The 144,179-nt window shown below is 40.1% G+C and overlaps 3 protein-coding genes across 6 annotated transcripts; all 3 read left to right on the forward strand.

Annotated features, from left to right (window-relative positions):
- The first annotated feature begins 233 nt into the window (after positions 1–233).
- Positions 234–31,657, forward strand: pnisr (PNN interacting serine and arginine rich protein). Of its 2 annotated transcripts, none has more exons than XM_008119116.3 (12): positions 234–277; positions 15,974–16,080; positions 17,942–18,127; positions 19,103–19,329; positions 22,381–22,567; positions 22,954–23,144; positions 23,807–23,944; positions 25,423–25,522; positions 26,177–26,230; positions 27,422–27,592; positions 29,940–31,053; positions 31,309–31,657. In XM_008119116.3, exons 2-12 carry the CDS (start codon positions 15,993–15,995, stop codon positions 31,334–31,336), a joined length of 2,484 nt encoding a protein of 827 aa, XP_008117323.1. In that variant the 5' UTR covers positions 234–277; positions 15,974–15,992; the 3' UTR covers positions 31,337–31,657. The 2 variants fall into 2 exon arrangements, with proteins under 2 accessions (XP_008117323.1, XP_008117319.1); XM_008119112.3 differs by lacking the exon at positions 234–277 and adding an exon at positions 429–583.
- Positions 31,658–37,820: 6,163 nt separating this feature from the next.
- coq3 (coenzyme Q3, methyltransferase) lies at positions 37,821–48,220 on the forward strand. Of its 2 annotated transcripts, none has more exons than XM_003215514.4 (7): positions 37,821–37,959; positions 40,510–40,621; positions 41,996–42,148; positions 42,690–42,789; positions 44,258–44,500; positions 46,096–46,255; positions 47,680–48,220. In XM_003215514.4, the coding sequence occupies exons 1-7, from the start codon at positions 37,899–37,901 to the stop codon at positions 47,880–47,882; spliced, it is 1,032 nt and encodes a 343-aa protein (XP_003215562.2). In that variant the 5' UTR covers positions 37,821–37,898; the 3' UTR covers positions 47,883–48,220. The 2 variants fall into 2 exon arrangements, with proteins under 2 accessions (XP_003215562.2, XP_062836529.1); XM_062980459.1 differs by lacking the exon at positions 37,821–37,959 and adding an exon at positions 37,993–38,364.
- Positions 48,221–52,901: 4,681 nt separating this feature from the next.
- On the forward strand, positions 52,902–99,231 carry faxc (failed axon connections homolog, metaxin like GST domain containing). Of its 2 annotated transcripts, none has more exons than XM_062980448.1 (6): positions 52,902–53,642; positions 63,004–63,139; positions 70,412–70,608; positions 77,354–77,571; positions 79,672–79,788; positions 86,476–99,231. In XM_062980448.1, exons 1-6 carry the CDS (start codon positions 53,386–53,388, stop codon positions 86,760–86,762), a joined length of 1,212 nt encoding a protein of 403 aa, XP_062836518.1. In that variant the 5' UTR covers positions 52,902–53,385; the 3' UTR covers positions 86,763–99,231. The 2 variants fall into 2 exon arrangements, with proteins under 2 accessions (XP_062836518.1, XP_062836525.1); XM_062980455.1 differs by lacking the exon at positions 52,902–53,642 and adding an exon at positions 53,658–53,799.
- The last annotated feature ends 44,948 nt before the right edge of the window (positions 99,232–144,179 follow it).

Here is a 144,179-nt window from a genome sequence, read left to right on the forward strand (position 1 = left end):
TTAGAAATAAATTGCACAAAAACATAAGTGCGACATTCTGATTAGAATATACAGAATTGCGATGTGTGCGTTTTTCTTTCGTGTGGCACAATTCGCTTCTATTCCGTATGTGTGAGGAAGAGGAGGAAGAGGAAGAGGTGGAAACAAGCTCCCCTTAATCTTCAGTTCTAAGCAGGAGGAACGCCTCTGTTCCCTTTTGACTGCGCATGCGCCACAGCCCACAGAAACGACTTGACATTGACCCTTAACAAGGATGGACTTGCCGCTAGCGAAAAAGGTAAAGGGCAGTCACAAAGCACCCACTCCTCTGCTTGGGAGTAGAGAAGCACTGAATCCTCTTCCTATTTCTTTTTTCTTTTTCTTTTTTTTAAGTGCTGCCCTTTCCATGGAGGCGTCTCATGCCCTTACTAAAGATGCCTGCCAGACAGCGTAAACGGCCCGGTTGACGCAGATTGTTCTTCCGGGGCAGGGCCAGCGGGCGCCATTTTGTGTGGCTCGCGAAAAGGCGGCCGGGGGACGGAGGTAGTCGCGGTGCCGCCAGTGGTCACTCACCGCTCGGCGGGAGAGGACTGGACTGGGAGGGGTGAGTCAGGGTCGGGGAGAAGGGCGTTAAGCATGAGGGCGAGGCCTGGGCCCCTTCACCGCACTTGGAGGGCCGGCCTCGGCGAAGGGGCGCTGGTGGCTCTGGGCTTGGAGAGGAGAATGGCCGCCGAGGAGAACGCCTCTCCCTCGGATTTCTGGCCGCGGACTCCTGGTAACGGAACGAGAGGCAGACCCCTTGATTACACCCTCCATCCCTTTGTGCGCATGCGCCGCTGTCCTAGCCGAAGTACCGAAGAGCTTGGGCCCGTTACGGACCTGAACTGCGCATGCGCCGCTGCCCTCCAGGTCGGCCCGCACGGAACACATCGGGTGACTGATTTTGTTACGAAGGGAGCCCGGCAGAAGGGGCGGGGAACGCGCACAGAGGGCCGATCAAGGCAGCAGTGGGGGTGAATTCACAACGCTTTTTAAAACATGCTTGATCCTAAGATGCTAAAGCAATTCTGGCTCGATTTTCTTACGTTTCGTCCCCGAAAACTGTTCTTGGAGCAGTTTGTATAGATCAGGCATGGGCAAACTTCGGCCCTCCAGGTGTTTTGAACTTCAACTCTCACAATACCTAACAGCCGCTAAGCAGGGTTGCTGTGAGTTTTGCGAGTTGTATGGCCATGTTCCAGAAGCATTCTCTCCGGACGTTTCGCAGACATCCTCAGAGGTTGTGAGGTCTGTTGGAAACTAGGCAAGTGGGATTTATATATCTGGAACGTTCAGAGTGGGAGAAAGAACTCTTGCCTGTTTCAGACAGGTGTGAATATTGCAATTGGCCACTTTGATTAGCATTGAATAGCCTTGCAACTTCAAGGTCTGGCTTACTCTCTGGGGGAATCCTTTGTTGGGAGATGTTAGCTGGCCCTGGTTGATTCATGTCTAGAATTCCTCTGAATTCTTTATTTACTGTAGATATAACACCCCCAGGCAGGAAGTAGCCAGACCTTGAAGCTGAAAGGCTATTCAGTGCTAATCAAGGTGGCCAACTGCAACATTCACACCTGCCTCAAACAGACAAGAGTTATTTCTCCCATCCTGAACATTACACAGATATGTACACCCCAATTCCACATACTTCACACCCTCTGAGGAAAATAGATGCAGGCCAAACATCAGGAAAGCATCCTTCTGAAACATGGCCATGAAGCCCAGAAATCTCATAGCAACTCAGTGATTCCTGCCATGAAAGGTTTTGACAACACAGCTGGTAGGCTGTTAGGAATTGTGGGAGTTTATGTCCAAAACACCTGGAGGACCGAAGTTTGCCCATACCTGGTATAATTTTTTTTTGCAGGCCTGATTCTGGAAAAAGGATATTTCACCTCTATTTTGGTTTCTAGCTGCAAGGTTGTATCTATTGGAATCTGGTTTTGTATGTCTGTTCAAAAGTAAGCAGTGCTGAAGCTTTATTTCTGTATAAACATGCATAACGGTTTAGGAAGCTGGGTATGTTAGCCATGTTTAAATATTTGAAAGATTGTCACATCGAAGAGGAAGTAAGCTTGTTTGCTGATGTTCTGGAGACTAAGGGCTCTTCCACACAGCCATATAATCCAGAATATCAAGGCAGACAATCCACAACATGTGCTTTGAACTGGGTTATCTGAGTTCATATTACCATATAATCCAGTTCAGTGTGGATTTTATACAGCTGTGTGGAAGGAGCCTAGGACATGGATCAATGGATTAAAGCTGCAGCGGAAAAGGTTCCACTTAAATGTTATTAGGAAGAACTTCCTGACCCTGAGAACTGTTGGGGAGTGGAATATGCTGTTGCCTTAGAGTCGGGTAGTCTCCTTCTATGGAGGTTTTTAAGCAGAGGCTCAATAGTCATCTGTCAGGTTGATTGGGTATTCCTACATGTCAGAAGAGGGGTGGGGCTGGATGACCCTTGCACTCTTTCATCTATCTGATTCTATAATGGCAGCCTGAGTTATATTGATAAGCAGCATTACACCTCTTTCAGGCCACTAGCAAAGACCGAGAAAGAGCCATTCTCTCCACAGTATAGTTTGCAGCTTACCATAAGGACCAAGCTGAACACATGGAGGCAGGATATTCAACTCACTTACAGACTGGTCTGATTTTACAGGAGTGTTTTTATATGTATTTATACATTGTGTCCCTTCTCTATAATGCTTGGGACCAGAAGTATTTTTTATTTTGGATTTTTATCAGATTTTAGAATATTTGCATATACAGTGTTCCCTCACTACTTCGCGGTTCACTTTTTGTGGATTTGCTGTTTCACGGTTTTTCAATAAACTCTAAAAGACTATTATAAATCATAAAAAATTACAATTTACAGCCTAAGGAAGGGAGGAAGGAGAAGCCAAAGGGAGAGAAAAGGAGCCCAAGCAGCAACAGGAGGAGGAGGCGGCAGCGATTTATCAATACAGGATTGGTTGATAAAGACTTAAAATAGTGTATAACTACTAAAATAATGTATAAATATTAAAATAAATATAGTGCCCCTACTTCGTTGATTTTCACTTATTGCGGACGGTTCTGGAACCTAACCCCCGCGATAAGTGAGGGAACACTGTACAAAATGGGATACCGTGGAGATGGGACACAGGTCAAAACATCCCACTTTATTTATGTTTCACATACACCTACATACATAATCTGAAGTTAATTTTATACAAAAAAAGTTTTAATCATTTTGTGCACAAAACAAAGTTTGTGTACTTTGATCCATCAAAACCCCAAAGTGTCACTCACTCAGTCACCTATGGGGACAGTTTGGATTTAGGAGCATTTTGGACTAATGGATAGTCAATCTGTATTTTAGTTGCCAAAGGTAGACTAACGTTCTGTCTGTCTGCAACAGACATTGGTATTTCACTGGCAGGTTGCAACTCTGCACCTTAGGGAATCTGAATATGCTACAGCAGCGGTCCTCAAACTTTTAAAGTGGAGGGCCAGTTCATGATTGTTGAGGGGCCGAATTATCATCTAAAAAAAAAAAAACCTAACAAATTCCTATGTACACTGCACATGTCTTATTTGTAGTTCAAAAAACCCCCCAACAACAATCATTTATTTATTTATTTGCTACATTTATACTCTACCCTCTCTCACCCCAAAGGGGACTCAGAGCAGCTTATTGTAATATGCCACTATACTGTAATATATAATATTATATTGTATTATTATTAGCATTATATTGTATTACATTGCAACATTACTATCAGTATTATATGTATACACAATATATTATATTATTAGCATAGCACAATATTAGCATTATATATTACTATATTGTACTATACCATATTATTATTAGTAATATATAATATATAATAAGTAGTATTATGTTATACAATATTTACATTGTATTATTATTATTAGCTACCCTGAGTCCCCTACTGGGTGAGAAGGGTGGGGAATAATAATAATAATAATAATAATTTTATTTTTATACCCCACCACCATCTCCCCAGAGGGACTCAGGCGGCTCACAGATATAAAACAAGCATACAATGGTATCAAATACAAAAAACACACAAATAAAATTAAATGGCATAAAATAAAGACAGTCATTATAAAACACATGATAAAACACAGCAATAAAATCATACAATGGACTGGGCAAAGTGCACTGAGTGAAACTTGTAAACATGAAGGAAGTTAAGGTGCTATAAGTACTGAAAAACTGTAATAAATAAATAAATATTAAATTGTATTACATTATAATATTATCAATATTATATGTATATACAATATATTATATTATTACCGTAGCACAATATTAGTAAATGAAAGAACAATACAATATTTCAAAATAAAAATAATTTTAACCAACATAAACCTATCAGGATTTCAATGGGAAGTGTGGGTCTGCTTCTGCCCAATGAGATAGTCAAGTTAAGTAGGATTGTTGTTGTTGTGTGCCTTCAAGTCATTTCAGACTTTAAGCAAGCCTAAGTCTAAAACTGAGGGTGGGGGCCAGGTAAATGACCTTGGAGGGCTGCATCCGGCCCCCGGGCCTTAGTTTGGGGACCCCTGTGCTACAGTGTTTCATCTTTCGTGTCATGTGAGTGTTTACAGTTCTAAGGAGTTGTACTGGATTGGTTGCAATGTGGGTTGATCAAGCACTTTCTCAGTGTTCCCTTGCGGGTTTTCAATAAACTCTAAAATACTATTATAAATCATAAAACATTACAATTTACAGCCTAAGGAAGGGAGGAAGGGGAAGCCAAAGGGAGAGAAAAGGAGCCCAAGCAGCCACGGAAGGAGAAGGAGGCGATTTATCAACACACAGTTGGTTGATAAAAGCTTAAAATAGTGTATAACTACTAAAATAATGTATAAATATAAATTTATCCCTACTTCGCGGATTTTCACTTATTTCGGGTGGTCCTGGAACCTAACCCCAGCGATAAGTGAGGGAACACTGTATTCATTGTCAGCAATTAACCTCCTGAGGCATTTCAATGGAATACTTTTTGCAGATCAAAAGTGCACTGGATTCCCCCCCAGAAAATTACAGGTCATGTCACCATGTATATCTTTCTTCATCATTTGAGGGCATTTATCTAATGTCTTGAATTACCAAAATACTGGCTTATTCACTCTTTATTATAACTTTGTGTCGATTGGCATTGTAACAGAGTTCTTTTGATCATTATAATACTAAAACATATACATTAGAGTCTTACTTATCCAAGGTTCTGTATTATCCAAGGCAGTCTGCCTTTTAGTAGTCATTGTTTTTGTAGTAAATATTGCAATGTTTTGGTGCTAAATTCGTAAATACAGTAATTACTACATAACATTACTGTGTATTGAACTACTTTTTCTGTCCATTTCTTGTAAAATTTCTTTGTCAATTTCTTTGTCTGGCTGACAAAACATGATGTTTTGGTGCTTAATTTGTAAAATCATAATGTAATTTTATGTTTAATAGGCTTTTTTCTTAATTCCTCCTTATTATCCAACATTTTCGCTTATCCAATGTTCTGCCTGCTTGTTTATCTTGGATAAGTGAGACTCTACTGTACTGAAAGCTTTGAAAAAAGTCACTAGAAATGCTCCCAGCATTCTTCGCACAGTGCTGCCTATTAAATGCTTGTTTTAGCTCCTATCCCATTACTTCCAAAATTTCATGATGACTAACTTGAAGGAAAAATGCAGTAGGAGCAGGATATCCAGTTGAAATACTTCAAAAGTGAGGTAGCTCTGACTTTAAATGACCTTTTAAATCTGGCTGACAAAATGAGTTCAAGCAGAAATATTTATGGAAGGTATTTTGTGCATCAAAATAATTCCACATTCAGGTTTACAGTTGACCAAAATCCTGCAGCTTCAGCTAATTATGCATAAATTCCTTTTTTTTTATAGTGGCTGAATTCTTTGAGAAAGGCCATTTGTTAAAGCAGTGATGGATGTCCTTGGCTTCTGTGCAACATTTTCTTGCTGGAAACATGATCAGGCTTAATTGTGAATGGGCAGGCTATTGTATTAGAGTTTGTAAAAAATATAAGGGATATTTCATCTTAAAGTAGCTATTTTAAATGCTTGGAATTAATATCTGGGTTGGAAATAATGAGAATTTTAGGTGTAGACATCAGGATAGTATAGGCTGCATTTCTTTATGATTGTATATTAATTGTTAAATTGATATTTTTGTCAAGTAGACAAACTGGTTTGTAACCAGATTTAATTTGCTTGGAATAGACTCATAGAAACAGTTATAGCTTAGCATTAGCTCACTTAAGTCCCACTGATTTCAGGAGATCTGCTTTAGGGATATCTATAGCCCCATTTACACTGTCCATTTAATACAGTTTGAAACTAATTTCAAACTGCAGCAGCCAAATAACAAACTCTCACAAAAGTCCAAAAAAGAAAACCCTTAGTTTGCATCTGTGCTGGTAATCATCTGCATAGCAAAACCACTTTCTTCAATACCAGTTTGAAACTGCATTGAATGGTCAATGTAAATGGGGCCTGTAACTGAATCTGGCCACTAGTTTTCCAGATAGATCTAGATCCTGGTCTAGTTACATACATGGAGTTATTTACTTGATTATGTTTCATTACTGAACAGCTTTCCAGGCTGGCTTACAAATGTTAAACATTCAATAAATATAAACACATATTTAAAATTAGAAACACCTAGCATCATAAAAGCCATGTGCAGGCAATTGACAAGCATGAGGAAATAAAGGCCTTGCCTGATGCAGAAGTGACCAAGGTAGTGCCAAGTGAACTTTCCTGGAGCACATGAACCTTTATGGGTACACCATTGCGGGAAGCATCCCTTCCCTTTAACCAGTCACTGTGCTTCTTTAACTGAAGATGGGACTTCTTCAGAGGCCTTGGGGTTAGTCATTTGTAGGAATGTATATTTGCTGTTGTAATAACAACATTCAGGCAATTGCAACCCTATCTATATATAGTCTTCCCTCACTTATATGTGTGGAGGAGAGCAAACCACAGACCACTTACTACAATGCAGTCTGTACCTTATTTTAGCAGTTACAATATACAGTACACTGGCAGAGAAGAAGAATGGAAGCTAAATAACCCTTTCTTATTTCCAACCCTTCTCTCCCCTCCTCCCCTCTCCCTTTATTTTTCCCTTCTCCCCCCCTTTCAAAACCCTTTGCACACGCAAAAACCCGCGAAACAGCGAAAATACTGCAATAAATTGTTACATTAATATTTATTGAAAACCCGTGAAACAGCGAGGGAGCAAAAAGTGAACTGCGAAGTAGTGAGGGAACACTGTATGTCTATTAAAGTTCATTTGAGCTTTAAGATTGTCTGGAGAGAACGGGAAGAGGGCCTTTTCGGTGATGGCTGCTAGACTTTGGTTACTCTCCTAGAGAGTGGGATGGTCCCATCTCTTACTTCCCTGCTGGCATGTCAAAATAGTTCTGTATCACTAGGCTTTATTAATGTTTTTGGTGTTTTTGTAAAAGGCTTGTAATATAGCAATTTAATGAATTTTAATAATCTGAATGTATAGTTTTAACTTAAGAAATCGTGTAAGTAATTATCCAAGCTAAACGGGCCGGCAGAAGCTTGGATCAGCGAATATCTTGGATAATAAGGAGGGATTAAGGAAAAGCCTATTAAACATCAAATTAGGTTATGATTTTACAAATTAAGCACCAAAACATCATGTTATACAACAAATTTGACAGAAAAAGTAGTTCAATACGTAGTAATGTTACGTTGTAATTACTGTATTTACAAATTTAGCACCAAAATATCACGATATATTGAAAACATTGACTACAAAAATGACTTGGATAATCCAGAAACTTGGATAAGAGGCTTGAATAAATGAGACTCTACTGTATATGGAATACAGTAATAATGGTGAAGAAATTAAGTCAAAACATGTAATTTAGAAGGTGTCTTCTTTTAAAAGTTGCATATAGAAATAGATAATAAGGTTGCTGTTAGTGGATTCCTAGATTTTCAGCCTAATGCCATAAGAAAAAAAAATGAACTACAGTTCTTGTCAGTAACCTTTTGGAAACATGATAGAAGACAGAAGCTGTACAAGGGACACTAAGTACAGTCCAGTAAATTACTTTTTCCAGTTAACTAGCCTGCTAAATTCAACTAATCATTAATGCTACTGTATGTAAATTTTATATTTGCCTAATATTGCAGGCTGGAGTAGGCACATGGTTGCCATCAAATGGCCTTCACTCACAGTTCCTGTCATCTCTCCTTGTTGGCTATGTTCTCTTAGGCTGACAGCAGCTGAAGGCTCAACAATATGTTGCCTGCCCATTCCTGCAGCAGTGCCTCCTAGGAAATACTAAAGATAACAATAAAAATAACAGCTTAAAGAATAATAACCTGTTTAGTACTGACAAAAGATTAACTAGCTTGTTTGGGAGTGTGTGGGGGGGGGGGGATGGTTGCATCAGGTGAGGTGCCTTGGGGATTACATTCTGGAAGGAGATGCCCACACTGGTTGCCATTTGACTTAGGCATGGAGGTTACCTGGCAAAGAGCTTCAGATGATGACCTCTACAGTGACTGCACTAACATGGAGGACCCGGTCCAACAAGTTTATTTTGGAACCCATTTTTGAAAATTTCTTTCTTTAAGTAGGTTTCACTACTTATGGGTGCAGGTATAGCATTTTAAGAAATGCAGCCATGTTTTATAATTCCAAAGATGTCTGTATTTGTGAGAATACAAAACATTTTTAAAAGCCTACCCCTCCCCCTTAGCTTTTGGCAGTTGTTTTCTGTTTTCAAGCTGAGTCACATTGGGATGGGAGAGCTATTGTTTTAAAAACTGACAGAGCAGAGCTGTTTCAGAGTATCCATGTGATGTTTTTGTGGTCCTAAATTGAGTGAGGACTGGTATGTTAATTAAAATGGTTTTTGGAGGGGGGGAGTGATATGGCTCTTGTGCATCTTAATTAGAATGAATTTTGGGATTTTTAGTGGTCTTCTTGCAATCAGAAATAACTTGCATTTGCTGGATATGTCTTCGTTATCCCTGAATAAACCAGAGGCTTTCAGTTGGAAATTTCTGTTTCTGCAATGGATCTGATTTGTTTCAGATCCCTTTGTCATTTCTTGTGATGACTCATGGGCCTTGTAGTCCTGTTCCTAGTACTATTGTGGCAGACGAAGAGAAAAACATGGGGTTTTCGCCGGTTCAGCAAGAGCCGGAGTCTCTTCACCTGCAGGATGTTGATGTTTGTCCTCAAGAATTCAGCCAAACAGGCCTTGGGCAGAACTCCCCCCCCCCCCCCCCCCGTTTCCCAGAAAAGAATCTTATTCCAGAGAAAGGGGAAACAGAGAAGCTCAACGGAGGAGTTTACGCATTGCTGCCAGAAATCAAGCTGATTAGGCTTGCTTCCCTTGGGAAATTCTAAGGAGTCACACATCTGAACAGAGTTGGGTTTCGCTTCTCGTTCTCTAGGGAAAGAGTTCTGTTGGCGGGAAAACGAGACCCAATATAGGTGGTTGGCGCGAGGAATTCTTTGCGGAGTCAATTGATCAGCTTCAGGAGAGAGATCGTGTGTGGACTTCGTACCCCAGTTCCTTGCTTCTCGGATCAAGTTTTCAAGCCTTGCCTAGCCTTGCAGTTTTACCACGGACCCTGCTCCACGCTCATGTTTTGCCTTTGTTTCCAGTTATGAATCTACCCAAGAATAAAGTTTAATTCCAGCCTTGTTGTCAAGCTTCATTGAACTCTAGGACTCTGCTAATTCCCCACACTATTGCTTGGCAAAGTGTGTGTTTCGGTCAAGTGGATTAAAACTTTGAACTCTAATATCTTATATTGGACAATACATTTTTGGACTATATTTGACCTCTTTTGAAAGGTCTGCCTCTGAACTATATTCTTCACTTGTTTTTATTGATTTTATATATTTCTTTAATAAAGATATTAGATAGAGACTGGCCTCTGTGTAAGGTTATTGGTGCTCTGCAGCCAGGGTCCTGACAGTTTGACTCCGCCACCTTAAGCACCAAACAACCTAAGGCCAGAATGTCTACAGGAACCGGAGCGGAAGCTCAACCACCCAGTTACACCATTTCCCAGGAAGAATTCAATAGGATCCGAGACACACTCCGAACGCAGGAGGGAGAAATACGGGGCTTGAAGGAACGCGGAGCCCGTCTCCCTGCCCTAGCGCTACCAACCAAGTTTTCTGGAGAAGCCTCCAAGGTTCATGTTTTCCGTCGCCAGTGCCAGGCATACTTAGAAGCCCGCCAAGCCGAGTTTCCCCAAGAAGATGTCAAAGTGGCGTGGATCTACAGTCTCCTAGATGGGCCTGCGGCCACTTGGGTGACGGCGCTATATGACGCGGGTTCCACGCATCTAAGCACCGCGCAAAATTTCTTGAACCACCTTAGAAAGACCTGGGGGATCGAGGACGAGGAGGAGGCGGCCGGCCATAAACTCCGGTGTCTCTTCCAAGGGGACAGGCCGTTGTCCCGGTACATAGCCGAGTTCCGGGTGCTAGCTCAGAACACCGGCTGGAACGATATAGCCCTTAGAGGACAGGTTCGCGAGGGCCTCAACATCGAGATGCAGGAAGAAATCTCTAAGGTGGACCCCCCAGGGACTCTTGAGAGACTCATCAACCAGTGTTTACGAGCCGAAGCCCTGCTTGCCAACAAAAAACAGTGGCTCCGAGGCCAGAGTGGAAGAGCCGGAGTGAAACCTCCCGCTTCTGCCAGTGTTCAGCCACGTCCAGTATGGAGATCCCCACCGCCAGCCCCAAACCCCATGGGAAGCGAGGAGGAGCCGATGCAGTTGGGCAATGTGCGCCGCCGACTAGATGTTGCCGAAAAGGCCCGCCGCCAACGTTTGAATCTGTGTTGGTACTGCGGGAATGGGGGCCACTTCGCCAGAAAATGTCCAGCCAAAAAGAAGCCCGCCGCCCGCCTGGCGGCGGCGTCCTCCGCGGAGCCGGAGGCGGCCGAGGCGGCTGGAGCAAAGCCGGCGGGGGAAGCCAGCGACCGGGCGTAGAGAGGCTCGCCAACCCGGTCAAAAACCCCACTCAAGAGCCGCAAACCGGGGTCCTATTTCTCCTGGTGGTCACGCTGTGGTCAGTGAAAAAAGGACCCGTCATGATCCATGCCATGATAGACTCAGGGGCAACAAACAATTTCATCGATAGAGAGTATGCCGACTCTCTGGGATTACAATATCATGATTTCAAGAATGCCCAGGTGGTGCAGGCCATAGATGGCCGACCCCTAAAGACAGGTCCAGTAAGCCAATGGACTGAACCCACCAGAATGTGGATAAGGGAACACATGGAAGAAATTTCTTTCTTCGTTACCGAGGTTCCCCACTTCCCTGTGATTTTGGGAATTCCATGGCTGACACTCCACGACCCAAACATCTCCTGGTCCAACAGAGAACTGCAGTTCGCCTCAAGATATTGTCAAAACCATTGTCTAGTAGCCAAGGTCTGCCATGCCACAGACGCAGAGCCCATCATCACCTTGCCCAAGAAATATTCGGACTTTTGGGATGTTTTCAATGAAAAGGAAGCCGAGAAACTACCCCCACATAGACCCTACGACTGTGCCATTGACCTGGTGGAGGGGGCCCCAATTCCGCGAGGACACCTCTACTCCCTGACTGAACCAGAGCAAGAAGCTCTCAGGGAGTTCATAGAGTCAAACCTCCGCAAGGGGTTCATCAGACCCTCTCAATCCCCAGCAGCTTCCCCAGTGATGTTTGTGAAAAAGAAGTCAGGGGACCTACGCTTGGTTGTGGACTATAGAGCATTGAACAATATCACGAAGCGGAATCGCTACCCCCTGCCTCTGATCTCGGACCTATTAGACCGGCTCCGAGGGGCCAAGGTTTACACCAAGCTGGATCTCCGCGGGGATTACAATCTAGTTCGCATAAGAGAAGGGGACGAATGGAAAACCGCCTTCCAGATCAAATTCGGATTATTTGAGTCCCTAGTCATGAATTACGGATTATCCGGAGCTCCCGCAACATTCCAGCATTTTGTCAACGATATCTTCCAGGATTATCTAGATCGGTTCTTGATCATATATTTGGCCGATTTTTTGGTGTTTTCTAGATCACAATCGGAACACGAGCAACACGTCAGAATGGTGCTACAACGATTGATCATATATTTGGACGATTTTTTGGTGTTTTCTAGATCACAATCGGAACACGAGCAACACGTCAGAATGGTGCTACAACGATTGCGGGATCATGGACTATATGCCAAGTTAGAGAAATGCGCCTTTGATCTGCAAGAGGTAGACTTCCTGGGATACCGCGTCTCGCCACTAGGGCTCTCCATGGACCCGGCAAAGGTTTCAGCAGTATTGGAATGGCGGGCGCCAACCAACAAGAAGGAAGTACAGCGCTTCTTGGGGTTTGCAAACTACTACCGCAAATTCATCCCAGACTTCGCTCGCTGGTCTGACCCAATCACCAGCTGCATCCGAGGGAAACAGCCTTTCCGCTGGACGGAGCAAGCAGAGAAAGGGTTCCACCAGCTAAAGCAGTTATTCACGATCCAGCCAATTCTACAGCACCCTGATCCTAAAACCCCTTTTGTTGTGCAGGCTGACGCCTCTGATGTGGCAATTGGGGCTGTATTCATGCAACCAGTGGGAGAACATCTTCATCCTTGTGCCTATTACTCCCGTCAACTAACAGCCCCAGAGAGAAATTACACTATTTGGGAGAAAGAACTTTTGGCCATAAAGGCAGCTTTTGAAAATTGGAGACATTGGTTGGAAGGGGCCAAATTTCCCATTAAGTTCATACTGATCATCGAAATTTAGAGCACCTAAGGACCACACGAAAATTAAATCAAAGGCAGCAGCGCTGGGCTTTGTTCTTTGAACGTTTTGACTTCCAGATCCATTATGTGACCCCAGCTCAGACCAAGCAAGCAGATGCTCTATCACGGAAACCAGAGTATGCTGCAGGACGCAGAATCTCGATTGCTGCAACCCGAAAACTTTGCCACACTCACAGTGGGAAACACCAAATCCACTTCAATTGAACCAACTCCCTCTAACTCGGAACCCCTTTCCACTCAAGAAATTAGAGCCAGTCAACAGACAGATGCCTGGGCTCAAGAACAGATTCGCCAAGGACTACGTTTCCCATTCTCACTTAAGGACGGGCTACTATGCTACAGGAATCATGTTTACATTCCTCCAGGTCCCGGCAGAGAAAAAGCACTTCATTTGTGTCATGACAGCAAACCAGCAGGACATTTTGGGCTATTTAAAACCATGCACTTGATCCTGCGAGATTTCTGGTGGCCCAAGATCCGCAAGGATGTAGAGAAATATGTCAATACCTGTCCTGTATGTCAGCGTTCCAAGACACGAAGGGAGAAGCCGTCAGGGCTTCTACATCCCCTTCCCACTCCTTCTCGCCCATGGGAGATAATTTCCGCGGATTTTATCACTGACTTACCACCCTCCCTTGGATTCACCACGATTCTAGTAGTGGTAGACTTTTTTACCAAGTTAGCCCATTTCATTCCCTGCGTTGGTCTTCCCATAGCCAAAGAGACCGCAGATTTATTCCTTCAACATGTTTTCCGACTACATGGATTGCCCAAGAGTTTAGTCACTGACCGTGGATCTCAATTCACCTCTCGTTTCTGGAAAGCACTACAAAAACTATTGGGCATAGACTCTCGTTTATCCTCAGCTCACCATCCCCAAACGGATGGGCAAACTGAGCGCACCAATGCCACTTTGGAACAATACCTTTGTTGTTATGTAAATTACCAACAGAACAATTGGGCTTCCCTATTACCTCTGTCAGAGTTTGCCTACAACAATGGTGTCCAGGCTTCAACTAAAGAAACCCCGTTCTTTGCAAACTACGGTTTCCATTCACGTTTCTTTCCTTGTGTTATTGAAACCTCAGAAGTCCCTGCAGCGGAGAACTGGCTACAGGAACTCACAGCAGTACAAGAACTCTTGCACCAGCAACTGGATCAAGCCAAGGAGGACTACAAACGCCACACTGACGGCCATCGCCAGCCGGGCCCCGAGATCAATGTAGGAGATCGGGTTCTGTTGTCCACTCGCTTTTTGCCCTCCCACCGTCCCTGCCGGAAGTTAGATGCCCGTTTCATTGGTCCCTACCCAGTGGTGGCGCAACTTAACCCCGTGACTTTCAAACTCCAACTTCCGCGCTCCATGCGCATTCATTCGGTGTTCCACCGTTCCCTGCTCCTTCCGGCGGATGGTGTCCGCCCCGACGCGAGCCGGCCGCCCCCCGCCCCTGTTCTAGTGGACGGAGAGGAGGAGTTCGAGGTTCAGGACATTTTGGATTCTCGCTTCCATTGCCGCCGCCTTCAGTATCTCATTGACTGGGTGGGTTTTGGCCCCGAAGAACGCTCCTGGGAAGACGCTTCCACAGTCCATGCCCCCGACTTAGTCCGCCGCTTCCATCAAGCCTACCCTGCCAAGCCGCCGCCCCGCGACTCTCGGAGAGGGGCCCTGTTTGAGGGGGGCCTTGGGGGCGGGGATAGTGTGATGACTCATGGGCCTTGTAGTCCTGTTCCTAGTACTATTGTGGCAGACGAAGAGAAAAACATGGGGTTTTCGCCGGTTCAGCAAGAGCCGGAGTCTCTTCACCTGCAGGATGTTGATGTTTCTCCTCAAGAATTCAGCCAAACAGGCCTTGGGCAGAACTCCCCCCCCCCCCCCCCGTTTCCCAGAAAAGAATCTTATTCCAGAGAAAGGGGAAACAGAGAAGCTCAACGGAGGAGTTTACGCATTGCTGCCAGAAATCAAGCTGATTAGGCTTGCTTCCCTTGGGAAATTCTAAGGAGTCACACATCTGGACAGAGTTGGGTTTCGCTTCTCGTTCTCTAGGGAAAGAGTTCTGTTGGCGGGAAAACGAGACCCAATATAGGTGGTTGGCGCGAGGAATTCTTTGCGGAGTCAATTGATCAGCTTCAGGAGAGAGATCGTGTGTGGACTTCGTACCCCAGTTCCTTGCTTCTCGGATCAAGTTTTCAAGCCTTGCCTAGCCTTGCAGTTTTACCACGGACCCTGCTCCACGCTCATGTTTTGCCTTTGTTTCCAGTTATGAATCTACCCAAGAATAAAGTTTAATTCCAGCCTTGTTGTCAAGCTTCATTGAACTCTAGGACTCTGCTAATTCCCCACACTATTGCTTGGCAAAGTGTGTGTTTCGGTCAAGTGGATTAAAACTTTGAACTCTAATATCTTATATTGGACAATACATTTTTGGACTATATTTGACCTCTTTTGAAAGGTCTGCTTCTGAACTATATTCTTCACTTGTTTTTATTGATTTTATATATTTCTTTAATAAAGATATTAGACAGAGACTGGCCTCTGTGTAAGGTTATTGGTGCTCTGCAGCCAGGGTCCTGACATTTCTTCCACAAGCAACACAAAACTATACAATTCCTGAACTGAAGACAATATGGCTGGTAGTGGTGGATATTTCAGCAAATATATAGCCCTACCTTTGTTTAGGTTGTGACTGAGCATTTTGTTATTTCTTGTTCTGTGAACTTGTTAGTGGAACACAATACACTTATTTCCATAATCTTGCTCAGGGCACTTGCAGGGCAGTTACCTTATTGATGTATTTATTTGATGCCGAGGGTATCTGTGCAACATTTGTCCATACATTGGGATGCTTGTAGTGGTAACTTATATGATGGTTATTGCTGGTATATTCTGGGTGGTTCTTCTATAACTCATGGCTTCTTTAAATTAAAAGGTATTATGTGCAATTTGTCTCTTTTTTCATTCGTTAAAGCTTAATATATTTCCCCTTCATAATGCTCTCTTTGAGTGTCTTTTGAATGTTGCTTTATACAGTTAAATGCTGCAGAAAATATGAAGCCTCAACTCAAAATTGCAATGTTATTTTTGATTAAATATAGAATATATAAAGAACTAAAGATGTGGGATCAAGGTGGGCAGCCTTGGCAACAGTGGCCTTTGAATCAACAACAGTGGATGCAGTCCTTTCAGCACCAGCAAGATCCAAGTAAGTAAACAGCGGAAATAGGGCTTTCTAGATGAAAGCCAACATAGTCGCCTATTAGGAGTTAATCTAGGGCACTACACTTTCATCAGTCCTTAAAAAATTATACTGTTGAACTAAATATATACCACCATAACAAAGCATATAGCTAATCTCCTTCTTAGTGTTTGCCACCTTTTGATGTTCGTCTTACTGCATTCGTATAAGGAATCCCTTGTAATCTGTAAAATTATTGTTCTAAAGCATGTTTTTTTTAATTTTAAAAAAACTATGATCTACTTCCAACTGGTCCTTTAGATCATAGATTCTGCTAGATTGGTGCATGTTCTACATGCCACTGCAGTATCTGTCTGTTATATTCTGTCATTTGTGTACCATAGATATCGATATATTGAGAGATACATTTTCTAGAGCCCATGCAAGCATACTAGGGTTTTTCTGTTGTCTTATCTCTGCAATAAAGATTAATAATAAAGGTTAGGACTGAAGAGGAATTATAGGAATTCAGAAGTCTTTCAGATAGCCACACATGTGCCAGTCAAAATGGAAGATTTAATCAGTGGATTTGAAAAACAAAAGCAACCCAAATTGCCTGTGATAAAGCAAAGCTAAATATTTCTTAACCTTATTGAAACCTTGTTCAAAACTTATTAAGACTCAACCACCTTTTTTATATATCAGGATTGTTAGAATATTTCCACAGCGTGTTGATTGTCTTTGCCCCATAAATATCCATTAGATCAAAATGGAGAGGTAAAGCTATGACTGCTGATGAGAATCCTCTGTATGGTGAAGTAGCCTTCTACTCTTTCAGACCCATGTTTAATCCTGGTGTAATACATAGATTTTCAATTTCACTAGGTGTTGCTCTAGTCTCTGTTTGTATCCCCTTTTCTTTCTTAAGAGTATGGGTATAGTGGCCACTGTAATCATATCAAGATGTTCTAATTGTAGTGCACTAAGAGTTGAGCAAAAATCTGATTTAGTCCCAATTAAAGTAGACCTACTCAATTTTTGTAATTTATATAAGTGTTGCACCACCAAGTTTTCATATTCTATTGACTTTTTGGGAACTAATAGTTTTATTTGGGCATTGATTGACTGCAGCCATTTTCAGGAGAGTACTTGTGTTGTTTCACTCCAGTGTTAAAAGCAGAAAGCATTATAGCAGCTTAACAAATACTACATTTTATTTGATCACATTTTGGAGGATTAAAGCTGAATTATCAACAGCATGTGATAATAAAATGCTTTAAGCTGTAAAACCATTGAGATTTTCCACTTTGCTCAGTGGGGTTTACTCCTGTGTAAATTTTCAAAGGATTACATTTGTCAGTTATATCTAGAGATTATTTGAGGTATAGTTCATTTGTATAAGGGAGACAATAAATTAGTTATGTAGTAGGTTAATACTTCCAATTATTATTTAAAGAATGTTTAACCATCATTAATGCCCTCTCAGGCCTAGAGTGTAAAAGACATATAAAGGAGAAGGGATTACAAAAGAGGTGGGGAAGCAAACAAACGGACACATACATTTATTATTTAAACATTCTTAAAGGCAAAACAAGAGGAAGCCTCTTGTAATGATGCCTTCTCTTGCTGCTAAATGTGATCCAGCTGGTCTGCCAACTTCCCAGGGTGTTATTTTAGGAGAGCGGCCTTTGCCTTCTGACAAATAGAAAAAATCAGAGTGCGGTCCTCTGTAGTCCCAGAGTAAGAACACCAGGGATCTATCCTGATTGTGCACTTGGCATTAGAACTTCTGTTGCTTTCATGTAATGAAGGTGATGTTTTCATGGGATTTCATCGTCCTAATTCTGCTATGGAAATCTGTAAATTGAAAATCTGGTTTCAATTCTAGGCCAAATTGACTGGGCTGCATTAGCTCAAGCATGGATTGCACAACGGGAAGCATCGGGTCAGCAGGGTGTAGCGGATCAACAAGGGATGATGCCAAATGGCCAGGAGATGCAAGGAATGGAGACAGGCCCAAACAACCATGGTAACTTTCAGGGTGATCCAAACTTCAACAGAATGTGGCAGCCAGGTTTGTTTCTGTTATACTTCTTTCTGCTTTTGAGTCTTACCATTTCTAAACTTCCTTTCCAGGAATTTGCAGTATGCTTTATGGAGCTGTGTGAGAGAAAATGTATATGCTTCAGTGTATACACAACTGCAAATACATAGTCTCTGAACATCCACCAATGCAATACTATAGGCAGCCTTCAGCCTAGAGCAAATGGTCTACCCTTCCTATAACACAATTTACTGCCAATAGAAACTGCAGCTGTTTTTAAACTACTTTCACAAATAAGAGGTGGTCAGTATAAATCCCAGTTTTCCTTGGTGGTGGGATGTTAGCCTTATCTACCAACAGGTTTTAGCTGTAAGCCTAGATTTACAGCTTATTCATCTCCTTTGTAAGGAAACTGGAAACTAATTTTGGCCGAAAGCTATTTAAAGTTTTGCATTCCACGTGATACTGTATTGTATATTCCTAGACTGGGGACATAAAGGACTTCTCAGGTTTTGTGTCTAGGATGTGTTATGATGTGGATTAAAAGCTGTTTAAATACTACAGACTGGGGAAAATTATAGTTGAAGTTTATTTTCCTGGTATGTGCCTGGATGTCTTTTGCCACAACGATACAAGTGCGTGCTAGGGGAAGAGTAAGGTAGGATAATATTTGGATTAATTCTAAGTGACAGTCCTGTTCTCCCCTGCCCTAGTTTCCACCATAACCCTTTTATGAGTTCACAATTACTGCTTAGCTTATCTCTGGTGATGCAGCACAGCCTTTTCCTTATAGCAGTAGATGTGATAGTTTGTTAAGCTGATGTAAAGAAATTAAAGAGTCCTAGTGTTATTCTGAATATGACACAAACATTGTGGTTTTGTTGTAATTTATTCATATGTCTTGTTTTACATCAGTTGTTTAACATTTGGTAATCCTGAGAGAGGAAACAAAATCTGACTGGTTAAAAGTGGGTTGTTAACATATTTTTGTTTAAATCCAAACAGAATGGAGCATGCCTCACCAACCCCCTCATCCACCTCCAGATCAACCATGGATTCCTCCAGCCCCAGGGCCAATGGATATTGTTCCTCCATCAGAAGACAGTAACAGTCAGGACAGTGGGGAATTTGCCCCTGACAACAGGCATATGTTTAACCAGAATAATCACAACTTTGGGGGACCACCACCTGATAACTTTGCAATGGGGCCAGTGAACCAGTTTGACTATCAGGTGAAACATTTGTTGCTTAAGTGTTGTAAACGTGTGGAGTCCCTTCCATGGAAGCCTTCCTCTAGTGCCGGTTTTCAACAGAATCTACAGCAGAATCTGTGTTTAAAATAACTCCCTGTTCTTCAGTGCAATATACTTTTTGTAAAAGAAAAACAAATAAATCTGAGAGGACAGAATGTTTGAAAGCATGGGCGAAATGTATTGTAAGTAAGAATGGTCTTTAAAGAAAACAGCCCAGATGATTGAGTGGATTGTTTCCATCTCACTGGTTTATTCTCTGAATAAAATTACTTTTTATCCATTGTTTTTACTCTTGGAAACTATTGTGTTTAGTGTATGTAAAACAGGGGTGGGAATTGTGCAGCCTATGGGCTGTGTTGTATGTGGCCCTTAGACTGTCCAGACTCCCACAATCAGATTTTCTTTTTAAAAGATTGGTTAGAATACACCTTTATGGCTTAAAAATAACCTCTAGGGAACCACATTGCCCCTAAATGTACTTTGAGAAGGCACCCTGAATTAGACAAAAAGAAAAAAAGATTCTGCATATGATTGGAAATGATTTCTGGTTGTTAAAAATGTCACTTTCAGTTGTGGATCCAGCCCGCTCAAGGTCTGGATGTGCCTGTCCCTGATGTGAAGTATACCATGAGGATTAAAAGTGAATCAGATTGTGCACTAAATGTGTCTCATCCATTTTGAAATCAATGTAATTTAGCAATATACAGTGGTGCCAGATTCAATCCCATAATTGACTTCTGGGTATATGTCCTGTACAAGAGAGCTAACAATGCATGCCGGGAGCTTCTCTGCCCATAGAAGTACCCCCATTTTAGTGGAGGGAGAAGCATTGCTGTATAAATTTCTTTGGGCATGTAGATTAAAGTAAAATGCACACAGCCTCTGTGCCTGTTTGTGAGGCTTAGTGGACTTTTAAATGCAGCTTTTTTTGTAATCAAGAAATTAGGTATCAAAAACTCAGGTCATTTCAGCGTCATTTAGGTTTGTCTACATTTTCATGAATTGCAACTATGACTGGCTTTTTAGAGATGAGATTCAGCTGTCAGATGTGAAGTAAATTATTATTGTCCTTGAGCCTTTTTGTCTAATGAGTAATTGTTAGTAGAGCAGTTTATTTTTGTGGTTTAATTTTAATTTTTAGCTGTTTTAGTTTGTTTTAATTTAAAAAGGCTGAAAGCTTTAGTGTATGTGGTAGAATTTTCAGCTAAATCTTTAACACACAATTAGTTATTTTCACTTTTTTTGCGAAACATTAATGCTTCCCATTCCTTCAGAAAAGAAACCAATGATTTTTAAAAATCAAAGTTGTCAGTTTGTGCATGTCAATTAAGTGTGACAATTTCAGCAACCAGTCTTTCTACAGTAGTTGTATCGTAGTAATTTGCCATATTTCTTTTCCGTTTAATTTTCTGTAGACCCCAACAAATATAATCCAGGTGTCATTTTAAAAATTAACTTGTAGGACTTTTTGCATTATACTGCCTTTTTGACTCTAGAATTTCTTGGCATTTTTACAAATCCACCACATATGGACATGTTGCCAAATAGGGGATCTTTAACTTGCTCTTCCATGTCCATTTTTCTTTAAAAGTTTGTATATTTTACCAATCCAGTGTTCAAGTACACAACTGTATGAAATCTTGATTTTCTGTTTGATTCTAAATCATACAGTTTTTCTTTCATTTTTATCATTCAAATCTTTGTTTATAATAATTCTACTGAAATTGATGGCCTCCTGTTAATAGGTGTTCATTAGACTTAATTCATTATTTTACATAATCAAATTCTAAAAGATCTTCTTTGAATGTTGTTTCTTTTCTATAAAATGTTCTGTGATTAAACTCATTTAGGGATCATAGAGCATGACCTCAATTTGTATCTATTCCATATTCTTAGTAAGGCATTTCTTAAGAAAACATTCACTTTAACTTTATTATACCATAAGACTCATGCTATTCAAACTTTAGTTCATGCCCTTCCAGATCCAGCAATCCCCTATTTGGCAACACCATTCACTCTCAAAACCATATCAAACAACAAGCAGCAAAATACAGTTTCAAGTCTCGAACCCCCAAGCCTCCCTCTGCTTTGTGTCTTACATGTAATACTTTCTGTTTCAGTCTCAAAATTGGTATAGTTTGAAACAAAAACAGTAGTTTTGGCAATCACAGATATGCTCCTCAGCAGTGGTGATTTTGTTTTCCCCATCTTTGTGGATCGATCTTGATATCTTTCCATGCCTTGACATAATTGTGCATCATTAACAGCAGCACTTTTGAGAGCAACTGGTTTATTTTGGCATAAGCTGCCATGGTTATTAACTCAGTTAACTCTACCAGTGCATCTAAAGGAGTGAATTATGCTTGACCGTCTTTAGACTTTAATCTTTTCATTTCTCCTATCCCAACCTTTTCCTACTTCACACTAAAGCAGACTAACACGGTTATTTTTAAAAAATGGGAATACATATTATTTTAAATGAACTCATTTTGCTTGGAAATCAGTTGACAGTGTGATTTCAGGCACATAAACCTGCTTAGGTTGGTCTTTGCTATAACTGGATGACACCTTATTTATATTTCAGGAAGTCTGTTCACTATACTTATTAGAATTAGTGTTTGCACTCCCCTTTCCTCTTCAGGATTGCTGCAGTAGTAAGGATACAAGCATAAGGAATATTCCAATGGCTATCAAAATAATTAGCTAGCACCCCAAAATACTTGCTTCTATGTATGCTTTGACATGTACTTCTTGACTGGCAGGCATTAGTGCTGCATTATAAACTGCTTTTGGACCAAGTGGTCTTTCAAAAACCAGTTTTGTGACATGATGGGATTCTAGTTTGAAAAGGCAAAACTCCCATTCTGCCTGCTTATGAAATAGCTCTGGGTCCCCATTTTGTAAGAGATTGTGGGGTTTTCTGTATGCTTGCTGTTCTCCCCAGCTTACTTTTTGCAGAGAAGTAAAATGTTAAAGTTAGGGAGGGCATGGCATTGATTTGAAGGAAAATGAACTCCATTACTCTTTCAGCATGGGGCTACTTTTGGTCCACCCCAAGGTGGGTTTCATCCGCCTTACTGGCAGCCTGGTCCACCAGGGCCCCCAGGGCCTCCAGCACCTCCTGCTCCCCCACAAAACAGAAGGGAACGGCCAGCATTTAGAGATCGCCAGCGTTCTCCTATCACTTTGCCTGTGAAGCAGGAGCCTCCTCAGATCGGTATGTTTTTAGCATATTCACTGTAATACGTCTTTGTTATTAGAGGTTGGGCAAATGATGCAGCTAGATTCAGGTCTCTTGAGTCCCAGTAAGAGGAAAAAAATGTCCAGGGAAGCATGGGCAGGATATGGATTGATCCCCTTTTTCCCAGCTGCTTTTCCAAGTGGGCCAAACCAGGCAGGGGAAACATTTTCAAGTGGCACACATCTCTCTACCATATGTTTTATCAGAGCTTAGATCCAGCCCAACTCATATACATAAACATATACATTTCTTCCATGCCTGCTTTAGCCCAGAGAGATACACTTGGGAAACTGCAATGAATTGAAAAGGTTATCTGCTTTGGGAATCTGTTCAGGAAATTGTCTTATTTTGTGATTCTTTAGATGCAGTTAAACGCCGAACTCTACCTGCTTGGATACGCGAGGGCTTAGAAAAGATGGAAAGAGAAAAACAGAAGAAATTAGAGAAAGAGAGAATGGAACAGCAACGTTCCCAACTGTCTAAAAAAGAAAAGAAGGAACGTGCAGAGCCAGGAGAAGAGGGTGGGCCTCGGTTGCCCCAGAAAAGTAAATTTGTAAGTGGAGATGTTTCTTCCTAAAGTTAATGTTCTTGTACAGCACATGTATATTTAATTCTGTCATGCCCTTTAGAAAGTCAAAGTTCATTTTCTCCTTCATTTGTAGATAGTTTAGTCCATTTTTAGATCTTGTTTAGTCCACTAAAGCAAAGTGATAAATCCATGGACCTCCAGATGTTGCTTATCACAGCAAGGATGGCCAGTTACCAGCTATTATGAGAGTTGTTCTCACTCAACCTCTGGAGGGATTGCCGGTTTCCCACTTCTGTTCTGAAAGATACCAGAGCTATTACAAATTATAATACATACAGAAAACTTGTATCCTCCTACGCAATTTGAATATGCCCACTTTTGGGTTTTGTGATATTGATTGATGTATTTCATGATGCTTTTACTTCCTTGGTTTTTAATTGTATATATATATATATATATATATATATATATATATATATATATATATATATGTGTTTTAATTTTGCACGTTGAATTCTCTGTTCTATTCTGTGCTTGGTTCTCATGTAAGCTGCTCTGAGTCCCTTTGGGGAAATTGAAGCAGGTTATAACAATGAAGTTGTTGTTGTTGTTGTTGTTATCCTTGCTTAACAATATACATTGCTTGAATTTTAAGTACAGTCTTCTGTTTCCTTTTTAAAAAATAGGATAGTGACGAGGAGGATGAAGATCTTGATAATGTAGAGGCTACAAGTAGTGGGAAAGTCAGCAGGAGTCCCTCTCCGGCTCCTCAAGAGGAGCAGAGTGAGCCAGAAATGACTGAGGAAGAAAAGGAATTTCAGATGGTATGCATAGTTTGGTGATAACTTGACTAACATTGCCTGTATATGCTTGGTTATTTAAAAGAAAATTGATCTTAGTTAATAAATCTTAGTTTTTGAGTCAATTTTAATTGCTTTTATGCAGATTTTATAAAATCTGCATATGATTGAAATAGTTAAAGAAATAAGACAGTAGTTTACAAAAAGGTGTTGTATTTGTGTAGCACATGACATCTTAAGTATTCCCTCCTTTGTGAGGTGACTTCCATGTAAATTTTTATGCTTATGTTAACAAAAAAATTATTAATCAAGAGATGACTTTATTAGTTGATTACAATGACTTATGATTACTCTAAAGATCTCATCACACTAGAGCATCTATCCACTTTAAAACAGTGGCTGTCTCCTGCAGAATTCTGTGGTTTGTACGGGGTTTTTTTGGGGGGGGGGGTTTGCTTTAAACTGCTCAATCAGAGTGATCCTGGACCTCACTAAACTATAAATCCCAGAATTCTGCAGGAGACAGCCACAGGATTTGGATAGATTTTCTAGTGTGATGAGGTTCAAAGTAATGCACTGCAAGGCCAGAATTCCAGAGGTGTCCTTCCACTGGATCGTGCTCCCTCTGCCAGAATCAGTGACCATCCATCCCTCTTGCAGTTATCTGTGCATCCCGGAAACCTGTTGAGCTGTTTGGGAAATTCTCTGGAAAAGTTTTTGCTGCCATCAAATGCTGCATCAAATAGAAGAAACTTCAATTTTTTTCATTGAATTTTGGCCTTAGTCATTGGGATGATGGTTTCCTTGGAATAAATGGTGATTATGGATATGGATGGCAACCATGTTGCACTGAGCTGAACAAATAGGTTTTTAAAATTATGCTTGCATTTCAAGTGCTTGCAGCTATTAAAGCAAAGAAAAATTTCTGCATGCATAGCCTGACATATGATGGTAATCAGTCTCAACTATCACACTTTAGAAATTGCTACTACCTAGAACCAAGCAAAAGGATGAAATTGGATTTTTTTTACTTTGGACATGGTATTAGTGGAAAGTTGTGTACTAGGATGGAACTGCATATTATAGATACAGTATTTTCAACTGATGTGCATAGGTTTGCAGGAGATACATACATACATGTCCTTTGGGCATGCTGAAAAGCCTGTATAAGTCCAGTCAACCTCCTCCTTATTCAAGCTCTTGATTTTTGTCTTACATTCTTTCAAGATAGAATAAAAATTCCAAAGATCTCGTCCATCTCTTCCCTCTGTACTCATAATATACAGTTAAGGGCGTTTTAAAGTTAAGACAGTAAACTGCTTGTGATTGAACGAACCATCAGATAAGCCATTTTGGCATGCATTTCATGTAATCCCTAGTAGTTTAAGAAAATTGTGAGTAAAAGAGAGCTATTATGTTTTTTGATGTGAAAAGTAAAGAGTTTTGCGTAGGTGTAGCTGAGAACAAATTCAACAGGTCCATTTGTATTCTCTTTTGTTCAGATGTTACTGACAAAAATGCTGCTGACAGAAATTCTCCTTGATGTTACAAATGAAGAAATTTATTATGTGGCTAAAGATGTTCACCGTAAAGCAATAAAAGGTACACTTAGACTTTTTAGCAGCACCATTAAATAGCCTCTGCATGTGCTAGAACATCTTAAATGCATATTATCTGCACCTAAAACATTACAAAGTAGAAAGGATGAAATAATTCTGTTGTAATAATCAGTTGTCCTGTGCAGTGTTGTTCTGTGCAGTGTATTGTGAGTTAACTTCAGTTATTCCATTTTTGATAGAATTTTATTTTAAACATTTATAATATTTATGTTTATATACCACTTACATTGCTTCTATCAAATATAGTTGAATAAAAACTAAGGCAAGCTTTGAACAATACACTTGCTTTCTCTGTTAGCCAGCTATATTTTTAACATAATAGAAAACGTAGTTATGTATAAATCATATGCTGATTGACGTTGAACTTCATTAACTTGGAAATGTGTAACTATGAAAGGATTGACTTTTTTTAAAAAAATCTATCCAGTGTTCTCATAACTCTCTGTTTAAATTTCTAAATTTTCATAACCAGAACATTATTGGGCTTGCAATGGATAATGATACGTTTTTAATGGTTTTTTCTCTCCTCCACAAAACAGCAATAGTAGTAGATTTAACAATACCATAGACTCTCATGACTATGAAATCGTGGCTATTTGTGTTAACATGTTGTTCCTGTTGTTGATGTGATACAAAGCTCCTGCAAAACAGCTGGCACAGTCCAGTGCATTGGCTTCCCTCACTGGACTTGGTAAGTACATTCCTGGTTTATGAGTGGGACGATATGGGGGAGATAGCTCTGGATTGCATTTCTGAATCTGTATTGAAAGTAGACTGAAACTACCCAAGGTGCTTTAGGCACACAACTGATAACATACAAGTATCTTATAAAGAACGTATTCTGCAAATGAACTGAAGTTTACAAAGTTGTCCCTTAGCCTTATTTCTGTTGTAAGTGTAATACAAGCCTCTCCCCTGAATGCAACTTGGGGTGCAAGGTTTGCCCAGATAAAGTGGATCTGAGTAATTTTCCCTCTGTTTTTAATTCACCTTTGTTAGTTTGGATAATGCATTTGATCAAATAACTTTTGTCTTGCCAAAATTTCACACAACCAATGTACATTTTGAATTCTCATAGCTTGCATTTGTTTGACAGCAGAACATGCTGGATATGGAATTCAGAATTGCATTCTGTAATGTAATAGGGTTTTAAAAAATGTTTGCATGCCAGTGTAACATCAATAATGCAATATTTTACGATTGTGTCATACGAAATAAATAAATATTCTGACCACTAGTGATGATTTCTTTCACAATAGTGTAAATGAACTTTGTAAGAGTGAGAGCCTGGAAAAGAAAGTAAAAAATGCTTCTGTATCAGATGTTCAGGATTACTATTTAGCAGTCAGATAGTTTTTTCAGGTCTGTCTTTTGGGGGAAGAGAAGTCCATTCTTATTTCATAACTGTACCTTTGCATGTACAGCCTTTTCTAAATATTAAAACACTGATTGGCCTATGGGACTTTTTTTAAAAGCCCTGGATATTGAAACTGATTGAAATCACTATAAAGATGCCTTTAAGGACAGGTTTTTAGGCACTGCACTTCTGCAAATATCTTCTCACTCACGTATACTAAGTATGTGGTTTGGCTCTGTCAAAGAGCTTTTTTACCCATATATTTAGTGGCAATGTAACCAGAGTGCTTGCTTGCTGAAAAACATGGCAGGCAATTCCAGAAGAAGTAAATCCGTATACTGAACAACAGATCAATGTGTGGTCCTTGAACACTTCGCTCAACCAGCTTTGGCACTTCCTCCAGAATAAGTGGCTTCTTCAGTGAAGAAGTGAAAGATGGGCAATGTACTCTCCTTTTTGCCCTGCAGAAATATTAAGAAGCAGGATTAATCCTTCCTCATGATAGACTAGGCTTTATGCACGCAGGTGGACTGGGTGGTTATGGATCAGGAGACAGTGACGAGGAGAGGAGCGACAGAGGCTCTGAGTCATCTGATACAGATGATGAGGAACTGCGACACAGGATCAGGCAAAAACAAGAGGCATTTTGGAGGAAGGAGAGGGAACAACAACTATTGCTCGAGAAACAGCTAGAAGGTAAGCTCTGGGTTTTATTTAAAATTGGCTACGATGACTACGATGGTGATTTTCACCCTCACTGTATTTGTAGCCCATACTTGCAATATGGTATATTTTCATCTAGGACAAGTATGTTTAATACATAATAATGTACTGTATAGCAATCTGAGCTATACGGTGTGGGGTAAAGTACCCACCAAAGATTTTTTCTTATCTGTATCCTTTTAATTTGAACATTTTGCTCTCATACTGGTTCACGATATAAGATACATCCGTCAGAACACAGATGGAATCAAGGCAATACGTTGGCACTACAGGTTTATGTAACAGGTCTGGAAGAAATGAATTCCATTTAATAGCTCCCCCATAGTACGAGAGAGAGGCCTGTTGACCTCCCTGTGTAGCATGCCATTTCATTCAGCACGGTCCTGCAAACCTTGGAGCATTTGGTATAACACCTCATGGGAGGAGGAAACCTGGTTTCTCCCAGCCTTGTAGGCCTAACCCACTAAAATTAAAGCACAGAGGGATACTGGATCTAACCCAATAGAAACAAAGTGTAGAGATATCCTCAGGGATCAATGTGTAAACTTTGGTTCAGAAAATCCTAGGAGCAACACAAAGATTCCTCTGAATGCAGTGTGAGTCAGAACTAGAATTGGCTAAAGCTCCCCGGCCCCATTCCTGTCACTGAATATGGTCTGAAGAAGTGTATTCTAAGTAAGCACAGCAATTGAATGCCAGTGTACTTTTTTGAGATCAAGAATATATGCAAGAAACAAGGAAAGGGAAGCATTCACTTTATTTTCTTTGTTGAATACCGCTTGCCAAAAAAACCTAACTCCTTTGCTGGTTTAATTTATTGTTTTAGTTGAAACACGATAGCCATTTATCCTATGCTTATATTAGTATGCAGCTGGTTGGCAGCCTGTTTTGCTACAACCATGCAAAAAGAAAAAAACACAGTGAAGCATTTCTTTCTATGGCACTAATTGAACAAAGGCTTCCTTACATTTGTTTCTGCTGTTGCCTGTCCTGGGTTATCATTTGAGTGATAGATTTATCTGTGCTCAGCTACATCTGCTTTCTAGAAAGCTGTTCAATATCTGCAAAAGAGTCATGCAGATTCAAACTGTGTTATTTTGTTTTTGTTTTGTATAAGGTAGCATTCAGATAGGATCCAAAAGCTGTAATTTATCTTTCTGTTGGGAACACAACGTCTCTCAAAATTGTACTTCAGCATAACTTTAAAACATAAGGGACAATAGCTCCCTGATAATTTGACAAGATAGCATGGCTAACATGCCTCTAGGTCAGGACTTTCCAGTTGAAGATCTCTGATTAGAATACAGTAAAATGTGTATTTCTCCACAGTCTCTGATTCACACAAATTGATTGTCCTGTGCAATGTATCTTTTGAACCTTCTAGAGAATTACATACTCTATATACTCATGTTTATGTCTAGAAACATTAGTCATAAAGTTAACCCAAAAAATCTGGGTCAGTTATCCACCGATCAATTTGAGTACTGTACTTTAACTCTTTATTTTTAGAAAGGAACCACCCCTTTTCTGAGTGGAGTGGTAAAAGGCAAGAGCTTAGTCCATCCCAGAAGAACCTAAAAGAAGCACCAACCCCCTCCACACACTCCACTGTGGTGCCACTTTGGGACTTTTTGAATGCCTTAGTGGGGAAATGGTAGTGGTCTGCCTCCCTGAGGTATCATTTGTTCTTTCCCCTTTCCATAGAATTACCTTTGACTTATCTACAGGTCATATCAATGTCCATAATTTTGTCCTCAAAACCAGCTCTTGACTTGAGGCTGTCGTATACATGAGTGTATACCGTAAGTTTGTTGGCAGTAACCCTGCCCACCCCCAAGCACTATATATAAATGGCTTCCCACCTAAACTGCCAATCCTTTTTCACTGCTGCTGTACCTTTCGAGGCCCTGGTCTTCCTGATGTTATAAAAAAAAATCCTTATTAAGGATCAGTGGGTCTCGTTTTGGGCACTTTAGTTAAGTTCCATGATTTGATGATAAAACTTACTTAGGCTTTACATATGATTAATATTGTAAATGTTTAGACTCCATTAATATTCTTACTGTCAGTCTCTCCTAAAAATAGAATTTTGTTGGCTATTAACAGTTGGCTGAAATGTTGATTGATAGTTCATTTTAAAGTAAACTCCACTGACTTTCCAGTGAGCATATAAAGAGCAGGGAAAGATCAAATAGTGTTACTCTATTTTATCTTGTTGATTGATGTTTAATACATGTACACTGATTAGAACATAATAAAAGATGTTACATTGCTACCACCTAATTTGGTATGATTTGTGTTTCTTTTTGTATATTTGCAGAAGAAAAACTCCAAAATGAGAAATTTGCCAAAGAGATGAGTGAACTTGCCAGTAAGGAGCAAAACATCAATTCACCACCAGAGGATGCAAAAGAAGTAGAAGAGGAGGATGTGTTTAGTGAAAAGAAAAAATCTCCCAAGGAAATAACACCAGATACTGAACCAAAAAAAGAGATTAAAGAAAAAGAGAAAACAAGAAGGAGTAGGTCAAAAAGTTCAAGCAGTGGTAGCTCAAGTGCCAATAGCAGAAGCAGCAGTAGTAGCAGTAGCAGCACAGCTTCTAGTTCATCCTACAGCAGTAGCTCCGGCAGCAGCCGCAGCTCTTCACATTCTTCCTCCCCTAAACGGAAAAAGAGGCGTAGTCGCAGCAGGTCCCCCTCGCATAAGGTTAGGCGTAGCAGAAGTAGGAGCTATTCCCATAGAAACCGGAGAGAGAGGAGCAGGAGCAGGGGCAAGGTAAGAGAGAGGCGCAGGTCTAGTAAGCACAGGAGCGCAGAACGGGGGGAAAGGAGAAGGAACCGTAGTCCTTCCCTTGACCGAAACTGGGAAAGGCGTAGAAGCGATAGCCATTCAAGGGACAGGCTTGCTAGTCATTCCACTCGCAGTGGAAGTCGAGATAGACGTAAAAGTGAAGACCAGCATAGAAGTGTAAGTGGCAACAGGCACAAACACAGCCATGATAGTAAGGCTCAGGAAAGAAAGAAAGAACGCAGCAGGAGCACAGAAAAAGATAAAAAAAAGAATAGAGAAAAGGACAGGGACTCAGAGAAACGCAAAGAGAAACAGAGAAAAGAAGAAAAAGACAGTAAAGCGAGCAATCATGATGAGAGATTAAAGAGGAAAAGGGATAGTGAAAGAACTCTATCTGGCAACAATTCAGTATCTTCAAAATTGTTAAGGCACAATTCTAGGCAGGAAAGCAAGAGACGTTCTACCAAAGATAGTAAAAAGCGTTCAGGTTCGGATTCTAGCACACGAAGCAGTTCAGAGTCACCAGGCAGCAGCAAAGAAAAGAAGCCTAAGAAATCAAAGCATAGTCGGTCACGGTCCGTGGAGAAATCTCAAAGGTCTGGTAAGAAGGCAAGCCGCAAACACAAGTCTAAATCACGATCAAGGTAGTATTCCTTTAAGTATCTTGTTTGATTTATATGTTTATTTATGTTTTTAATCATCATCATGCCTGCTACATATATATGTATATTTACAAATTTAAGATAATCACATCAAATTGTTAGCTTGGTGGGTGGGGCAATGACTTAATAGCATTTTATTTTTACTTTTAAGAAAGTGAATATTATTAAGCCTAAAGTATGAATTGAGTCAATGAACCTTTGGCCTTCAATTTTCTTTCCTTTCTTTTTATTTTTCAGATCGGTGACTCCTCGTCGTAAACGCTGAGGAATGATATGGCACTAGTCATATGATTTAAAAATTCCATGAGTTTTAAAGGGCTTGTCTCATTATAGAGGCTCATTATAGAAGCTACTATTGTGGCTGTGTAGGTGAAAACTGAACCCCTTTTTAAAAGAATATCTGTAAATAGCTGTATTTTTTTGAAATCTGCTCGGAGTTAAGTACGTGCTAGGATTTCTTTGTATTTACATTTTTTCAGAACAGTAGTGCTTACTAAGATTATAAAATATGCCATTCTCTTTCAGCTGTAATGTTCTTAAAATTGCTATTGAATGTACTGTGATGTCAATAAAGTTCTTTAGTTCATTTTTTGTTTAAATCCTTGCTTTTTAATTTATTATAAAACTACAGTATGGTTACAGAGCACTTTTGATTTTTTTAAATACTTAGTAATAAGTTTTTAACATTTTGTTTCATTTTTGGATTGGATAAGTCATGGTTGGTTCCTGGGTAAAAACTGATGGGGGTTTCTTGTTTTTTTTATTTAAAAAAACTTTCTTGAATAATCGTCATACTGTAATGTGAACAAAATGTAGATAATTCTGATTGTAAAACACTATAAAACTAGCCAGGCACAAATAGCAATGAATACAAGTAACCATAAATGTGCGTCAGTTTGTAGATTTGGAACTCTGTTCTTCAGTATTATACTTCAGTATCCAAAAGCACAACATGGATGATTTGTATAGTTAAGAAGCTAGAAATATAATTTTTTTAAACTACTGCATTAAAACATTAAAATAAATCCATGTATTACAAAGTTAACAAGCTTAACTAGCTCTGGTGTTGTAACTATTACTAGAATATTATTTTCCATTAAAAAAAGACTGCTCTTTTGATTAAAAATTGAATAGAATTTGACTGATAGAGCTGAATAATATGGGCTCTTTGTGAAAAGTTTTTTTTTAATGGATGAATGTTTCTCCTGAAAGGAATAATCAGCATGCATTTCTTGTGAACTTCAAGATGTCAGATAATTTGAATGGAGGACTATTGGCACTTTGCCCTTCCCCTCCCCTTTAAATATAGTTGTGCACTCTATATTTACATTATTATTTTTCAGAGAAATTATTTTAATTAAGAATACAAATAATTTTTTGGGTGAAGGTCCTTAATTCAGTGGGATGTATCTTATATGCGTAGAAAGGTTTGCACAACTTAATTTTGTAGGCTTGTTCCCTTCAGCCCATAAACTCAATGTAGTTGTGGGGAGAAGGAGCTCAGAAAAATATCGAATTTATTACTTGGGAAACTAATTTTTAGACAAGAATCTCAGGAAGAGGCTAACTTCAGAAGCTGAACTGAGGAAATAAGGGTTTTTTTAAGCTATTTGTTTTTAAATTAACAGATGAGAAATACATCTTACTATGATAATCCATCTTACTATGATATTTCCATTGGTTTTTTTTTAATGCCAGACTTCTATTATCTGTTAAATAATAATGTGCATGACATTTCTTATATATTCAACTAGCTGGATTTGTCACTTTCTGTAACTGGAAATTGCGTTCACTTTCCACACAAGTGCACTGATCTCGGTAATCACTGTGTGCCAATAAAGAGAGCCTACTCTTTTATATTTACGGTAGCATAGATTTTTGTTTAATGGTATGTGTGTGTATATATATGTATATATACATATATATGGCACTTGCATCAGAAAAAGCACTGGAGTTGAATACAATTGACTCTTGTGTACATGAAAATGTCATTTTATGTTGGATGTCTTTCGGTTTGAAAGGAACGAGGCGGCATTTAATATATGCTATACATCCCCATATTTTTTGTCATTGTAGCAATCTTCCAGCAATTTACTTAATATATAATGCATTATTAACTTGAGGATTACCTTCATTTTTCAAAGCAATGAGCCTTTTAATCAGAGCTTTCTAACATTTCATGTTGGCAACATACCTTTTAGACATGCATTATTTTGCAACACAGTAATTCATTTTTCCTAGTAAACCTGAGGTTAAACCAATCTCTTAGAAAAATACAGACACAGACATAAATTGTAATAACGAAATGTACGGAGGACACAGCATACCTCATGAAAAACTTTCATTTATATTTATTTATATATAGATATAGATATATGACTTTCCAAGATTTTCGTGATTTCTCATTAATTTGCATGACAAACTAACATGTCACAACCCACAGTTTGGAATGGTCTGCCTTGAATAAAGGTACAGTTTGCCTTATTTAAGCTTTAGAAGACTGACCTGGAATCATGTTGTTTTCCCTTCCACAGTAAAACAAATGAATTAAAGAAGGCCTCGTATCCCAAAAAGTGCAGTCAGAACTCTATGCAACAGGCCTATTGCGTCCCTCTGTTAAAAACGTGCGCCCCATTCCTATCTCTTGCAAAACCAAGGACCAAGAATTGCAGAGCAACTTACAGATGGGAAAACGTTTTTGTTCTCACCTAACCTTTACACAACTGAATGAGAGATTTAATATATACAGGGCCTGCACTTGAGTTATTTTGAGTCATTTTCATAAGACATAAAAGTGCAGCCACAGTACAAAGAAAGATGAAATTGCTTTCTTTTTTTACCAGTGTAGAGAAATGTCTCAATTTTTTGTGTTCCCAAAAAAGACAATATAGCAACAACCTCTGTCTGAACTTCTGTGCTTATCACTCCCCTCCAATGCTATTTGCATCATTTGTCCTACAAATGTAAGTGCAAGTAACACACAGCTGGCACCTGTGGAGTGAAGATGTCCCTGAAGAGAATTCATGTTTGTGGAAAATCAAAAGGCTTACAAAATGCAGTTCTTTACAGAAAAACATTATTTTCACCACCTGTAAACTAGAAGTTTATAGAAGAGATCCACAATAGGCAGAATCCCCTATTCTGTGCTAGTTGGTTGACATCACTGGTTATTTCATAAGGCTGCACAACACTTGAGTCAATTGAGTTAAAATCTATGTTCTTTAGAATGGAGAAACCATCCAGTAGGTCTCATTGACCTTCAAAATATCAGGCCTTTTAAAGCTTAAGATCAAGAGTTATTTTAATATTTAGACAATGTAAGACAACTACATATGTGACTTGCAACTTACGTATGATAGTCCACTATGGGCATGAGGAGCCTTCTGTTTTACTGCTGACATGGGAGTATGTATGAAAATGAGGTGGTCAGCCAGCATACCCAGAGTACATTGAACTACTAAAGGATCTAGCATAGGATAACTTTATGCAGGAATTAATTCTTTTACTTTTTCCTGCTTAACACACCTTGTATACCCTTTATCCAAAATTCCTGGGACTAGAAGTATTCCATATGTTTTTCAGATTTTGGAATACTTGCATATAATGAGATATCTTGGAGATGAGATCCATATTTAACACAAAATTAATTTGTTTCATATATATCCTATACAAAACAAAGTGTGTATACATTGAAACATCAGAAGGTCAAAATGTCACTGTGTCAGCTAATTTTGGAATTCAGATAAGGGATGTTTGACCTGCATAAAGAATTCCTTGCTAGTCAATCATGGCAACTTTAGACTTCCTCCAGCAGCATATTTCCTTTTTAAGGGAGCATAAGGAAGAGTTTCTGCCCTACACTTTTCAGAGGAGTTTGATATCACTCCTGTGATATTCGATTTTAGGATAGCCTTGATACATAGAAATCTGTCCTAGAGAGTTGTAGTGCTGTCATCTAGAGGGGTCTACAGTTCAAGTAGCTTGAACCTGATATGTCTGCTGGTGCCGCCCATTCTTCTATGTTTAGAACACGACTGGGGAATTCTTGGCCCTGTGAAATGTACAGTATGACTCCCTTAGCCACTGATTCGATATCCATGGTTTCACTTACCTACACTCCAAAATATATTCATACACATCGCTAAGTGGGCTTTTTAAGGTCCTCCAGTGAGATTCTTTAGTATATGGTATAGGTACCATATACCTGTAATTCCCAGTTTCAGGTATCCACGGGGAGTAATGGACCATATCCCCTGAAGATACTGGGTTCATACTACGCTTGTTAATTGTATTTAGGCTAGCCTAGAGAAAATGGGAGTCAAGAGATCAAGAAGGTAAGCCACTACAGGTCATGCAATGTTAATTTTTTACTGTCAGTGGAGGTTTAAAAATGTTTCCCCTTATTATAGTATTTTAAAACCAATACATTGTTTAATTCTCACAGTACTGTATTGGGAAAGTATTGCATTGCTTGTTGCACAGCATGTTGCTTTTCTATTTCAAAAAGGATACATGAATGGCATCAAACTTTAAAAACATCTTTCAAAATGCTCTTTTAAAGGAGGATTTGAAAGTATCTAGAAGCCACTCATTACTTAAGTAGCTCAACCCTTCCTTGTTACATTACTATTGAGCTGCAGTTTTGCTATATCCTTCACACTTCCTTAAGAAATGAGCTAACCTCATTGCCTTGAACTTGTTCCTTATAATCTGACTATTAAAACAATTTACTTGCCAGCTCACAAATGTGCAATAACAAGAAGCAAGAAGCAAAAGTATCCTGGAGCCTGTTGTTTTTGATTGACATTCTTTTAAAATGATAAATATTTCAATTTTTATCCTATTCAATTCAATATTAAGACCTCAAGACTAGGTCAGGACCATTCTTTAGATAGCTGCCTGCTCTGAACTATGACCCTACAAAGTCCAATATGACAATTGTGCAGATATTAAGTGATAGCTGCTGCCTGGATATTTCATAAAAAGATGCAAACTAGGAATGCTTGTCAGTATTTTGACAAGTGGAAGAAGGGGAAAGGAGTCAATCTGAAAACCTGCTTTTGAATGCAACATCTGTCCAATTAGCCATATTCTGCAATGTACATATATTACAGAAGGAACATATCCCTTTAAGAAAGGTATACTTGAGGAATCAAGTGGAGGATCTGTATGAGGCAATGGGAATAAAGAAAACAGATTAGACAAGGAAGCTCGGAGATTGAGGCTTTTAGAAACAGGCCCCCTCCACACAGCTGAATAGATTCCACATTATCTGTTTCAAACTAGCATGTACGGCAGTGTGGACTCAGATAACAAAGTTCAAAGCAGATATTGTGGAATTTTCTACCCTGATGTTCTGGATTATATGGCTGTGTGGAAGGGCGCTGGGTCTACAAAAGAAAGAATATGCAAATAATGAGCCTACAATAAGGGAATAAACACAGGTCCCTATGCTTTAGTGTTTGTTGTGCACTTTATGGCAACCATAGGGGGGTTTTTTGGCAAGAGTTCTTCACAGTGGATTTGGCGCCTTTGCTTTCCTGAAGCTGAGAAAGTGTGATTTGCCCAAGGCAACCCACACACATTTCATGGCTGAGCGGGCATTCAAATCCTGGTTTCCAGTGTCATAGGGTGCAGCTACACTGCAGAATGCAGTCTGATACCACTTTAGCTATTATGGCTCATTCCTATGGGATCCTGGGATTTGTGGTTTGGGAAGGCACCAGTTTGGAGCCCCCGGTGATGCATTGGGTTAAACCCCTGAGCTGCTGAACTTGCTGACCGAAAGGTTGGCCGTTCGAACCCAGGAATCATGGTGAACTACTGCTGTTAGCTGCAGCTTTTGCCAACCTAGCAGTTAAAAAAAATGCAAATGTGAGTAGATCAATAGGTACCACTCTGCAGGAAGGTAATGGCGCTCCACGCAGTCATGCCGGCCACATGACCTTGGAGGTGTCTATGGACGATGCCAGCTCTTCGGCATAGAAATGGAGATGCACACCAATCCCCAGAGTCGGACACAACTAGGCTTTATGTCAGGGGAAAACCTTAACCTGTTTAAGGCACCAACACTCTTTGGCAGAGAAGGCCTAGTCCTGATTCCACAGCATTGAACCATGGCAGTTAGTGGTATCAAACTGCACTAATTCTACGGTGTGGGTGCACCCGTATTCCAACGTTCAAACCACTCCACCATGTTGCCTTCCTCCCTGGTTTTTAACAGATATGTATTAAAGTTCTTGAATGCAGCATCTTCTGCATAGAAAGGCTGGCAGTGCAGTATGCTAAAATAGTCCTTGAAATTCCATTTTAAAATGATAAACCAAGGCCTTGCTCCAAAAATGATTTGAGAAAAGATGCTGAACACCTTGAAGACCTGTGTCTGCCTCCTTCCTGCTGAATCCTGGGGCTTGCAGGCTAGTGAGGCCCAGGGCTTCTTTGGCTGAGCATTCAAAGGCCTGCCCCTAAACTACAAGCTCCAGGATTGTGCAGGAAGGAGGCAGACACAGGGTTGCAGAGGGGATGCCTACTCTTGCTACGAAATCCGGGGAGTTGCAGTTTATTGAGGCAGAGAAAACCTCGTAAAAATACAACTCCCATTACTCCCGAGCATTGAGCCAGTCAAACAAAGCGCACTGCCCACATTCCAGAATGTATTGGCACCGCGGGGAAGGTCTCCTTTAAGGCGGGGAAAGGAGAGGCGCCGCCGTAGCGGGCGGGGCTAGTGACGGCAACCAGGAGCGAGTCCTATTGGCAAGAGGAGCGGGAGCGGGAGGAGCCAAGCTCACCTTCTCCCATCCTGGGTCTTAGCGCCCGGCGGCTCAAGAATGGCGGGGAAGTGGGGCAGCTGCGGACGCGCCCTGAACAGCCCGTGGCCCTCGCTGCTCCGTGAGTCCCTCGCGTGGCTCTCCCTTTGAGTCGGGCAGCCTAAGTGCAGCTTGTCTCCACTTAAAACTACCACGGCTCAATGCTAAGGGATCCTGGGAGATATAGTTTAACAAGCCTCACCTGCCAAAGAGGACTCTGCCTCACCAAACTACACATTCCAGGTTTCCAGGGCATTGAGCCACGGAAATTAATGTTGTGTCCAACTGCATTAGGTGTACAGTGTAGAGATGCACCCCTTAAGCTCTTGTCCAAAAGGCTTGGGTTTTTTTTTTCCGGGAAGGAGGGTCTTTTGAATGCTTATATATAGGTTGCTGTGAGTTTTCCGGGCTGAATGGCCATGTTCCAGCAGCATTATCTCCTGACGTTTCGGCCACATCTATGGCAGGCATCCTAAAAGTTTGTAAGGTCTGTTGGAAACTGTGCAAGTGGGGTTTATATATCTGTGGAAATTCCAGAGTGGGAGAAAGAACTGTTGGAGGCAAGTGTGAATGTTGCAGTTGGCCGCCTTGATTAGCATCGAATAGCATCGAAGAGTTATAATGAGGAAAAAGGATCTCCACTGGAACTTTATCAGCAATCCTTGTTTCCACAAGAAGCCAAATTTTTCAAAATCCAGTCATCACAGGGGACAGAAAGTGAGGTGAGATCTTCTGAACAGGGGCACAGCAAGCAAAACAAACACCACAGGGGTGTTTTTGTATGTATGCATATATAAAAAGCTCTGGATAGCATAGGGAAAGGTTAATACCCCTGGTGTTTGTTTTGCTGCCTGTTCCCCTGTTAAATAATAATAATAATAATAATAATAATAATAATAATAATAATAATAATTGTATTGGAGAATGAGCATGCAAAGATACTGTGGGACTTCCGAATCCAGACTGACAAAGTTCTGGAACACAACACACTAGACATCACAGTTGTGGAAAAGAAAAAGGTTTGGATCATTGATGTTGCCATCCCAGGTGACAGTCGCATTGACGAAAAACAACAGGAAAAACTCAGCCGCTATTGGGACCTCAAGATTGAACTTCAAAGACTCTGACAGAAACCAGTACAGGTGGTCCCGGTAGTGGGCACACTGGGTGCCGTGCCAAAAGATCTCAGCCGGCATTTGGAAACAATAGACATTGACAAAATCACGATCTGCCAACTGCAAAAGGCCACCCTGCTGGGATCTGCACGCATCATCCGAAAATACATCACACAGTCTTAGACACTTGGGAAGTGTTCGACTTGTGATATTGTGATACGAAATCCAGCATATCTATCTTGTTTGCTGTGTCATAATAATAATAATAATAATAATAATAATAATAATAATAATAATAATAATAACAACAACTTAATTTTTATACCCTGCCACCATCTCCCCGAAGGGATTTGGGGCGGCTTACATATGGGACAGAAAGTCCAACACACATAAAAGCAAACAATCAATTAAAGCAAAATCACCATTAAAATAAAATAATATCGTAGAATACAACAATCTTTATAAAAAACAATGACCATAATTACAAAAATGGGCATGACCAGGCTATAAAAGGGTTGGGCATGGGATAGTGCAAAACAACGTACGATAAGACTGGGGAAATTGATTTTTTTTCCTGAGAAACTGCAAGTCGCTTCTGGTGTGAGAGAATTGGCTGTCTGCAAGGACAGCTGGATGTTTGATGTTTTACCATCCTGACAGGGGGCTTCTCATGTCCCCGCTCGAGGAGCTGGAACTAACAGATGGGAGCTCACTCTGTTCTCCCCGGATTCGAACCACAGACCTGTTGGTTAGCAGTCTTGCTGGCACAAGAGTTTGACCCATTGCATCACCGGGGGATCTGGGAAAATGGATGAGGTGCAGAGACCAGAGTACTATCTGGCCACCTAGAGACTGGGCATTTATAACTAGGGACTAATCGTTCTCAAATGCTTGCTGGAACAACCAGATTTTCAAAAGATTTCACCTCACTTTCCGTCCCTCTGATAACTGAATTATGAAAAAATTGGCATGTTGTGGAAACAAGGATTGGAGATAAAGCTTCAGTGGAGACCCCCTTTCCCCATAAAAACTCTTTCAGGAGTGCATTTCCCTTCTTAGGAGCAGTAAGTTCGATGTTTGTTGCTCAGTGCTTTCACCACCGTGGCCCATAATTTTGACCTTGTGATTTTTCACCTTTTTAATAAATGGTATTTGGGGGCCTGTGTAGTGTAGTGGTTTTGAGCTCTGATAAAGGCAGAGTTTTAAACCTGGCAAGCCTATTTTCACCTGTAACCAGGCCTCAAGTCCCAGTGTTTTTTTTTCTTGCCCTCTCCCCAACCTTTCTTGATTTCCCATTTATTGCTTTATTTATTTTCAAAGTATTTTATGTCACCTGATTTCTTACAATATCAGGTCATCATGCAAATCTCAGTTCCTTGATAACATGAACCAGTATTACCTGTGTAATCCTGTACAATTCAGTTTTCACCAATCAATGTTTAAATGACTTATAAAAATGATTTATTTAATCTGGAGGTTGTTAACATTTGTGATGTTCAAGTAGTGCTTTTTTTTAGGTAACTGTTATGGTCAACCTTCTCAAATGGTCCATGGGCAATTTCTTAGAAAATGTGACATTAAATTAAAATGCAGAACATTAGCTGGTTTGCCTGAAGTTAGGAACAAAGTGTAAGTACAACACTCCCAACTGTAAATATATATTGTCTTGTTTTTAAAAAAAATATGCTTCATGATGAAATCTCATTGCGAACATTCTCAAAAAGAATGACAATTTGAGGATCACAATAGATTTCTTTCGGTATAAGGTGTTGCAGAAGAGATTGGTATCACAGAAGTGGTATTAACAAAATGTAGCACATCACAAAGAAATATAAGCACCCCTATATTAAATTCCTGTAAGACTACAAGCATTACTACATCTTGGGGCAGACATTCCTATTGATTTATTCTGCATTGTCTGAAGTTGATCAATTCCAGTGTTACCTGAAATCTAATTTTAAGAAATAAACCTCCTTGTACTTGCAACATTCCAAAGTTATACTTTCCTTGTTAGATCCCATTAGTTGTTAACTCTCTTTTTCTTAAAATAAAGTAAAAATGCCAAATGCTGGAATATTTCCTCATTACACATTTAGACTACATTTCTTAGACTAGTATTACTTGCCCCAAAAAACTCCATGAAATTTATGTATAATAGACTCTCAGTTAACCAGAACTCAAGCAACTGGAAAATAATCGAAGAATTAATACTGTATTCACAAAACTGTTTTCATAATACAATAAAACTGTGTTACATCAAGTCAAGTTTGTTTTTATTTGTCGTTATTTGTTTTTAATTACCGTATTTTAATATAAATATAAGTCAGTGTAAAGTTTATGGTATGGTATAGTATTACCATATATACTTGATTATAAGCCTAGCTTTTCAGTCCCTTTTTAGGGCTGCAAAAGCCCCCCTTGGCTTATATTCAAGTGAGGGTTCTGCTCGGCTTATATTCAGGTTGGCTTATACTCGAGTATAGTAATCAGAGTTGGACGGTCTTATTTTAAATTACAGTTTTATGTAAATATTCAAAAAACATTTAACCTACTGATGCCTCAACTAATGTAATTTTATTGGTATTTTACCAGTAACTTATGCATTTTCCACCCTCGTCTTATACTCGAGTCAATAAGTTTTCTCAGTTTTTTGTGATAAAATTAGGTGCCTCATCTTATATTTTTAATAGTAACTCAAGCAACCAGAAATTACATTTATTTGGTACCCACCAATTCCTATGGGTGCCAGTTAACTGAGAGTCTACTATAGTTCCTATAAGTCAATAATTAATGTGAAAGTAAACACACACACACATCCTATTAAGGCTTATGCACCCATTGTGTGAATAGTGTGAAAGAAGCTGCGTACTGAAAATTGTTTAGAGTTTTGGCAAATACCTTTTTTCTATGAATATTTTTTTATTGTACATCTACATTATTGTGTGCTTGTAGATCCTAGTTGTGTTGTCAACCACCTGATTTAATAAAACTATTGGTGTTTAGGTCATTTGCCAAACAACGATTCAGCACTTGGCAATCTACAGTGGATCCAAAGGAGATGAAGAAATTCCAGCTCTTGGCTCATAAATGGTGGGATGAACAAGGACAATATGCAGCCCTTCATTCTATGAATGACATTAGAGTGCCTTTTATTCGGTAATATTTTAAAATATGCCTGTCTTTACAAACTTCTGCCAAGAATCTGAAATATTAGGAAGTGTCAACTTTTGGATCACTTTGCTACCTTTGCTAAACTTAAATTTTTAATTGAGCACAAAATTATGATAATTGAAACTGTATGATTTGCTGATGGACTAAATAATGTAACAATACAGTGTTTTTTACATGTTGATTTAGAAGCCAGTGCTATGGAATTGAGTAATTTATTCCTATGTATGGTCAATCCCCTTTATCCACAGATTTATCCATGGATTCAACCACCGACATCTTGAAAATATTCCAGAAAAGAAAATCCAAAAAGCAAACCTTGGTTTGCCATTTTATATAAGAGGCACGATTTTAGTATGCTATTGCATATGATGGGACTAGAGAATCATGGATTTGGGTATTCATGGGGGGGGGGGGGGTGGTGAGATTTTGATACTATGCCAATATATTTAAATGTATTTGATCCACTATACATCCCTTATTTTGAAACCATTTAATTAAATATTATTTGTTTTTCATTTTGTGTCAGAGATTCTGCTTTGAATTTGAGAAATGACCCCCATCTGGGAAGCCCTCTTTCTGGCATGAAGATCCTGGATGTTGGTTGTGGCGGTGGATTGCTTACTGAAGTGAGTGGGTGATTTGGCTGGTGATTAGTAACTTTTATTTATTGGAAGCACGAGAGCTTTGAATTGTATGTGCTTCAAACCCCTGGTTTCTCTTCTGCTGCAGTAGCATCCTTTTGTCTGTTTAGCTTTGCACACTTTGATCAATATACTTTGGCCAGGGAAGTTCGTGCCTGTCAATGCAATTTCAGTGCAGTATATTACAAGTAAGTGTGGCATGAACGGGATGAACCTGGAGCACAATACAGGCAGTCCCAGAATTACAAACATCTGACATAAAATAGCTCATAGTTAAGTATGGGGATGAGACAACAGCAAGTGGGAGAAATCTACCCATAAAAAAGGAAATTTACTCCTGAAAGAGTTATCATGGGGAAAAGATATTTCAACTGAAGCTTTAGCACCAATCCTTGTTTCCACAACAAGTCAATTTTTTCAAAATTCAATTATCACAGGGATAGAAGGTGAGGTGAAATCATCTGAACAGGGACACAGACAGCAAAACAAACTCCACAGGGGTATTATCCCTTATCTATGCTGTCCAAAGCTAAACAAATAGATATTTTTGGCTGGAGTTATGCTTAAAAATGTACCTGTTCTCTCTTACATCCAAATTCAGCTTAAGCACAAACTTACATAACACATCTTGTTTGTAACTTGGGGGCTGTCTGTACTGCAGCTGGATTATGTTGCTGAAGTAGACAATCCCTATGTTGCTAATACAAGTAAGATGTAAACCAACTGGAGAGCAGAGGCCCATTTACACAACATTATTATGGCTCTAGATTCCATTTCAATTGCATGGCAATGTCCCATGAATTTGCCATTGAAGGTAAAGCATTTGGACTTTTCTGTTGGCAGTTCTAGAGCCTCATCAGACTTCAAGGAGCTGCAGAGAGACAAAGGGGTTAAACCCTTGTGCCAGCTGATCTACTGACCTGAAGATCTGAAGGTCAGCGGTTTGAGCTCTTGTCTGTCAGCCCCAGCTTCCAATGCAGGGACATGAGAGAAGCCTCCCACAGGATGGTAACACATCCGGGCGTCCTCTGGGCAACGTCTTTATAGACAGCCGATTCTTTCACACCAGAAGCAACTTGCAGTATATTCTCAATTCTGACATGATAAAAAAAATCAAACTTCAAATGTCAGTGTTCTATAAGACGTTGCCATGACAGTTAAAGTGGAATATAACGCAACAGTTGCATAGTGTGAAAAGGTCTCTGGTTTGAATGTTTACACCTGTTATGTGCAATGAGAGCAAAGTAATATTTTGCAGAGGAGAAAACAAGTAGATAGAAAGAGTGACAAACCCTACTGTTTTCTTCCTAGTGCTCTATCAACAGGGCTTAAGAAAGGTTGGTACGCTGTGACATAATAATATCATTCCCCCGTCTGTTATGTAACTTTTCAGCTGATTAGGAAACATTTTCTGTGTTCTTATAGCAGATAACAGCATATATGTTTATTATAGCCCCTAGGCAGACTTGGAGCTTCAGTTACTGGAATTGATCCCCTGGAAGACAACATTAGAACAGCAGAAGTACATGCAGCGTTTGACCCAGACCTAGCAAAGAGAATACAGTACAAATCCTGTGCGCTGGAGGATATTGTAGAAGAGGCATCAGAACAATTTGACATTGTTGTTGCTTCTGAAGTAGTGGAACATGTGGCTGATGTGGAAACATTCCTCAAGTGTTGTGGTGATGTGTTAAAAGTGAGTTCAGCAATTTTAAGGAAAAGAACCCATTCATGTGCATCTCCTTCTTGTCCTCCTCATGCTCTACATTCTTGGATAAATGGCTGGTGGAGAAAAAAAAAGAGGTCTTCCTACCTAGATTTGTTCTGATACAGATCCAGCTATTATGATTATGATTATTCCCTCCTTATGTTACCTTTTTCTGATAATTCAGTGTCTAGCTAAATACTATATTTGTTTAAAAAGATGGTTGCAATTTTTCCTGGATTTTTATTTTTTGTTAGAAGGTAAAGAGAAGGGATCGCAATAAAATTATAAATTACTAGAAATAGTAAATAAATGACAAAAACATACAGTTGGTCTTCCATATCCACAGTTTCTGCATCCATGGATTTGACTATCCATGGCTTTAAAATATTCCAGGTTAGCTCTAAGTAAGTTAATTACTAAAATATCCCATATAGCCATTTCAAAACAAGTAATATGAATATAGCTGAAATTGAAAGTATGTATTTTAAACTCATGTCCTGTGTTTTGGTCTCTATCCTGTGGGATTAATGTGTATTTCATAGAAATGCTTTGATAAGTTTCTTTTATGGTTTTTAGTTTGGGTGTTTGTAGAAGGTTTATAGTATTTGTGTGTTTTTGACTGTGCAGTGACCAACCTCAGGTTATAGGGAGAGGTGGGTAAGAAATTCAGTTGTTGTTGTTGTTGTTGTTGTTGTTGTTATCAGCATCAAAGATCCCTGTGGCTGCAGTATAAATATTAAGTGGCCTATTTTGGGGGTGGGTGGGGTCTTGAAATTCACAGTGCAACTATTATCTGTAATACAAAATGTTCAACATCTTCATTAACTTGTAGGGTTTTTGTTTTGTTTTCAGGAACAACTGTGATTGTTAAAAGATTTTAAGTGGTCCTAAACATAGGGCACAGGTGTGTCCTTACTAAAAAAAATTCTCAGAGGTGATTTTGGCCCAACCCATGCAGATATATTTAACTATGACTATAATGTTCAGTTGCTAAGTTTGCTTTAACAGTAGCACAGTCTTCACCACATATATTCAAAAGTAGGTGTTATTGACCTCAGTAATGTTTCTCCCTAGAGATTATGTACAGTGGCAGTTTAATTATCTTTTTTCTAACTGGAAAGATGGCCCTCATTGTAAGTGGCCTGCAGGCTTTTAAAAATAGTTCATTAGTTTAATTTTTAAAATCCTGTGAATGATAGGTGCACTTTTGTTTGGGGAAGGCTTTTTGTCTCAATTCTTGTAAGTTGGTGTGTTATCTAACATTTAAGTGCTTCATCCGAAAGAATTTTATTTGTATGCAAATTTAGTCAATGTAAACGTGTACTAGTACTATTAAGATAGTTTAATATTCAGTAACTACAATTATAATTTTAACACTTTCTCATAAAGCATCATTGGGTTCCTGGGGTGGGTCTAGTTGCCACTCTTATTCCCCATAGACCCAATGGGAGCTGTATACCTTCAATCTTTTCTTTCAGTTTTTTTTTCAGTTCTGGAATTGGCATAATGACTGCTGCTCAGTGTATCATGGATAAACAACTAACTCACAATCCAACTTTTCATGTTTCTTTCCCCAAAATTAGCCCGAAGGCTCTCTGTTTATTACCACAATCAACAAAACACAGTTGTCCTATATTTTTGGCATTCTGGTTGCTGAGAGGGTTCTGGGCATTGTTCCAGCAGGCACCCATGAATGGGAGAAATTCATTGCACCTGAAGAAGTAGAGCGGCTTCTGGAATCAAGTGAGTATCATTTTCCAATGGATGACTTAACAAAATAAATGATTGCTAATTAACCCTGGTGTTTTTGTAGTACAGATTGTGGCATAGAGAAAGCACACTTGAATCAGAGAGCTTTGTAAAATGATAAATTGGGACTGTACACCAACTTTCTCCAAGATTAATTCCCTTGCTGGTTTGGGATGGCAGAAAGTGGAATCCAACACACAAAATTAGGGCAGGCTGGTGTATATGGATTACTCCCCTTGATCCGTAATGTTGATTATCTTGAGAAGGAGAACCCAAACAGTATTCCTTTGTAAGGAAAAAACCCATAATGAGGCAGGAACCAAATGTCTGTTCGTGAACTGACTTCAGTTGAAATATTCTGATTATGTTCTATTAGCGTCAGCTTTTGTTTTGGAATAAATTCTGTATTTCTAATTATATGTAAAGTTGCGTTTATATCATAGATATGTTTTATGTTAACAGAAACAGGTTTTATCTTAAATCCTGCAGAACCCGATCTCCCATTTTTGTCCCACTCCGCATGAACCTGCGGGATAGCAGTTTTTCAATTGGTCCCCTAAACAAGACAACACAAAGTTTTCTCCAATCTCTTCTCATTGCAAGGCTGGGTATGGTCTTAAGGGTCAGAGGAGCATTTTCATCCCCCTTTAACAGCCATTTTGGTGGCCAGAAGTGATGTTTTCACACTACACCGTGGTCGCAATATAATTCCATTTTAATTGCTGCAGTTGCATTCTATGGGATTTTGGATTTGTAGTTTGTTGTGGGATCCCTGGCTGAGAATTCTAAATATTTCCTCCTAAACAATTAACTACAGGATTTATTGAATCATGGAGGTGGAACAGACCACAAGGATCATCTAATTAATTCAACCCCTTGCCATTTTGAAAACCATTCCTTATAGGACATTTTTAAACATTTGGGCCCTCCTTCTCTGGACATGTTCTAGCTTGTCAATATCCTTCTTGAATTGTGATGCTCAGAAATGGGCATAATATTAGTAGTTAGGCCTGCCCAAAGCAGAATAGGGCGGTTCTTTTACTTTCCTTGATCTAGATTCTATACTCCTTTTGATACAACCTAGAATTGCATTGGCTTTTTCAGCTGCCGCATCACACTGTTGACTCATGTTCAGCTTGCGATCTACTAAGAGTCCTAGATTCCTTTCACATGTACTGTTTTCAAGCCAGGTATCACATATCCTATATTTGTGCATTTTGAGTTTTTGTTTTTTCCCCCTAAGTGTAGTACCTTGCATTTCTCCTTGTTGAACTTCATATTTATGGTCTTTCAGTTTCCTATCCAGGGCCTTGTGATCCTTTGTGATGTTCTGAATATGCATTTATGTGTCCTTTTTATACCCTCCACATGATTTCCTTTTTCATAAATGGTGGTCTGTCATCTCTCTTCTCTTATAGATGGCTTTTCGGTCAAGACAGTGAGAGGAATGTTATACAACCCCCTCTTTGGGTCTTGGAGCTGGATTGAAAACACTAGCATCAACTATGCACTTCATGCTGTGAAATCAAGTACACAAGAACACTTGGATCCACATGAAGCATCTCAGGATGTGGAGAAAGAAGAGTCCCAAACAGAAGCTGGTGTCAGAACTGCCGGTTAAAACATGAAGCCAGGATGGCAGTATGAATCTGGAAGGAGTTTGGCATAATGAACCAGTAAAGAAGAAGCAGACTGGTGTTTCATGTGTCTGCTAAACTCACTCTTCATTCTTCACAGTCTTAGAAGCACAAAGATATTAAAGATGACACATCTTGAACAAGAAGTTAGGTGGATGTCTAAAGATTGGGTGTTGTGTGCATGTTATTGGGAAAAGTTTGGATTTTCATGTATTTCTAAAGTCGCTGAATTCCTTTTCTTGTTCAGATTCGGCAGCTTGCCAGTTGTGAAAAACACAACTTATTTTAATATTTCTTAATTAAACTTATGTTTGAATTGTGATATTCTGAAATAGTAACAAGGCTCAGTTGACTGAAAAGACAATTTCTGAAAGACTGCTTGACAGATTCTTTCTTTATGGAAAGATAGAACAAGAAACAGAAATGCCACCATGCGAATAGCATTTCTGAGAATGTTGAAAAGAGGAATCTTGTGATACCCTACCAACTAATTTATTCCAGTGTGAGTTTTTGGGGGATATAGCTTGCTTCTTCAGCTGTACAAGTATATAGAGAAGTGGGGTATGAAAGCTTATGTTGCAACTGTTTAGTTAGTTTTAAAAGTGCCATAAGACTACTTTTTCTTTCTTTTTATTTAAGCAGGCTTACACAGCTTCCTCATGGAAAATCAGGTAACAGGCAGGTATTTTTCATATCTGACAGTTATACCTGCTTTTCCATATATGGTACTTAAATAAAAATAATGTAGAGAAAGAGAAAAGCACAGTACCCCCTGGCACGTTCTTTTGCAACGATTAGGTACCAAAACCTAAAAAGAGGTTTGTTTGCTAATTGGAGAGAGCAGACCAACATAGCTTCCCCAGGGTCATTCACACTACAGAATGATATTACTATTATTGCACTTTCATGACTATGGGATCCTGGGTTTTGTAGTTTGATGAGGATTTGCTTGAGCATTCTGAATAATTCCCCCTCAATAGCAAAGCCATGATTTCATGAGATGCAACCATGGCTGTTAAAGTGAAGTAATAGTGTAATCCAGGCATGGACAAACTTTGGCCCACTGGGTGTTTTGGACTTCAGTTCCCACAATTCCTATCAGTCAGTAAGATAGTTGGGATTTCTGGGAGTTGAAGTCCAAAGCACCTGGAGGGCCACAGTTTGTCCATGCCTGACATAGTTTGTGCAGTGAATGGGACCCTGAAAAGGAGTTCTCTCATATGCCCTCCCTAGTGTTTCTTAATTGCCATGGAGGTATTAAACTTAGGCAAACCTATGGAGGTGGGAATATTGTCCTGGGTTATGTAGGCCTTGCTAAGTTGTAACAAACACTTAATTATGTCTCAAAACAGACTGGTAGCCTCTGCAGTTATCATGACAAGGGAATCTTTGTTCTCTCTTTAGCTGACTCTATTCAACATCTGGTGACTGCATTTTGGATCTGCTGATATTTTTAAACACTTTAAATACAGTCCCATACAAGGCATGTAATAGTACACATGGATACAGATATGATCATAGGCAGATCAGACAAGTCTAAGAATGGGTGCAGACAGTACACTAGATTTGAGCATACAAACACACCCCAGCTCCTACTGAAGCCTATGTATTCTGAGGACTGAAACTGGGATTATATCCAAATTGAGAACCTTTGTCTTTGCGGGAAGTGCATCCTCAGTCTGCAGAAGCAGAATCCGTGTTCTGCCATTTGGCTGTCCAGCATAATTTCTGTCTTGTCTAAACTTCTATCTTGTTTTCCTCATCTGTCTGATAGGAAGCAGTAGCTTAGAACTAAAAACACCTTATTTGTATTTAGATAGAAATGAGAAATAGGGTTGTGTATTAGCAGTACACAGATGGCACAAAATCCCGAAACTCCGTTCTCTTGGTAGTTTCATATATACACTACATAACAGAGGATACTAAACAGAGCGTTGATGTTCTTGTAGACCAGTGGCTACAGACGATGTGGATTCAGAATAGGTCTTCACAGTCATTTACAGAACCACAGTTGGAAAGACAATCATATTCAGCCATGAGTGATCACCCATGAATGATAGATGGCAACTATGCATAGTCAGTTGGGCTGAGAAATTACAACTAGGCTAGGGTTGGGCTTTCAGGTCATGTTGGACTACAACTCCCAGCATTTTCACCATTGGCCTTTCTGGCTAGATGTGATGATAGGCTCAGTCCAAAAACATCTGGTGGGCTGCAGAATTCCTACTCCTGAACCAGCCCACAGTCACCCAGTGGACTTCATGGTAAATATGGATTTTGGCTTGGCTCTTCCAAATGCTAGTGTAGATAATACTTGTTCTCTGGAAGTAATCAAAAATAAAAAAATAGCATTAACCATGTACAATAAATTTCATAGGGGGCCAGCATGATGGAGCAGTTGAAGTGTTGGACTACTATTCTGGAGACCAAGGTTCAAATCCCCACTTTAGCCATGGAAATGCACTGGGTGACCTTGAGCAAGTGTCACTCTCTCAGCCTCAGAAGAAGGCAAGACAAAGTAAAACCTCTGAACATATCCTGCCAAGAAATCTCCAAGGTGACTGTTATCTGGAAATGACTTGAAGGCACACAACAACAACAAGAAATTTAATAAGTGAATATTGTACTCCTTAAATCATACCCAGTTAGATAGAGTAACTGTCTAATTTTCTTAATGGAGTTCTGCTTGATTTGTTAATTATCATGTGTCTATGTTCCCATAACAGTAGTGCTTTCTTAGTCCAGTTATTGATATGAGTTCAATCTAATGGTGGATTCTTAAATAGGTTTGACTGACTTCTGCTAACTTCCTGTCTACAGCTTCAGATGGGAGAAGGAGGCTACTGATGAACGACAAGGCATAGTTGATAGTAGATGATCTGGAGAAAAGACAAAAAGGCCTTGTTTTGTATAAATACAGGAGTAAAAGATTCTAGGTTATTGAGAGCCAGTGTGGTGATTGGGACACGAGGGTTTCAATCCCTGCCAAAGTCCCAGTGGGTGACCTCGGGCAAGTCATTCTCTCAGCCTTACAAAACACTTTGTAAGTTCACTTTAGGGGCATAAATTAGAAATGACTCAATGTTACATAGCAACAAAGTTTATAGGTTACAGTAACGGAAAGAACACATCAATAATGGGAAAACGAATCCATGGAAGTCATAGAACTGGAAGAAACCACAAGAGAGGCTTCTCTTTCTGATTCAAAAATAATTCACAATTGAACCGACCCACAGTGCAGAATGATTGCAGTTTGATATTCCTTTAACTGCCTCGGCCCCATCCTGTGTCATCCTGGGATTTGTAGTTTGTTAGAGGACCAGAGCACTCTGACAGAGAAGGGTCAGACTGCTCTGGTGCTCTAACAAACATCTCACAAAACAATGATGTCAAATTGCTATAACCCTGCAGTGTGGCTGCAAGCTTGGAAGGAAGTAAATAAAAGTGCATCTAGAACTGTAGAACTAATGCAGTGTGACACCACTTTAATTGCTGGCTCAGTGCTATGGAAACCTAGGAGCTATCATTTAGTGAGGCAGAGAAAGCTCAGGCCTTTGTCTAACTCCAACTCCCAGGAGCCTATACCATTGAGCCATGGCTGCTGAAGTGGTGCCAGACTCCTTAACACAGTGGTTCCCAACCTGTGGCCCATGGACCACCAGTGGTCCCCAAGAACTAAAATATGGTCTGTGGCCTCACCATTACTACACTGTTGCAACAAGAGTGACTGGTCTCCCAAAACCCTCTTATAGTGCTGACTACCCATGAAAGGTGCAAAAATAAGCCTCCTGACTGATGCTTCTCCTCCCTTCCCCTGAGCAGGGCCGTTCCATGTGAAGACCTGGTTATGTGAGCAAGCGTTCAAAGAATAAGTTTTGTTGGCTTCGACCCGGTCTGGACTAAGGTTTTTGTGGATGAATGGCTCAAGTATTTTGTATTGTTTTAAAATCTGTATTTAACTGCTTATGTTTTTATTCTTTTGTATTGTTGTGTATTGGCATCGAATTCTGCCAGTTTTGTAAGCTGCCCTGAGTCCCTTCGGGTGAGAAGGGCAGGACAGAAATGATGGAAATAAATAAATAAATGTGGCACCTGGAAGCAGCGGTGCCTTGGTGTCTTTGTTTTTAGGCCTGTTCCCGGGTGTTTTTTGGGGTGCTGATTCAGAAAATTGCATTGGACAGACTACAACAGCTCTAGATTATTAAATATGGTTTTCTGTGGTAAAGCAGATGGCGACTACTGGATGGCATATGTTCTGTGTCAGAAACTAGAACTGATGTGGTCTATCCAATGCAATTTTCTGAATCAGCACCCCAAATAATCAAACCAAATCTACAGTTGACCAAAAACTGATTTGTAACCCTTTTGGTCCCTGGTCAAAAAAAGGTTGGGAACCACTGCCTCAACACTATGTAACAACATTTGGAAAAAAAATCGGTTCCTGCTTTGAAATTATTCTTTCCTGTTTAATTGTCTGGTACTTACTTTGAAAGTCATGGTTATACTCCAGAAACTTTGTTTTTGTGGCTGCAACAAACTATGTTGAATTGGCTGACATTAGAGATAGTCATTGAAAAACTATAGCAAAATGTGATGCAGGATGTCCCGCAAGAAGAGTGCTTTCTCCCACCCTGGACCTTCCACAGATGGACAAACCTCACTTGCCTAGTTTCCAATATGCCTCACAACCGCTGAAGATTCCTGCCATAGATGTGGGCGAAACGTCAGGAGAGAATGCTTCTGGAATGTGACCATACAGTGCTGGAAACTCACAGCAACCCAACTTAATAAACCTTTTCCATGTTTTTATGATAGAACCAATTAGGAAATGACATTCATGACCCAGGAACAAAAATCCTGTTACATAGTGTAATAATCAAGCAGTGTGGAAGGTCTCCTAAAGAGAGTAGCCACACACTACAACTCCCAGAAATCCTTAGCATGGAGCCATGGCAGTTCAAACAGGGTCAAACTGCAATCATTCCACAGTGTAGATGCACCCAAGGGGGGTGGGGGTGGGGCATAAACAACAACAACAAAAATCCTTGAGCACAAAGCCCTGCTCTGCGGACCAGAAGAAGATGCCACCTGAGTCCTTCCCCACGTGACGTGGACGGGGCTATTGCCACGAAGGCTGCAGGGGGAAGAAGGCGAGTCCGCATGAGGCAATGGCGCCAGGAATAGACCGCTCCCTGGCGAATGACCTTCCCCGGTATCCCACCCCCTTTGCGTGTCTGGCGGGTCTGTAGGCCTGGCGTGTGCGTGGGAGCGTGGCCACGCGTGTCGGCGAGGCGAGCCATGACATCACCGGCGGAGACACAAAGCCAAGGGCGGCCGGCGATGGGGAGAAAGAGGATGCTGCTGAGGGCGCAGAAGGGGATGCTGGTGGTGCAGAGCCCTCTCCCGGCTCCCGCCCGTCCCCGCCCCTGCTGAGGCCCAGCCCCAGGCCCAGGGCACCCCAGCCTCCCCGCCCCTCCGCCCCGCAGCATGCCCTGGGGAGTGGGCATCGCCTCGTCGCGCTCCTGCGTGGTGGACCTCAGCCGCAACCAGAGCCTCTGGCGCGGAGGGGCCTCGGAGGAGCACTTCTCCTTTTATGGGGAGCTGGTGGCCTTCCCTCTGCAGGACTACGGCGGGATCATGGCGGGACTGGGGCCCGACTCCTGGTGGAAGAGGACCCTCTACCTCACCGGGGGGGCCCTGCTCGCCGCCGCCGCCTACCTGCTCCACGAGCTCCTGGCCATCAGGTGAGAGAGAAGCAGGAGGAGGAGGAGGACACGCAGGGACTGGCAAAGCCCGCTCTCACCCCCCCCCCCTCTCTCAAGTCCCCATGGATGTATGAGGGGGGAGGGGGAGAGATTGAGGCAGAGCGAGAAAGGGATAGACAGACAGACAGACAGACAGGTAGGTAGATACCAGTCTATATATACATGTGTGTGTGTGTGTGCATTGAGAGAGCTATGTATACGGATATCTATCTGGCCTTCTATCTATATATGGATTGAGATATATCGATATCTATACATATAAATACATATCTATATCTATCTATATCTATCTATCTATCTATCTATATGTATATAGTATATGGATTGAGAGAAAGAGAAAGGACAGGATATATATATATATATACACACACACACAGACAGATATCTACCTGTCTGTCTATCTCTCTCTCTATATATGGATTGAGAGAATATCTATATCTATATATAGCTATATATATCTGTTTATGTATGTATGTATGTATGTATCTATCTATATATATGGATTGTGATATATATCTTCATAAATCTCTCTCTCTCTCTCTCTCTCTATATATATATATATGGATTGACAGAGAGAAAGGGAGAGAGAGATACTGATATTTACCCCCCCTCTCTCTCTATTTATATATATATATATATATATAGAGAGAGAGAGAGAGAGAGAGATCTATCTGTCTATAGATATAGATAGCTATCTCAGAGAGAGAAAGGAAGGAGGATATATATATATATATATATTGGTATCCACCTATCTGTCTGTCTGTCCCATATATAGAGATTGAGAGAGAGAGAAAGGAAGGGGGAAGGGATAGAGCCAGAGAGACCAAAGGCATAAGGGGTAAATATTAGCCCAGCAGTAGGAGAGGGGATTAAAGGAAGGGAGGGAGGGAGGGAAGGAGGGAAGGGAAGAAGAAAGGGAAGGTGTGTAGTCACCACTGGCCATTCTGCATTTGCCCACCAGCCAACTAGCGCAAAAGGGAACCCTCAGCTCCCCCCCCCCCCCATAGGCAATTTCATAGAACTATTATTAGGTAAAGGTAAAGGTTTTCTCCTGACATTAAGTCTAGTTGTGTCCAACTCTGTGGGTTAGTGCTCATCTCCATTTCTAAGCCAAAGAGCCAGCGTTGTCCATAGACTCTTCCAAGGTCATGTGGCTGGCATGCCTGCATGAAACACCGTTACCTTCCCGCCGGAACGGTACCTATAGATCTATCCACATTTGCATGTTTTCGAACTGCTAGGTTGGCAGAAGCTGGGGCTAACAGCAGGTGCTTAACCCGCTACTCAGATTCGAACCACTGACTGAAAGGTCAGCAAGTTCAGCAGCTCAGTGGTTTAATTGGGGGCTCCAGAAATATTATGTTGTTTTTGTGTTTATTTATACCCTGCTTTCTCTCCCCGAAGATGTAGGCAGGCACCTAACCTTGATCTAATAAGAAACCCGTGAACCTCCCCACCAGACAACTGGGTCTCATTTCATCAGTCTGGAAGAGAGCTCTCTCCTCCCCCAAAGGCCATCTAGCCCAATCTCCCTGCCACTGTTAAGACGTAGGCACCCAACCTTGGTCTGATAACCTCCAACCAATTTTAGGCCGCTGTCTGCTAAGAATTGAGACCTTTCAGACAACACCAGGACCTGAGGTGCACCTACGCTGTAGAATTAATGCCGTATCACTGTAATCACTCACTGCTATTAATGGCATTTCAAGTAGTGTCAAACCTCATTACTTCTCCAGTGTAGATGCACCTTTACCTCCCCATAGTTTATTGGCTTTAATTTAATAGAACTGGAAAGGATTCTCAAAAGCCATTTAGTCCAGCCTCCTTGCTATTGCTAAGACATTGGCACCCAACCTTAGTTTAATAACCTCCAAACAATGTTAGGCTTCAGCATCTGAGAACGGGGGCCTTTCTCTAAAAGGTAGTTGGACAACACCGGGACCTGGAACCTGTAACACTTCTCAAGGATCCCTGAGCATATGTAGAGTGAGTTGCTGGCTCTACACTGTAGGATTAATGCAGTTTGACAACCACTTTAATTGCCTATGTCTTCATGCTATGAAATCATGAGAGCTGTAGTTTTGGCCTTCTCTCCCCAAAATTCCTGGTGCCAGTCCAAACTACAACTCCCAGGAATCCATAGCATTGGACCATGGCAGTTAAAGTGGGGTCAAACTACGTTTGTTCTACAGTGCAGATACACCCTTGGACTATGGAAGTGGAGTTTCAAAGGATGGCTTGGACAGTCTTGAATCTTGGCCATCTCTTAGGACAAGGCCTAAGGATTGTACCACTCTGATAATGACAAAGCCCATTGTTTATGTTCAGTTATGTTTTTAACATATTAGAAGTAATATCACATTAATAGATTCATAGTTCTTTAAAGATAGCACATACCTTTAGAGGGAAATTTTGTGGTTACAAATAATAATAATTTGAAATGATGTAGGTAGTCAAATAATATTAGCTAAGCATAAAGTTTCTGTGTCCATTGGGGATTTTTCCCCAACCCCACTGAATGCATAGAAGCTAACCATGAACAGTATCTTGTGGGTATGTCATCTATATGCATCCAGATTCTTTGATCGATTTAAACTGTTCTTAATACATTAAGTGTGATGAGGAATGTGTGTCAGTATTACATTCAGAAGTGAAATAAATCTGTATGCCCGCCAGGAGGGTGGGTGAGATCAAGGCAGAAAGTTTTCCTTGAGATTTTTCATGAGATTGGTAACACTTCCATCAATAATACTGTTTGCATATGACTAGAGCTTTAAAGATGAAACCAAACTCAATTGGATGGGTGGGAATTGCAGTCCAGGGATACCTGGAAGTCCACACATTCAGTTACAGTTACAACCAAGTAATTCACAAAAACCAAATTTGTATTTTTGCTGAAATATTCCCTGTTTATTACCGATCAGTTGAGTTTGGTTTCATCTTTAAAGCTCTAGATTATGTACAGTAAAGAGATCTGAGAAGTTGCTTTTGGACTACAATTCCTAGAATCCCATCCTTTTGTCTTTGTAGTTAAGCTTGCTGTAAATGTCACAAGCAATTCAAAAGGAATATGGGAAATGAAGATTTGTTTTTGAAAAGTTACAGGGATGTGTCCCTTGCAAACTAGGGCCCCTTCCACACAGCTGAATAAAATCCCACATTATCTGCTTTGAACTGGAATATATGGCAGTGTGGACTCAGATATCCCAGTTCAAAGCAGATATTGTGGGATTTTCTGCCTTGATATTCTGGGTTATAGGGCTGTGTGAAAGGGCCCTAGGTCTTGAAGTTAGTAATGCCATACAGCCCTGCTTTTTTATTATTGACATAAAACATGTTAGTTAATAGTGTCTTCAAAGTCTTATTTAGCTGACCAAAACATTTCTACTCAGTGGTTTGATATTGAACATAGATGGAAAAGACCCAAAGATTATTTTGATGAATGCATCCTGATAGCCAAAACAATCTCTTGGGCCTGGCAGGAGCTGACAGATGGATAACTAAGATAGCCGAGGACTCTGTGTGCAAAATGATGTTCCCATATAATATTACATAATCTTAAAGTCAGTTACAAGGTAGGATGCAAAAAATATTTATTGGCCTAATGATGAGAACTAATTCTTATCAAGCACCACAAGGAAAACAAGAACAATCAAAGAAAGGGGGGAAGCATGTCTTTATGCTCTATTTTCAGCAAGCTTGTAGGGTAAATAAGGCGGATTGATCTCTTGGCATGAGCCAAATAAGGAAGAGATTCTTTTAAAAACTGTGGTTAGTCTATATTATACAATATCATTAGCCTCTGAGTGATTTTTCTGTGGTTCTGTGAAGGAAATGGAACATTGCAGCCATTTGTGTGCTCAGTTAATGCTTGGATACCAGTCAAAGCCTGCATTACCTGTCAGGTGGAGAACAGATGGAATCAGAAGCCTTTTTGTTTCTACTCCAAGTCCAAGCATTTAATGATGGTCTGTACCCTTCAGGCCTCTCAAATCTTGGTCACTAGATTGAGCAAATGTTTTGGATCTGGAAACCCAGGATCCCCGAGGATCTATATACGTATCATAGAATCAGTTGGAAGAGACCAGTCCAACCCCCTTTGGCTGTGCAAGAACACATAGCCATATCAGTTCCTAGAGAAATGTGAATGGATAGGTGACATGTCCTCCCAAACCTGCTTTGGGTTTCCCATCAGCATCTGGTTAGAGTGGTCACAGAACTCCTGTACATTTTGTAACTGTGCAGAAGAAGTTTTTTCAGCATTTGTATCTTTTTATGCAAGATCCCTTGCATACTACATGGTTATAGCACTTTGATACCACTTTAACTCCCATGACTTCATTTTAGGCAATCTTGGGATCTGTAATTTCATGAGTTGTTTAGAATTCTCAGCCCAGCAAACTCTCACGAAAGCTCACCAAACTACAAGCCCCAAGATTGTGTAGGATGGAGCCATGGCAGTTTAAGAGGCATCAAAGTGATATAAATGTAATGTGAAAGCGACCCAGCCTACATAACATGATGTTCTCTCTTCCACATAACTGGTAAAAGCACAGAAACCTTCTTCTGCTTGTTATGTGGCCAGCCTTATTTGCTTGGCTACTGGGGAAACAGACAGCTGGACTAGATAGGCTATTGGTTTGATCAAGCAGGCCTCCTTATGTTCATTACCTTGGTGATGTTATAGGAAAGAGTTATGCTATTCAAGAGAACAGTGGATGGCAGAGGGGGAAAGGGCCAAAGGCTGTTCTTGTTTCACTCTAACCAGTTTTGCAGTCTTGTTTAATGCATTTACTTTAATGACTACTGCAAGCTAGAGGCCAATATCCTCTCTCTGTTCCTTGGCATCAATACAAATGTTTACTTTATAGAACTGGACCTGTGTCCTGGTGCAGGATCCTGGAAGTAGTCTGGAGTATATCCATGACAAATATTGTAATCAGGACAATGCATTATGATCTCAGCTTATAAGGAAGGGATTTTCTGTAAGGCCTTGGTTGTAGTGAATGCTTAAGCGGCACCAGAGATGGACTCCTTTCTGTGTGCGTTCAAGTTGTTACTGACTTATGAAGACCCTAAGGTGAATCTATCCTGGGGCTTGCTTGGTAAGATTTGTTCAGAGGGGGCTTCCCTTTGCCTCCCCCTGGGTGGAGGGAGTGTGACTTGCCCAAGCTCATCCAGTGGCTGAAAGGTGATTCAGACTTTGGTCTCCAGAATTGTAGTCCCATGCTCTAACCACTACACTATGCTAGTACCACTGCCCAAATCTCTCAGCTATCATGGCAAGTAAAAAATAGTATCCTTTGAAGTACAAAAGGTATTCATAGTTCTAAGTATATTTGATGTTCAACTTTTGATGATAAGCACTCATGGCCCAAGTGACAGTCACTGAATACAAATACATAATACTTGCCAGTAAGCACTCTGTTGTTGTGTGTGCCTTCAAGTTGTTCCTAACTTATGATGATCGTCACACACTCGCAGCCCCAAGTAGGGGATGGGCTGCAAGGATGCCTGAAATTCTGTTCTAGATAATAATAGTGTTTTATTTGTGCAACACAAGGCAACAAAATGATTGTTCCAATGTCTATTACATTATGCCACTACTGCAAGCTGTTTATGCTGAGATCTTGTTTTTATTCTAACACTAGCTTAGTTACCCAGTGATGCCCGGGTTAGGTATTTTCTAATGCTATTTATTATAAATTATCATTGCTTGTATTTGGATTTTATGAACGGCCCCATTAGAAAATACATAAGGATGTGGATAAACTAGAACTCCCATCAGCACGTGTCATTCCCCCCAAACTGTACCAGTAGTTAAAGTTGGTCATGATGAGTATGTGTGCCTAGTTTGGTCCAGATCCATCATCGGTGGGGTTCACAGTGCTCTCTGGGTGTGGGTGGACTGCAATTCCCATCATCATTCGTCATTGCCCCCCACACCTCAAGCCCCATCAGTATTTAAAGTTGGTCATAGAGGTGTGTGCTCCGTGTGCCAGGTTTGGTCCAGATCCATCATCGATGGGAGTCACAATGCTCATGTGTTTTCTACATACATAGATTAGATACATTAGTGAATGTGATTCCACTGTTAAAAGAATATGTTTTCATCCAAGCAGTCTGAACTTTCAACCCTAGTCTGTGTGACCTCAAGACCCTCACTACTTTATTGATTTCAACTAATGGCAAGCCACTGCTGAGTATACATTGTCCAAGAAAACTGTGTGACACCCATGTAGTTGCCATAAGTTGACAGGTAACTTGAAGGCACATACATACTCACATTCCTTGAACTATGGGGATGATGATAATACTAATTTAAGTTTTTTAGGACTACTGTAAAGATGATTAAGAAAATGACAGCATAAGATAAGCACAATGTAATGACTATATTGTGATATGACTGCAATATATTTGAGGTAAGTGGGAAGGATCATAGCAGACACTCTATATTTCTATATCTGTATCCATAGATATAGATAAAGATAGAGCGATTAACAGGATAATTCACAGAGTCACTCACATCAGCCCAGATGAAGATTAACTCCATAGAAGAAGAGCTTCTCTTTTGTTATACAACTTTGTGGTTTTTAAAAAACATATATCCAGAGGGGAGTGACCAAAATAACCAAAAGTCTGGAAACCATGTCCTGTGAGGAGCAGCTTATGTAGCTGGATATGTTTAACCTGACAAAGAGAAGGTTGAAAGGAGATATAATAGCCATGTTTAGACATTTGAAAGGATATCATATTGAAATTGGGGCAAGATTATTTTCTACTGCTCCAGAGTGAATTATATCTAAACACTAGCCATTTGACAGTGGAATGTGCTGCCTTTGAGTATGGTGGAATCTCCTTTTCTGGAGGTTTTATAACAGGATGAATGGCCATCTATTTTGAGTGATTTGATTGTGTATTTCTACATGGCAGGGAGCTGGGCTGGATGTCTTCCAAGTCTGTTATTCTATATGTATCTAAAACTGTTTGTACCAAGTGAGATTACATAATAATAATAATAATAATAATAATAATAATAATAATAACAACTTTATTCTTATATCCCTCCCACCATCTCCCCGTAGGGACTTGGGGCAGCTTACCGATGGCACAAGGTACCTAAAAGCAACATAAAAGTGAATACATATAAAATACAATAAAATGAAACACATGCAACATATAAAACATCAATTCAGACTCAATCAAGCTGCAATCCTCTAACTGTGGTGATAAATTACTGACACCATGGTCAGGCTGTAAACACTGGAAGAAAATAAGTTCTGGCTGCAGTAATGGAGAGAGGGGATGGGATAAAGTGCAGGATGTGAGTTTACTCATAGGACACCAAGGGGCTAAATATTCTCAAAGGCTTGACTGAAGAGCCACGTCTTCAAGTCCCTATGAATGGAGGACAGTATGGAGGGCAAAGCATAGCCAGCCTTCTTTGTTGGGAGGCACAGTCATGCTTCTAGGTGAGATTTTGGTGGGGAGAGCCAATGATCCCCACTCCATCATGAGACGCTTTGAGGGGTCAGGTCAGAGGAAGGGGAAACTGATGATCTTCCCTGTAGGCTCATAACTTATGTGGTGGGTTAAGTAAAGGTGAAGTTAACAGAAAATTAACATGGATACCAGGAAGTAAATGACTGATGATGGATTAGGGATTCTAGTTTTGTAATTTTCTTTAAATGTTCTTACTGCAAATGTAGGGAAGAGTAGAGAGAAAAACAATACTTTTAAGATGTGTTTGATTCAGTGCAGCTGAAAACACCCCAGGCTTTAACCCAGATTGTCCAAAGTGCTGCACCTATTTTTGGGATAGGATTTGTAATTTAGGACTGATCCTTTAACATTTTAGGTTAAAACCTAGAGAAGATTCTCAGTCTTCTAGAGAAACAGAAATCATGTGCCACTGTCTTGTTTGTTAACTTCTCTTTGAGGGCCCCTCCTGCTTTTGTGCCTGATGTGTAGGATTTCCCTTTCCATTGGGACAAACATAATTTTAAAAATCTACTCATTTGCTATATGAAGGATTAACTAATTGATTGGAAACTCAGTGTGGAAAGTTTTTGGATATTTAAAACTCAATTTCTGCATTGATTTTTTTTCTGGCCAAAAACCCTGAAACAATCCCTAATACGTTAGGTCTGAGTTACAGCTTGGAAGCTTTGCAGGGTCAACTCTAGTTAGAACTTATATGGGAAACTATAAATGAACACCAGGTGCTGTAGGAAATACTTTAGAGCAGTGGTTCTCAACCTGTGGGTCCCCACAGCTGGTAAACTGGTTGGGATTTCTGGGAGTGGTAGGCCAAAACCCCTGGGGACCCATAGGTTGAGAACCACTGCCTTAGAGGAAGGAAATGGCAAAAACATTTTGCCTAAGGAAACCCTATGGAATTCATGGGGTCGCCATAAGTAAGCAGGAAACTTTAAGGTGTGAACAACACATGCACAAAACAGCTTAGGTGACTGACTAGCCTGCCAGCTTCCTGCAGTGTACATAGAAGTGTTTCTATTCTTCTAAAACTGTTTTATCAATTCCCACTGGGTACTCAGGAGGAAAAAAGAATAAAAATAGCAGTTCTTTTGAAAGAAGAAGAAAAGGAGAAGGTTAACTTGGGTGGATTTTGCCCCAGATGGTTTAATGTTATTTCTGCATCCTACCCTTTAACAATAAACACAACATTCTTCTGTATTTCTCATAATAACTACAGAGCAAACAAACCACCAAGAAAATAAGCAGGCTTCTTTATTGCTGACTGTGTTGACAAACTAAAATTGAAACTGAAAAGCAAAAGAAAGTAAAGTAAAAAAAAGTGGATAACCAATAAAATGAAGTTGTGACAGATGATTAGGTCCTTCTGAATTATATATCACAACTAACTAGGATCAGATAAGTAAATAGGGGGGTTGGTTTTTCATGATCACATAAGACATTATTGAATATGGCTTGTAAGGCGAGTTATAACCCTCCCCAACTATTGCGTGACGTTGTGCTATATTCACTCCAAAACAGTGTCCAACTCTTCTCAAATCACTATTTTTTAAAGGGGGACAAGTGGGCTTGCGTTTTTCAGCTTAAGTTAGGGAATCCTATCTTGAGTGTATACTCAACTTGCCTTGTTTAATGGATGCTCCTCTTAAATAGCTCCTGTTCTTTTTTTGAAAAGCTAGCATTTAAATTGAGACTATACTCTCATATCATAATCTAAAAAGGTGAACTTAAAAAATCAAAGCAAAGGAAGCTCAGCTTGTGGGGGGAGATTGCAGCCTTTTGCCCCTCATGTAAAAACACATGAGACTGAATTCTGTTTTTTTGAAAATCTGCTTGGTTATAGGAAGGAGCAAGAGATTGATTCAAAAGATGCTATCATACTGCATCAGTTTTCCCGGCCAAACAATGGTATTCCCAGTTTATCTCCTTTCTGTTTGAAAATGGAGACCTACCTGAGGATGGCTGATTTGCCCTACCAGGTAAATATGTGCATGTTATGTTACGTTGTACTTTTGGCTACTTATAAGTGTATTGATGCCATTTTTATAGCCTTGCCTGGGCAATGGGAGTTTTTATTTCTCTAAAAAGTAGCTCTAATGTGAAAATTCTCACATAATACAGCTATCACAGAGCTGAGCCACTTCATAGCACACACTTGAGTATTGCTTAGCAGATAGCATTTCCATTTGGACTTCTTTGGAAAGCTTTGACATGGAGCAAATAGGCTCATCCTTAATATATACCTTTTGAAATGCAGGTGAGTTTAGATGGATGTCCTTTCCAAAAAGCAATCCCATGTATAATGAAGTGTCATTGTAATGTCACAAAAGAGTGCTGTTTTGTGTGATTGTGCCTTGTTTATTTTTTTGTTTGTGTTCCAGTTGACTGGGGAAAAAGTTAATTGGTCTTGTGCATCTTCATGGATTATGGTAATCTGTTATAACTGTCCATCCTGAAAAACAACAGTTTTGAAGGAAGGAAGCATACTTTCCAGTTAAAATAATACTGAGAGAAGATGCACACTTCTACCTTTCCCCAAAGGTTTAGACCTCTCTCCCTCACTATCTATTATTTTTGTGCATTTTGTCACAGGTCTTGCTACTTCCAGATTTTACAGATATGTAGACTCCTTTAATCCTTTGTTGGCAGAATATCTGACTCGAAGTGCAGTGTATAGTCATCATGCAATTTGGTCTGAAATCTAAAGAGCAGCCCGGGGGCACAAGAGAAGGAAGTGCACATGGCCAGCAAGTATGCAAAAGGATCTTGTAGCACCTTAGAGACTAAATGTTTGTGTCTAATGTGTTACAAAATCCCTTTGCATATTGATATTCCCAACTAACATGGTTATGTCCTTGAATTACAGCCAAAAAGGTTATGAAGATCAATAGAAAACCATCGAAGGAATAAACAAGAGAAAATGTGAATAACTGCAGCAGGGAGTTTACTGTGGAAAAAAGTCTCCCTTTCAAAAACAAACAAAATGATGAATCATTTAGATTTGCCCAGAGCTTTCCTAAACATCTGATTGTACTGGTACATTGTGTGCCTGGCTTTTCCAGTTTCTTGTTGCAGTCCAATCACTGTTAAAAAGTAATTATCTCATTGCTATTCTCTGTTTATACTACTATTTTGCTTTCTGTTATGTATGCAGAGAAATAAATGTTTAGTTAGTTTTAGTTTATGTTTTGAGTAGATTGGCAGTTGACATTCAAGCTATTCTTATGCATTATGGTTGATGCCTATGCTAAGATTGCTCTCTCGTGTGATCCTCATACAAAAAAATGCACAAGATTTACTGGACTGGAGTCTCTGCATCCACCATTCTAAATTGTGTTGAGAAACCCATGTAGCAATTAAGTAGATTCCTGGTACTGACCCTTTTTTGGAGAGATAGGGATTGAACCTAATGCTTCTTTGCCCTAATTGTGAGAAGGGAAAGTTTCATTTCTAAAAGCTTAGAAAAAGTTACTGTTGGAAACCACTACTCCTAGAATCCCTCTCTTCAATTTTGAAAACTGTAGTCCAATAAAGTAATTTTTCAAAGCTGTGTAAACTGAACTTTAATAGAACTGTCCAAGGTACTGAATCCTATCTTCACATAGTGTCAGCATGTAGGACAGCGTCTTTAAAGTTCAAGTGAAAACCTAGGGTAGGTTCAATGCCACAGTCAAAACTCACCTTCTGGAGTTGGACAAATCTCATGAAGAGGAAGGGGCAAAGGCAGAGTCCCATCTGATAACAATGGTCTTTCTGAGTCTGAGGAGCTGGGGATTGAGGCAGAAGGGGGTCCTTCTCTCCAGCAGAAGGCAGCAGATGCTGAAGGTCATTACCATCATTCACCAAGGAAGAAAAACAAGGAAAGATTGGATCCCTTTTACTGATTTTTAAGTAGGAGAATTGGCCTAATTAGGCACTTGGTGTCTGAAGAAAACTGCCTGTACACCTCCCAGGCACTTGCTGGCAGTTTTGTTGTCTACAGTCCTCCTTCTTGAATACTAGTAATATTCTTCTGTGTTCATATCCTCTGGATCTTGAACTGGTGATGATTTATAGACTTTTAGCTGACTTTATTTATCTGGACTATTGACTTGCTGAACGATTCTCAGACTGGCTGATGGCCACTTTCTTGCTTCTTTTGCTGGATACTCTGCAAATGACTTTGACTGAATTAACTACTTGGCAGTTCTTGTATTCTAACCATGTGATTCTTGAAGTGCTTATTGTTACCACTGGTTAGTGATGTCAGAGCTGATAGTGCTGACCACCTCTTAGGGCAATTCTTCACAGATACCATAATCTAGTTTGGAAGTAGATTAAAACAAACCAGCTTTACTGTGCATGAACTACACAAAGACCCCAGGGATTGGTTTGAGACTGGGATGGTGGCCACAGTCAGGCCTGTAGCGAGGGGGGTTTTTAGGGGTTCAACCCCCCCCCCCCCCGAAATTTTTCAAGTTATAAAAAAAATCTCGTTTACTCATGAATTTTAACTGGTTAACCAAATCCCCATGCTAAGTCTATGAGATGCAAAACATTAAGAGTCCCTCCAGGCACTATCTCAAGCAGATATTGACAGGTTTGTAGTGGGGAGGGGTTAGGGGTTCAACCCCCCCCCCCCAAATTTTCAAAACCCCTCCTGAAATTTTTTTCTGGCTACGGCCCTGGCCACAGTATCAGCTGATTGTGGATTGGAACCAAAACCAGGAATCGCAGTATCCATGGCTAGACAGCTGCTGGAAAATATAGGGTTTTTTCTTCAACCAGTCCACTGAGATGTACATATCCATGTCAGTATTTGGGATTACACCAGTTTTGAGCTCTGCATGGAATATACTTTGATCTACTGCAGGGCATTATCTGGCTTGTTCTGGATTTTCTGATGATTTTTTTTTTACACATACTGTTTCCAGCTTGATGTGCACTGCAATGTGCAGGGAGGGTTTATTTTCTGGACACCCAGTCCTCGAGCCAACTTTGAATTGCATTATACCATCTGTGTATAAAAGTCTCTCTAAAGTCTCTCACACACTTAGAGCAGTGAACAGTGGGCTCATTGTTGCCTATACGAATTACTCAAACAGAAAAGCTGAGTACAGAATTTGAAAGTGTGTCATCTTTAAAGTTGGGTTTTCAAATTTTATCCTAGGGAATATCACCAAAGAAGACAATCCAACTTGAACAGCCTGCAAGCCTTCAGAGAATAAGCAGAATTTCTGCCAAATAAAGTGCAAGTTCAGTTAGATTTCTCTGTGTGTTCCCACAAGACAGGCAAGCTCTGCATTTGACACTTTTACTATACACAGTCATCTTAGTTGTAATTATTCCCCTTTCCCCCTAGATCTAAGAACTTACAATAAAAAACCTAAATACATGTTGGGTCTAAAGTCAAGGACAAAGTAATATGAACAACAAGTAAACCTATGATAAATAATCAATTACCTTCTGATACATTCTAGCTCAAGAGCAGACAACTTGCTGTTTATGCAACTAGTCTCCTGGAATCTTAATCTAGGATCTCAAGTGGCAAGAAAGACCTTTCTGTGAAACCCTGAAGTATCACCGCTAATTAGAATCAGAAATACTATTAACTGGGCTTGGAAAGTCCAATAGATATCTTAGATCAGATTAGATAATTGGACTTTCTAAGACCAATTAGTATTCCATTTTCTGTCCAGGAGCTTCAGGGTTTCACACAGTTTACTGCATTTGTGTGGTCTGTCAATATTGCACTATTTGGAAGAATGCAATATCAACCTGTATCTTGCAGTGTCAACCTACATCTGCTCTCTTCAAGTCCTTGTTCTCCCTAGGAAGTTCTGCTTAAAGGAAAGGTATTAGTTAGGGTCCTCTGGATGCTGTGGTACTGCAACTCCCAACAACCCCAAGCTAGCTTGTGTGAGAAATGCTATGCATTGCAATTCAAGACATCTGATAAAAACTTCTCACCCCTGCTGTGAGGAAAAACTTGCCCCCTCGCTTTGCTACCCCCAAGATTGTGTCTTTGATAACAATAATATGTTTGTCCCAAATGGCTCTTGATCATTAAGAAAACACTCTCTTTTTTCTTTGTTGACAAAAAGGGGGTGTAGCACATAGATGCCATTACCAGTGAAGTGGCCTTTATGGAAATATTTGTATTGGAAAACTTCCCAGAAAATGTTCTGCTGCCCTCATCAGATTGAGATCTGATTTAGCAGGCTTTGGTGACTGTTGAAACCTTAACCCCCCCCCCCCCCAAAAAAAAACCAAAACAAAAAAACCCCAAAGGATTGAAATATTCCTTTTTGGACTGCAGCTTTCGGAATTCTCCCATCCAGGCAATGCTGGCTGGTGAGTTTAGAAATTAAGATGCCCCACATGAAACCTTTTCCAAGATCTGCAAGAACAGTATGCCCTGCTAATTTATAATTTATAAATATATTTATTACCAAATTGTAAACATTTGATTCTCCTAAAAGCAAAAAAAACCCCCACAAATACATTATTTGCTTACAGAAAACAAATAATAACTCTTCCTTTAATTTAGATTTTATAGTCAAACAAATTAAAAGTTTCACCTGGAAATGGTCTTGATTGGAATGCTTATAAATATGTTAAGACTTTATTTATTTATTTATTTATTTATTTATTTATTTATGTATCATGTCAGAAGCGAATTGAGAATACAATTATAATTTATAGAAAACCCACAAACAAAGTTAAAAACTTTATACTTTATACAAAGACATTATACTAAATGCCCTTTGATCAGAAATTGGCCACTTGGAGTGCCTCTGGTGTCGCTGTAAGAAGATCCTCCATTGTGCATGTGGCAGGGCTCAGACCGCATTGTAGTAAGTGGTCTATGGTTTGCTCTTGTCCACACTCGCATGTCGTGGACTCCACTTTATCCCCCATTTCTTGAGGCTGGCTCTGCATTCGTGATGCCAGAGTGCAGTCTGTTCAGCGCCTTCCAAGTTACCCAGGTTTCTGTGTGCCCAGTGCAGGGGGGGGGGAGGTTCTCATCTGGCATTAGCCACTGATTAAGGTTCCAGGTTTTAGGCTGCCACTTTTGGATTCTCACTTGCTGAGGTGTTCCTGCAAGTATCTCCGTAGATCTTAGGAAGCTAAATGACTTAAGATTCAATAAATCGTCCAGAGAATGTACTGCACTGGAAGAAAAATAGGACATAAAAGTAATAGAGAATAAAAATAATAAACAACCTTAGCAGCCCCCCTGCAGTGTTTAGATTTCAGTGAAATGATGACGGCAGTAAACTCTGCTGACACATGTTGGGATTTGGATTGTTCATTGCACCTAATTCCCATGCTGATTACCTCTTAAAATATGCTTGTCCATTAATTAGGTTTTATACAGTTTCTGACCAGTTGCCTCTAAGGAAACCAATGAACTGTGAATCTGAATGCAATCACATCCAGTTGCTCATGTTCCAACCAACTGGTATACAGAGGCATGGCGTCTTTAGTATTGGAGGCAATGTATATACAGGCAGTCCCTGGGTTACGGACAAGACAGGTTCTGTAGACTTGTTCTTGAGTTGAATTTGTATGTAAATTGGAACAAATTTATTTTTTAACTCCATTTTTTAGAGCTTTGGATAGCATAGTTAACACACCTGTGGTGTTTGTTTTGCTGTCTGTGCCCCATTCAGATTTCACCTCACTTTTGTCCCTTTGATAATTGGATTTTGAAAAAATTGGCTTGTTGTGGAAACAAGAATTGGTGGTAAAGCTTCAGTAGAGACACCTTTTCCCCATGATAACTTGTACAGGAGCGAATTTCCTTCCCAGGGGAAGATTTCCTCTCACTTCCTGTTGTCTCACCCCTATTGTTAACTATGAGTCGTTTCAAAGTCAGATGTTTGTAACTCAGGGAATGCTTGTATAGATATTATAGTGGCTGAAATACCCTAAAAGTACCAGATCCAGATTGATCTTGAAAGCTAATTGGACTAAAGACCGCGACTGAATATCAGATGCTACAAGCTATATTTCAGAGGAAGGAATTGCCTAAACCAAGTCTGACTATTCCTGGCCTATGTAGATCCAATGAAATTCATGGGGTTGCAGTAAGATAACATGCGACTTGAAGGCATACACATCAATTGTGGATAGCAGTCCCACATGTCATGAATGTCTTAAAGATTTTTTAATGTCCATATTGGTCGCCATAACATCTTGTGGCAGTGAACATCACATAGCAACTCAGCATTTTGTACAGATATGCTTATTTCCTATGTCCTGACTCTGTCACCAGTGAGCTTCAGTAAATGGGGCCAGGTCTAGTGTTATTGTTAATGCCGTATCTTCATGAAAAGTATGTCATGATCCACCTCTTATTCTCACAATTAGTCTGTTGATGTTGGCTAATAGTTATTTAAAGTATTTATATGCCATGCACTTCATCATTGACACTGCCGAAAAATTTACAATGGTACAAAAATACTGTAATGCAACATGTCAACAGAATGAAAAGAATGAAAGCATTTGAGGAAAAAAGCTAGAGCAATACTTATAAACATATCACTGCCAAAAATTTTTGATGGCTGTAGGAAAGAACATGCATTTTGATGTTTGGTCTTGGGGTTCTCTTTTTGGTTCCAGACATTGTTTTCTTAAGACATTAATATGCTTAAAGCTGGGTCGAAATGTTATTCCGACACCAGAGAGAGCCAACATATTTACAAGTTTTGCTGCAAATTCAAGCTTTCGTCTACTTTTGTTCCTTTGTCATACCAATTGTACCTTACTTTATGCCAGGATTGACCTTAGTGCTAAGAAAGCATCCCTTTATAAAAGAGAGATCACATGAAAATTGAGACAACGCAGTCTTTGATCCTTGTTTTGTTATCTCTCACATCTGTCACAGATGGAAGCAAGTCTCACCATATAATCCTAATTTGCAGAAAAGTTTTGTGTGAGGTTGTGTTGCTTTCCATTTTACAGAAAGGAGCACTGAGGCCCCGTCCACACTGCCTCTGTATCGCAGGATGTGATCACAGATTATCTGCTTTGAACTGGATTATATGTGTCTCCACTGCTATATAATCTGGGATAAACAGATAATCTGGAATCAGATTCTGGGATATAGGGGCAGAGTGGAAGAGGCCTGTGGCAAACAAACATGAACTTGTCTGAAGATACTCAATGTCTCATCATAAAGAAAGATGGACCCAATTGACTTCTTTCTATGCCTTGATTTGTGTGTCATTTTCTTTTTGTGTTTGTTTTACTACTTTTCTGCTTAGAACTACTTTGATGGGAAACTTTCCCCTCAAGGGAAAATGCCATGGATTGAATACAATAACAAAAAAGTGTCTGGCACAGAATTCATCATAGAGTTTTTGGAAGAGAAACTTGGAGTGAATTTAAACAAGCACCTTGGTCCACATGAGAGAGCTGTTTCGAGAGCAGTGACTAAAATGGTGGAGGAGCATTTCTACTGGTAAGTTGCTACAAATATTGGAATGCCTGAAGATTTTGGGCATGAAGCTTTGCTTAATGTCTATGTCTCCAACTTGATTTCTTGCAGGTCTTGGGTCATACCTTACAAACCCAGTCTTCCTTTCAGCTTAATTTATGTCTTGTTTTCTCTCAAGATGGGATCCAAGGTAGCTTGCAATATAAGTTGAAATAGTATGCAGCTAGAACAAGGCATAGCAATTTTTAATGAATAGGTAGTTAGTTATATTGTTGTGTAGGACTGAAATATTAGGCCTTTATATCCCCCTGGTAGGAAAATGGATCTAAAATGAGCCCTGAAACTGAACAGGAAGACAGGGGACAACAAACAATAACTTTCTGCAAAGGATCTGCCAAGTCCAAGCAGTTTTTTCTGTCTGACCTACTCAAAGCATTGGTAACTGATTCCAAGCATCAGTGTTTTATAGAACTTGAGAGTTATTCAGTCAACGACAAAGTGTGCATAAGTAAAAATATTTTTCTATATCTGATGCATACCTTTTCTGAGGTGTGTGTGATCAGCACAGCATTTATCCAGTGCTTGTTTCTTGTTTAAGAGGATGGTCTCAGGACCTGGCACTGTGTGTAATCGTAATTTCTGGTTGTTGGCCGTGGGCACATAATATTGCAGTTACAGCATTTCTAGCATCACACAAATGACAGAACTCAGTAAACAATATATGGAGAGATGTCAGCTATTGTCAAGATGGAGTTGATCAGGCTCACTAAAACAGGTTAGCAACATATAGTTGAAGATTTCATTCTTATTTTATGCCAACAAGATAAAAAAACATTGACTAAAAGCCTACATAATCAGACATAGCTACAATGACAGAGCTGCATTATCATAGTTAGGTCTGGTGATTCAACTCCCTTAAACCCACCTAAAACAAAGACCTAGTAGGAAGGATGGATGAGATGTAAAAAAGATTTGAAATCTAGGGAGCCGTAGTCTGGTAGAAAATCTTCAGTTCCAAGAGTTCATCATGCTATCTCTGCATGATATATAGTATCCGAAAGGATACATGTGCTCCCAAAGCAATTTTCTGCAGTACCCCTAAGAGGAAGCATTTTACGATCCTTATGTAATATGCCTATAGTTGTGTCCCCAAGACTTTGTAAGTAATTTCTCCATTAGATATATCTCCTGTGTTTCTGTTAAATATATGAGAAGCATCTAACACTTGCTGTACTTCTCTCTCTATACACTCAGCGATTCATTTTCACAGGAGATCGTGGCACAGGATTCCCATGAAAAATGGCAAATTAAAAAAGAAAACAAGAGAAAATCTCTCTAGGATTCTCTAGGTCCTCCAGAGCAACTTTCTGGTCATCTTCTGCCTGAAGGACCCAGAGATTTCTGGAGAGAACATACTAATCAAATCCACAAATAATCAAACCCTCAGATGTCAAACTTGCAAATGTGGAGGGCAGACTGAATCTCCTACACCACAGCTTGTGACTTTGCAGATAATTTTCTGGTCATCTGTCATTTGAATTTGTGTGCATTTGTACACATGTGTGCACATGATATCACTTCTGACAATATTTTGCCATAGTCCCAAAGGAAAACTCCCATCAAGGCCTTCATGGGAGTCCTGTGCCACCAACGCAGTTGTGGTTTGTTTCATGACCAAAAGCAGGCAGAACTCTTTTCTACTTTTTTCAAATATTAATATACTTAATTAAAAAGAAGGCTGTGTTTTTGTTGCTGAGACACATAGGCCATGGATTCCACAGCACTATCATATAATATATTTATTTTATTTACTTGATTTTTATCCTGCCTTTCTCCCGGTATAGAGACTCAAGGCAGCTAAGTGCTTTCTATTCATGCCCGCTGCTTACACAGACAGGAGGGTCTGGCACAATACAGGCTCCTACATTTCATTTGAACAGCAGAAACAAGAAGGGGACTAGAACTGATTTGGAACCTTTGACATCCAGTGAGGCTGAGGAAAACCTCCAGAGGTTGTTGGGATGCAACTTCCAACCCTTCAACCCCATAAAGTCCATGGATAGGAATGCTGGGAGTTGCCATACTCCCAACAAAATCTACCGGTAGAGACTCACACAATTTCTACCCTCCACCTTCTGTTGGTGCTGAACACCTTCTGTTTTGTCCAGACCAGGGGTCCTCAAACTTTTTAAGCAAAGGGCCGGTCCACAATCCTTCAGACTGTTGAGGGGCCGAATTATCATTTGGGGAAAAAAACCGAACAAATTCCTATGCACACTGCACATCTTATTTGTAGTGTAAAACAACAACAACAATGAAAGAACAATACAATATTTAAAAATGAAAATAATTTTAACTAACATAAACTTATCAGTATTTCAATAGGAAGTGTGGGCCTGCTTCTGGCCAATGAGATAGTCAGGTTAATTAGGATTGTTGTTGTTGTTGTTGTTGTTGTTGTTGTTGTGTGTCTTCAAGTCATTTCAGACTTTGGGCGAGCCTAAGTCCAAGGTTATTTATTTATTCATTTACTACATTTATTTACTACATTTGTATCCCATCCTTCTCACCCCGAAGAGAACTCAGAGCGGCTGTACGTACATACAATATATTATATTATTAGCATAGCACAGTATTAGCATTATATATTACTATATTGTACTATACCACTATACTGTAATATATGTAATATATAACATATAATTAATATTATTATATGGTATTATTATTAGTATTATATTGTATAAAATGATAATATTATTATCAATATCATATGTATATACAATATATTATATTATTAAAACTGATATAAAAATATTATATTATAAATGAGGGCAGGGCCAGGTAAATGACCTTGGAGGGCCGCATCCGGCCCCCGGGCCTTAGTTTGGGGACCCCTGGTCCAGACTATGTGTCTATATGTAGGCAGAGAAGGGATTACACAGAAGCACTCCGGATATATGTCTTCACTCTAAGAGCTGTTTGACAGTGGAATAGACTATTGTTGGGATGTAGCTTCCAACCCTTCGACCCAGTAAAGCCCATGAAGAAGAATGCTGGGAGTTGCAGTGGCTGAAATGATCTTAATGATCTTTTCTTCTGCTTCTTCTGTTTTGCAATAAGGATTCAAAATGCTGGGAGCTCTCCTCCCTTTTATTACATTACTCTGCAACCGCTTCCTTGTTATCTCCCTAAATTATCCATATCGATGTCTCTTGTGTTCCACTTTAGTGAGTAGCCTGGCTTCATCAATAATGAAGGATCCAAACCACAAAAAACTTAGCTGTGCTGGCATGACCCCTCTTTCCTTCCCTATTCGCTCACTCCACCATGCACCTCCATTCTCTTGTACACTCCAAGGTTTGTTACTTTTTAGTCACTGTATGATCTGCTGCATCCCTCCCTTGGGCCCGTTTTTGGGGAAAACACGACCACACCATATCAGCTTTTCTCCTTAAAAATAATAGTAAGGGGTACTTTATGCAGATGGGCTATTTCTGTCAGCATTATGGTAGTAGACCCTTTCACTTTACGTATGATTCTACTTTAGCTGCAATGGCAACCAGGGCTGTAGCCGGGGGGGGGGGGGGTTAGGGGTTCACCCCCCCCCCCCGAAAAATTTCAGGTTAAAAAAAATACCTGGTTTACTCATGAATTTTAACTAGTTAACCAAATCCCCATGCTAATCTATGAGATGGAAAAAATTAAGAGTCCCTCCAGGCACTATCTCAAGCAGATATTGACAGGTCTGTAGCCGGGGTGTGTGTGTTAGGGGTTCAACTCCCCCCCCCTCGCAGAAATTTTCTAACCCCCCCCATCCATCCTATGAAATTTTGGAGTTTGTAAGTTAATAAAGCACTAGAGAATCCTAAATTCTCATCCTCAAGCTTCAGATCCCAGGATGCTATAGCATGTTGCCATGAGAGTTAAAGTGGAATCATAGTGGTATAATTGTACAATGAGAAAGGGCCCTGCTAAGGAGCAAAATTCAAATATTGAGATGATAGAAAAGAGAAATATGTGCAGTTATGCCAGTGGGATGCTGAATCCAATCTGGTTTTTAGTCTGAATTGTAAGGGAACTATCCAAGGCACTGAGCCCAAGGCATCTCCTTGGATATATCATAAACTTCAGATTAAAACCCAGAGAAGATTCATTGCCCTATTTGCATGTCAGTCCCCACCTGTCACATTGTGAGGACCTCTTTTCAGAGGATGAACCGTCTTGGTCATGTGGCAGCCTTAACTGTCCTTCCCAGCATCTCCCAGCTAGCTTACTGGACAGTTTGGGAAGCTGAGGTCTGCCCATCCACCCCATGGGCGACTCTAGGGTATTTCACAGTTCCGCTTAGTTTGACAACTGTGAAGAGATGAGAGAAAGAAGCCGTGAGTAGGCAGAAAAGGCTGTGTAAGGTAGATGAACTGATTTGACCCCACTTAGAGAAAATATGCTGGAATTTATAAATATTTCATCCAAAATGCATGTTGCTGCAAAACTACAGGGCCTAACTCCAGGATGCTATTTATCTCTCTGTCTCTTTGAGCTCTACTTCCTGGAATAGTTCTCTTAAAGCGGCTGGGGAGGGCATTTCTGAGGGCAGCGTTTCTCTTAGTATCTTCCTTGCATTATTAGCTTTTGTAAGTCTTTATTAATATGCAAGCGTGCCACCAAATCCAGCAGCATGCAGTTCTCTCAAAAGGAAAATATTCAAGTGCCGCTCTGAGTGATAATTAACAATCCCATTAGACGCGACTTTCACACTCATGCAAGCACAGTTATGGAACATTATTATTAATCTACAAGGCACTGTTTTGATGCAATATTTTCTCTAGTTGCTACTTTGTAGTTACCAATAATATCATAAAATGATGAAGTGTTGGATGAAATCCAAATACCATCTGATCTAACTGGTGCTTTTTGGCAGGACCAATCTTGGTTTTTAGGCCTGTTCCTGGGCTTATTTGGGAAAATAAGCCCAGGATTCAGAAAATTGCATAGGATAGACCTCATCAGCTCTAGTTTCATATATATGGCTTTCACAATTTCCTATGGCTGAGTAGATGAAGACTGGTATATGGCATATATTCTGTATCTCAAAAACTAGAGTTAATAGGGGAAAAGTGGGGGTTGTTTTTGGAACCAGCAAGTGAAATTTACCAAGAAAGAGGTCTAACATTCGAACCACCAAAATGTGTGTTTGCCAGTGTAATATATAATACCTTTCCCACCAGAGTCTGAAGGACACAGCACAAAGTAAAAACAGGATAGATGGGGAGACAGAAATTAATGTGGAAAATATTTTAAAAAGTGTTATCAGAAAAAAGTTGCAATTCATAAGATCAGTACATGCAGTGCTGTAGAAAAGTGTTTCTTAAACTGTGCTCCTCCAGGACCCAGACAGCCTTCTAGCTGTTAGGAATTATGGGAGCCAAAGTTCAAAACATTTGGAGGAGTAGAGTTTGAGAAGCACTGTTGCAGAAATAAGTATCAAGTATAATAGTATGGGGAGGAGGGGGGGATAGCTACTTATGATTTTATTTAGGGAGGTTGGTAAGGCCCACGATGGGTCCATTAACAGGCTCCTGGAGCTTGCCTACCTTTGTTCTGGGAGGGAGATTAGCTTACAGGTGGCTTACAGGGAGTGTACCACCCCCTGCTAAGTCAGCTCCACTGGCTGCCGATATGCTACTGAGCCCAATTCAAAGTGCTGGTCTTGACCTATAAAGCCCTAAATCGTTCTGGCCCAATCTACTTGTCCGAACGTATCTCCTTCTATGAGCCAGGAAGATCCCTAAGGTCATCTGGTGAGGCCCTGCTCTTGGTCCCGCCTGCCTTGCAAGTGTGGCTGGTGGGAATGAGGGACAGGGCCTTTTCAGTTGCAGCTCCTCGGCTGTGGAACACCCTCCCCAGGGATATACAATAAGCCCCAACCCTTTTGAGTTTTAGAAAAGCCTTAAAAACATGGCTATGTGCCCAGGCTTTTGATGAATAAATGATAAAGACGACCTGGACTGATTGATGGCTAAAGCACGAGGATATTGGATGAAAGGATTTTAACCATATGTTTTATATTTTTATACTGTATTGTTTTGTAATGGATTTTATTTACTGTTATGCTTAATTATGTGTCGGCATCAAATTGTTGCCAATTGTGTATGCCGCCCTGAGTCCCTTTGGGTGAGAAGGGCGGGATATAAATATTGGAAATAAATAAATAAATAAATAGTTTGAGCTTCTGCAAAACCTACTTGCTGAATCTTTCAAGAAAATTTTGACATTTTGCAAACAGACTATGGACTAAATTCAGCGTTAATCCTACTTAGAATAAAACTATTGAAAGATCTGGGGGTTTTAAGTCACAACTATAAACATACTCCATTGATTTCAACAGATTTACTCTATGAATGGCTAAAGTTGCATTTAGTCCTGTTTGTAGGTCTAAATAAAATAAAGAATACTAAATTGTGAAAAATTATTTTTGGCTGCTTTCTGTCCATTCTCCCTACCCTAAACATTCACCAGAAGTAAGTGATTAGCTATGGTTGTAATGGAACTATTCTCCTTGGTAGGTCTAGGTTGGAGGCTAGTTGATACTTCTTAAAATACCTTCCCATATCATTCCCAACGGCATAACTGGAGCAGTGAACTGTGATGAGGAAATGTTAACTTGTTAACTCGTCCTAAATTTATATTGACAAATTTCTCTTGTCTAGAGCAAAGAATTGTATTGCACCTTGCACTCTTTGTAAACTGTTTTTATGCTTTCTAGGACTTTGGCATATTGTCAATGGGTGGACAATCTCCATGAAACTCAGAAAATGCTTTCTCTCAGTGGTCCTTTCAGTGACTTGTTGAAGTGGATTCTGTGCCATATAACCAAAGGAATTGTCAAACGGGAAATGTATGGACATGGCATTGGACGTTTTTCTGAGGAAGAAATATACAAGCTGATGGAGAAGGATATGCGCTCTCTAGCTGGTCTTCTGGGTAATGCACAGTATATTTACACACCAAGGTCTACATGATGTTTCCCCAAAACGGAGTGTTCCCAGGGAATTCTCAGCACTTCCAAGTACTTTTTATTTCCACTCTCCAGGTCAAATTAAATTAAACCAGTATTTCACAAAATGAAATGTACCCCTATAATGGAAATCACGTGAGGGAAGGAGAAAAGCTAGCAATAAAAGAAAGTGATTCCAGTGCTTAACTAATGTACTGTTGATAAATCATTTTAACAATTTGATTTGATTATAACACCTGAATAATTGCTATAAAGTGGAAATTGGTGAAAGGCAACTTCTGAAACATGATTACTGAGTGGGGAACAAGAAAGAATACAAAAGAGGGAGGAGAGAGGAAGGGAAACCTGGGATATTTCAAGAAGGAGTTTGAGTTTAGACTCATAAAGATTCAAATAAAATTAAAACAAAAAGAACTGGAAAGTCTCAATACTTTGAGGAACTTTCCCCCTGTCTGAAAACCCCTATATGTCCTCATCCTTCTTTACATTTTTATCACTCCATTCATATGGCTTGCAACGGGAGATTATTTCTATTACATAAGCCTACAAAACCAGACATCTTTGTCTTGTGGCATGCGAACACTTTGACAATTCTACCCTGCTTGTGCAAAAATTAAAATGGAAGGTTCCTGAAGCTTGTCTTCCATACTGGGTTAATAGGCTGATGGGTTACCCCATTCATGGAACTGGAGTTGAACAAGTAACAATACTAATCACTATCCAGGACCTTCTGTACTGTTCAAAGGCAGATGTGCCTCACTAATAGCTAAGCTGCTGGAAAAAATGTTCCCTGTGGATATTTTTAAATACTATTTTATTTGTAAATTGCTATTGTTATTCTCATCATTGTCCTCCTCCTCCTCCTTCATGATGTTAGCATTTTGATTCCTACCCAGTGGAGCTCAGTAGCTCCAAGCAAATTGCTGAATCAATTCTGGCTTTTAGCCAAACCCTTAAAGGAGCTATCCAAATGGTGGGTCCTATTTTGGATATAGGATTCAGCACTTTTACATCTTGGGTTAAAAATCCAAAGTGGATTTACTCTCCCAAATGGCATCAGAGCCTCCCACTCCTGCTGCCCTGGCCATATAACCTCACACAGTCAGTTGAGGTTGATCAAGATGACACATGCCATCGCCCAATCATCTTCATGGCTAAATGGGGGTTTGAACTTTGGTTTCCAGTGGCTCTAGTCCAACACTCATAGGAGTGAAGTTTCTAGCTTGCTGTGTTGATGGTATTGTTATGTTTTCTAGAGGCACAAATCTATAGTTTAGAAGAGCTCTCACCACTTCTCACCTGCTTAGTTTTGATTTGTAGCTTTTTTGTGTTCTTTTTTGTTCACTTTCAAATGTCGAACATAGTTTGATCCCTGGATATGCGAAACAATTGATATCAAACTCTGTAGAAATGAAATAATGCTGGAAGACGTATAAAATGCCTATAGAGGCCGAGGGGCCATAAAAGTCTAAGTGGATATTTATAGAGAAGATCATCTTTTTTTTTTTACAGCTAGATAACATTGAAAGTTTAGGTTGTACTGTACTTAAAAAGGTCAGGCATGCAGAGAGGCTTCAATATGTTACATTATATACATGAATTTCTCATCTTATTTACAAAAGAGTCTTGATGCTTTTAACCCTGACTGTTCCTTTAAAATTATAATTTTCTGATGATCTGTAGATCTGGTGATGCTAAACACCTGAATCAGAATTCTGGGATCTGGGTGTGTTTTCTGGAATGCAGAATGACTCATTCCACTTTTTTCCAATATTATGTCTTCAATCTTGCATTACTTTCTGTCTGATGGATTAATTGGCCAAATCTCCCTGCCGTGACTTCAGACTACAGTTACCCCATTCCATTCTCCAGGCTGATTAGACTGTATGCACAAAGGACACTGATGTGATGAAAGGGTTGGCTGCTGAGCTTTATGATTCGAAGATAATAGCAGGGTGCTATTAAGCGCCATGAGACTAAGTGAGTGGGTATATTAGGAGGGACCAAAAAAGGATAGAAACGCCAGCACACAGAGGAATGCTTTCTGAGACTGTTTTATTTTGCAGGTGATAAAAAGTACATAATGGGACCCAAACTTTCCACTTTAGATGCCACTGTGTTTGGGCATCTTGCACAAGCAATGTGGACACTACCAGGAACAAGACCAGAAAGGCTAATTAAAGGTAGGACACAGACCAGTGTTGTCTTAGATGCAAGTGTTTCCTTGTTACTGACAAGTGGCCAAGGTATTGGCGGGAGTCTTACTGAGAAGTTATGAATTCCTCACTATTATAATGTTGGAACTACACAGTAAACTCTGACTTGACCCCTCCCCCCCCCATTTACCAATCCATAAATCACTGTGATTGATAGGGTTCATTTCCTTGTTACCTGGAAGGTGGCTGACTGACAATCTCTTCCCTTCCAATGAGCGATCTGTGGTGCAGCAGTCAAAAATAGAGACAATTCCTTGTCTCAATTTCCTCTCACATCGAAGATTGACTGAGGTGGGTAGGATTGTCAGTCAAGTGCTTCCTGAGTGACATGAAAACAGACCCCATCAAGTTCTGTGTCTGCTTCTTGGCACATGCAGAGCTTCAAAGTCCTATGTATCCCCTTACAGGATTTTGGCCGTTATCTTACTTTTACTGTCTTTGTCATTGCCCTCTTCCTATTTTCCCTCTTCCTCTTCCTGATCATCAACATTGCCATATTTACCTACACTCAGCCTTTCCCCCCAGACTGGGACTCAAAGTGATTTACAAATTAAAATGAATGTATTGTAGTTAAAAACATACATAAACATTACAATAGAATTAAACTATTAACAATAGTAAAACAATGTAAAAGATACACTTAAAATGGCAAAACAGTGAAAAAGCAATACATTTAAATCAATCCAGCATATTCTTAAAAGCTCTTCCCATGAAAAGCTTCAATTCTCAAAGGCCTGACTGAATAAATCAACGGAAATGTTAATGGAAAGACATCGGCTAGGAGACTTTCAACAACCCTTTGAAGGGGGTTCCAGATCCTTGTTGGCAGGCACTGAGAAGGCCCTGTTTGCTATATCTGTGAAGGTAGTTGGACTGAGAGGAGGGCCTGTCTTGGACATCTCAGGGCAGAGGCACATTCATATGAAGAGATGCAGTTGATCCAATGATTTGGACCTAATAGGTAAAGGTAAAGGTTTTCCCCTGACATTAAGTCTAGTCGTGTCTGACACTGGGGGGGTTGGTGCTCATATCCATTTCTAAGCCGAAGAGCTGACGTTGTCCGTAGACACCTCCTAGGTCATGTAGCCGATATGACTGCATGAAGCGTGGTTACCTTCCCGCCAGAATGGTACCTATTGATCTACTCACATTTGCATGTTTTCGTACTGCTAGGTTGGCTGGGCCTAACAGCGGGAACTCACTCTGCTCCCTGGATTTGAACCATCAACCTTTCGTTCAGCAAATTCAGCAGCCCAGCAGTTTAATCTGCTGTGCCACCGGGCGCTCCCTGGACCTAATATATATAGACATTTATATATATGTAGTTATAATCAGTATGAATTGTACTCAGAAACAGACCAGCAACATTAGGCCAACAAAAAAGGTATAACATTGGGGTGTTGTGTGGTTTGCAGACTGTATGTCTGTGCTCTAGTAGCATTTCTTTTGAAGATGCCAATCACAGTTGCAGGTGAAACGTCAGGAGAAAATGCTGCTAGAGCACAGCCATACAGCCCAGAAACCATACAACACCCCAGTCATTTTAGCCGTGAAAGCTTTCGACAATGCAGATATAACATTCGACAATGCAGATATAACATTTTCTAAAGATGGTTTCAAAAATCACAGGAGTTTTCATTAATCAGAGACAGGTTTGATGAAAACATGAAGGAGAATGGTAGAAAGTTGGGATTATAGAGTTTTCATGTTCTCTTGAGACATTATGGAAGAAGGATCTGCAGACTGACAAATTTGGTTTGTTAGGTTGCAAACTTCAATGGCCCTAAGCTCACTGGGAGCAACAAAATAAAGCAATGACACCTGGTAATTTATTTGAGACTACAAACAAGCAAACACTGAAAACTCATATTTGTTTCTATTCAATGAAATTTTCTCAGGCCCTTATGAAGGGAGAGAACAGGAAGTTCCAGAGTCTTATCCCACGCTCAAACCACTACCTTGTACTGGCACCCTACATCATGCTGCCACAAGATTACCTTCTTTAATCTCACCCAGAGGAGCCGCGGTGGTGCGATGGGTTAAACCCTTGTGAACTGCTAACCCGAAGGTTGCAAGTTTGAATCCACAAGATGGAGTTAGCTTCCATCTGCCAGCTGTAGCTTGCGGGGACATTAGAGAAGTCTCCCAGTAACACATCTGGGTGTCTCCTGGGCAACGTCTCTGAAGATGGCCAATTCTCTCACACCAGAAGCAAGTCACTTCTGTCACACACACACACAAAATTCACCCAACATTTGTCAGACTTAAACTGGATCCTGCAATGCATGTATTTCAGGGATGGGAATTGTGCACCTCCTCATTTTGTTGGACTGCCATTTCCAATCAGCATAGCCAATTGTGATACATTTTGGAAGTTGCAATTCAGCATCATCCTACACCTGGCATGTATTAATACATTTTTGTGATTTTCATGCTATTTTTGAATTCTCCTACTTACGGGATGGGAAACAGGAATTAAATAAGGCATTAAGGCTAACCGTAGAAATATTATTCAGCAATACCTTTTGACTTCCACCAAGTATTCCCATATAATATCAGGCATAACATTGCAAACATAAGGATCCTATTCCTCAAGAGAACTTTTTTTTTTGTTTTGGAAGGGAGGAACATCTGGAGTCATCATTGCTTTGAGAAGAAAAGGAGGTGTATTAACACCTGTTACCAATGAAAATAAATTAGTTCAAGCTAAAATTACACTTTATAACATGTTATCTGCATATTTTGTTATGAACTATTCCGTGCTCAGAGCTCTTCCAAGCTAGCTTTCCCCCCACTTCCAAACCTTGTGGCTTTTCAACATTTCTTTAGACTTGCAGCATATGCAGAAACATGGCACTGTCCTCAAACCTTACTTCCTATGGATGCTTTGGACTCTACTACCCAACATGGCCAACAGTCAGAAATTTTTGAGATAAGTGAAATGTAAATAATATGGAGCTCCAAAATCCGAAAAGCACTGCATTACTCTGTTGCTGTTCTTTGGGTAAAATAGTAGCATGCAGGAGACCTGAGCCTGCAGTTTCCTGCTCTTGGCTATAATTCCCTTAAAAAACAATCTGGAACGATATGGACATTCTAAATCATATGCTAAGGCAGGCTTCCCCTACTTCTCCTGCTATGCCCCACATGTCCTACCCATCTTTTGATGTATTGATTTGATGGCTACAAGTACTGTATGAAAGCTAATATGGTTGAGCCTCTCAAATACCAAGTGCCATGCAGATCATGCGTATTAATTGTATCTGAATAATCTTACTGCTGTGCAGCTCTGCCACATATTCAGAGTCATGCAAAGCTTACTAGACTCTTGGAGACAGACTGGTGCTTGTTTTGCTCACATAAAGCTTGACTCTGCATAGTATTGAAACTGCAGTTTGGCAAATGGACAAGGTTTCATTCCCTTCATGCCATTCTATGTCAATTTACCTGAATGTGGAAGCATTTTTCTGAAATTCTTCCGGATTTTTTTTTTGTAACATCTTTTTAAGTGCTGAATTTATCTCAAGCAATGCTGCCACCTGGTGGCACAAAATGCATTCAAACCATCACCTATTTCTACTGCATTATAGTAAGATATTAAGACAAAAAGAAATCTAGTAGTATCTTTGAGATTAGCTGAGACAATAGATTTCTAGCACAAACATTTTGAACTGAAGTTTATTTAATCTGATGCCAACTGTATTCCATGAATGCCTGTGCTAGAAATCCCCTTTCCCAGTTAATCTCAAAGATTCCCAGTTAATTCTAGATTCTTTGTTGTCTTTTTATGCGAACACAGATGAAAACAGCTAATATTTCTTCAACTAGTACTAAAGAAACAGAATGTCTAGAGACATTCTTTTGCAGGCTTTTTAATGGTATGTTTTGAACTACATTGTCCCTGTGCAGCTTTTTTCCTGTTCTATGCTGTTTATCCTTTTCCAAGTTGCAAGTGGATAATTTTAAAGCAAAGCAAAAATGTCATCCTTTCATGATACCCTCTAGCAAAAAGGTCACCCTCACTCCACTTAAGTTGTGTGTGTGTGTGCGTGTGTGTGTGTAGTGGTCTGAGATTATAAAACAATAAAGGTTATACAAGGGGGGAAAATAATTCCTCCACCAAAATTGGTTAAGTGTCCCATTAGTGAAGGTAAAGATGGCAATAATTTAAAAAAATAAATAATGGAAAGACATATTTTTTAAGAATAAAAAAACTCTGATGAGGGAATCTTGGACTGATGAAGATGTTCACAAAAGAATGTTTCTATGCAGAAATACAATTTTCTTTGCAGAAAAGGCTGTTTCCTGTACAGAAGATGCTGCAATTAGGGATATTCCATGCTAAATTTTCACATGGCTGGTTTGTACTAAAAATAGTATTTACTATGCAATAAACAGGGTTTTCTTTACAGAAAATAATATATCAGGGCAAAAATATTTTATGAACAGAAAAAGCCTTTTCCTGCACAGAAAATGTGTTCGATATGCAAAAGATTGATATGTGAGTTATGTGCAGAAAAAGTTCCAAATTGCAAATATTTACCCCATTTATATCCCACCCCTCTGTACCCCAAAGGGGACTCAAGGCAGCCTACATATGGCAATTATTCAATGCCTTAAACACATACAAAACATTAAGCTTAAAATAAATTAAATTAAAATTAATACATATAAAACATTGCATTCAATATTAAAATCATGTCATCCAGAAATTGTAGACTAAGGCCATTTCATACCCATTGCACATATTCCAAATCTATTATTGCACTGTGCTTGTTGCGGTATTTCGTATGGACGCGGGTGAAGAAAGCAGACTGACAGCAGAAGTTGTCTTCAAGATAGTTTACTTTTGGCCAAGAGCAGGTGACAATGTTAACTAATGCTCAGAAAATGCAATGCCACACCTTGCGTCTAGTGGCTTTCCAATTTATAGAATTTTACACAAGCATGCACAGAAAGCTAACTGACAATGGAATTTGCTGACTATTATAATCTTTTTGGACATGCTTAGTTGCCTTTTAACTTATATAACTCATTACTCATTACATCAGGTGAAGTGTCCATTGTTTGTTCCACATATGCACTATCCTCAGGTATCATGTTCCGATGTATGCATTATCCAGCAAGCCAAATCATTATTGTAGTTTGCCTGACCTTATATTGTGAGCAAAGAGCAAATGTCAGGCAGAACATGTCCTGTCAATACTTTCATGGAAAAACAAGATTTTGAGTAAGGGTCATACTTATTGCTTCCTTTGAGGAGAAAATTAATGATGAATTACACCCCTAGTGGATGAATGGTGATCAATGTCTGGTTTATGGCTTATTTTCAAGGAAATGTCATCTAGAACCACTTAGAAGACTGCTGAATAGGATGGGCAAGGAGACATCCTGGCTCAATAATTAAATTCTGTTGTTGTTTCTAGTAGAAATTATTTAATTACATTTTGTCCCCTTTCTTTTAATTTTTATTTACAGTATTTTATTTATATCCAGCCTTTCCTTCAATGAGCTCAACATAATACACAAAGCTTTCTTCCTGTCCATTTTAAATTCTTACAACAATCCTATGGGAAGGATCTGGATGAGAGTGAATGGGTTGCCCAGGATCATTCAGCATGTTTCATGACTTTGTGGGGATTTGGATCTTCCAGTTTCTAATCCCAACATTATCTCCTCTATAGTAAATTAGCTTTAAGAAACCAAGTCCATATTCTGCTCATATTATGTGCAACTAAATAATGTCTCCTGGCCCAAGGGCTTCTTTCTTCAACCTATTTTACCAAGCAGCAGTCATCCCACAGGATGTCAGTCTGATAAACTGAAAACCAAGGAACTTTTCCCTTCCCCCTCCCATCAGTGAGGAAATCTGTGACAATCAGAAGCAGGATCCCTGTCAGTATTCCTTATTGCAGCCTCACTCTCTGGCAGAAGAAGGGTACTGGAAACATTTTGTGCCTCGAGCACCAGCTGGACAGACCTCTACATCTGGTTACAGCTGTTGCCTGGTTTAGTAGGTTTGGGAGGGCATTTACAATAGTGGCAATAGTGGCACTATCATGACAACACAGTCTTAGTGAAAATGGAGTAGTCATGGATCCAAAACTCTAGGTTACAAATCCATAACTGCAATACAGAATGCCCTTATTTTTATGTTATATCAGACCAGTAGTTTATTTGTCTCGATATACTAACTGAATAAATTGGTGCCTCATGAAGGATTTAGAGTAAAGTTCCATGAAAATAACCATCCCAGGATAGTCACCCTCCACATTTGTGGGTTTAGGTTTTGCAGATTTGATTATTCACAGATTTGAGTAATATGATCCCTATACAGGTGTTCCATTGTGACTTTGTGGTCAACATATGCTGGAAGTTGACCATGGATTTGTGCTGGAAGACCTAAAGATTCCTAGAGAGGTGTTCTTAGGTTGAAAAAGTGTTATTTTATTGAGTTTTTCAACCTCTGCCCCATCCTCAGCAAATATGGAGGGGTGACTGCAATTGTCCCCAGCATCTGGTAGCTGGACATTTCTGAACATTTCCTTTAGTTAATGTTGTGGATTTGTTCCTATACTCCCATTTACACCAATTCATAGTTTGGTAACGATATTACTGCATTCTCTCCCCCCAATAACACTTCCTTTTTTCCAGGTGAACTGATTAACCTTGCTATGTACTGTGAGAGAATAAGGAGGAAATTTTGGCCAGAGTGGCATCATGATGACGACAATACTCCGTATGAGTCAGAAGAAAGCAGCGAAGCAAGTAAGACACATCCCCTGCAGGACTTCAGCTTTTACTCAAGGACAGAAACCTTTGATGATGAAGGAACTGAGAACAGCTTTTCCCGAACCCCTGATACTGATTACACAGGACATTCCCTCTTTGATTCTGATGTGGACATGGACGATTACACAGATCATGAACAATGCAAGTGATGAGACCGAAAGAGACCTCCACTTGCATCAGAAACACCATCACCTTTCAAGGTTCATGCCAGCTGCGCCAGGTTCAAATGAGGGATGACCTGTTTGGAGAGAGACCCTAGATGCTGTTTTCCTGTGCTATTTGGACCTTTTCAGTGCTCTTTCATTTTGTTGAAGCTTTCCAAGGGATCCTAGATAGACATTTTAAAAATTTTGCTCAACAGGATGGAGACAAGTTTACAAGGAAGGTAATTGGGATAGGGGACAGGGATTTGCATTAAAAGAAGAAAATCATGAAGAAGAAAGGAAGATGCAGTGTAAAGTGATGAAAATGGCTAACTAGGGAACAGTGTCCATCCTCCATCCTCAGATATAGATTGAGGAGAACTGAAAGGAGAGGGACCTCCTTAGACTCATACAACACAGAACTCCTCAAATGTGTTCAATTCACCAAGGAATTATGAAATTCCCTTTCCCATTCATGTCTTTTCACACTCTGGGTGTGGCAAGTGACTACTTGCTTTTTTGTGTGCAGAAGGATTGAGAAATATCTTGTCTCCAGTTTAATGGAGAAAGGACCAACTTTTTAAAAAAGTAGGATGAGGGCTTTTTGGTGTGTATGTGTGTGTGTGCATTCAGAATTCGGACATGTTCTGATGTGATAAATGTGCTTAATAATATTTAACTTATTTTGCAAACATTTAAAAAAAGTGTGCTGAGTTTGACATTTTGCCTGTTTATAAAGTCTCCTGCCACACAGTGCGGTGAGGAAGGAACAGAACGCAGGATCAAGTTGCACCATTGAAGAAATGGCTAATGCTTTGGAAAGAAGATGTGATTCTCCATGTCTAGCTTGCTTAGGGCCCCCAGGAGATTAACTCCCACCCCCCATCGTTAAGTCTGTTCCACACACGCATTTATCCCAAGTCATAATAATGGCAGGTTTTCTGCTAGTATCTAGTAAGCTGCACAAAAGGGGTTTTCTACTGATGATGCATACAGAATACATCTGTGTGAAATAAAAATTGAATCAAGTCTTGAAAAAGTTACTTTTGAATGGCAACATTTGGAATCCTACTGAAGATGCTAAAAGGTCTGGATGGAGAAGTATAGATAATATTTTACTTCCTCACTTGCAGTGTGGCAAAAATGTGGAATGGGAAAGCCTGTTGATTTTGTTTCAGAACAGTGTAGGCAGTGTAGAGTTTATATTTTGGAAAGAAAAAGTGCTGTTAGATTTATATACTATGACCTGAAGGATCTTCCCTGAAAGGATATCTTGAAGCTAATTATGGTTGGGTTGCTGTGAGTTTTCTCCTGATGTTTTGCTCACATCTATGGCAGGCATTCTCAGAGGTGTGAGGTCTGTTGGAAACTAGGCAAGTGGGATTTATATATCTGTGAAAAGCCCAGGTTGGGAAACTATATAAGCCCCACTTGCCTAGTTTTCAACAGACCTCACTATTTATTTACTTACTTACTTACTTACTTACTACATTTTTATCCCGCCTTTCTGACCCTGAAGGGGACTCAGAGTGGCTTACAAATTATATGTACATACAATATATTATATTATTAGCATAGCACAATATTAACATTATATATTACTATAACTATACCACTATACTGTAATATTATTAGTAATATTACATGTTTTATTACACAACTTCTGAGGATGCCTGACAAAGATGTGGGTGAAACATCAGGATGGAATGCTTCTGGAACATGGCCATATAGCCCAGAAAACTCACAGCAACCCAGTGATTCTGGTCATGAAAGTTTTCGACAATTAATTATGGTTAATCAAGGAGAAGCACATGGCACATGTTGAAAGAGATTATCATGTTCAATAGGTTCAGAAAACTGAAATATTGGTTTTGGGAGCTCTGACTACCATAATTTTGAATCATAGTCCAAAAGGTCGAATTTTCAAGTTGTGATCATGTCAGATGTATCAGAGCAAAATCTAACTTATATTATTTAAGTTATTTATTTATCTTACATCTCACTCATTAATGCACCAGTTAAATTCTGCTGTAGGGCTAGTTGGTCTGTCAGCAACCTGAAAATGTGTTTAATCAAAGTTTGCTGTTGTAACCTTCCTTTCTTTCTGTATACTGAATCTGATTTATAATCTCATCTCATCTGCACAGCTGTTGCATGCAGTGCTGAGATCAGTACTATTAAACTGATAAGAGCCTTTCAGCAATGTTATCACATAGATGGAATATTTGGTTCCTGGGGTTTTCTTAATCATTTTATTATCCATATCTTCTTTTGAAGTGTTGCTGATCCCAGAACCACAGAAATCTAATCACAGGGTATGTTCATTAGCGTCCCAGTGCTCAGCTGATAGCTGTTATGAACAGAAAATCAAAGCATGCTGTAATTTTGGGGAGGTTAATCAGACCTCAGTTTTTCTTGTACAAATACAAAATGTGCCTGAAAAGACAGAGAGGGGTGGTAGAAGTGGTAGGAATCACGTGTGCCTTGTTTGTGACCTACTGATTTGGTGATGGATCTCAACTGAGGCCTTAAATCTAGTGAGCTGAAAGAATATAGGGTTGTCCTTTTCCTTTCCTCTAAACCACTGCAACTTTCCAAACTGAATACAAGGTTGAATCTCCCCTCCCCCTCTCTGGGAACGATAGAGTCAGTGAGCCTTCTTCTCTTCAATAAAAAAGATAAATATTACCAGAGTGGCTTAGAAGTCCATATAAAACTCTTTTTGATCTATATTAGGATAAAAAAACTAGACATGATATCAGCCATACCAGTTTAACCAGAAGGAAAAAATGGAGTTACTCAGTGAAATCTGAAAGATTTAGGAAATAAAGTCTTTGATATCAGGTTGAAAAGATTTGAGTGCATTTCTGGGCAGAGTACTACAGGAGTAAGGTACCCAAGTAACAACTGTCCCCATTTCCTTTGTCCCTATTCAACTTATGTGCTGGTGCCAGTTGAAACAGGGGGCCTTTAAGTATGATGAATGATCTCTGAAGTAAAATTTAATACATGAATGAATTCAAGCTATATAAGACAGGCTGAGCTATGCATCTCAAAACGGGAGGAGCCAGGAAGGACTCAGTCCTTCTTTGACATAGACTGAAAAGGTGGAGTCTTTCCAAAATGACAGGACAAAAGTTGACCACCAAGATTCCTTTGTAAATGAACCCCTTCAGTAATGATCAATCAGCAGTGCACTAAGCTCTTGTTATTTTGCTGTAGCTCCCATGGTACTCAGATTGTTACCACTTTCTGTTGGAGGATGGTAGTGATGTTGATTGTAATTGCTTTAATGGAATGTATTGTGTTTTCATTGTTTCATTGCAAACATACTTGTAAATAGTCTAAATTGATAATGGCCTTCTTGCTAATGTTGAGCCCACCCCCACACATTAAAAACAGTTCTGGGGACCCTGCTCTGATCTATTTTATTTAGGGGGATACGTGTCAACTAGCACTGGAAATAGAATAGGGGTAGTGTAACTTTCAACTTTAGCATAAGGCAACCCCACGAGATGTTGCAGGCCAAGATGGAGAATCAGGTTGTGGCCAAGTGGAGCTCTGTTCTGTCTCCCTCCCCTTCCACTGATAGGGTTCACTTGTTGCCTGAACTTCTTCCAACAGCAGCACTTAGGACCTCATCACACTAGAGCTTGGATCCACTTTAAATCCACAGGGAGGGGGCTTTAAACAGCTCAGCCAGACAGGTCCTGGGCCTCACCAAACTACAAGCCCCAGAATTCTGCAGGAGGCAGAAACCAGATTTAAAGTGGATTCATGTTCTGGTGTGATGAGGCACTTAGTGGTTGATGGGGTACAGGGAGCAGTAAACAAGTATACAATAAGGCCCTTCAGCTAGACGCCTGACAAAGCATACTCTAGGACCAGGTTAGTTTTAATGGTGTGAGGTCATTATATAAGGCAGTTAGTGAAATTATGCATACACAACACATAGGTGTTGTTCTGGGATATATCACTGACTGCATGGCATTTAATGTATTATAGTATTCCAGAGCATGGACTTGTCAGTCAACACATTTGAAACAGTCAGGGATTGGACATTAACTGCTTGAAAACCCCTAGATAAGGAGACTCTACCACTCTGTAAGGCAGCATATTCTACTGCTGAACAGCTCTCACCATCAGGAAGTTCTTAATATTTAGGTAGAATCTGTTTTCATGCAATTTGAATTCATCGCTCCATGTGCTAGTCTCCAGAGCAGCAGGAAAAAACCTTGCCCTCTCCTTTCAAATATTTAAACATGGCTATCATGTCCCCTCTCAGCCTGTCTTTTCTCCAAGCTGAACATACCTAATCTGCTGTTCATAGGACTTGGCTTCCAGACCTTTGATCAGCCCCCCAGATCTCAAAGGATTTGGGCAGGGCATGTAACAGGACCAAGCCATTCCAAGTACCCCATCAAACTATCGTCCTCAGAGAATTCTAAGTATCTCATCAACCTATAAGTCCCAATATTCCTCAAGACTGAGCCCTGAATATGCACTCCTACTCTAAAGCAATCATTCACATTCTGCTATTACACCACTTAAACATCAAACCGATCTTGTCTTTACTGGGCTTGATCCAAGGTCTAAGCTACAAGATGCTAACAAAGTTGTCTAATTTGGCTATGGGGCTTTTGCACATTCTATAGGATGGTCTCAAAATATATGGTAAGGGCAAAATTGTATGTTACCTACCAGGAATTACAAGCAGTCCTTAACATTTAAGGATTTCACTTTTGCAAATTTGACTATTCACAGATTTGATTAATATGTTTTCTCTAGGAATCTCAAGGTCCTCCAGTGGAACTCTAGTCAATTTCCACTGGAAATTGATGCTTTCTTTAGGTATTTAGAGGTCCTTCAACTCTTCCAATGGACATTGGTGCTTAAGTCTCATTGGGAGACCTAGAGATTCCTAAGGAAGTTAAAGCATTTTCAAATTCGCATTTTTTCCACATTTATGGGTGTCCTATGTGCCTAACCTTGGCAAATGTGGAGGATTGTTTGTACTCGCTACCTCTTTCAGAGGCTGTGGGAGCCAGGAAATAGGACATTTATTCTCCAAACTTTATTTTGTTTAGAGGTGATCCATCACAATGACTGCTTTTCAGTTCCTTTCAGCAAATATGAAGCTGACCAAAAGCGTTGTGAGCTGTGATTCAACCTCTTGATTCTAAGATCATAGGGTTTCATATCCTTTTTAAAGTGATAGGCTTTGTGATGGGTGGAGACACTGATGAATATTTTGTTTCAGATATTTTGTTTCAGATATTATGCAAATTTAGTAAAATCCACAAATCCTTTCCTAGTCAGGTTGGAAAACAATCAATCTTTAAAACTGGAGAAATTTATGTAGCTAGATCCATCAATCCTTTGAGTGTTTATCTCTTAAAACTTTGGGTTTGGATCCCTATATAGTGAAACAGATTAGGGGATAGAGGTATTTCCCTTCTCCTAAAGAGCTACCTTCAGGCACTATGGGCCAATGTCTGTTAAAACCACACACTATAAATCCTGCAAAAAAAAATAGTGCTGTGGACATTCCTTTTGAAAATAAATTGTCTCCTCTTTGTTTATTATTATTATTATTATTATTATTATTATTATTATTATTATTATTAAAAACAATAATTGAAAATTGCATGCCCTTCAATAGTCCTGATTTGGTAGTGAAATTCCTTTTTTATCATGTCAGAAGCAACCTGAGAACATAGTGCAAGTCGCTTCTGGTGTGAGAGAAATGGCTGTCTAACAGACACGTTACTCAGGGGACGCCCGGATGTGTTACTGGGAGGCTTTTCTCATGTCCCCACAAGCTAGAGCTGACAGACGGAAGCTCACCCTGTCTCGTGGATTCAAACTGGTAACCTTCAGGTCAGCAACCCACCCTTCAGGTCAGCAGTTCACAAGGGTTTAACACATTGCGCCACCACGGCTCCTAGGGAAAATCCTGATTAATTCTCTTTCATCTCCATTTTAAGATACTTTAAAAATATTTGAGATTCTGTCTTCACCACCCACTTTCTCACTTTTTCCTTTGTTTACTTGAATTACAACTTGAACTCAAAATGAAAACATAGTTTACACCAATAAGCTCAGCTAGGTTTGTTTGATTCAAATCTTGTCCCCAGGGGGCTCGAGCAGAAGCAAACTCCAGCAGCCTGTCCTGATTTGCGTGTCCTTCCATGTTAGTAACTTTGCCGGATCGAACACACTCTGATGTCGGTTGGCCCCATGCATCTCAGTTTTATTTACAAAATGTTGAAGAGATGAAATTATATATGCCTCTTTCTAGACTGAACAAGAAATTGCTGTACAATTGAAGTGCATTGTATGTGTGCTAGTGTAGATCTTTTGGATGTCATTTGTTTTTAAATCTTCTAAGCACAATGGGTCTTTCGCTCTCCCTGTCTCTGCCCCGGCATTCTGTCAATCTGTAGAGTAAGTTTGAGGAGGCAAAGCTCCAAGAACTGAAAGAAACAACAAATGCCATAGCATTATGTCTGTAGCACACAACATTGTGTTTGCTGTATCTCCCCCACTCCTTTTTTTTTTTATAAGAATGCATGAATGTATTTATCACATCACATGCCTTTTATTTCTTAGGAACAAAACTCAGGTTATTTTGGAAGAATAAGCAAATAACTTGTTTCCTTTTTCCTGATTAGTCCAATTCAACTGATTTTTGAAATGAAAAATTCTGGATGGAGATAGATATGTATCTAAATGCATGCCTGTCAGGTATCTAAACCTATTCATAAAATATAGTTACAGAAGAATTGTAATTGCAAAAATTGTTTATTTATTATCTATATTTCTACATTTTCTTTTCCTCCAAGTTGGAACTCAAGGAGTACAACACAGCTAAAACACCTACAATATTAAAATATTATTACCCATATATACTTGAGTATAAACTGAGTTTTTCAGCCCTTTTTAGGACTGAAAAAGCCCCCCTCGGCTTATACTCGAGTGAGGGTTCTGGCTGGTTTATATTTGGGTCAGCTTATACTTGAGTATATAGGTAATCAGAATTGCACCATCTTATCATATTAAAGTTGTCTTATTATCTTAAATTGCAGTTTTATGTAAATATTCAGAAACATTTAACCTACTGCTGCCTCAATTAATGTAATTTTATTGGTATCTATTTTATTTTTCAAATTTACCAGTAGCTGCTGCATTTCCTACCCTAGTCTTATACTCTAGTCAATAACTTTTCCCAGTTTTTTGTGGTAAAATTGGGTGCCTCGGCTTATTATTATTTATTACAACATTTATATCCCGCCCTTCTCACCTGAGAGGGGACTCGGCTTATATATGGGTCAGCTTATACTCGAGTATACAGTATATGGTACACTTGTTACATAGTACTATAAACTCTAAAATTCAAGACTCAGACCATATTATAAATTGTAATTTATTTTTCTTAAAAAACCCCCCAGCAACTTAGAATTACATTGTAGATGAATAAAAACGTAAGAAAGACTGTATCACCGAAACCTTAAGAAATGTCAAATATTTGAAGTTTTTTATGTTCCTCTAACTGTTTTAAACATTCCTCTACTTTCTCGGGGGAAATTCATTGATCAAACAAATATTTGTTTTTTATATGAGTAATTTATTATATGTGATACTTATATACCACTAGATGTAACATTTTTCCAGCAATTGCAGGACTGCAAAACTGAAGGTTGTGAATTTTTTTCTTTAAAAAATATGCTGGATTTATAGGGATTTGGCATTCTAAATCTGTTCTAAATCCGACTTTGAATTTGCTCAATCATGTACAGGTTTTCCAGTTTGCTTTAATGTTTCCATGTTGTGAAGTAGAACTGAACAACTCTAGCATTTAAATCAGTAATGTTTAAAATTCTGTTAGAAGCGAATTAAGAATATACTGCAAGTTGCTTCTAGTGTGAGATAACCGGCCATCTTACAAAGATGTTGCCCAGGGGACACCCAGATGTGTTGCCCCCTGTGGGAGGCTTCTCTCATGTTTCTGCATGGGAAGCTGGGGCTGACAGATGGGAGCTCACCCCGTCATGTGGATTAAAACCACCAACCAGTAATAACATTAGTGAAAGAAACCTCTGCGTAGCAGCATTTTTACTGTGTTTTTTCAAATTCAGCACCCCCAAAATACATTGAAACAGCTACACATTTGGGGGGGGGGGAATCATTGCATCCCTGTGATTCGGTAAGCCAAACCAGTATAAGGAAGTCATGGGTTTCCAGATGCATCAGCAAATGTGGTAACTAATTTGTGAATAAAGGTGTTGAATGGCTCCCCTTTGTTTTTCTAATTTTGTTGTTCACTCACAAAAAAAAAAGTTAGATGTCAAATGAACATTACACTGTAAACATGTTGGAAACACCCAGTGCAGATTCACTGCTGAGGTGCTGCTCCTATCCAATATGAAAGTTATTACAAAAAGGGAGGGGGAAAGGAATTCAAAAAAACAGATGTTTCAATATACATGTATATATGCATGAACCAATACAATGCTTCCTAATATCTATACCAGGCATAGGCAAACTTGGGCCCTCCCTCCAGGGTTTTTGGACTTCAACTCCCACCATTCCTCACGGCCTCAGGCCCCTTCCTGAGCTTAAGCGGCTGAGGGGGAAAAGGAAAGGGCCTGAGGCTGTTAGGAATGGTGGGAGTTGGAGTCCAAAATCCCTGGAGGGCCTAAGTTTGCCCATGCCTGATCTACTGGTGCTGTGCTGAACTAGAGATTCCTAGGGTGGTGTTCTCTCAGGCTTTAAAAATGTGATTTTTTTATTTGTGGTTTTCCCACATTTCATAGAGCACAAAGCGGAGACCTAGTGGTCTAGATCCCTGCTCCTTAAACTGTGGGTCCTGACTCCAAATGGGATACCCTTCACTCAAAGTTGGGGTTGCGAAAAATTTGGTAACACTGAAAGGTTTCTGAATGCCACTCATTTACACAAATCTATTAGCAACGGCGTGCAGTGTTTACAGTAGACTCCGCAGAAAATGCTTTAGCTGTATTCCACAAAAAGGAAAGTCAGACTGTTTAGCAAGTCTTACAAATGCAGGTTTGTTATCAATTAATGTTTGATTTTTATACCTATATACTTTGGGTCATTTAAACATTTCTCAGGCAGAAATGGGGCACTAGTGAAACGTTTAAGAAGCTCTGGTCATTTATTCCCAAGCATTAGTCCTTTAGGTGTTTTAGACTACAACTCCCAGAAGCCTTAGCTGCCTTCCAACCATCAGGGATTCTGGGACATGAAGTCCCACATGCCTGGAAGCTTAGAGTTTGAGAAACACTGATTTAGACAATAACAAGGCCAGGTAAGATGGACAGGTTAGATCAGCCCCTGGGGACCCCTGGGGGAGTCGCAAGGGGGGTTCAGAGGGGTCACCAAAGACCAGTATTTTCTGTTGTTCATGGGGGTTCTGTGTGGGAAGTTTGCCCAATTCAATCATTGGTGGGGTTCAAGAGGCTCTTTGATTGTAGGTGAGCTATAAATCCCAGCAACTGCAACTCCCAAATGTCAAGGTCTATTTCCCCCAAACTTCACCAGTGTTCACATTTGGGCATATTGAGTATTTGTGCCAAGTTTGGTCCAGATCCATCATTGTTTGAGTCCAGATTACTCTCTGGATGTAGGTGAACTACAACTCCCAAACTCAAAGTCAATGCCCACCAAACCCTTCCAGTAATTTCTGTTGGTCATGAGAGTTCTGTGTGCCATGTTTGGTTCAATTCCATTGTTGGTGGAGTTTCAAATGCTCTTTGTTTGTAGGTGCATTATAAATCCCAGCAACTACAACTCCCAAATGACAAAAACATTCCTCCCCCAGCCCCACCAGTATTCAAATTTGGGTGTATCGAGTATTTGTGCCAAATTTGGTCCAGTGAATGAAAATACATCATGCATATCAGATATTTACATTACGATTCATAATAGTAGCAATGAAAATGAAGTACCAATGAAAATAATTTTATGGTTGGGGATCACCATAACATGAGGAATTGTATTTAGGGGTCGCAGCATTAGGAAGGTTGAGAACCACTGGGATAGATGCACAAACAAAACTCCTGTGAAGTGGGACATGACACCTCTGTTTATCCCCGAGTGATAAACTCATTCCTGATTGGGTTGTGCTACATGCAGACCAGATATAGGAAAGCCTTTGACCTTCCAGATGTTTGGAATGACAGCTCTCCTAATGCCTTAGCAGTTACCATGCCAGGTCCAACCATCTAGATTACCAAAGAGTTCTCATCTCTGAGGTAGTCACTACTGAAAGGATGACTGTTACTGATGGATAATTACAGTTAAATAGGTATTTGCTGGCAATGAATAACCGTGTAGCCTCCATGTTTTGCAGTCCACATAGTATTACAATAACAAGGAGTTGTCCATCATCTGTCAGGGAACAAAACAGCTGCTGTTAGTCCTGCTGACCTTTCACAGATTACTCTAAGGCGCTGTTAATGCAATGAGATTTTATGGGTGTTTGTCTTTGTACTAATAACCAGAATCTGGAAAAATTACTTTTTTGGATTACAATGCCTAGAATCCCCTGCAAACTACCTGGACGATTCTAGGAGATGTATTTCCCCAAAAGTCATATCTTCAAGGTGGAAAGATAATAATGAAGTATGTGATTGCCCCCACCCCATTCCAACCTCTTTCCATCCATTTGCCTGTCTGCCTGCCACTATGGGCTCTATCTGGCACAGGAAATTTCTTACGTCTGAGCCTTTCCTCCTTAATCATAAGTGGTGGAAATTATTAGAAGACAAAATATTGCAGAAGCCAAGAGTGCTGCAAAATGGGGACAAAAAATGAGTATTTTAAATCTCTTATAAAACTTGACTACTTCTCTCTGTGTGTATGTGTGCTCACTCCTTAACAGGGTGTAGGGGTGGGGATGAATATGAGAAGTGCTCTGGTTTGACAGGTTTGAAGGTTATGCCGGAGGGTTTTCTTTTGTTCTTTTCTTGCTGCTGTTATTATCAGGCGATTATGGGTCTTTTGCTATCCTTCGGTTTGACATCTTGAGGATTAGTGGGGTCTTTGTGCCGAACAGGAGCTATGATGCACAAACCACTTTGTATGATACCTTGTCTGCTCAACCTAATATGGTGCTAGCTGTGTTTACCCTGTTCTTCAAGGTGAGAAGGATCACAATGTGATGGGGTGCATTTTGTTTCTGTTGCCATCGATAGTCACAGATTTTCTAAAATCCAACAAAAGAAAGAGTTCATTGTATAGAGTTATTTTGAATAGAAAAACATGACCATAAGGTGACATTTTCTTTTTATTGTCTGAGTTAGAAAAGATTCTATGAGTCTTTTCTCCATATGTTTAGTGTTGGAAACATATTTAAGTATAGTTTAACAAGAGAGTGTTTGCAATGTCCATCAGGACATAGTTATATATAATGTTGAGCAAATGGAGGCGCATACAAAAGCTTTGTTGCAACTGTATGGTTGGAAAATGTCACCATGTGGTGTCTTCCTTTGGTTACAAATGATCATATCGGTGCTCTTTGGAGCTGGTGCCACCATTTGTACTGCATAATATATGTGGTTGAATTAAAGTTCACTGCAGAAACACACAGTGGAATTGTATAAACAGCATGAGTTGAACATGGTGGTAATCATGAGATTAGCATAGAATTGCATATATACATTCAGTCTCAAATTAGTGTTCCTCAATGCTTTGAATGCTGTTCCAAAAGTACATCCTGTCCAACATAATGCTATGCGGAATGAGTGCATCTATGATGGAATATACACCATATCCTCTATTCTAAAAGCCTATTTTCTTCACTCACAAAAATTATCCATTGAGGTACCAATATAATGTGGCAACCAGGATTTGACTGTTGTTGCTGCTCCACTCCTGTGACTTAACCTCACCCAATGGAAAGGAGGATTTGTTGGCTTGTCTCATTTTCACAGAACTTTGTGTTTCTTTGTGTGCCTCTTTCACCAGCCTTCTAAATTTATTATGCTTCTACTATCTTGTTTAGGATTATATGGTCTTTTTAATTTTAGGAGAAGTGGGAATTGCCATGTCTTTATGCTCAGATGATCTAATCCAAGACTACTGGGGAATGAGTGAAACCTGTGTTGCTGGTGTGAACTCATGGAGAGCAAATATCAAACTGTTCCATGTAAAATGTTTTACTGAAATAATGAGGTAACATGTTGCTAAATGACAAAACCAATGTTCTTGTTTAATTTTAAAAGTTTGTGAACCCACAGAAGTCATCCATTATTTAGACCTATTGTTACTACTAGTTTTAAAAAAGCCATATTTAAACTTGTACACTTGAGTGTAACATACATTTAGGTTGTGCACTATGTTGATCTATGTGTATGTATATCTATCTAAGTGTGTGTGGAAAATCTGTATATTTGATCTCAATGCTGTACACAGTAGATGTGTAAATGATAATGAACAGGTATCAAATATATTTTGTGTCATTCCTTCTTGCTCTCGCTTGGCACAGCGATGCACTAAAATTTCATAGCAGTTGACACATGTACAATTTAGAAGAAAGGAAGGGATTTCTTTTGCTATAATATAGTCCCAGTGTTTGCCGATGCTGGACATGAAAACAGATAGCATTATAACTGAAAACAATATATGGGTTTATAGGTTGACAAGGGGTTCATAATATTTCATAGTCAGGGTTCCAGTATATTTTACATTACTGAAATTGGATAGCTCTCTAGGTAACCCATTTTGCTTTATGGTTACTGTCTTGTAGCTGCTTTGGGCCATTACTGGAGACTGTATACCTGGCTGGAAATATTATTGAGTGCTCTAAAGAAAAGTTTCTCACATATTCATTCACACTGTAGGGTTGTTATTTCTTACAACCCTAAAGTGAGGTATATAGACGTTAGTGATCAAATTGATATACAAAAGTGTGTACAAAAAGAAATAGATAATAACCTCCAGGTGAAAATTTCAGTCTAGTTTCCCTCATAGATGACTCCCACTTTATATCCAGCATGCAGGCATGCATTATTGAGTGCAAGCAGCTGGATTTTAAAACTTTGTCATACTTTACCCCTTTCCCAAATAGATACGATTTTAGATCAAGAGTAAAGAACCTGGTATACCCGACCTGTAATTTTATTGATTCTCACCCCCTCCAAAATATTTTTTTTTGAAAAAAATAGTGTTAACACATTCCAGCCCTCAAGTGGAGAGACTGCAATATATTTAGTTAGAAGACAAACATTTCCACGTTGAATTTTCAAAGATATTTTGAATTGTTCACATCATTTTTTTCAGGGTCCCAATTTGTTTTCTATGGTCCTGATAGCTCAAACCTCTTTCTAAAGATATGAATTCAAAGACATGTACTCATGTCATCTGGCAGAGACAAATTATTTACCTAAATTCTCAGCAATCTCATTTTCTTTTTCTTTTCTTTTTTGGCAAGCAATGGTCCAACCATCCCCTACCCAGAAAACTTTGTGGCTTATTATCGATAGCATCTTCTAATTCTTCATTTGCATTTCTTAGTAGTGTTCTACCGTATATGCATTTTGGCCTTGCAACTTTTGATTCCTCCTAATTTCCATGTTTGGACAAGGTTTCTACATCTTGAAGGAAGGCCCCCTTCCTTGAATTGTTCCCTTGACAAGGCTCTTTCATTATACTAGTGACTTCTTGCAATCCATGGGTCCTTGCCTGAGCTCATTTTTGCTATTTTTTTTCTAATAACCCTCAATTATTCTGGAGAGATCTGGCTTTTTTGATTTTCCCATTCAGCCTCCCCTGAATTGCCCCTTCATTTCAGATAAGCTTTGTCTTTTGAAGTCTAATGAGACTGTATTGAACTTCCTTGGGCAATTGCACAAACAAATACAGTTTCATAGCACAGGGCTCTCAGTTCTCATTCAGTTCACTGGCTGCTCCCAAAGAGTTCACAACACATAGAGCCAGGTGTATGATTCATGCAAATATTGCTGAACTATATATCCCAGCTTTTATCACCAGTGATTATGCCATCTCAGAATGCTGTGACTCATAATCCAACAACATCTGGAGGACCACATATTTCCTACTCCTACACTAAGTCGTTAGTACTCTTTACAATGAAGTTCAGTTTGTTTCTCCTGATCCACTCCATAGCCTAGAACAAATGATTTTATGGGAAGATATCTCACACATTTTATCTGATCCTACAGGTAAAGGACATACATAAGTTGGAAAAGGTTCAGAGAAGGGCAACACAGATACTGTGAGGTTTGGAGAACAAACCTTATAAGGAAAGGTTGAAGGGCATGTTCAGTTTGGTGAAAAGAAGATTGAAAACTGACATGATCAAACTCTTTGAATACCCCAAGGGCTGTAACAAAGAGGAGGTTGCAGGCTTATTCTTTGCTGTGTCATTGGATAGAAATAGGCTTAATGGTTTTAAGTTATAGGAGGGTATGGTTTCATTGAACAATAGAAGGATCTTCTTGACAATGAGAAATGCTCAGCAGTGAAATCAATTGCCTAGAGAGGTGGTGAGGTCTCATTCTCTGGATGTCTTCAAAAAAGAGGCTGGAAAGCCACCTGTTGTGGATGCTTCAACACTGAGCAGGGAGCCGGACTCAAGGGCCCAAGATGCTCCTTCATAATTATATGAAATGGAGTGCTTGGCTATTGTAAGCTAAGGGCCATTTTTAGATTTTACACCTATGATATTCTTTTTTGAAGCATCTGAGATACCTTTCTGTAAACCCCCCACCTCTCAAGGCCTCTTACAGTTGAAATACACTAAAGCAATCTTTCTGTGTCTCACACCTACCTATGTATTTACATTAATGTACATTCACTAAACATTTGCTCACCACATTTCATTGGCCACAGCAACTATTAACACAATCGTGTGCTATAGCTATGATTTGCATTAATAGACTATCCCTACTAAAATAGCCACAAATCTTCAAGGGTATGTGTTTGGTTGGAGAAGAAGTGACAGGCAAACTTCACTTTGCTCCTAGGAATAAGCCAACAAAAGTAGATTTATCTCAATGCAGATTCTACAAATGTAAAACAAGTGGGGTGTCATAGTTCTTTAGAAGATCTGTGGGTTTTTATCAACCCTTTTCCTACCATGTTTCCCTGAAAATAAGACAATGTCTCATATTAATTTTTGCTCCCAAAGATGCACTAGGTCTTATTTTCAGGGGATGTCTTATTTTTCCACAAAGAAGTATTCACATTTATTGTTGAACAAAAAAATGAACATTATATGCTATACAGTAGTTGTCATCACAATCAGCATAACCAAACTGTGAATCCTGTCAAGAATTTCTTGTTACTATCATTATTTCCATGTACAACAATCTATAGTAGGTACATTTGCCAATCCTGCATGCTCTGGTGTTCTGTTTGGCTGGCATGCTTCCAAACAAAAACTTTGCTAGGTCTTACTTTTGGGGGAGGCCTTATATTTAGGAATTCAGCAAAACCTCTACTAGGTCTTATTTTCAGGGGATGTCTTGTTTTCAGGGAAACAGGGTATGTTCTATTTGGTACTGGATTTTGAATTCTAGATATTTGATAGTTTGAACAAGGAAATCAATCCTCAAACTGCACACATATTTCTTTAGTTACATATATATAGACTGATTTCTATTGTGCTGAACAGTGTCCTCAGGCAGAGCAAAAGCATTACAATAGCCCTGGACACTCTCTCTGTAAGCTTTAAATTGCAGAACTTAGAAAATCCGCAGCTATAATAGAGCCTCCTAGTTAGAGACATTGCACAGCTTAAAAGTGGATAATGACAAAGGCAGCTGCACTGGGGTGATAAACTGTCAAGCAGGCAGTTCTTGAGTTGAAGTAGTTTGTGCTGTTTCTGTGTTCTTCATGGGCAATTTGATCTAAAATATGTGGGAAAGGCTTCCGTAGTATGCTACAGCAACTCCAGCTCATTTTGGAAAAACACCCCAGTTAAAATCTTCCACACTGAACTAGACTGTGAAAGACTCTATTTTAGTGATGTCTCCTTCAGTCAATGGGTCTTCACTGACATGGAGGTGACCAAGGACAGAAGAAAGAGAGAGAAGGAGGAGAATGAGGGATCCTAGAACTTGCAGGTATCTGCCCCCCAATGGAGGAGAGATTCTCCTTGCACAGACACAGTGAACCCTGCTTATCTAGAAGATACTTTTTCAACATGGATGGCAAATGGAAGCTAATCAAGAACTTGCTTGTGTTAAAACTCTGTCTTTACTTACCCAGACTACTTTTAGATCTAAAATAAAGGACTGAGATGGAGTCAGCTTTTTTCCCTGCTGCTGCAAAGACCAGAATGTGGAGCCAAGGATTGAAACTGAGGGGAAAGAGATTCCACCTAAGCATCTTCCTGGAAGTGGGATAGGCTGCCTCACAGGGTTGTGAAGTTTCCTTCTCTGGAGGCCTTTAAATAGAGGCTGGATGACCATCTGTTGAGGGTGCTTTTGGTTCCTACATGGCCAAATGGGTTTGGACTGGATGGCCCTTGTGGTTTCTTCAAACTTTATGATTCTATGATCCAAAATCTATTAAATGGGGAAAAGGCACAGGAAAAAAGAAAAGAAAAATAAACATGTCTCAGATTAACAACCCAGTGTATGAAAGCTTATGCTACTTCTTTCTTTCAGTTACCCTCGAAGGTGCTATAAGATTCCTTTGAATGGGAAGATTTCAAGGTTCCTGTAGGCCACAGCCTGATTTCCTGACTGAACATTTCTTTGACAGGGTCTCAACACAGTTTACTTAAAGGAAAAGGATTGATGGCGGACCACCGTATAGGTCTTATTTCCATGAGGGATAAGATTAAGGGGAACTATTTGGTGATTTCTGCTCTCTTATTAAATGGGAGATTAGGACTCTGAGAGACCAGGATTTAAATTCTCCCCTTGACTAGGGAAACACACTGCATGGCCTTGGGCAAGAGGAAGGCAATGGATAGCTTTCTCTTTGAAACATTCTTGCTGCAAAAACTCTGTGAGATGTTGACCTTAGGGTCACCATAACTTGGAAATGACTTGAAGACATGTGACAGATATACCTCAATATACATATATATAGTCTAGATATACCTACCTGGAGATAACATTTTAATCAAATATCCGCAAAGGTCAAAACAGCAAATGTGGAGAGTTGACTATTCATTTCTGGCTATATTTTTTCCCTTGCCTTAGTACAGACACTGAATTAAAATAGATGGACTCTTGCAAGCATTATCTTACTCACTTGGAAGTTTGGTGAATAAGCCCTCCATAGCTAGAGTAATGCTTTCTTTCCCTCCCCTGGAATTGACTCTCTCTTCTCAAGAGGGTAGAATTTGATTACCTGGGACTTGCACAACCAACACCATGCATATGCTTACTTTCTTCGCGATCCAGGCTTTTGCAAAAGGAGTGTGGCCACGAACTGTGTTGTCTGAAGGGCAATGTGCGAGACTGTAAAATAAGATAAAAAAGCAAATCCCAGTGTCATTTTCCTTTAAAAAAAACCCATCTGATGAGATCCCTAGAGATCTGTTCTGCAGAATTATCACACTTTGACATCACTTTATCTTCCATGGTTTCATCCTATGGAATCCTGGCATTTGTAGTTTCTTGTGGCGCCAAAATTTCCTGACTCTGGTGGGTTTTCTGACTCATGTTTACCCACAAGGGTAAATATCTCAAATAAATACAATCCCATAGCACCGAGCCATGGCAGTTAATGTGATGTCAAACTTCTATAATTCTGCAGTGTATATTCTAGTTATATCTGGAAACAAGTGGTGCATCCTAACTTCATGGGTTCAATGAGTTGGTTGAGTTTATTCTAGTTGGCATTAGCAACTGGATTGGACACAAATATCACAATATTTTGATATGATGTTGTTTACATTTTCTTTCCTTAATGCCTTTTGCCACACTTCCTGTAAACCGTGATTACCAATGCCCAGTGCTATCACCATGTGAGTTGCCTAGAAAATTGCAGTGATGATGACTTCAGGGCATTTAAAAATCTTCTAATTTAGAGCACTGACTCCAGAGATCATAATAATACAAGGTGCCTTAAAACAACAAAAACAAGAGAAATTGCTTCACGCTTTTCCAACAGATACCACGGGAGGGCAGTAGAAGATCTGGTTTTGGTGATAAAGTTCCAGTTGTCCTGGGTATTTTAATCAGTTGGCATTCTTCCCAATGAGCTCCTATCATATCAGGAGATAGAAATTTGACACTGATGCAGAAAGAGGATTTGATTTTCAGTTCTGTCTGGTGCTTCATACATTTTCTTCATACTTTTCTTGGTTCAGCTAACCACTAGTGCATGGCAAATGAAGATTATCAATCCCTTAGCACTATTTATTGGCAAAAGCTGCAGAAGAACAATTCTTTCAAAGTGCTCAGGGTCAGCCTCCTTGAAAGAACACAAATAGTTAGAAAGGTCTTAACTCCATGGATGCTGAATTTCATTATTTGTGCTCCCCCCCTTCTTTCAGAATCATCATGTCTTATTGTATCAATTTCTATCTGTTGTTGTGTGCCTTAAGATGATCTTATCATGGGATTTTCTTGGCAAAATTTGTTCATAGAGGGGTTGCTCCTGCTTTCCCCAGAGGCTGAGATAGAGCAATTTCCTGCAGGTTGTCCAGTGCATTTCCATGTTTGAGGGATTTGAACCTTGTTCTCTCAATGTCCTAGCCCCACTCTCAAACAACTGCACCAGGCTGTCATCTAGTGTAGACTTTCTTAAACCAAGCAATTTCCAGGGATACTGGATGACACCTATCATCTACAGCCACCATATTCTCCATAATTTGTGGTCATTTGCTGTATTGTCTCAGGATTGTATCTGGAACATATCTGGTAGGTGGCATCTTGGGGAAGAAAATCCATCACGGGACTGTGGTACATATGACATTAACATATCCTTTGTTACTATTACAACATCTATCACAGTATATGTTCAGCCATATACATACTCTCTAATTACATTTTTCAATGTCCACCCATAGTATTGTCCTACCCATGTACCTTTACAATTTTTAAAGCAAGTATTTGAAAAATACAATCAATTAATACATTATCAATGCGGTCCTGTTGTTCTTCCCTGTGTGAAGTACAATTCCATTATTGTGATATGCAGGAAAGTCTCAGAGAACACTGAAACTGTGCAACTTCACAGTTGTATCAAAACAGGAAAAGAAATAAAGAAAACCCAGTAAAAACAGTAGGGCAAACATGGATAGGAAGCATGGCTTGACAGAAGCCTGAATACAGTAATTCACAGAGGGTCAGCATCACACAATTGTACCAAGGTGTGAAAAAGATCATTCCAACATTAGTAATGACTTCATCAGACAGGGCTGAATTTGGCGGCAATGCTGGTTCTCTTTCCCCTTTGCCACAGAGCCCGCCAGCTTCCATCCCACAACACACAGCTACTTTTGGTGGGGCTCTGTGGTAAAAGGGAAGGGGAACCAGTGTATGGCATCACAGTGGCAACACAGGACGCTTCTTGTGTTGCATAGAGATCAATGGGGGAAAGCTGGGCAGTGGATGCTTTTCTCCATTGAATGAACTAAGGGGAAAGCCGGGTGATGTGGGGCATGGGGTGATGGGTTCCCCCCACTAGACACTGCCGGATTTTCTACAATGCATTACAATTTTGGTGGCAAATGGGATGAGGTCCCTTAGTCTTTCTTATTTGTTTCTTATTTATTTCATACATTTATATCCCGTCCTTCTCACCCCCCCGGGGGGGGGGGTACTCAGGTCGGCTTCACAACTGGCTTAAATAGTGTGGTTGTGATGAGACAAAAGGCTGCTGTGATAAAATTCCAAGCCATTCTCCAGCCATGCCACAATAGCTGTTTGTAGCTTGCTTTCCCCTCCTCCTCCTCTCTTCCTCCTTCTCCTTCATCTTATTACCTCCTTCCCCACACACTTTTCCTTTTTGTGGTTGTTCTTGTTTCTTAATGTTCTGTTAAATGTCCACTATCAGTTCCAGTTAGTACTAATGGAAATAGCCAGTCTCTTTGTGTTCTAAGGTCAAGATGTGCAAGGTAATTAATGGATAATGGTAGGGCTAATACTCTCTTAGTCGGCAACTCCATGTCTTTCTCCCTGAAGCTCCATAGCTCATTGTCCTCGTCTGTCCATCTCTGGAAGTGGTGCAATAATGGACACAATTCTTTTTCTTGTCTTACTACAATCACTATAAAGTTGTTTGTGTGGTACTTTAAGATCCATCTGAATATGTTCAACCAAAGATAACAGTTGTACAAAAATTAAAAATAAATGGTTGTTTCCATAGAAGATGCTGGTTTTCACAGCTTTTTTCTCAATTAAAAATTGCTCTTTGATTGCAGGTGAACTATAAATCCTAGCAACTCTCAAATGTCAAGGTCTATTTCCCTAACTCCACCAGTGTTCAAATTTGGGCATATTGAGTATTCGTGCCGAGTTTGGTCCAGATCCATAGTTGATGAGTTCACAGTGCTCTCCTGATGTAGGTGAACTACATCTTCTCTAAATCAATGTCAATTTCTCCCTCCAGTATTTTCTGACGGTCATGGGGGTTCTGTGTGCCAAGTTTGGTCCGGGTCTGTAATTTGTGGGGGTCTCAGTGGTCTGTGGAAGTCAGAGCTGAATTGGTTGAAGGTACTGCAAATCCTATCATCCGTTGTCCATACCCCCCAAGCATATTGGTTTTGTGATTAATCACTCTACTTTAATTATGTTCAATTTGTAACAATGAAAATACATCTTGCATAACAGATGTTTGTGTATTGTATAATTTTTATATGTGTGTTTATTGTAAACCGCCCTGAGTCCCCTCTCGGGTGAGAAGGGCGGGATATAAATGTTGTAATAAATAAATAAATAAATAAATAAATAAATAAATAAATAAATATGTTTACATTATGATTCATAACAGTAGCAAAATTACAGTTATAAGGTTAGGGGTCACGGCATTAGAAAGGTTGAGAACCATGGCACTAGAAAATCTCTGTCCCACCTCTTTGGCTTTTCATCATTTCCTCACATTGACTTTCCCTTTCTTCTTCAAGCTTTTTTTTTTGTTTTGTTGTTTTTGTACTGCTTGTTTTTGTTCCAAGTGATCCAGTCAACCTTTGCTCTATCTTCCTGTATGAATTCTCTCTGACCTCTCAGAGTCCTGAGAGCTATCTAGCTTGCATCCAAGGTGGCCTAGCCTTAGAAGAGTGAGATGAGTTAGTCCTACCAAGAGAAAACCTATTGAATCAATTGAATCATTCTATGTATTGATTCAATATCCAGCAATTGTTTCAATGTGCCCACTCTAGTTGAGACTATCCTTGAGTATGCAAACCCTTGTCATTGATGGCAAACTTGAACTTTGCTATTTCTAAGTGTGTGTGTGCGTGTGTTTTTTATGATGTTCTGCCACCCTTATTGAAGTGACCCTCACAATTCACCCTTCTTGTCCATTTTGGTAATCTGTCTTTTCATTATTGACTTCTGGATATGACACAGCTTCAAAAATGTAGTTCGATCAGAAAACTCCCTGATACTGTAAACGCTGAAGAAGTAAAGAAATATTTCAGAGATAAACTGGACTCCACCACATTTCAAAGAAGATATGGGGGGTGCATCTGATGACAACACAAATGGACCAAGAACCCTCCTCAGTCTGGGAGTCTTCAGAAGTTTTGTATGCATCTCCCACCAGCCCCAGTGAGAATGTCTAATGGTCAGAACTGTAGCAAAAAACAAATAAACTGTAGGACAGGAAATCTGGTTAACAGTGTCATGAGCAAAGTCATAGCTTCTGCCCAGTTTCCTGACATTTGTGATGAATTGATACTTCCCACAGAGATCCTTTAGACTTTAATGGGATTTAGAAGACCTTGCAAGGATACAGGATGACGGAATGCCTGCAGTTTATGTCAGACGTTCAAAAAGATATGAACAAGCAAGGAATATTAATGCTTCCAGTAATCCCTATTGACCCTACGCCTGGCCATTAACTTTGTTTATCTTCCAGCACACTACTGCATTGTGTGGATGCTTGAAGCAAACATCAGTAGCAAATGATCCTCTTAAGCAAGTGCAAGTGGCTGGAGGCAACGCTCGGGGCTAAAAACACCAAGTGGACTCAAACCAGAACTATGTCTCCTCCTATCCTTGGTGTCACCATCATTCCAATTGGATGCCAGTGGAAAGCTAATCCAGAGGGGGGATTTGCTTGAATTAGCAAAAATCTGACCCATTTGAGGGTGAGAAAGTGGTGCCATGGCATCTGGCAATAATGGCTGATGGAAGGCAAAAACATTTAACATGAAATTTGCATTGGCTTCACAGAGGAATGTACAAGCCAACAAATTCTTATATTAATACTTCTATCATGCTAATACTAACATGGTAATACTAATGGTAATACTCTTTTTTAAAAGTGTACAACAAAGCAAGTCAAGTGGCATATGTGTCCAAGTAACTTTTATTTCTTTACTTATTTTAAAAAGTGAAATTGATTTTTTTTGGAGAGAGGGAAAAATAGTAACTCATGGTAGATTTACCATGCTCAGAGAGACCAGACTGGTTCCCTCCACTGTGTCCTTCTAGTGGCAGATGAAGACTTTTTTTTGTTTTGACAGCCTTTTGGGAACTGACTGTTTTGCCGTTTATTAATGTGCTGTTCTGATTTTATTTCTTGGTTTTTATTGAAAGGATAGCTTTTCAAATGGCATTAACTGTTAGCTATAACTTAATTATTTGTTGTTGGTATGTGCTTTCATTTCCAAATTATGGCAATCCTAACACAAATCTGCCACAGGACTTTCTTGGCAGATTTTGTTCAGAGGAGGTTTACCTTCCTCTGAGACTGAGTTGATGCAGTGGGCTTTGATGGTTGCGTGGGAATTTGAACCTGATCATCAGTCATAGTTCAATGGTGAATGTGCTATACCATGGCTCTTACTAAATTATACATATTTGAACTTTACATGTTTTTACTGACATGAAATTTTGGTGGTATCTCTTAATTTTTGGAGACTTCTTTGAATCCTAGAGTGGAGAATCCTAAATCAGGATATAAATAAATATGGAAAGAAATATGAGAGGTCCAGTGCATTGTAGTGGTTTGTTGTTGGACTATCACTCAGGAAGATTAGGGTTTAGATCCCAACTTAACTAAGGAAATCCAGTGAATGACTTTGGCCAAGTCACATTCAGCCTCAAAGGAAAGCAATGACACCCCACTTCTGAAAAAATCTTGCCAAGAAAATCAAAGGAAAGGATTGCCATAAATTGGAGTCCACCTGAAGGCACAACAAGGAAAGGAATCTGTTGATAATCCAAGGGTGAGAGTTCCCTTTGTGTGTTGCATTTTTTCTGCAGAAGGAGAAGGAGAATGTGCTTTTAAGCTAGGTAAGAATTTTGTAGTCCAGCTATTGTTGGACTGGAACTCTAGTTTGACCAATGCAGCAAAGCCAGTGGTGAAGGATGGGAGGGACTGCAGTCTGAAACATCTGGAGGACTGGACGTCTGCCAGTCTGCTACCAAGCACAATTCAAAATGCTGGCTTTAGCCTATAAAGCCCTAAACGGTTCCAGCCCACCTTACCTGTTCGAACATATCTTATGAACCATCTCGGAGTTTATGATCGTCTGGGGAGGCCCTCCGCTTGGTTCCGCCTCCTTTGCAGGTATGACTGATGGGGAAGAGAGACGGGGCCTTCTCAGTGGTGGCCCCTCAGTTGTGGAATTCCCTCTTTAATGATATTAGATCAGCCCTCTCCCTCCTAACCTTCCAAAAGAGACTGAAAACATGGCTTTGGGATCAAGCCTTCAGAGAACAATTGTAGTGCAATAGATGGATATGTGCACTGACTATTGGAATGGCCTGGATTATGATTGTGGATATAGTGTGGTTAATAATGAATGTAATGTTTTTAAATGTTTCATGTGTTTTTAAATTCAATTTTAAAATGTTTATTTTAATTGCACATTATTTTAAGGCATGGGATAGCTGCCTATGCGTAAAGCCACCTTGAGTCCCCTCCGGGGTTGAGAAGGGCAGGGTATAAATATGGCAACAAACAAACAAAGAAACAAACAAACAAATAAATAAATAAGGATGCTGTTTGATTTATATGTGAGCACATTTATACTGATCCTTTACCTGGGAACTAATCTGGAGTGTCAAATTCCGGATCAGTCCCAGATTCGTTCTGACAAACAGGCCCCAGCTGCTGTAGATGTAGGATGCAACAGAAGCCCAGGATTTATAGCACTTTATATTTTCTCTCCATTCAGGAAGTTTTAGAGAGTTTTTCCTTATTTTAATGATAATGTTAATGTCCTACAAGGAAGGACTATATGGGTTAATTATAATAGTTTATTTAATATTGTATGTTCTATGCTGTTGTAAGCTGCCTTGAATCCATTGGAGAAAGGTGATATAGAAATTTTCCAAATAAAAGTGTGTGTGTGTGTGTGTGTGTATATATATATATTATAAAGAAATTTTCCAAATAAATAAATAGTCCTGGTTCACTGAATAGGAAAGAGAGTAAATCATTCCTTTCAAAATGATCATAGGTTGGCATGACCAAATACCAACAGAATTACACAGTGCTTGGTATCTTGTTAATGAGTTACCATGATATTAGTTCAGTTTACACCATCCTCTTTAAATCTCATTCTGGGGGAAAGGCAGGGTATTAACCCAATAGATAAAAATAAAATAAATTCTCCATCAAAACCCACTTTTGGGTTTTGGGTCCAACTATGTGACAAATCCCCCTCCAGCCCACTCTTCCAATGTGGCAGGTCTGTCAAGATAACAATTTCTGTGTCATAGCAGTGTACGAAGAAGAGTATAGATACATCCAGTGGTTTTCATTCAGTTGCATATACACCAATAACATTGTTCCCAGGGACCTCTTAAAGACCTCCAAGCAATTAGTTATTTAAAAATACAAAGACTGTCTGAAAAAGAATATCTGGTCCCTGATCAGTCAATGAATCCTATGGTTCTATGAGAACTTGAACCTGGATCCCGCATATCCTGAGTATACTGTACTCCATAACTGTGCACCAAAGCAGCTTTGATTCTAGGGATTACTATTGGAAGAAGATTAAAGAACCCTCCCTTTCCCCAAAAACAATATTAAAATGTGAGGGTAAATGCTGATCTGTGTAATAAACTATAAGGGTTGCATAACCTCATCAAGGGACAAAAGAGCTTTCCTGTCTTTATCTACTACTTTCCATGTTGCAGATTGTGGGTTGAACACCTGTGTATGTGTGTTTGCAGCCACCTAGAGAACTCTGCTTGTTCACAGCAATTATACTTCAGCTCCCCCCACCCCAAGATTTGCACTTATTTTGATGGCTATTGTGGAAAGCAATACTTTGGGCAACTACAATCTATTTCACACAAGCCCATACCCAGCCCTGGCCCACTATAGTCCTGGTTTTTGGTTATTGAGACTGGTTTTGATATATTTTAATGATGTGTTTATACTTACCGTTTAATTGTCTAACTAGCTTGTTATATGTTTATCTGCATTTTTAAATGTGTTTTATTGGTTAACTCTGTTATTACTGGGCTTGGTCCTGCTTGTAAGCCACCCCAAGTCCCTTTGGGGAGATGGTGGTGGGATACAAAACCAAAGTTTTTATTATTATTATTATTATTATTATTATTATTATTATTATTATTATTATTATTATTATTATTATTATTATTATTATTATTATGACACAGCAAACAAGATAGATATGCTGGATTTCATATCACAAAATCACAAGTCGAACACTTCCCAAGTGTCTAGGACTGTATGATGTATTTTCGGATGATGCACACAGATCCCAGCAGGGTGGCCTTTTGCAGCTGGCAGATCGTAATTTTGTCAATGTCTATTGTTTCCAAATGCTGGCTGAGATCTTTTGGCACGGCACCCAATGTGCCCATCACCACTGGGACCACCTGCACTGGTTTCTGCCAGAGTCAATCTTGAGGTCCTGATAGCGGCTGAGTTTTTCCTGTTGTTTTTCGTCAATGCGACTGTCACCTGGGATGGCGACATCAATGATCCAAACCTTTTTCTTTTCCACAACTGTGATGTCTGGTGTGTTGTGTTCCAGAACTTTGTCAGTCTGGATTCGGAAGTCCCACAGTATCTTTGCATGCTCATTTTCCAATACTTTTGCAGGTTTGTGATCCCACCAGTTCTTTGCTGCTGGCAGGTGGTACTTGAGGCATAAGTTCCAATGAATCATTTGGGCCACATAGTTGTGCCTCTGTTTGTAGTCTGTCTGTGCAATTTTCTTACAGCAGCTGAGGATATGATCAATGGTTTCGTCGGTTTCCTTGCACAGTCTGCATTTATTATTATTATTATTATTATTATTATTATTGACACAACGACGTTGTATGACACAGCAAACAAGATAGATATGCTGGATTCCATATCACAAAATCACAAGTCGAACACTTCCCAAGTGTCTAGGACTGTGTGATGTATTTTCGGATGATGCGTGCAGATCCCAGTAAGGTGGCCTTTTGCAGTTGGCAGATCGTAATTTTGTCAATGTCTATTGTTTCCAAATGTCGGCTGAGATCTTTTGGCACGGCACCCAGTGTCCCTCCCGCAGGTGCCACCTTGACGTGGTGGGGGGGCTTAACTGCTCCAATGATGACTGAGGGCTGTGCTGGCGGTAGTGTAACTACCGGTAGGTCCAACCAAGCCAGAGAGGCCTCAGCTGAGGAGCAGAACTAAGAGCACCTAACCCATTAGCATTATGGAGAAACAAACCCAAACGAAGTCTATACTGGCTCGGTCGTCGCCCAGGATAAAAAGGACCGCGGTGGATGCTGCTGATTCTGGACATCCATTGACAAGTGGGCTACGGAATCATCAAACCCCAAATGAACAGTCACAGAAGCGGCAGAAATACACAATGCCAGAAAACCGCACAATTATTATTATTATTATTATTATTATTATTATTATTATTATTATTATTAGCTATTTGAATTTTCCAGGCAATGTGAGCACTGTTGATGTATCAAATACTTTCTACATATCTTGATAGAAATAATTACATTAAAATGATTGGGTTGCTGTGAGTTTTCTGGGCTGTATGGCCAGAAGCATTCCCTCCTGTTGTTTTGCCCACATCAATGGCAGGTAGTGAAGTCTGTTGGAAACTAGGCAACTGAAGTTCATATATTTGTGGAATGTCTAGGGTGGGAGAAAGAACTTTTGTTTGTTGGAGGCAAGTGTGAATGTTGCAATTGGCCACCTTGATTAGCACTGAATAGCCTTGCAGCTTCAAAGCCTGGCTGCTTCCTGCTGGGGGAATCCTTTGTTGGGAGGTGTTAAGTGGCCCTGATTGTTTCCTGTCTGGAATTCCCCTGTTTTTTAAGTGTTGCTTTTTATTTACTGTCCTGATTCTACAGTTTTTTAATATTGGTAGCCAGATTTTGTTCATTCACACTTGCCTCAAAAGGACAAGAGTTCTTTCTCCCACCCTGGACCTTCCACAGATATATAAATCTCACCTGCTTCATTTCCAATAAACCTCACAACCTCTGAGGATGCTTGTGGTAGATGTGGGTAAAACATCAGGAGATAATGCTTCTGGAACATGGCCATACAGCCCAGAAAACTCACAGCTACCCAGTGATTCAGGCCATGAAAGCCTTCGATAACACATTAAACTGATTGCTTCAAAGTGAGTGCTGGATTCCCTAAAAGTGGTGGAGTTGTGCTTACAATGAACTAACCATGTGACACACCCATTGTAACCACATCTTCTGTAGTGGAGAGAGTGTTTTGTGTCTTCCCTCTTCCACACAGGCAAAAACCACTGAGCTTCACAGTTCCTGTGAGAGATTCTGCCAAGCATCTGCCCTAAAACTAAAGCCAACTAAAAACCTGGCAAGATATGAGGGATGCCCAAGGGATAAAACTTGACCCCTTTCATGCGTGTGGTGAACATCAACATCCAAAATTGTTTTAGAAAAGGGGGGGGGGGTTGGAGTCAGGTATTTCTAGTGTGTCGAAATTATTCTTTTTAGTTTAAACTGAAGATAGATGCTGAGTTATACTCTTAGGCACAGAGGAGATTAATCACTTTGCTTCCAAAAGGTCAATGTTCAGCAGTTGAGCCCAAAACGAGTCTGCTTCTGAGAAGCAGCAATAAAAGAGAACAAAACACTGTTGGTGGCATGAATGTTTGGGCACCCTATTTCCCTCTCCTACCCTAGATAATAGTACTAGCTGTGTCCGGCCACGCGTTGCTGTGGTGAAGTATGGTGGTATGGGAAATAAAGTATTGAGGAATAGGTGGTAGATAAGGTAAAGGGTAAACGTTTTCCCCTGACATTAAGTCCAGTCATGTCTGACTCTGGGGGTTGGCGCTCATCTCCATTTCTAAGCCGAAGAGCCGGTGTTGTCTGTAGACTCCTCCAAGGTCATGTGGGATGACTGCATGAAGCGGCGTTACCTTCCCGCCGGAGCAGTACCTATTGATGCACTCACATTTGCATGTTTTTGAACTTCTGGGTTGGCAGAAGCTGGGGCTAACAGTGGGGGCTCTCTCCGCTCCCCCAATTCAAACTTGCGGCCTTTCGGTCCAGAAGTTCAGCAGCTCAGCGCTTTAACATGCTGCGCCATCAGGGGATATTATTTCCTAAAGGTTGTGAATATACAATATTTCTGATTGGGTTTTTTTGTCTGTTGGAGGCAATTATGAATGCTGCAATTAGGGAAAATGATTAGGATGTAATGGCCTTGAAGCTTTAAAGCCTGGCTGTTTCCTCCCTGAGTGAATTTTTTGTTGGGAGGTGTTAGCCGGCCCTGATTGTTTCCTGTCTGGAATTCCCTTGTTTTCAGAGTGGTGTTCTTTGCGATATTTTATGTGCTTCTACTGTCTGTGGCCCTGAGAAAACAGGATTTGCCAGACATTATGATGGGAATACTTTGTTGGGTATTTGCTGGCCCTGATTGTTTCCTGTGTGGAATTCCCCTGTTTTCAGAGTGTTGTTCTTTATTTAGTGTTCTGATTTTAGAGATTGTATTGTTCTGTTTTATTATACCACATTAATTTTTATATATTCTGATTTAATGTTTTTGAACAATTGGAGCCAGATTGTATTCATTTTCATGGTTGACTGCAACACAATAATAATAATAACAACAACAACAATAATAGTAATGATAGTAATAATAATGATTTTGGCAATACACAGTGCTTCACTCCCTTCTCAGCTTCCTTTCTGGAAGAATCCTTTCTTGGGAGGTGTTAGCTGACCCTGATTGTTTCCTTTGTGGAATTTCCAATTTCACTGCTTTCAGAGTGTTGCTCTTTATTTACTGTCCTGGTTTTAGAGATTATATTGTTCTGCATTATTCTATCCCAGTAATTATTTCATATTAAAGTAGAATCGCACTTATCCAACATTCGCTTATACAATGTTCTGGATTATCCAACGCAGTCTGCCTTTTCGTAATCAATGTTTTTGTAGTCAGTGTTTTAAATTCATTGTGATATTTTAGTGGTAAATTTGTAAATACAGTACAGTAGAGTCTCACTTATCCAACATAAACGGGCTGGCAGAATGTTGGATAAACGAATATGTTGGATAATAAGGAGGCATTAAGGAAAAGCCTATTAAACATCAAATTAGATTATGATTTTACAAATGAAGCATCAAAACATCATGTTAGACAACAAATTTGGCAGAAAAAGTAGTTCAATATGCAGTAATGCTATGTAGTAATTACTGTATTTATGAATTTAGCACCAAAATATCACAATATATTGAAAACATTGACTACAAAAATGCGTTGGATAATCCAGAACGTTGGATAAGCGAGACTCTACTGTAATTACTACATAGCATTACTGCGCATGGAACTACTTTTTTCTGTCAAATTTGTTGTATAACATGATGTTTTGGTGCTTAATTTGTATAACGATTACCTAATTTGATGTTTAATCTGCTTTTCCTGAATCCCTTATTATCCAACATATTCACTTATCCTGCCAGCCTGTTTATGTTGGATAAGTGAGACTCTACTGTATATTGATAATCTTATATTATCTGCTTAGAACTAGATTATATGAGGCCCCTTCCTCACAGCTGTATAAAATGCACACTGAAGTGGATTATATGGCAGTGTGGAGTCAAGATAATGCAGTTCAAAGCAGATAATATAAGACTGTAAATGGGTTATATAGCTGTGTGGAAGGGCCTTGAGTCTAAACTGCCATATAATCTAGTGCAAATTAGATAATCTGTGGAAGAGTGTGGAAGTGAGGTCTAAATCTGCCTGTCCCTTGGGCCGAGTTGGTTGCTAGGAGACCAAGTGGGCAGAGATTAGCCCTCAAACTGGCAGCAATTGGATAAAAACAATTATTCCTTTCCCTGTAATTAGGACTTTATTTTCCTTTTCCTTTTGCTGTATCAACCTAGAGGCATGGATGATGGGTTGTGTTGTCAAATTTCGAGGTTGGGGGGCCTGTAGTTTGGTTGTTTTGTTTGTTGCTGTGATGCCATCACTCATTTATATATATAGATGGGGATGGGACATTGCCCTTTTCCCCAGGGCATTTCTTCAAGTCAGTAGGTGGAGGACTTTTCATGGGATAACAGAATAAAAACACTTTATGCTCCCCCTTCTTTTTAACACCTGAAGTGCAGTGACATCTGATGGGATAATGGCACATTATGTTTTTCAGCCAACAGATTATTGGTAAATGATAGCAGGCTCATCACTTCATAGAACTGCTACATTGTAGAGGCACTTCTACTAAACTTCTACTAAATGTGTATCGGGTTCAGAGTCAGTAGCATCCCATTTCCTTCATTTCCTTTGGACTACAACCCCTAGTTGTAAGGAACCTCTGGTGGCACTGCAGGGTGAAACTGCTGAGCTGCTGAACTTGCTGACCAAAAGATTGGCAGTTAGAATCCGGGGAGTGGGGTGAGCTCCTGCTGTTAGCCCCAGCTTCTGTCAACCTAGCAGTTTAGAAAACATGCAAATGTGAGTAGATCAATAGATACTGCTCTGGTGGGAAGGTAATGGCACTCCATGTAGTCATGCCGGCCACATGACCTTGGAGGTGTTTACGGACAATGCTGGCTCTTCGGCTTAGAAATGTAGATGAGCATAAACTCCCAGAGTCGGACACGACTAGACTTAATGTCAGGGGAAAACCTTTACCTTTACCTTTACAACCCCTAGATTCTCCTATTGGCCCTGTTGGCTGTGGGATTCTGGGTGCTGTAGACTTACATGTAACATTTTTCAATTCTGGAAGTAAAATATTACAAAATGAAAAGAAGAAATGGGAGCTAAAATCAAGCATTTTTAATGATTTCCATCTCCTAACAATTTATTTTATTGTAAAAAGGAAAAGAAACATGCATGACAAAAGAAGGGAAACAATATATTTCAAACAATAGGAAAGCAATTTAGACAAAGCAGGGGAAGAAGAGAGGGAGAATCTTCAGTTGGTTTGTGAATGAAGATTGGTCCATTAAAATTTTAGCTAACTCTGGTTATAGTGGCTGTTCCCTGAGGTATCTTTTAATCTGCTGTACAGAGACAGAGAAATCTACATTTAATGGGATCAGGGGAAAGATGAGAGAGGGGAAATCTAGGTGGAAATAGAAAGCAACACATTCAAGGATTTGGGAGATAAATGAAAAGGAAAGGATAAAAATGTTTCCTAGACAACCATGACAAGTGAGACTTTTGCTTGAAGAGAGGAAGGCAAAGATTTTGTGCCAAATCTCTGCTGGGGATTCAGCTGGGTGAAATTCTTTTTTTCTGCATCCTTCCATGGCCACTGTTTACTTTTCAGCGGAAGAGGGATGGCTCGACCTTCCCCAGGAGTTTCATTGCTGAATGTACAACTCATTTACAAATAGTGCACAGATGGATATTGTTACATGCAACAGTGAGCTGTGCATGCTCAGTTATGTGCACATATGTTTCATTCCTGCAGGAGTACTAAAGTACCAAAAATATTGGAAGCAGCACTTTGGGAACCTAACAAAAACAGAGTCTGGGTACGGTTGCGATCAGTAGCCTGAATCCTGAAACCACACCAGAATAAAGCTATTAAATGAACAAAACTTACATAAGAATGGGCTTATATCACTTGGCACTGATTCAATGAGTCTTCTGTATTTGAAATTAAACTAGAACTTAGACCTGTATGTATCCAGTTCTGTGTAACTTTTCTTTTTGTTTTTGTTACTTTTCTCATGTTTTGTTTATATTGATGTTGCTCTTGCAAAGATCTGGAAGACTGGAAGAAGTAATGAAATACCAATAAGAACAATGTAGGCTGAGATTCACTTTGATTATCTGCTTTTTATAATTTTATGAATCTGCAATTTCAGTAGACTCTCAGCTAACCAGCACCCATGGGGATTGGTAGATGCTGGATAAATACTATACCATAAACTCTGTACTAATTTGATATTAATATTGAAATACAATAATTAAAAGCAAATTAAGACAAAAAAGGACAAATCTAACTTAATGTAACATGTTTTATTGTTTTATAGTATTATATAAACAGACTTTTTTTCCTGAATAAATTATTTCTTTGATTTTTGTGCTGGATGCTTCAGCATCCCAGTTGCTTGAGCTCCGATGAACTGAGAGTCTATTGTATATTGCAAAATGCAACAAAACTTTGTTCAAATTGAAGATGTACATCTGGCCACTGGCAAGAGTGTTTCGATGTACATTGGATGTTTCCAACATGCACTGGGTACTCCAGGTAAGCACTGGGCATTTCTGGTACAAATCAGACACTTCTGATACTCACCAGGCACTTCTGGTACACACGATGCGTTCTTGTTGTGTCACTTTCTACCTGAGGTTAAGATGCACAATGGGAATGCTCTGGTGCACAATAGTGTCCAATGTGCATTGGAGCCCGTGCATCAGTCACTCAACTAGCTATTATTGTGCAATGGACACTTGGATATTGTAACATCAAAGCAGTCCCTAGCTGAGTACAGACTGTTAAATTATTTGTTTCTATTCCCAGCACATGTAATTCCATTTACAAAGGCATAAGTCCCTTGCTGAATTCCAGCCATATGTGTTGGTGAATAAGTCCACCAGTTTAGTCTATCAGGCAGTCAGCATGATAGGGATTTGCATCCTCTCAACATCATGAGTTACACAGCGGGAAAATTTAAACTAAGTTACTCAAGTTCGTATATGCGCTATACTGTATATGTAAATCATGCGAAGTATCTTAAGAGCCTTAGAGCAGTGAAAAAGAATTATTAGCAGCAACATAATTTACAGTGTAAGTGCCTTTCAATAACTGAAGAGTTTCAAAACAGTTTGAATTTGTTGCATACATGTAAAGAAACAGTTTTATTTGCACAATTAGTATGCTGACTTGATTTTTTTTTTTTTTTTACAAAAGCTAGCCATCAGAGCTAGTTGGGTTTTTCATTTTCATCATTTAATACCAGTAATCTTCAGTGGGATAATAGTAACTTCTTTCTTTGCTCAAATGCACTTACAATGTATTCTCCTAGAAACAATGTCATATTTTTCATTTCAATTTCCCACTTAAAAAAAAAATCAAAAGAAAAAAGCACTTGATTTTAATTGTTGGCTGTCTATTGAAACAAAAGCCTTGCAGATTAATTAGATTTGGCCAGAAAGGCAGAAATTATCCCACCAACAAGGTTTTCATTTTGGAACTTTGCCCAGAAAACCAGGAGCCCAATGAGAAACCAAAGCAGTGGATTTTTCTGACTAGTATAGGCTAACATCTCAAATTTCAATAAACTAATCCACTTTCAACTGGGCTAAGCATCTGCATAAAGCAGAGATCCATTATGTAGGAGTTAAGTATTTTTTTTAATAATAATAATGATATTAGTAATGATAATCCTGTTTCAGACTGGAGTTTCAGGGAATACTGGTGGCAAAGCTCAACTGCCCAGACTGTGTTTCAATAGATCAGCACAATGGACAGTGCACACCTAAACTGGTTACAGAAAGTCAAACTGGTTACAATACTCCCAAGAGCAGCAATCTTGGCATGTTGATCCAGAAATGGTCTGGAGCCAAGTGAGAAATGAAGTGATTTTGCCACCAGGGTGGTGTTTTGTGCTTTGTCCCTGGAGGAATCTGGGATTTTAAAAACCAGGTCATATCCCTGAGGTACCATTGCTCTTTGAGATGCAAAGAAATCCCATCACACCTTAGAGACTAACTTTGATAACAACTTTTGTAGCATAAGCATAAGCCTACTTCCTCACATCCATGGAATGAAGTGCATGGGAATAGATCTTTACAGGTAGATTGTGTGTGTGAATAGCCTTAGAAATGCACGTGTTTTGGGTACGGGGACAAAGTGACTTATTTAGGTTTAACAATGATCATTGGGTATTATAATGACAAGAGAGGAGGTTGCCTTAAGCCTGGACTATATGAGTGGTGGAGAGAGTTATTTGAATTTAGAGTGGTGCTAGCTGGGAAGAGAAAAGAGGTGAGATAAACTGGCCACAGAGGCCCTCATGAGGTTGAGGTGTTAACTGGTGCAATAATAAGTGTAGGAGTTCCGTTAAAAAAAGAAGTATAACACACTCTGTTTTTCAATTGTACATGTCATGCCCACCTCTTCATCACATCAACCAGACTTAACTTTGGAGGAGTCACAGCACATATCTGATGGCCAGCCAAAATCCTTCTTCTGTTCTGCAGGTCAGGTATGGTTCTGAGCAGGAAGAGAAACTGGAGGAGGACTCACTCTCCCAGTCCCAGAGAAAGGTGGAGGCTTGGGCATCTGGCCCCACCAGACCTCACAGATAATGTGAGGCTGTAATCAATGTGTTGGGAGAAGTACAGCTGTGATATGATGTCCCTAAATACTGCCTGGGATCTGGGCATGAACACGCTTCCTATACAAGCTACTTGAACAGTACAACTTCACTCTTCCTCTTGACATCTTGGCTTGTGAAAGTGTGTTTATTGTATTTATGACCCATGAACTATTTAAGGAGTTGGCTGCTGTGGCTCCCTGGAAACCTGACTCTGATTTTCTGCTTTCTTGACCCTGAACTGTTTAACACCAGATAACTCTTGCTCCCACAGCTCACTGTCTTGGGAACTCTGAAGCTTATTTGATATTGAGAGCAAGATTATATATATCACTGTAGACACTATGCAATATGAAATGCAGGGTGTGTACCTGTTAGTGTTGGCATACCTTGAGACACTTCCTCTGGAAAACAACAAGCAGAGGCATTCTAGAACCAATTTCAAGAACAATTGTGGAAATTGTGTAGTCATTAAAAGTTTTTGATGCAAATGTTCTTGCTTATAGTTTGTGTATGACGCCACTCCCTCCAATACCAGTACTGCATCTCACAAAATATGTCCTCACTAGGTATTTTTTAGTCGTCTATGTGACTCTATGGTTTGCATCCACTGGACATTGTCATAAAGTCATGTTAGAGTTTAGAAAATTCCTAGTTTATCAATTGTTTTCTTTTTTCACAGTAAGTTTACAAACATGAATAAGTTGGCAATACTGTATTTTTATTATTAATCATTAGTTACATTTATATCTCATATCTTTTCCTGATGTTCATCTTCACAACAACCTAGTGAGATAAACCAGGCAAAGCCAGAGGAAGACTGACTCAGGGTTCTACCTGAATTTCATGACTGGGAATTTCAAGAGTAGATGTGAAACTGGATTTCCCAAGTCCCAGTCTGACACTCTGATTTCTAGGGCTTGAAGCTGCACAATATCTAGAAGTGTTATGATTTATGGATAGAGGGAATGCGATTAAATAGAATCAGATGGAATATACTTTGAAGAGTTGAAGGAGCTGCCCTACTAAACAGAAAGGTAGTTCATATGGATATGCATTGTTTGATTATTTGAGAAGCATGGTTAGTAGTTAAGTTAGATTTTGGAAGGAAATGTAAGAATACACACATTTTGTTGATTATCATTGAGTCCATAACATGTGGGGAGGAGAATGAACTAGTTACTGACCCTTAGCTGCAAAATTGGTTCAGCACCATGGATAGTTCCTTTAAAGCTTGAACTAAAACCCAGAGTGGACTCAATGCCTGTTTGTCATCAAAGTTGCTAGACTTCCCTGACCCTATATCTATCAATGATTAATAAAATTAATTCAGTTGCTCGCTTAAAATCTTTGTACACAAAGTTGTGTTTAGTTTAGCCCTAAAATGATATCAGTGTGCTTCTCTGAAAGTGGGTTTCTTGACAGTGTCCAATTGATGCCTACAAGGTGTCTTTATCCTTCCATGCCATTATCAATATGCAAGTATCAGCTGGCCTAAGAAGAAACTGTTGTTGCAGTTGTTGTTGTTTTGTTGTTGTTGCTGCTGCTGCTACTGCTGTTAACTTAGCAAATAAGTTGAATTTGACTTATCTTCATTCAAAGTTCATTTCTTGAACTTTAATTATTGGATCTAGGTTCTGCATAGGTGAAGATCACTAAATTCAGGGCGGGCCCAAGATCTCCATGGTGAATTTCTTGCTCACTACTTGAACTGCTTGGCGAAGGTGGCAGACCAGCTTTGACATTTCAGAGCAAGTCAAGTGACCACAGAGCCTTGCCTGGTCCCTTTTCTCATAGCATCTATTGCCTACACCCCCTGTCAAATGGTAAGATCTGCTTTGTTTAATATATAACTGTTTAATATATAAGGTTATATCCATCTCTCTAAAGTGGCTCTAAAGTATAGGTCTACATCAAGTGCAGACCAAAGGAGGAGGAAGGAGTCTGAAGGCTGTGCTCAAACATACCACACAAACCTATCAATTTAATGCTGCTTTGTTCATCAAACAAGCAAGTGCACCAGATAAATACTGTGCATTCAGAGACAACTAGCTTCCAATCATGTTTCAACAAGTTTCCAGATAATGTTTCTTATATCCCAAACTTCCTCAAGAATATCTGTCCTGGATTTCAATAGCCATTAATTGTATTTAAGTGCACTTCTGTCTATACTTTAAGCCGGATTCTTGCTTTTCATTCAGAGACGCTGATGTCTGAATGCCCACCAAGTTTGTGAGCTTCTTCAAATCTCAACCACAAACTGAGTTTTTCTACAACTGTAGCCAGCAAAGGTGATAATGTGTTGTCGAAGGCTTTCATGGCCGGAATCACAGGGTTGTTATGTGTTTTCTGGGCTGAATGGCCATGTTCCAGAATAATGTTTCTTATATCATAAACTTTAGCAAGAATTTATTTCCTTGATTTCAATTACCATTCATTGTATTTAACCGTATATACATTTCTGGCTACACTTTAAGCCTGTATCCTGCTTTTAATTCAGAGACGTTGATGTCTTAATGCCCACCAAGTTTGCAAGCTTCTTGCTTACATTTCAACTGTAAATTGAGTTTTTTCTCCCTGCAACTGTAGCTAACAAAGACGAGACGGACTTCTTCTTCTCCTCCTTTTCAGCACAAACAGCTATTATTGCTTTTTGAGATAATATAGCATAATAGTATGCGATTGAAAAGACTGGCGATAAAAATCTAAATGCGAGGGCAGGATGAGAACATGCCCTTTCTTCCAGCTCTGTCTATTCTGTTGTGTGTGTTGTCTAGCTCTGTAATTAGGATGGCATTCAGAAAATGCGAACAAAGTTGGTATTCTTTTCATAATACCAACCTCCCCCCCCTCCAAAACTTTTGGCTCTGGCTTTTCCCTGTTCATTAACCATGCCAAAAATTTTAATCTAACACCACTGTTAAAGAGTGGCAGGCTTCCAGGGAAATATATCAGCCAGGCTTATTAATTTCATGCCAAGTGCTGGAGGCGTGAATGTAGAGAACGCTGTTTGACTTTGGATAATAGGAATCAGGCAGCTTAAAGGCAAGGGATAAAGATCAGGAGCCCTGGGTCTCTTGGGGAGGAGCAGGTGCAGGCTTCAAGCACGGCCCGAAGGCCCAAAGGGCCAGCCTATGCTTAAAACAATCTGCAAGGCCTCCCTTTTTTTTTAATTTGGCATGTGCCTCTCACAGCTTAACAGACCGCTGCTCCACAAAGAGTGGTAAACAGAGAAAGGGAAATTAAAAAGGGAAGTCCCTAGACAGTCAAAAACAAATTAGGGCAAACAAATTACACAGAGTCAACAAACAAACAAGGGAACATCTGTGAATATATTTCTTGGATTTTCGGATTCTGAAAGCAACCTGAGTAATAGTGTCGGGATGTATGAAAACGCAAGTGGAGAAAGCCACCCTCCCTCTCCTTCAGAAGGTGGGCTGAGGAAAAAAGACACCCACCAAGTACAGGATGGGCAGCGTCCGGCAAAATATTAGCTGCAACTTTCTACTCCATTGAAAGCAATGAAGTGGGAAAGAGGCAGGGAAAAATGTAAGCCCAATTGACCTTGATCATGCTTAATGCAGTTCCCCTCTTTGGTGGGTTATGCCAGGTAATTTCAAGGTATCTTAGCAAGATATGGCATACATACCTGCTGATCTAGGTATCTGATCTTGGGATTTTTACACACCTCCTGCTCTCAAAACCATGACAGACTGGCACAATCTATAGACAATCCAAGCTGGTATGTTATTTGCATTTATCATTGAGATGCAAGATGTTAAGATGCAGAGAGATGCAAATATTAGTAAATGTGTACCGCCCCTCCATAAGCTTCATATGGTTGCATTTAAAGCTTAGAACTAGATTAACTTGATATATACAATCCTTTAGTTGAACTCTCAATCCCTCACCAAAAATGGTTTTAAAAGAAACATTGTGAATTTGGTTTTACACATTTGGGATTTTACTGTGTTGTTTCGTCTTTGAATATGTGGTATTAATTTTTTTAACTCTGCACTCTGAAATAATTAAGGCTATGTATCTTGGGGTATGTCTGCACTGTAGAGTTAATGCAGTTTGACATCACTTTGCTGCCATAGCTCAATGCTATGGAATCATGGGGGCTGTGGTTTTACAAGGACTTTAGCCGTTCCTACCAGTGCTGGTGCCTCAGCAAATGACAACTCCCATGATTTAGCGATCCATCAATCAGTGCAATGTTGAAGAAGCTGCCCCACAACCCTTACAATAACCTCTATTGTACTTATGGAATTGTCTTATAGTAACCTCTATTGTACTTATGGGATTGTCTTATAGTAACCTCTATTGTACTTATGGAATTGTCTTATAGTAACCTCTATTGTACTTATGGAATTGTCTTATAGTAACCTCTATTGTACTTATGGGATTGTCTTATTTAACACTGCAGCCTGCCCTAATCAACTATTTATTTAGTTCCAGAAAGATTTGTCTTATCTTTCCCACAAGGAGCTCAAAACATTGCATCTGGCCTTCATCTCTATTTTTATTTGAACAACCATTGTGTTATGTAGGATCAGTTGAAAGATAGTCGCTCTTCAATGAATGGAATTTATATTAATATGGGAATTAGAATCAGTGTTTCCTTAATCTTCAGATACAGTCAGTATCCATGTAGAAATTATGGGCAATGGTGTGCCCCATTGAAATGAAGTCCTTCTCCTTCTCTGGAGATTTTTAAGGAGATGCTATCTGTTGGACATACCGTGTTTCCCCGAAAATAAGACAGCGTCTTATATTAATTTTTGCTCCCAAAGATGCTCTAGGTCTTATTTTCAGGGGATGTCTTATTTTTCCATGAAGAAGAATTCACATTTATTGTTGAACAAAAAAATGAACATTTATTATATACTGTACAGTAGTTGTCATCACAAACCAGCATAACCAGACAAACTGTGAATCCTATCAAGAATTTCTTGTTACTACCATTATTTCCATGTATAATACTCTGGTACGTACATTTACCAATCCTGCATGCTCTGGTGTTCTGTTTGGTGGGCATGCTTCCAAACAAAAACTTTGCTAGGTCTTACTTTTGGGGGAGGCCTTATATTTAGCAATTCAGCAAAACCTCTACAAGGTCTTATTTTATGGGGATGTCTTATTTTAGGGGAAACAGGGTAGATAAATGAAACAAAAGATATTATTTCCACGGGTGTCATTCTTTCCTATACTTTATAAATGCATGTACAACATCTGGATGAAGATTTACATCTTATTACATGTGCTGCTGTTACCACTGTCCATCAAAACTTGGTTAGCCAAGTCTCACAAATTGTTAATTCCTCTTTTTATGTTAGTTAAAACTGTGAATCAAGCTTCATTTTACAAATTTGTGCAGGTTTCTCAACAGGATCCAATGTAAACAAGAAAAATTTTTCTACTCCATGACCCAGTTATATCAAAACATAATAATAATAATTTATATGTTTGACCAGTCATATGACCATTTCAAAGTGCAACATAAATAAAAACAAGGCAAAAAGGATGGGAGGGCAGCATGGAAAAGTTCCTTCTTTCGATGGCAGTTCCTATAATCTCCCAGCCAGCATGGACACTGTAATCTGGGAGCTGTAATCCAAAAAGTAATTTTTCTAAGATGTGGTCTGCACATTTAGTGAATCCACTTTTGCAGAGAAATCTAGGCAAACCTTCTTGCTGGTGAGCATATTTTGTAGAGGCAGGTAATCTGCTTAGTGTGTGTATGTGTGTTTTTTAAAGTATATCTTCACGTTTTGTAATTATGAACTTTACCTTGTGATGGCAGTGTATGCTGAAAAGATGAAACTATTTTAAATACATAAAAACACAGCATCATCTGATCCTTCGCAGTTCACATTATGATATTGTAATATTAGAAAAACTATCTCACATGCTTTTGGATACAAACAAAAAAAGATCATCTCTCAGATTATATCTGTGGTTTTGTCAGATCTAGCTTAATGGAACTCACTGGGTGGTTCAAAGTCTGGGAAAAATTACTTAATGTAAATAAAGTCATTTTCACTTTTATTTTAAGTGATAGTATCAGAACTTGGAAAAGTTATTTTTGGACTACTACACCTAGAATCCCCAGATACTTGCTTGGAGATTCTGGAGTTGTCCAAAAGTATTTTCCTCCCAGCTCTGGGAAAGTCACAATGCTATCTGAATATTCCTTACAGGCTTTTTGTACAAATAAAGGATAAAGCTCCCCTCGTCCTCTCCGGCCATGCTATGAATACCTTAGAAGAACAGAGTGGTACAATCAAGTTCTTTGAGCATGTACGGAGTGTACTTTTATTGTCACACCATCTACCCTAGATTTCTGATAAGAGCTTCTTGGAGAGAGTGCATGAACTTCAAAGCAAGCTCAAATTCCCAAACCTCTCAATTTAGAAACACAGTACTGCTTTTGCTGCAGTTTCACTTGTTATGTCACTGAAAATAAAATGTTGACAGCCCGTTGGCACTATCTGATTATTAAAATTATCGATTATGACAGTTTGCATACTAAGAAGGATGACAGAAATTGTAAGTTCTGTTACAGTTTTTATCTTGTTCAATTTCTTGGAGGGTTTACCAGTTATTGCATTTAAGGAGCCGGCGCTGTACAGCTCTTTTTCACTACTCTTATCTTTCGACTGCTTGAGTGGAAGTGAATAATTTGCCCATACTTATAGAGGCGTCTCTTTCAGAGCAGTCATTATTGGAGGCTAAAGGGTGAATAAATGAAAAATGGGACAATGTTTGGAGGCCTTTCAAGTACCTCATCAATGCAACTCATTATTATTATATCTTTAGATGCATCACTGCTCAAGAATTGGGTGCTGGGAGCTGAATCCTTACCTAACCCTGGTGCTGGGTTGTTGTTACCTACTACTGGAGTATGATGCAGCATCAAAATACTGCATGCCGCATTTTACCACTAGACAGACACCAGAAAATGCAGGCTTTTTTTTCTTTTTCTAACTAGTCCACTGAGGGCCCTTCCAGACAGGCCCTATATCCCAGGATATTATCCAGGTTTTCTGCTTTAAACTGGATTATAAGAGTCCGCAGTGCCAGATAATCTGGGATAAACAGAAACCTGGGATCAGGTCCTGGGATATAGGGCCTGTCTGGAAGGCCCCTGAGATGTGCTGATCAGACTATATCTGGTTTCGAGCCCTGCATGGAATATACTCAGACCAGCTGCATTATTTGGCTTGCTCCAGACTTTCTGGTGAGGCTTTTTAATGCACTGTTTCTGGCTTGATCCATGCTACAGCATGCATTAAAGGTGAACGTTTTGTGAACATCCCACGCTCAAGTTGGCATCGAGTTGGAGATGGGACCCAAGTCTAAACATAAAATTAATTTATGTTTCCTATACACGTAATCTGATGGTAATTTTACACATAATATTTTAGTTTTGTTGTGCGTTATGCAAAATTTGTGTTCATTGAACCCTCGGAAAGCAAAGACATTGCTCTCTCAGCCATAATTTTGGAGTATTTTGCATTTTGGAGTTCAAAATAAGGGATGAGAAACCTACATTTGCATTTGTGGGAACACACTTTGAAGTCCTGCATTGATATTGTCTTAGGATGTTATTGATAGTGCGAACCCCCCCCCCCCTTTTTTTGGATTCATCTGACCTGCTGCGGGGAGTTCCACAGATCCGGATCACCAGCGGAGCGGGAGAGTGCACGGACCACATCGAATTATTATTGGTTTCTTTTATCACTTTCCCCCCCAACCCTAACATTGTAACTAATCCCCCAATAAAAGTATCCTCTTTTGTCTTGAAACTCTCTCTTCAGTAGCTACTTTGTATCCCTTTCTCTGACTCCTGCATGGAAAAACCTCTCTCCTTCCTTCCGCTAACCTAACCACCATTGAGTGGAATGACAGACGGGACAATCTAACCCATAACTTTATCAAAAACACTCCAAGCAGGCCTATCTTTTATATTTAACACTCTTTGAACTCTGGTTCAAATACAACCAACAGCGCCCGAATGGGTCCAGTTTGAAGCTCCAAATCAGCTGACTGTCAAAAACCCGGTTCCGTTTGTCTCTTTCTCCGCAACAGCTGCTTCTCGGCTCTCACGGCTGGCGGGCTGTTTCCAGGGGACTTGGGCTTCTCTCCAAGGCTGTTGGTGGCAGACAGCCATTCCCTGGGAGAGAAATGTAGTTTCCTCAAGGACCAGCTGCGGTCCTTGCAATGACAAGAACTCCCGGACGGACTTTTCATTCACTCCTTCATCTACATTATTATGACTGACCGGACTTCTCATTCACATACTTGTCTTCAGTTCTGTGGATCGCCGGGCTACCAAGAAAAGAAATCAACCAGAATCCCTTCACTTTGTTATTTCCATGAACCTCCTATTGCCTGAACTGTTTATGAACTTTCCATGAATTGCATGCTTATATGTTTATGAAATATTGGGATCAATTCTTTATTAGCTGATTAACCAAAGGTAATTTGGTCTATGAATTCCCAGGAAAACCCCCAAACCCACATATTTCCCTCCTATATATAAGATATTACAGAAAAACCTGGGTTCCTTCCTTTGCTTTAAAACCGGAGGGAATCTGAATCTCTTCCTGGTTCTCAGGAAACTCGCGATATCCCATACCCCCCCCCCCCAGCCTATACTCTCACTCAGAACTCACTCAATTTCGCACCAAAAATACCCTAATTCATATTTATGTCTAAAATCGCCTAACCTTTAAAAGACAACCAACAGAGATCATTTTTTTCCATTTCTTCTTCAATCATCAGCTGATTGTCAAACCTGCGTTTCTTGCCTAAGTGCCTCCCGCCGTGTGCTATTAGCGCAGGAAAGGAAAAATAAGCTATAAACGCTAATATTTAGTATATATTTTGGCAATTTTGGGTGGAAATTGATAAGATATGATTTTCTATATTCCCTAGTATATTTCAATCAAAGGAGGCACAGTCTGAACTCTAGCTGACCCGGAAATCCCTGCCTTTCCTCACCCTAGATTCTGGGCTTCGCCCAAAAGAGGATAAACTGTCACCATGAAATCTTATCTATTTGCATCTGCATGGCCCATAGTGAGAGATTGTCACCTTAGATCGGAGCAGCCCCACGGGTGATTGTATCTCATATGGTAATGTTGACCACAATCCCATCCTGGACCCCTGGGGAGCCAAAGGAAGACTCCCCACTGGTCCTGTTTCTGTAATCTCATAGTGTCAATATAAACTGACATCTCCGCCATACCTCAAGGTATTCAAGAACTGTGTACGTGCGTAAAGGACCCTGGACATCCCAAATGACCTTATTCAAAAAACAGCAATAATCTTAAGAATATCCTGGAAGGCGCTAGCCTCGGGTGATCGCTTTGCATAAGATAACTCCAATGATTCATTCACCAAAACCCATTGTCTAGCTGACTCCCGCCTTCCCCAACCTGATTGGCCCTGGCAGAGGCGAGGGTTGCTCCTCATTGGCTCAGGGCACAGAGCAGGAAGCCCAACTCCCGCCTAGTGCGGCGTCCTTGCCCAATCAGCAGCCAGATGAGTGGAGGGACGGGGCGGGAAGTTCAAACAGACTTCAAACTTGAAAATGTATAAAATGGCTTTATTTCTCAATGTAAAATTACATCTCGCATGTCGATCTATCGCGGCGGATGTCCTTTTCAATTGAATTGTTTTAATAAACACTTTGACAGTTTTTCCTTCAACTTGGCAGAGTCTTTTTCCTTTCGGTCTCAGGTAAATTTATATTCCGGGTTATTTTCTGCTTCCCTAACGGCTCGCCAAGGCTTGTTCCCTTTCAGATCTCCCTCACAGGGCAGATCTGGGCTAACTGCGGTCTCGGTAACATTATCACACTAATCTGCTGTCCCACACTTATCACACTGTTGAAGCAAATGGGAATATACCTGTTTGAAAAACAATTACTATTATATTTGTTTGCAATTGCTAGTATGTTCCTGTTCTTTGCTTTTCTTTTCCTCCTCCTCCTCTTCTGGACCTTTCCCCCGTCTTGCCTCTTTTCTTCCCACTCTGCTCCCTACTTGCTATACATTTTGCAAAACAGATCTTTCCACCTCAAAAATGAATTAGTAAGAAAGCATTTAAGATGTTGACATAAATCTCTTTTTCTCTGTTTTCACTGTGGAGTGCTGCTTGCTTTGTTGGAGGGGACAGCTGATTTACTAACTTTATATGATGGAATCCTTAATTTCTTTATGCTTGCTAGTGGTCTCTGTCTTTTCCTTCAGAGGGAACAATATTAGGGCTCTGTTGTGATAAGAAGAGTTCTCTATCTGCCCTATTGAGCAAGAAAGTGTAACCGGAGAAGATCTGGAGTCATTCACAAGTGCAGTGAATTTAAAGATTTGTTTAACTCACAGGAGGGAAACCAGGAATCTGATTTTTGACAGCACAAAATACCAGAAATAAAAGGAAACTAAAGGAATTTCATAGAAAATATAACACAATATCATGATTAGAACACATTGAACTAGAGAATTAGGTTTGATTTTTTTCTTACACAGAAGATGGACAAAATCCATAGCTAACCTTTTATAAAACACTACTTTTTCCTCGGAGCCCCTGGTGGCTCAGTGGATTAAATGGCTGAGCTGCTGAACTTGCTGACCAAGAGGTCAGCAGTTCAAATCAGGGGAGTGGGCTGAGCTCCTGCTGTTAGCCCCAGCTTCTGCCAACATAGCAGTTTGAAAACATGCAAATGTGAGTAGATCAATAGGTACCACTCTAGTGGGAAGGTAACCATGCTTCATGCAGTCGTACCGGCTACATGACCTAGGAGGTGTCTACGGACAACGCCGGCTCTTCGGCTTAGAAATGGCTATGAGCACTAACCCCCAGAGTCGGAAACGACTAGACTTAATGTCAGGGGAAAACCTTTACCTTTACCTACATTTTCCTCCAATCTTTATCTGGAGTTCTGATCATAGTTTCAGGAAGAAAATCAGGAAGAAAAAAATCAATGGCCTCCTAAAGTATTTCTTATAATAGGTAGCCATTAAAGGTGAAGACCAAGGAAGATGTTACCTGGAATATTCACAATAGAAAACATTAGTTCAAGGAGAATTGGAGGTGGGGGAATAAAAGGAAGTACTCATGTTTAATCCCCAAGAAGGGAAAAGAATAGCAATGAAATAAATAAACTGAGATGCGATGGGATGTGTGGAAAACCCCAAAATGGAAAGCAAGTTGAAAATGCATTTTCTCTCACAATCACAGCAAACAGATAAACGAAGGCCCCATATGCCTGGAAGATACAAAATCTGAGAGTCAAATTAAGATTAAAATAAAAACAAATGAGTGAAGAAGAAAGGAGAGTTTGTTTCTCATTCTTTCTCCTAGTCACTGAAAAACAGCTCTCGATTTTGAGATGACAAATCAAGTAAAGGTAAAGGTAAAAGTTTCCCCTGACGTTAAGTCCAGTCATGTCTGACTCTGGGGGTTGGTGCTCATCTCCATTTCTAAGCCGAAGAGCCGGCGTTGTCCATAGACACCTCCAAGGTCATGTGGCTGGCAAGTACATCACAGTAATTTTTAACTGCTCAGAAACAGCATATTAATTGATCTTCGTCAAATGACAAGTGTATCAGGGTGCACTCTGGACAAGAAATCATTGAAAATATCCAGATTATCCAGTTTAGTAGCATCTATATAATGCTGCGTTTTCTGGTAGGTTGGGCAAGCCTTGTCAACACAGCAACCATTTATCTGTCTTTTTGTTCATTCAAGAATCTAGAATATCTAGATTGATATCTTTTGCCCGCCTTTCCATCAGAAAGCAGTGCCTATATGAACAATGCCAGAACTTTCTTTCATTCTATCCCATAGTTCTACAGCTCCCAATCCATTGCTCCCAGTATTTCAGATCTTCAAAATAGGGTCTGAAAGACAAGAAAAATAATTCCTGGGTTGCTGTGAGTTTTCTGAGCTGTATGGTCATGTTTCAGAAGCATTCTCTCCTGACGTTTCACCCACATCTATGGCAGGCATCCTCAGTGGTTGTGAGGTGTCATGGAGCCAAATCCCAGGGCTGAATTTCCAAGCCCTGAATCTGGCTTCATAACATAACATAAATAACCCTGCAAGCACCTGGCGGGAGAAGATAAAATGAGCCTGGGAACTCAGGGTTGAAAGTATAAACAATTATAATTGATATAGTGTGTGGGAATGGTAGTAATGTGATCCAGAGGGTGGGATTTGATGATGATATTTGCGTGTGGTATTACGTTGCATCAGAAGTGATAAAATTGAATGTATGTAAACATTAGGTCATTCTCGACTTTTCCAAAGTCATGTATTCTTCAATAAAGATTGGATTTGAGAGCAGCTATCTTTGATCTGCGTTCAGACTGGTCCTTTGAAGTGAGCCTGACATTTAAGTCGAGAATCCCGTTCTCACCCTCCTGCGGAATTCGCAGTGAAGTGATAATGAGTGAAGAAGGAGATCAAAGCCCAAATGGAGCAGGGAGGCCTTTGCTAGGGGCCCGGCCGAAGGGAGAAGAGACGCTGCAAGCCATAGCTTCCTCTACGGGGTACCCCAGGCCGGACGGCGTGACCCAGAGGATTCCCAGAGGAGGAAGAGGCGTCTCTGCGGCTGCAGAAACCAGTTGGGGATCTGGAGGAAGCATGCCGGAGACCGTGGCCCTGCGGTTATCCATCCTGGAAACAAATTTATCCAGGCTGTCGGAAACTGTGGGGAGGTTGGTGCCACTATTGGAAGAGAACCTCCAAAAGGAGCCCATCCGATATGGCGCCGAGAGAGAGCCAAGTAAAGAAGGAGATTGGAGCCAGAGGGGCCAGCGAGCATCAACGCAGAGTCCCGTGGCAGCGAGGGACGAGGGAGACGAGGAATATTGGCAGGAGCTGGAGTTCAGAGACAGAATGGCACGCGAAGTGGAGCGCCAGCGAGCTCTGGGAACTCTGAGGCCGCCATCTCCAACAGAGCTCCCAACCCCCCGGATGGGCGTCGGGGTGGAAAGACCACTGGGGCCAGGGATCGGGTCCAGTGGATTAGCAGACGAAGGCGGAGAGGAGCAGGAGATCCAGGAAGAGGAGGAGGATGTGCCGTACGACGAGGAAAGGCGAGATGCGGGGGCTACAGCGAGGCCAGTATGCGGATGGGTGGAAGGGCCGACAGCGGCGGCAGAATTTCGGGAGCCGCGCAGAATGACCACCGGAGTGGGGCGCGGCGTGTTCCAAGGGGCCGTCCGAGGAAACCCGATGCAACCCTTCCCCATGCCTCCCAGACAGCATCAACGGGCCGCAGAATGGATGCCAAGGAGGGAAGATCTCAAACTAGAATACGGAGGGGAATCAGCTGAACTGAACTTTTTTCTAATTAGCATCAGAGGATACATGGAAGACAATGCACACACATTCCCCTCCGAAGCAAGCAGGGTTCGAGCCATCGGCAACACACTAAAGCGAGGAGCAGCCAGCTGGTATGTGCAACTACATGCCAGACGCGACCCATGCCTGAGGTCAGTGCCCCGCTTCCTCGCCGCACTGGAAAACCGGTTCAGAGACCGGCTAGAGCAATTGAGGGCTCGAGACCAGCTGAAAGGAATAAAGCAGAGGGACAAAACGGTGCCCGAGTACGCAGAGGAATTCCTCCACCTCGCGGAAAGGGTACCAGAGTGGTCTGAAGTGACCAAAGTGGAATTATTTAAAGAGGGACTACGCCCCGAGATTTTCAGCTGGGCAGCGCACAGAGATGACCCCGAAACGCTCCAGGGATGGATTCAACTAGCGGGGCGCGTTGAATCCACCCTGGCCCAAGTAAAGCGCTTCAGGAGCAGCGGCGGCCAGCAAAGACCGGTGGCGAGAGGTCGAGGAGAAACGAGGAAGCAGGAAAGACCCGGAGGGAGGCCGGGGATTCCCTCCAGAGGAGACGACAACAAACCTAAACCGGGATGCTTTGTATGTGGGAAGACGGGCCATCGAGCAGCAGAATGCTGGGCCCGGAAGGGGGAGCCGCCAAAACCCCCAAAGCCCAAGCCAGCAACCGGGAGGCGTGCGGAAGAGGAGGTGCAAGCCCCAGAATCTTCAGAAAAACTGGTGAGTCGGGACAAACGCATGATAGTAGTGCCAATCTGCCTCTCGGGGCTAGAGAATCGGGCCACCTGCAAGGCATTTGTGGATTGTGGTTGTTCTAGAAATATTATAACTCCGGAATTAGCAGGAGCGCTGAAATGCCAGCAGATGGCGCTTGACTCCCCAATTGCATTTTCGCAGCTAGATGGATCAGTCGCTGCTGGGGAAGTATCTACAAAGGAAATACGGGGGGTCCCATGTAAAATAGGCAAATGGGAAGGAAGAATATCCTTTGTGATAGCCCCTATTGCCACATACCACGTAATATTAGGGATACCATGGCTCGAACAGGCAAATCCTGAAGTAGATTGGAGAGGAAAGAGCCTAGCATTTAAAGAACAGCAGACGCAATGGGAGATAAGCAAAATTGCAGAAGAGGAGGACGAGGGAGATGAAGCAGATGAAATAGACCCACAGCTATTGCCACCTGAATACAGAGACTTTGTGGATGTTTTCAATCAGAAAGAGGCCAGTAAATTACCTCCCAAAAGGAATATAGAAGTAGAAATTGAAATAACCCCAGGAGCAAACTTACCAAAACCAAAAGTGTATCCCATGTCAGTGCAGGAGAAGGAGGAATTGAGGAAATATATTGATAAAAACCTGGCGCGAGGCTTCATTAAGCCATCCAATTCTCCTCTCGGGGCCCCAGTGTTATTTAGGAGAAAGAAAGACAACTCCCTAAGATTGTGCATTGATTATCGAAATTTAAACGCAATTACTAAGGACAATAAATACCCTATGCCCTTAGTAAAGGATTTAATTACCGTATTGAAGAAAGGGAGCATATTTACTAAACTGGATTTAATTGAAGCATATCATAAATTAAGAATCAAACCGGAGGATACTTGGAAAACTGCATTTTCCTGCGCATTCGGCCATTTTGAATATAAAATTTTGCCTTTCGGATTAAAAAATGGAGGCGGTTGCTTTATGCAGCTTATAAATGAAATACTACACCCATTGTTGTACAGAGGGGTATTCATATTTCTTGATGATATCTTGATTGTGAGCGAAGATAAGGAAAAGCACGTAAAATTGGTCCGGGAAGTTTTGCAGAGACTAAGAGAAGCAAAGCTGTACGCAAAACTGTCCAAATGTGAATTTAATAAAACTCAAATTGACTTTCTGGGGTATCGGATATCTCCAGAAGGGTTAGCTATGGATCCAGCTAAAGTATCAGATGTGAAAGAATGGGGAGTGCCTCAAACAAGGAGGCAATTGCAATCATTTCTGGGGTTTGCAAATTTTTATAGATCCTTCATAAAAGGCTTCGCGCAAATAACCGCACCCCTTACTGAACTTTTAAAAACAAAAGGGAAAGGGGAGACAGCAAAAGTAAAAGCTCCTGGCGCCAAACTGGGTTGGACGCCAGAATGCCAAAAGGCATTTGAAACCCTAAAAGAATGCTTCACAGAAGGACCCATCCTAAAACACCCCGATATCAGGAGCCCTTTCATAATCCATTGCGATGCCTCAGACTGTGCGTACGGGGCAGTACTATTGCAAAAAGATCAAAATGGGAACTTAAAACCCTGCGGATATTTGTCCCGGAAGTTCAGCGAAACTGAAAAATGTTGGCCAATATGGGAAAAAGAGGCATTAGCCATATTAAAAGCCTTAGAATGCTGGCGACACTTCCTCGAAGGAAGCGGAATCCCATTTGAAATTTGGTCTGACCATAAGAACCTCCAGTATTTAAAGTCTCCTCGAAAATTGTCCCCCAAACAAATTAGATGGGCACAATACTTCAGCAGGTTCGATTTCCAATTAAAGTTTTTTCAAGGGAAGCAGAATGTCTTGGCAGATGCTCTTTCACGCATGCCTCAACACGGAGGCATAACCACAGCAAAAGAGGGAACAATATTCTCTGATAAACAATGGGGCTTAGCTGTCAGGACAAGAGCGCAAACCCAAAAGGAGAACACTGCTATTGTTGAACTCGACGGGGAAGATAATTGGGGAAACGAACTGAAACAGTCTTATGAAGGAGATCGGTGGATCGCATCCAACGCAGAAAAGGGGGAGCAGAAGGGGGGATTTTGGTTTGTGAACAAGAAACTGTATATCCCAGCAACATTAAGGATTAAGATTTTGCATCGTTTTCACAATAACCAGAGCGCTGGTCATACAGGAATTACAAAAACAACAAAGGCAATAGCAAAACATTGCTGGTGGCCAGGGATGAGGAAGGACATAAAGAATCATGTTGTTCAATGTGATGATTGTGCCAGAAATAAATCGAGAGGAGGGAAGCCAATGGGATTATTACAAACAGTAGCAGAACCTACCAGACCTTGGGAATGTGTAGCTATGGACTTTGTGGGGGAACTACCGGTTAGCAAAGGACATCGTTATGTTTGGACAGTATTAGACCTGTTTTCTAAACAGGCCCACTTTATAGCACTGACGAAACTACCATCAGCCGAGAAACTAGCTGAATTGTACATAAACCACATTTACAAACTGCATGGATGTCCCAGTAGAGTGGTCAGTGACAGAGGAGTACAATTCACAGCAAAATTTTGGGAAAAATTCTTGGAAATGCTAGGAGCAGAAAGGAGTCTAAGTTCTGCTTTTCACCCCATGACAAACGGGGCGGTAGAACGTACTCAGCAGACACTTGGGCAGTTCCTTCGAATGTACTCTAACATGAGACAAAATGACTGGTCTAGGTGGTTGGCTTTTGCAGAACTAGCTTTTAATTCGACTATACATTCAGCAACAAATAAAACCCCCTTTGAAGTGGTTTACGGGTATGAAATACAGCCTTTGCCCCAGTTGCCAAGATGGACAGAGAATGAGGAAACAGAGGCAGGGAAATGGAAAACGCGAATGCTAGAATGCTGGAGTCAAGTGACTGCATCCTTAAAGGAAGCACACAAAAAGTATAAAGCGTTCGCAGACAGAAAGAGGGTGGAAGGCGATAAACTGGATAAAGGAGATCTAGTGTGGTTAAGTACCCAAAACATCAAATTGGGGCTACCTTCGAGAAAATTGGGCCCCAAATATATTGGACCATTCAGAATACAGGGTGTTATCAATGAAGTAACTTTCCAGTTGGCATTGCCAAAAAGTTTAGGGAAAATACACCCAGTATTCCATCGCAGCTTGCTGAAAAAATACATGGGGACTTTGGACAAAATGGACACATAGAGTTATTGTTTGATTTGTTTCAGGATTATGATGAAAGAAGAACCGAAGAGGAGGACGAAGAAAACGAGGGCGCCATGTCATGGAGCCAAATCCCAGGGCTGAATTTCCAAGCCCTGAATCTGGCTTCATAACATAACATAAATAACCCTGCAAGCACCTGGCGGGAGAAGATAAAATGAGCCTGGGAACTCAGGGTTGAAAGTATAAACAATTATAATTGATATAGTGTGTGGGAATGGTAGTAATGTGATCCAGAGGGTGGGATTTGATGATGATATTTGCGTGTGGTATTACGTTGCATCAGAAGTGATAAAATTGAATGTATGTAAACATTAGGTCATTCTCGACTTTTCCAAAGTCATGTATTCTTCAATAAAGATTGGATTTGAGAGCAGCTATCTTTGATCTGCGTTCAGACTGGTCCTTTGAAGTGAGCCTGACAGTGAGGTCTGTTGGAAACTGTGCAAGTGGCGTCTATATATCTGTAGAACGCCCAGGGTGGGAGAAAGAACTCTGGTCTGTTGGGGGTCAATGTGAATGTTGTAATTAATCACCTTGATTAGCATTGAATAGCCTTGCAGCTTCAAATCCTAGCAGCTTCCTGCCTGAGGGAAACCAAGTCTACATAAGAACCACCAAACGCAGCACCCAAACACGAATTAAGGAACATGAAAGGCACTGCAGACTAATTCAACCAGAGTAGTCAGTCATAGCAGAGCACCTGATTAACCCACCTGGACACAGCATATTATTTGAGAATACAGAATTGCTGGACCACTCTAACAACCACCACATCAAACTACACAGAGAAGCCACTAAAATCCACAAGCATGTGGACAATTTCCACCAAAAGGAGGAAATCATGAAAATGAACAAAATCCAGCTACCAGTATTTAAAAAAACCCTCTAAAATCAGAGCAGTAAATAAATAATAACACTCAGAAAACAGGGGAATTCCAGACAGGAAATAACAAAAGCCAGCTAACACCTCACAACAAAGGATTCTCTCAGCCAGAAAGCAGCTAGGCTTTGAAGCTGCAAGGCTATTCAATGATAATCAAGATGGCCAATTGCAGCATTTGCCTCAAATGGACAAGAGTTCTTTCTCACACTCTGAACTTTCCACAGATATACTTCATAAACTCTGAGGATGCCTGCCATAGATGTGAGTGAAATGTCAGAAGATGCTTCTGTAACATGGCCATACAGCCTGGAAAACTCACAGCAACCCAGTGATTCTGGCCACAAAAGCCTTCAACAACACCAAAATAATCCCTCTTGTCATTCCATAGCAAGAACTGATAGTTCATAACCATGAGCTGTAGTTTGGGGTGTGTGTGTGGAATAGAGAGCCCCCCCCCTTTTTTTTGCAGGAATATACTTTCATAGAACAGATATAATGATGTCTTTTGCTTTGTGTCTGATAAAGAATGAAGGTTAATCCTCTCTATCCCAAAACATCTGTTGCATTGGAAGAAGGGAATATGCTGTAACTTTTTAGAGAGAGAGTTATAAATAACTGTATGTATATAAAACCACCAAAAAGAAGACCAGAAGTCAATTTTGTCTTTTCTTCCTTTGCCTTATTTCTTTTTCTCTTTTTCTCTTTCTGTAAGTTTTAATACACATTGAAAATTATTAAAAGTAATTATAAAAACAAACAAACTAAAAACATCTGTTATACAATGAGGAGCGAATTATTTGTAGCTCATCTAGTATTGTAGGAGGCCCTGGTGGTGCAGAGGGTTAAACCGCTGAGCTGCCGAACTTTCTGACTGAAAGTTCAGTGGCTCGAATCTGAGTGGGGTGAGCTCCCACTGTTAGCCCCAGCTAACTGCCAACTTTTGCCAATGTAGCAGTTTGAAAATATGCAAGTGTGAGTAGGTAACGCTCCAGTAGGAAGGTAATGGCACTCCATGCAGTCATGCCGGCCACATAACCTTGGAGATGTCTACAGACAAAGGCGGCTCTTTGGCTTAGAAATGGAAATGAGCACCAACCCCCAGAGTCGGGCATGACTAGAATTGATGTCAGAGGAAAACCTTTACCTTTACAAGTTTTGTAACACAATTTCCATCAGCCCCAGCGAGTATAGTGTGTGATGTAGGTTGATGGCATTTTCAGCCCAACGTTGAGAAGGCTGCAACTTATCATTCCTGACATAATCTTGTTCTATTTAAAGAGATGCAGAAGAAGACATGGGCCTAAGATGGTGTAAGCAATGGGAAATGTTCTGGAATAATCAATTGATATGTGTAGAAATCCTATTAGTTGTTGGTTTGCATTTTTCGTATATTAAAAAAGTCCTCAGAAATATAACCTTGCCGCAGTAAGCATGTCTGAATAATTACTCTGGTTTGATGTAAAAAAAAAAATCCCACCTTTGCCAGTGCCGTGAGATTTTAATTTAGCATTCCCTCCACCGCTACAAAGGGCAAGGTGGATGATTGCAAGGGCAGTGCTTCAAGGGCTATCTTTATTTGCATGAATGAGTGACTGAAAGCACACAAATATCTTTAAGTAAATTCTGTTTGTTGCTGTCTGCAATCTAAATAGAATTGCAGTTGTGTGAAAATATTTGCTCTGTACACATCACTTTTCCAAACTGGGGAACTATTGCCCTTCATTTAGAGCAACAGAATAACAAAGATTTACATTTTTAAACTGCATTTGGATCTACAAGTACTAAAGTTAGACAGACCATAAATCGGAAGGAAACATCTATTGGAGTTGAGTAAAGAAACAGATGTTGGGTGTGGGCCAAGGAGCTGTTAGATCTTTTTAGTATTAGATCAATGCTGATTGAGTTCCGCAACATTTTTTCTTTATGTTAGACTTCATCTCACAGCAGTACTGGCAAGTTTGACCAGTGCTCAGGGATCCAGGAAGATGAAGGCTAAAATACCTGGAGGATCAAAAAACCACTGTGTTATAGAAGAGAGAAATGTATAGCAGATGGACCTTGCATCAGCTGCGTTGGCTTACTGTCCTTAGCGGTTTTGTTGTTGTTCTGACTTGTAGCAACTGTGAGCCCTTCCATACAGCCATATAACCCAGAATATCAAGGGAGAATAACCCACAATATCTGCTTTGAACTGCATTATCTGTGTCCACACTGCCATATACTCCAGTTCAAAGCAGATAGTGTGGGATTTTATTTGGCTGTGTGGAAGGGACCTCAATCTCAGCAACATTTCTTTAGAGAGGGTTTGCCATTGCCTTCCTCTGAGGCTGACAAGAGTGTGGCTTTGTGAGGATCACCCAGTGGATTTCCATGACAAAACAGGGCTTCGAACCCTCACACCACTACACCAATGCTGGATCTCCTCCCAGGGGCAGAGGAGGACATTTTACATTCAGAGTTGTGAGAATGTTATTTTTCAGTACACAGAATAAGGAAATTTTGTCCTTTGCAGAACCTCCTCCGATAGAAGAAGCTTGTCTGTTAATCATTGTGTTGTTACAAAATAATCTGTCATCTTTACTCATTACAATTTTTAAAAGCAGCTTATTCTGCATTGCTCGCTATTCCTTTGGATGGTTGTTGCTGTTCTTCAGTCATCAGGATTTTCCCACAAACTGAAAAATTTCATTCTGCTCAAAATGCTTCTAGACCAGGGCTCCCCAAACTAAGGGGGCCAGTTCACGATCCTTCTGACAGTCGGAGGGCCGAACTATAAGTTTAAAAAGTTTGGGGACCCCTGTTCTAGACATTCCTTTCAATGCCCTTAAAATGTAACTGTAAATGTAATTAGAAGATGCTACTTGTTGCAAAAAGAAATGATATATTGTTGAAGGCTTTCCCAGCTGGATTCACTGGGGTGTTGTGTTGTTTCCAGCCTGCATGGCCATGTTCAAGCAGCATTTTCAGATCCTCTGAAGAAGACAGCCACAGATGCAGGTAAAACATCAGGAGTAAATGCTGCTAGAACACAGCCATACAGCCTGGAAGCCACACACCACCAAAAGAAAGGATGTTGATGGCCCCTGTGGTCTTTTCCAACCAGTGCTGGATTTACCATTGTGCTTAGGTGTGCTTAAAGCACAAGGCCCTGTTGGCCGGGGATGGGGTGGGGCAATCTTCCTGCCCACCAAAAAATGGATTTTGCTTATGTGGTGCAATTCTAAATTTGAAGGCATTCTGTTTCAGAGCAACTCCAGACATAATGAAAATTGATAGTCTATGGGAGGATGCCACAAAGCAGGCAGTGTAGGCCTAATGGGCCACCCTCCATCAGGGCCCAAGTCAGGGGCCTCATAACTGAACTAACACAGGACCTCATTTGTCCTAAATCCAGCACTGATTCCAACTCTATGATTTTATGATTCTGCTCTAGTTAAGAATAACTAATAGGATTCAGGATTTGTAATGTGTTGTTCCCAGCTCCTGTCCTTTTCCCTCAGGCAGCCAGAAGTCTTTTTTTTTAAATTATTTTTGTGATTTTTCCAAAGAATACAATAAAAGTGGGGGAACATTGTGGTTTTTAGTAAAGTAGGAAATAAGAAAAGGAAGAGAAGAGAGGAAGAAGGAGAGAAATAGTAAAAAAAAAAAAACCACAAAAAGAACAAAACTAAGGAGGTGTAATTTTGTAATGAATATTTCTAATTCGGGTCATCCCTTATCGTCTTTAATAGGATTTCCATGGCAAAAATGAAAATGAAGTCTTAGTATTGTCTTAAAAATGATATTCAAAACCTACTTCTTTCTGTTCTATTTCCAATTATAATCTTGTCTGAATTCCAATCTGTGGTCTGAGGTATTTGCTCACAAAAGCAATGGTTACTCAACAGCTATTAGTAGTACTACATCCACAGACTTGTCTTCTATGACAGGTAAGCCCCTCCCCCTTTCTGCATCTACATTGTGGAATTAATGCAATTTGACACCACTTTAACTGCCATGGGTCAATACTATGGAATCCTGGGAGTTGTAATTTCTCTGCCAAATAGTCCTGGCTCCTCGCTAAACTCAAAATCCCACTGAGATTGGTGCAGTGGTGGGTTTTCTCTGCTGCCTAGTATCCTAAAAGCCACATGGATGCTACCTAAGGGAGCTATCATGGGCAGTCTTGCTTATTTCCCTAGCTGGTAGCAGCATGCAAGTCATTTAGATAGTCTTCAATGTTATATTGAAAGCTTTGATGATGAGGGTAGAATGGTCAGGCCAAGAGTCCATAGTCTGTGATTCATGCATTCAGTCTGCATATGCATAGCGTCTACACATGGATATATTGGGCATCTTTGGACAGTGAATTTGCCATCAGAAAATTCC

Source organism: Anolis carolinensis, chromosome 1 (assembly GCF_035594765.1).
Source record: "Anolis carolinensis isolate JA03-04 chromosome 1, rAnoCar3.1.pri, whole genome shotgun sequence".
Lineage (NCBI taxonomy): Eukaryota > Metazoa > Chordata > Lepidosauria > Squamata > Dactyloidae > Anolis > Anolis carolinensis.

Bases quoted from the DNA above. Each gene is read 5' to 3' on its own strand.
- coq3 (XM_003215514.4), top strand. From the start codon at position 37,899: ATGGCGGGGAAGTGGGGCAGCTGCGGACGCGCCCTGAACAGCCCGTGG. The intron at 42,790-44,257 runs GTGAGTGGGTGA...TGTTTATTATAG, and splicing joins GCGGTGGATTGCTTACTGAA to CCCCTAGGCAGACTTGGAGC. The intron at 44,501-46,095 runs GTGAGTTCAGCA...CCCCAAAATTAG, and splicing joins GTTGTGGTGATGTGTTAAAA to CCCGAAGGCTCTCTGTTTAT.
- pnisr (XM_008119116.3), top strand. From the start codon at position 15,993: ATGTGGGATCAAGGTGGGCAGCCTTGGCAACAGTGGCCTTTGAATCAA. The intron at 16,081-17,941 runs GTAAGTAAACAG...TTTCAATTCTAG, and splicing joins TCAGCACCAGCAAGATCCAA to GCCAAATTGACTGGGCTGCA. The intron at 27,593-29,939 runs GTAAGCTCTGGG...GTATATTTGCAG, and splicing joins GCTCGAGAAACAGCTAGAAG to AAGAAAAACTCCAAAATGAG.
- faxc (XM_062980448.1), top strand. From the start codon at position 53,386: ATGCCCTGGGGAGTGGGCATCGCCTCGTCGCGCTCCTGCGTGGTGGAC. The intron at 77,572-79,671 runs GTAATGCACAGT...TTTATTTTGCAG, and splicing joins CTCTCTAGCTGGTCTTCTGG to GTGATAAAAAGTACATAATG. The intron at 79,789-86,475 runs GTAGGACACAGA...CCTTTTTTCCAG, and splicing joins ACCAGAAAGGCTAATTAAAG to GTGAACTGATTAACCTTGCT.